Here is a 136,541-nt window from a genome sequence, read left to right as displayed (position 1 = left end):
GATTAAAGGAAGCATGATTAATGAGAGACACAAATCATTTTCTTGAAAATATCTATTTCTTTTTTTTTTCCAGTTTCTATTTTGGTGAAGGATATTGTGGAAATACATATCTACAAAGCCAAAGCCAGTAGCAATGATGAGGAGGAGATCACAGAATTGCTAGTGTTGAAGAAAAGATAAGGTGTGAGGAGTGGAATCGTCAAGACTTGTGAAGGAAATTGGCTCTGTAAGATTTCGGGCGATTTCTCTGCCACAAATTTGCAGCACGGACTCCCGCAAAAGATTTCATGTCGCTCTTTCGCACAAGGAGCGTACAGGTCCACGTGGTGTTGACGAGACTTCCACTTTCCAACCTTTGCACGAGTTCTTAACTCGTCAAGAGTCTAGAAGGGTTATAACTATATCGCTACTATTAATGTATTTTCTAATGTTTTCTTTTAGTTATTTCACTTTCATAAATAATTTAATTTAATATATTAAAAAATTTTAAACAAAAATATCATTTTATTTTATAGCATTACTATATTATTATTATCATTTTATCCCTTTAAATTATAGCGATATAATCGTTTTAATCTCTAACACTATTTTCTAGGCATTTTATTTCATCGTTAATCTAACTAGTACGGTAAAAAAATTTTAATTGTATTAACCTTTTATATATATATAATTAAAAATTAAAAAAATTGGAATGATTATTCTTCCTTTTTTCATTTTAAGAGATCCAAAAACATAAAAATAAAAGAATTTTCTCAAATTTCTTTTTTCACACTTATTAATACTAGGAAAAGAAAAAGAGATAGGAAAGAAGGAGGAAAAAATTAGATTCTGCAAAAAAATAATAATAAAGAAGAGCCTAACATTGTCGTATTATTTTAAGGTTGTCGAGATTATGATTATAATTAAGTGGTAAATAGAAAAGGAAAATAATTTTAAAATAATAAAAATATTTAATTCTTTATTATTTGTAATTTTTTTTAAAAAAAAATTGAGCTCGCTCTCTCCCCCTTCCTCTTCCCCTCCCTATCTGTCTATTTTTTTCGATATTAAGAAGATTGTTAAGAAAAAAGAAATTAATACTTTGATTTTTTTTTCTTGATACTAAGAAGGAGAAGAGCCACTCTAAATTTTTAATTTTTTTTATTATACAAAAAGAAGGGTGCTTCTAAAATTTTTTAACTTACTAAATTGGTTTAACGGTGGAATAAATTGTCTAAAAAATAACTTTATGGGATAAATTGATAATGAGACTATAATTTATAGGATAAATTGATAATAATTTGAAGGGCTACACATGTCTTTTCACTTTAATTAACAAATTCCATTAAGTTTGAGCGTTAGTTTGGGAGTAAAATGACTAAAATGTAACGTTAAGGGAGAAATTAATAATGACACTGAAAGTTAAAGAGGTAAAGTAATAATAACCTAGTCTAGAATAGACAAAATCATATATTCTCTTCTCCCTAACATATCCTGTGAGAGTGTTTTTCATAATTGATCGTTTTTTTTTTCTTTTCAGTTGGTGATATTAAAAGATTTGATATATTTCAACAATCAAATCTGAAAGTCAAATCTAATTTCTTTTGGTTTGAAATAGTTTTTATCAGATATGACTATCTAACTATCGGAAGACATGGACATAGATTTCTTGATAAAATGTGGTGACATTCGCCTGACAGAACATATGACTATCAAATTTATAGTTTTTTTTTTAGATTTGTTGTATTATTTGATTTTCAGATCTATATGAAAATGTGTTATGTTTGATGTACTTGCTACCATTAGTGTAAATATTGGAATAAAACTATTCTTTCTATCAAAAAAATTTCAAAAGTAAATCAAATCCTATACATAATTTTCTACCTCAGGAGATAGGCCGTTGATACTAAGGGGTGCACCCCGTCAATTTTTACAAAACTATAGAATAGCCTATAAAATTTTGGAATTTTTAGTATTGCTCCCCTCTTGTACCTTCTGAATTTTGATAATATTCCTTTTAATTCTACAATTGCCCACAAAAGTATTAAAATATTTTGCATTTGCTCTTGCCAATTCTATTGTGGAACCTTAAAACAAAATATATTACACAAACTATATATTTTTTTTCTTTCCAATGTATTTTATTATGTAACATTGAACTTTTTTAGATGTCCAATAATACAAATTATAGGCAAAACAAACATTCCTTTGACAGTTTAGTTCTATACATATTATTAGCCGAGTTTATATACTAAATTTTTACATCTTGAAGTCTTATGCTTATTTTAAAATTTTATGCAATTTTATAAACCAACATGATCCGATAACTATTATAATTGGTTAATCACAAGTAGTAAATAACTTTTTTTAAAAAAATATAATATTAAGTAAATTACTTGGTGAATTTATAACAAATACTTAGTTATATTAAGAATTTTGAAACCAACATATTTTAAATTTAAACTAATATTAATGTTGCACCTCTAGATCCGCCGTTGGACATAGACGTCCTTCAACAAGTCGTAGTTTTGACAAATTCTTCAGTGCAGGAATTTCTTCTACAAAGCCAGGGTGAGTATTACTCACAAGCTAGGAAATATAATGGGCATCCACAAGTACAAAATCGGCACTTTGTAATGGAAAATTACTTGTGTAACAAGGGCTAATAATTTGAGCTTTGATAACAAGGATGACGATAAGGCAAAAGGGCAAATCTCCTCGCCCCCCAAAATAATTAATAATTATTTTTAACCCCTGTGAAATTTCAAAATTTTATTAAAAGGTCCTTTTCTAGCACCATTAAAATTTTGATTTAATAACATATATTTATATTGCCTACCTTGATGTTTATGCTATTAAAAGTATTAATTTCCACTCTTTTAAAGACTTATACTCCCTCCGTCCCACTTTGATAGTCTTGTTTTCCTTTTTCGTCTGTCTCAAATTGTAGTCCACTTTCCCATTAAGAAATGTAGTAATCTTTCAAATTGTCTAAAATACCCTTATTAAATATCTTGTTATTAATACATTGTTATTAAATACTAACCCACTACATTGAATATATGAGCTTTTTCAATACTAACTCATTAGTTGTAAGTATATTAATTGGCACTCTTCGTGATTAGCATAAGGGTATTTTAGAAAATTATTAATCTAAATTTATGTTTTCAACCAAATTAATTACACTTTCTTAATCTGTGTGAAAAAAAAACTAAGACTAACAAAACAGGACGGAAGGAGTATAAAGTTTTAATTTTCAATATTTGCAGGATGCTCCCATTCCTTATAAATTCCAGACTCCATCACTATATATCTCACATATGCTTCCTTCTATTTTTTATTGGTTTATATTATAGTCTAGTACTCCATGTACACTATAGTTTTGACATTAATAAAAATTCTTAATCTTAGGGTTCCAAAAAGAAAAGAAAAACTCCTATGTATTTAAATTTTCTATATCTTCATGCATTAAATAGAATCCAAGACATTTGGAGTGTGATTCTAGGAAAAAGAAAATGAAGAATATAATACATCAAATGAACAACTATCAAAGAATTCAACTGAGAGATTGACCATAAATGATTGATTAATTAGCAAAACACTAGTTGTAGCCACAACAAAAGTGATCTTTTTTTTTTTTTTCTTTTACATGTATAACTAACTCTTTTTCTTTTTCTTTTTAATTTATTTTGTTTTCGCTCATTTTATTCAACAACAAGTAATCGTAAACTATCTTGTACGACATGTTATCGATCTAATTCGTGGCGGACAATATAAGTATAGAAAATGAGTTTAATTGCAATCAAAATTTTATCGTAGTTTATACACAAAACTTGTTCCAAATTGTTTTTCTGTCGTAGTCACGTAGAATGATTGAACGTATTAAACAAACAAAAGTGGTTGAATTAAATTAGTTGCAAGTATTTACTATCAGGCAAGCATCCACCAAATTCGAGCACCCTGTTTGATGACGAGCAAATCAGCTAGTCTAGAAATGAAACGTGGAGCCAAGTCCAACGTTCTTGCCTTAGCTTCCAAGGTCTTGCCAGAATTTGCACATAAATATTAGTACTAGTTGTAGCTGTTCCAAGAACAGCTTATAACTTTAGGTTTAGTTGCAATAAAGCAGAAGGCAGACCAGAAGTACAAATTTCAGATGGAAACTTAGCCTACAAATTTCCAAAGATGGCAAGACGTTAACTTGAAAGTAGTAGCCTCGTTCGTCCAAGCATAGCATGCACTTCAAGAAAACCGCACAACTTCCAGCCGACAAGTTCTCGTGTAATCAAACAATTCTACGCACCGCAAACTACAAAGTATGGAAATACTTGTTGTTGTTTGTGCCGCATGCTTATCAAGCATTTGAACTCTTGAGCCGTACAAAGTTTCCTATATACGTCAAATTAAGGTTTGCAAAGCTTCATCTACTTACTTTGCCCGCAAAAGTTAACATCTTACATGCTAATTGAAGCCCTTATTTAACCAGTCGAATGCAGAAAAGAATAGCTAGGTAGGTTTACCGACCGAGCAGGGAAAGAAGTACGAAATAAACCGTGATTCAAGGCAAGCTTCCTGTTCAGAAAAATGAATTTTAATTGATCTGAAAAATCGAAACAAGTTTCTTTTCTAATGCAGGTACATACATGGATGGCCCTGAGAAAGAAGTCTCAGATACAGCAACCATTGCAATAGACAGGCCTGGCTACAAAATCAGTGACTCGGACACGGGACAACTACTGGCTAGACGCAGAATTCAAGTCCAATTTCAATTAATTAATACACAGCACTGAAATTCTTTTTGTGGCTCCGTATTCCAGAGTCTATAGAGTGCTCCAATTTGGCCTCCATCGAGGACGTTTCTCAATCTCCAAAGCTTCATATAGATGTAGATAGTAGCAGCAGTACTTCTCGCTAGAGATTGATAATTTGATGCTGAGAAACTGTCATTTCTTAAACAATACAAATGCCCATCTCAATAGATTCTAATAGGGAAGTTTGTTGATAATCCAACCATTAAGTACTCTATTTATGAATTTCATAATGCAAAAAAAAAAATATATATATATATATATATATATATTCACACACACATATATACACACACATACATAAAACAGGCTGTGCTGGTGCCTAGACCACATGCTGTCAGAGCATCAGTGCCTAGAATTGAACGGCTGAGGAATCTTTGCTTGTTTCATGCTATGATATCTGTAAATATTATGCTAGCATTCTATCTAATATTAATCTAACTTATATTTTTTGGAAACAATTAAATGGTGCTCAAACTTTCAAACGGTTGTTGTTCCTTTCTTTTGACAGACTATTAGAATCCCTGTTTCAGAGATTTGTAAGCATCGTTTCTACCATGTATACAAGAAGGAAGCGAGCTTTAGTGATTTGCATCCTTGCTTGCCACGTGGCTTCCCAACAGTTTCACAAGTTGCTTGCTAATATTTTTTGCACATTGCTATTCTTGCCATTGCACATTGATAATTGGGAATTCGATAAAAAAAAAACTTGATAATTTGAAATTTGATTTTTTCAAGACTAATATCTAATTACCGTCCAAACCTTAGTTTGATAAATTGATTCGGAGAACCGTTAATTCGGTAATATCCGAAACGCGAAATATCATTAGTGAGTTAAAATATTTTAATTTTCTCTAAAAAATTGTTGTGACAAAATAATATCCTGTATGTTTTTCTAATAATGTTCAATCAACTCAAACAAACATGATATGCAAAAAAAAAAAAAAAAAAAGAATGCTCATAATCCTAAGTCCTAACTCATAATCTCAATTCTTAAACAACATTGAAATAAACAAGAATTTCAAATTTAATTGTTAAGCTAAACTCCAACGTATCAAGTTCCATTAAAATTGTACTTCCAAGTATAGTTATAGTTAAGTTAACTAATTAGTATTTAGTGATAGGATTAAGGTTTACTCTTATATTTAGTTGGGTTATTATCACTTTACCCCCTTAAATTATATTAGTATTATCAGTTTATCCCCTAATATTATCTTTTAGTCACTTTACCCCATAAGTAATTCAACTCAATATGTTAAGAAATTTCAGACAAAAATACCCTTTTATTTTATAGCATTACTACATTGTTATTATCACTTTATTCGTTTGGATTATAGTGATACAATCTCTTTAGTTCCTTACATTATTTTCTAGGCATTTTACTTTATCATTAATCTAATTAGTATAGTCCAAAAATTTTAAATATATTTACCCTTTTTATATATAATTAAAAATAAAAAAGTCGGAATGGTTATTCTTCCTTTTTTTTCACTTTAAGAGATCGAAAAATATAAAAATAAAAGGATTTTCTCAAATTTCCTTTTTCACATTTATTAATACTAGGAAAAGAAAAAGAGATAGGAAAGAAGGAGACAAAAAATTAGATTTTGCAAAAAAAAAGAAAATAAGAAAAGTCTAACATTATCGTATTACTTTAAGGTTGTCGAAATTAAAATTGAAATTTGGTGGTAAACAAAAAAGTGAAATAATTTTAAAATAATAAAATAAATTAATTCTTTCTTATTTGTAATTTTTAAAAAAAGAATTGAGCTCTCGCTCTCCTCCTCCCCCTCCTCCTCTCCATCTTTCTATTTTTTTTAATATTAATAAGATTGCCAAGAAAAAAAATTAATACTTTGACTTTTTTTTTCTTGATACTAAAAAGGAGAAAAGTTACTCTAAATTTTTTATTATTTTTATTATGTAAAGAGGAGGGTATTTTCTTCTAAAATTTTTTAACTTGCTAAGTTGGTTTAATGGTAGAATAAATTGCCTAAAAAATAATTCTAGGGGTAAATTGATAATGAGACTATATTTTATGGGGGTAAAGTAATAATAATTTTTAAGGGTTAAACATGCCTTTTTACTTTAATTAACAAACTCCGTTAAGTTTGACCGTTAGTATTGGGAGTAAAGTAATTAAAAATTAAGAGTAACACCAAACATTAAGGGAGTAAAGTGATAATAATCCTATTTAGTAATATACATAAGTACGCATATACCTACTTTGGCCCCTTCCATTGATTTTATGCGAAAGAATGATTTTCACTCAATTGTTCTTGAAATTCGAAGTGGGCATGTGCTCTGCACCTGAAGTCTGCTTTTTCTACTCTATAACAAGGATGCTACATGGCATCCCTTTCGATCCCGAATTTGCAACTTGCTATAAGCCATTTGCAAGTGCTATTCTCCGGTATACAATGCACCCCTAAAATACATCATGCATTGCATGGTAAGCATAAAGTCTGGGCTAAACTTTTCTCTTTTTTCAGATGAAATAGCCTAAAACTATGCCCCTATATATAATTCTTGAATGTGACCCATGTACAACAAACGATCGTTCTTATTACGAAGAAATTTGCGTTGCTTCCTTTCAAATACGTGTGATTTTTCTTCTTTTTATTTTCAATCTTTTAAAATATAGAAAGAAGAGTTTTTTTTCTTTTTTCTTTTTTAGATAATTGCTTCATTGCTTGATTTCATGTATCATGAGCTGACTTACAAAATTGAGGGGATATGCTCCGTACAGTTTCTAACTAATTAGTAGTATTTTGACAAAAGTTGCCAATTCCAGACGCAACCCTAGGAATCCATTTGCAACAAGAAACTATCAATCCTTGAGCAGCAAATGGTTCCATAGGAACACTAGTAGCGTCAACATGTACTGGATGCAGGAACTATACTTGGACATATACTCGATAGAGGAACAATGGTCTATTTCCATTGATTTAGTGGTAGTTCCCCCACTACCCCAACCCCACCCCCCCCCCCCCCCCCCAAAAAAAAACAGAACACAGAGTTGAAGATAAAAGTTATTCGAACCTTTGTTGCACCTGCATGTTGACATTTAAATTACATCATTAACTACCTTTTACCTCAGTTTCATCTTTTTTAATGTGCAGAAAGAGAGTTAAATTGGACGATAAGACGAGAGAAATTACAAATAAGAGACTCTGAATTCAAAATTTTCTACTCATAAAAAAAAAAAAAAAAGTTTTTTATGAGCAGAGTGTGAATGTCAAACTCATTGTTAGACCATTTTTTTTAAATCTAGTATTGACAGTCAGCAAGTTCAATTGATGCAGGGATCACGGAGCAAAATATCGTACCTTAATGAGTTCACACTCTTGACTAGAAACAGAAAGTCATTCTAGTTGAAGTCTTGCAGCATTTGACGGGAACTAAGAACTCACTAATGACCAATCACAGTTTATTAGATTTGGTGGGTAAGCCTTCGCAGTTCTCATCTCTCCCCCGCATGGTAACATTTTTTGAGCTCCCATGAGTAGTTATCCTCCTGGGGAAGCTTCATTAGAGGGAGGATGCATCCATGAAACTAATCTAGAAAGGTAAGAAAATCAATGAAAGAGACCAGGTTGCAAATTCATTGTTCTTTCCTAAGATTATAATTACTCAAAGTAGTCATTCCCATGTTAAACCACATGTCAGTTTGGTAGCAGCTAAAGTTATTAATTAATTAGACTGTGGAATGGAATTTGGATCTAGTCTAGTGTTTCATTGTTTGAAAATTCCTTGATGCACTTTGGATGCTAACTACATACTTTCTTCCTCTATCATGGCCCAAGCCTCCATGTGCCCTTTTCCACAAGCATTGAACTTTGCCGACACCATAACATTTTTCTAGACTTATAACCAAATCCTTTGACAATGAAATGTAACTTATTTGGTAAGACCTTCACCTGCGACTAGGCACATCAATGGATCGGGTCTTACCAAATTCAATCCAAACCCATTATATTTAGGTAGGGTTTGGATTTAATTTCTCAAATTCAAACCTATCCAGACCCAAACCCTATGAGAGAGTCATGAGTTTAGGTAGGGTTTGGTTTTTTAGAATTCATATTTAAATACAGACCCATACCAGACTTTACCCAGACCCATATATATTTAATTAAATAATATATATTAGTAAATTTATAAAATAATCTAATATTTTATAGCTATTGGCTCGAATACAGTAAGATTTGATGGCATCAGAATCAGCATTTAGTATTGGTGATTGGGTGATTGATGAGACTCGTGCCAAATTGCTTCTAGATATGGTTGAAATATTAGTGACTACTGATGATTGGATTGTATCAAAGAAAAAATGAATAAGTGTTTGTAAATCTTCTTATTCTATTATTTATTTGTCATCTGTCCTTAATTAAATGACTTTTATTTCATTCACTATTTTAGTACTGGATTGCGAGACATCTACCAACACTGATGTTTAAATAAGAAAAAGAGGTACAAAATTACATTTTTTTAATAAGATAAAATATTTATATATGTTACGGTTGTTTTCTTTTTTAAAAACTAATCCTAGTTGTCATTGTAATTTGTACAAACTTTTTTAAGAAAAGGAAAAAAGATAAAGGCAAACAAATGAAATATTGGATATGGATGCAATTAAATCTTTGAAAATATATAGAAGTAGTCAATAATAATTCTTTCTTTGAGTTCACAGTATTGCATTCAAATTGTCGAATGTTAATTTTATTATTTGAAGACAAAAATTGGATGGTATTTATATTATTTATGAACTCTATATATTTTAAATATAATTTTATTTTAGTATGTTTAGAAAATACCCATTGGATACCCAAATCCATAAGGGTCTGAGTATGGACTTACTCTTTTAGACTCAAAAGGGTTTGGATTTGGGTTTAGATCTAACTAAATTAAATGGGTCTGGATCTGGATCAAAAGGATCCAAACTAGACCCTACCTATTAACATGCCTACTTGCGACCAAATGGTCCTCGGATTCGAGTTGTTAATAAATAAATGACAATTGGCAATTAATCAATCTTAATGAAAAAAATTGTATGTACAAGATTCAAGATTCATCTTGTGTGCTTTTTTCCCGGAAGTGGGGAGGGGGGAAATTGGTATGCATGGTAAACAAAAATTGGTTTTTTGAAGAGGGTATTGGATCTTTATGGGGAAATTTTACGTAGAGTCTTTTCTAAGATGTTATGATGTCAAATTCAAGGCAGGCCCTATTCCATCCGCAGGCACGGATTCCATACCATCCCAACTGCACTGAGTGGCAAGTGCAGTAGCCCGCAGTTTCATATATCAGCGTCACGAAATTATATCCAGGAGGACCTTAACGTTTTCCAGCAGTGTTGCCCACTACCGTCCCATGTCCTGTAGTATCATTCCTTTGGCTGTCTTAACTATTCCCTTTATCGGTATATTTCCCGTCACGTTCCCCTCAATAGCCAACGCCAAAGCAAAAAATGGTCTTTAGTAGTTAAAAGATTAAGGGAACTTGATTCTGAAAATGACAACCATACCTATTAGCATAATGTACCACCCATTATATTTACCAGGTGTAGTGGTACTAGGATCCAACTTTAAGACCCCTTATCAAGGGACCAGGATTCGAATCTTGGGGAGGCCCTCCAAAGTACCAACAGGGTCTTAACTCCAAGATGGTGCCGAGGTGACAAATACACAATTGGCCTCCAATAGGAAGATTTATCCTCTACACCAGACAAAAAATTTCAGCCATAGTTGAACTATTTTCTACATGTATTTTTTACCATCAAATTATTTTTTATCCCAATTCAACCACTTAGCTAACTAATTGATATATCTTAGGTCATTTCATCATATATTGCTTTTAATCTATAAAATAAACCTAGCACATGTAAATCACGTGGCAAAACCTAACGATAAATATGTCTATTGAACTTCTTGATTCAAAGACAAAAAATGTTAGCGGCCACTAAATTGATCTGATAGTACACTTTTAATCGCTCAGTTATTTTCTGATTCAAAATGGCCACTCAACTCACAAATGTGTATATTAGTGGCCATTCTGTCCAAATTCGGTGTTAAACCTACAGGAATGAATTGCATATGCAATGCACACACCAAAAACTATAGGTAAATTCGTCCAAATAGATGAGACAAAAATCTTATATACTCATTAAACTATACAAACAATATATTCTTAGTGATCTTTCGTTCAAGTTGGCCACTCAACTCACCAAAATAATATATTAGTAAGCTTTCATTCAAAATTTGTTATTAGATCTACTATTTTCATATAATTTCAGAGTTCTTGCATATAATTCACAAGAACTTGAGCACATCATTTAGATTTGTTGTCAACACTTATAAATTAGAATATGTTAAAGCAACTATTGACGATTCTCATTTTTATTTTTGTTATTTAAAAAATCTAAAACTCTAGATGGAAAAAATCTAAAAAATTGATCTTATGAAATTGTTCTTATTTTTGGTATGTGAAATGCACATGAAGCTCATTCCGCTAGCATTAATAAAAACATTTGATGGAATGGCCACTAGTATACCGATTTAAGAGTTCAGTAACTTATATTGAAGTAAAAAAAACATTTGACCTTTTTCTTTGTCTTTTCCTATTAGCCCAAGTTATGGGTCACTTGTACCCAAAAAAAGCGGTTACAGGTCATTGTCCATAACCCAATTAACCAATCACCTCCATGGCCGACAAAAGCGTGTTAAGAGATAATAACGACAATTTTTTAGCAAAACCAACCAAACCCACAAGTGAAAAAGAAAATCTAAAATGAAAAAGTTGAGCTGTTGATAGGGAAGAAATAAATTAAGTATGTCGCAAATTGGAAGATGTGCCCGAAGAAGAAGGGGAATAGATCAAAAGATGGTCGATAAAAGGTCATCCGGTTGCACGCGTCTCTTGCTCCATCCCTTCCTCCACCGTCACGGGGCCGTCGCTGTTATCCTATCTTTCTGCGTTATCCTTCAAAAAATTATACACTGTCCTTTTCTTGCAGAACCGCGTGACGGAGGACAAGTGCCGAAACGGTTTGTCAGAAAACCGTTCGGATCGATTTTATACAAAATATATCATCCGTAATTTTATAAGTACGTGATATAATTTACTTTTAATAATGTGTAATTATAAAGTAAAATTTTTTAAATTTTATATATGATGTGAAAAATGATATATAAAATACAATTTATAATTTATAATTTTTTTGGATCAAATCTTGATTATGAACCTTCAACAACTGTTGTTTCCTGTAATCGTTTTCACCCCTCCTCTCGTGACAGGGGTGTCGTGCCCCAAGTACTTTTAGGCTTTAGCACCACCACAATTTGGCCATAAAAAAATAAATAAATAAGATAATAAACAGGTATTGAACGTCTAATTAGCATTGTTGGTTTCTAAAAGGTGAAATTAAATGGAGAAAGTTTCTGGGACTTATAAATTTGTGCGTGTGGCGCATTTGAGAGATTACTTATATATAAGACATGCCTACAAATGTTTAGTTAACACAAGTTAAAAACAATCTTAAGAATATGTGTTTTCTTAACTGAACAAAAGTCTATCTTAAATGCAGAATTGAGCCGGTATTGATTAATACTCCCTCCGTCCCACTTTGATAGTCCTGTTTCTTTTTTCACACAGTTTAAGAAAAAGTAGTTAACTTTGTTGGAAAAATAAATTTAGATTGCTATTTTCCTAAAATACCCTCACATTAAATAGAGTACAACTTTATGGGAACTTGAATTGATGGTAAAAAAAGAATCAACTCTCATTAAATGGGGTAGGTTTATAGCAACAACAACTTGTATTGAATAAGGGTATTTTAGGAAAATGAAAATACAACTACATTCTTCAATTGGAAAGTGGACTGCAATTTGGGACAGACAAAAAAGGAAAACAGGACTATCAAAGTGGGACGGAGGGAGTAATTGTTTTTATTTTGGCTAACAGATATCTAATGGACATTGATTGAGAGATACCTATTGTTAGAAAAGTGGCGTGAATTTCAAAAGTGTATGAATGCAAAGGACAATAAGCGTTAATGTGTACATATATGATAAGTTAGACATAATTCAAATGTACTAATGAGCACCCCTTAGCAAATTCCTTCTCATGTTAGTTTTCCAACTTTTTCTTCATTTGATAATTCCAAATACCATCATGTTCTATCTATGTAAATTCTTCACTTTATGAATTTTCCTGTAAAAGATCGATTGTATTTGGATATCTCATTATTTAGAAATTTTTTTGCTTGCATCATAAATATGTCTTTCAAATTTTTTTTTATTTTTAATCATATTTTTAACTCACATCCATCAAATATACAAAAAAAAAATTTACAGTATAATCTTTAAAAAATGTGCAGTATTATCTTCAAAATTTTCTGAATGATGAAAAAAAAACACACACACACACACACAAACACATCGTTGCGATATTGATCATACCATTTCTTTTTGGAAATAGTGATCCTAATTATGATCATCACAATTTTGGGGAAAGGAAAATGATGTATAGAAATTGGGATAATTTCATAAACCTCCCCTGAGGTTTTATGAAATATCATCTAGCTCCCTTGAAATTTTTAAAATCTCACTTAGCACCCCTTGAATTGACATTTTGGTAACATTGGAAGCCCTTCTAACCAAAAGTAATATTAAAAAAATCATATTTGAGGAGAGAGATTATTTTAGTGCCTTTAATACCCTTAGGTTATAAAAAAATGAACATTTTACAAACCAAGGAAAAAAAGTACTAAATTGGAACAAGTTTAAAAGTGAGGAGATGAAAATTGGTAAGATTTTATGTTACAACCAACAGTCACTTCTACAGTGAGAAGAGATAATAAAAGCAAATAATATTTTTTAAACCATTTCTATAAATAGAACCCTTCAAAATGTTGAAGGTAATTAGCATGTAAAATCATACATTTGAGCAAAAAAAAAAAAACTTAGTAATAGATGAAATTTAACTTCAATATCATACAAAAAATTTACTCAAAATAGACAGACTTTTTTGATGGGTGTGAAATATGAAAATTTTATTAAAGAAAAAGTCAGAATTTGAAAAACTATTTGGAGTTTCAATTACTTTATTTTTCTTGCACTCTACATGAATAGGAATAAATAAAGTAAGTTGCGAAACACCAAAAAAGGGACAAAATAAAAAGAACCTGCAGCTATTCTTCTCCAAATACATTGAATATTTCATTGATTAAATCCTATATTTCATTAACATTTGCAATTTAATTATACATACATATATATGTATGTATGTATGTTTGTATAGACATTGTTAAAGAAAAGTAAGAAATTTAGAGAAAGAAAAACAAGTTCAAAAAATTTAAATATGAGGGTATTATTAACAATTCATCACCTTTGATATTAGTATATGGCCCTATTATCACTTCAAGGGTACTAAGTGAGATTTTGAAAAGTTTAGGGGAGTTAGGTGATATTTGATGAAACCTCAAGGGAGGTTTGTGAAATTATCCCATAGAAATTTGTACTCCTTATTTATTGGGTCGCTAGCCTGTCGCACCATGACTACCCAGGGTGACTCGCGCCCACAACCCATTTGTGAATTGCGTGTGTCGGATAGCTCCACCATATCAATAGGTCAGCGCTAACATTACGTCTAGGTGGTTTCGGATCACAAATCACCCATGCTGGGCTAGAATTTTGAATTTAATGGTCTAAATTTTTGTTAAATGAAGCAAAACATAAAAAAAAAAAAAAAATTGTCATTGAACAGTGAAAGTACTAGTAGAGTACATTAATTATTTTTGAAAACAGATACTACGTCTATAAGTTCAGATCTTAATCATATCCAATTTGAATTGCTTAATTATATGTCATTTAAATTGCTATTTTTAAAATTTTTTATAAAAAATCACAATCCAAACAAGGCGGATCGAACCACATAAACTTGGCCAGAGTCGATCATGAGAAACTCTACTGTCAATTGGTTTTGGAAATCTCTTTTTCTTGAAAGAAGTTTTGTAAATTTATTAAGAAACACGGCATATTATTGATTTAAATATCAAATGCTGCAAAAGAATTGCCATTTTATGTCAATGACCCCTTGCCTGAGTTGTTTCGGCTCTAGGGTTGCAAACGAGCCGATCCGAATCGAGTTTTGAGTTACTCGAGCCGAGTTTCGACTAAATTTTACCAAGCTCGAGTTCGAGCTCGACGAGCCGGCAAATTTCGAGCTCGAGCTCGAAAAAAAATAAAAAATAATTATTTTATTTTTTAAAAAATAAATAAAATAATATTTTTTTCTTAATAAATAATAAAAATATTAAGGATATATACGTAATTTTATTATGAAAATAAAAAATAAAAAATAAATATAATATACGTAATTTTATTATTAAATAAAAATAAAAATAAAAAAAAATATATATACTCAAGCTCCGGCTCGCGAGCTAACGAGCTTAATATTCTGAGCTCGAACTCAAGCTCGAGCTCGAGTTTGACTCGAGCCGCTCGCGAGCGACTCGATTCGTTTGCAGTCCTATTCGGCTCCAAAGATTTAGAAAAGGGCAAAAAAAAAATTCAGCACATGAGACATTGGATGCATCTCTAATCTAATGTATCACATCAAGCAGTGGATAACTTTTTTTTTTTTTTCCGAAAGAACTAACACCAAGTATGAATTTACCACATTTTATTGCCTAAATTGAGGGTTGACTTCTGACTTGTTCCACAATTTAATATCTTCTTTCTTTTTCCTACCCCAAAAAAAAAAAAGAAGAAAGAATACGATTTCATCTTAAAATACTCAATGTTGCACAGAGGTGACGAAGCAGCCGCTCAGTTTCTTCTTCAGATCGATATCAGATTGAAAATTAGAATGTCAAATGGATTACTGAACAGATCATGACGTGTCCTGCAGTTTACAAACATTGCACCCAGCGTTTTGTAGCGTGCAATTGTCAAATCCTAAGAGGACTAGTTCGACAAGGAATACACACTATATATATATATATATACACGTACCGTCTTCATTTGTCGCTGTACTTACGTATTGTATTGACTAAAGCAGCTCAACCCCAAAAATGTAATGTCATGCCAAGAGTAATTTTTACCCTCAAGATGAACGGTGAGAAGGGTTTTCGATCGAAAATTATTTGAAATAATTATTGTACTATTTTTTTCAATGCGATGTGATGTGATGTGATGTATGCTAACTAAAAAATGATTGAAAAAATAAAAAAAAATATGTTAAAAAAATATATTTGTGACGTAAATAAATTATTTTTTAATAAATAATTCCTATCACAAACACGTCCATCTTTTTTGCACATTGCACCTACATGGATCGGAAGGAAGCATCAATTACTTGAGCTTTTCTCCCTAAAGCCTAAACGGCCACTTCAATCCTTTATTACGATTAACCACTGGGCCAATGGCTCAGTGGCCACCAGCGTTGGTGAGGGTTCAAACCTCACCAGCAGCGAAAAAAATTTAAGGGTTGTGTCATAGCATTCCCTTGGTTTAGTTGGGTCTGTATATTCACTAGCCCCTACAACAGTCTTCTTAGTCTCCCCCTCCCCCTAGATTATGATAGAGTAAGTTATACAAATGTATCGTTACTGACAAAAAAAAAAATTCCTTTATTGCAATTAAAGTTGCCTCGGACATGCAGTATAGAATTATGCATGGCGCGCTCAGTCTTGCCAAATGGTCTGGGGGTCAAAGATTTGCTTCTTCATCACATTTACTAATTTAAATTGTTTTATAAAAAAGGTAGTTGATGCGTTTATATATTAAAAAAAGTTCTTTTATTTGCTGTGTTTGATGCTTTTGATTGCCGTCATTAGTGCAGATCTCTCAAAAACTAATAAAATTATACATGTTATTCGTAAAAATAAAAAAAAAAAAGGTGTGGAGATGTCATCTGCATATCTCTAGGCAGTAATTTCTCTCTTATTTCCTCATGTTTCAACGAGTTTTTGGATAGAGTATTATTTTAAATATTTGGATTGTTGTTTATTTGCCAAAATATATTTGCTTACATCATCATTACAATTTCCAACGCACCTTTTTATCTTTCCAATTATCTTTTTATCTCGCATACATCATATCACAAAAAGTGCTACAGTAAAAATATCTCTAATAATTCACAATACAAACAAATCCATTATTTAAAATAATTATTGTAATACGTTTTGTTATGTGATATATGTGAGATAAAAAAGTAAATTAAAAAATATATTTATAATGTAAACGAAATATTATAAAAAATAATTTAGCAATCCAAACACGCTGAACAGTAGAATGTAACTCTTATACAGTAGAATAATACTTCCGCTGTAATTCTACTCTTAAACAGTAGAACGTAACCAACACTTGGATTTTCAGCTCATGTTATCCTTGCTGTACATTGTGAAAATAGACATCAATGATCGAAACCAGATTAGGCGCAACAATCACTAAAATAGGCATTCTTGATCCAAACCATAATAGCATAACAATTCTATGCTTGAATATGCATAAAGTGCAAGACGAGAAGCTTTGTGGTTTTCACATTTTCGTCATCTTTTAGATTGCTAAATACTGTATACTTCCATTCTCAAAATTTTCTTAACAAAGGATAAGCGTAGATTTATAACTTTACCACCATGTTAACTACTCCATCCGTCCCACTTTGATAGTCCTGTTTTCTTTTTTCGTCTATCCCAAATTGTAGTTCAGTTTCTAATTGAAGAATGTAATTGTATTTTAATTTTCCTAAAATATCCTTATTTAATGTAAGTTATTGTTACTATAAACCTATCCCATTTAATGAGAGTTGATTTCTTTTTTTATCATCAATTCAAGTTCCCATAAAGTTATACTCTAATTAACGTGAGAGTATTTTAGAAAAATATTTAACTAAATTGATTGTTCCAATAAAGTTAATTACTTTTTCTTAAACTGTGTGAAAAAACAATCAGAACTATCAAAGTGAGACGGAGGAAGTACTTAATACTTCCATTCTCAAAATTTTCTTAACAGAGGATAAGCCTAGATTTATTATAGCTTTATACTATGTTAACTATTGAGGGTATTCACAATAATGGATTACAATCCATTAACGGAATAAGTATAGATTTATAACCTCTTGTCATGTTAATTACGGCGTTTCAAATCATCTGTCCTGAATTTTATCCTTTATCCCGTTTGCTTGAATGATAACAAGCGAGGCATTACACCGTCTATTACACGGAATGCCTTAAATGGATAATAACTACCACGTGTTAAAGTTAAGACTCAATGATCAAGGACCAGTCACTTTTTACGTCCTCACGCGGTTTTCACCGCTGTCAGGCGAAAGCAAACCTGGTTTTCAATTTACCCGTTTCCTAAGACATCATTAGCTGTTTGCATTTAATTTGAATTTTGTACTTTCCTGGCAAGTTGATTTTTGACTATTTTTTTTTTCCCTTAGGAAAATCTGATCTTCAATCCTAACCTTAGTTAGCACTTAACTATGGTTAATTTTTGATCCATGCCAGCAGTAGGCATTACCTGGGGGAGGTTCAGTGACACCTATAAATTCCGGGGCGCAATTGCCTACGTTCACACCCTTCCATCGTCAATTGTCCCCTTTCGTAAACTTTCATCGGATGATTAAACCCTTCCGACCCTTTTCATTATTCTTGATTCACCACTAGTTCAATTGGTTATCTACCATCTTCTTTTCTGGTTGGTATTGCTATTGAATTTTTTTTTCCCCAGCCTTCCATGAAATGCTTAATGCATGATCACCTTTTTTTGACGCGTAACTCTTGCTGGTAAAGTTAATAGACTTGAAGTATTACTACTGGATAAAAGCTGATTTGTCGATTGTATTTCAGGTGAAAAGATGGCCTCCAAAGGTAGCCAAAACGGAGAATTCAGCTTTGCAACTAGCCCAACAATTGCCAGAGGCAGGCATGGGCTGCCAAAGATTCACACCGAGAAGAAGAAGGAAGAAGATGAGATCTGCCACGATGATAGCGCTCCTCCAGTCAAGGCTAAGACCCTGGACGAGTTGCATTCGCTCCAGAGGAAGAAATCGGCCCCTACTACCCCCATCACGGGCACTCAGGGCGCCTTTGGCGCTACCCTTTCTGAGGAAGAACGCCACAGGCAACAGCTCCAGTCAATCAGGTCTAAATATTTACTTTCCAAGAATCCCATTAGCAAAGCAAGAATCCTACCTTTTCGTTTTTTTTTTTTCTTTATGTAAGTGGGAAGGTTCAAAACTTTGAAACTTTTCGATATTTCCTCCGAATCACCCGATCCATTTCATTCCTTACCTTTTCGTTGTTTAAAAAATTTGGGCAGTTTTGACTCATTAAAGTATTTCTTGAAATTTGTGACAAATGTTACTAGAATTTAGCCAGGTTACCTTTCCAAGGATTACTTTAAGCTAGTACTACCAAAACGTTGTATAAATAATTCTATAAGATCTATTCAAAAACAAGAGGATTGATGGTGAACTAACATTTTGTTTTTTTTTTTTTTTTTTGTCTTTTGGGTGAAATAGTGCATCATTGGCATCTTTGACGAGAGAAACAGGGCCGAAGGTGGTGAGGGGAGACCCCGCCAGGAGCGGCGAGACGCCGAGGGTGGAACATGTGACCCACCACCATTACGCACCCACCTTCGCCGTCAGTGACAGTGCTCTCAAGTTCACTCACATCCTCTACAATCTCTCCCCTGCTGGTAATATACAGCCTCTGGCTCTTGCCCCTTTCCACACATCCAAGAGTTTGAATTCTTCAAAAAACAGCCGTAGTATTAGGAAAAAATTTAAAAAAAAAAAGAAGAAAAGTCAAAAAAATGTAGCAGTGCAATTAGGTAAGAATTCTAATTAATTTGGACCCTTTAAAATCATGGAATAAGTTTCCAGTTATGTTCTCGATAAGGAGTTCTACGATACTTTTGGATATATCATATCGTTACGTATTAAATAATTGTATATATTAAAAAAAAAAGATAAGATATCAGCCTTTAGATAATTTTAAATAACTGTATAAAAAAATATTTAGCATTCAGATAATTTTAAAAATTTAAACTATTTAATAATATGGTAAAAAATTATTGGATTACGATCATGAATATGATATTATCTAATATCTAATAGTGATGTTAGAATTTCCCGTTCTTAACTACCATATCTTTTGTATTTGTATTGCTCTGTCATGGTGCAAATCATATCCAAAATTTAAAATGCTGATAGAATAGAAACGTAGCGGACATTAATTGTACTGCCGGTTTGTGGTGGAAATTTAATGCTAGTATAGTAGTACACATTTGTGGGCCTAACGTGACACGAAGGTTTTTTTTTTTCATTTTGCTTTCTTGAATGTGGAGTAAGCTGTTTTTATTGAGTTCCATCAAAATATATAATTAGTGGGTTGAATATCTTTTAGGGGTCAAATGGATATTGCCAAAAGTCTATTTTGTGTGAGATAAGTATGAAGGAGTTGTAGTATAAAAAAAAAAAAAATTGTACTAATTACTATTATATTATGGACATGTAAAATATGTTGATCTTTGTCCTGACTTGTGACAGCTGGAAGCGTTTGTTTACTTAAATGTTTTTAATTAAAATCACGTTTTGGGATAAATGGATCAATTTGGTATCTTATTCTTATCTTATGGTTGAGATTGAGATTTTAGATCGTTGATATATTTTTTCTAACTTAATTAATATTTTAAAGAATATTGGAAAAGCATTTCTAAGTTAAGAATGTGAAACATAAGGTTAGACCTGGTCTATGTAGATCACGTGACTCAAATTTTGTCAAACCATCTCACCAATTTAAGAATCGAAAATGTAACAAAATTTGACTCACATAGTCTACAAAACTAGATTTATTGTCTCTGACATCCTTTTCATCCCAATCGTCAGTCTCCAAAATTAGTCTGTGGTACTTAGTTTAATTTTTTTGAAATTTCCTTAATGCAGAGCTGTATGAGCAAGCCATAAAGTATGAGAAGGGATCTTTCATAACATCGAGCGGCGCGTTGGCCACGCTTTCGGGAGCAAAAACGGGTCGATCTCCAAGAGATAAGCGCGTTGTGAAAGATGAAACAACTGAGGATGAGCTTTGGTGGGGAAAGTAAGTGCTAAGTATCTTCTTATCCCTTTTTTTTTAAAAAAAATTAATTAGCGGACTCTAATTAATGTCAACTTTTTGGAATGGCGTCACAATTATTCCAAATAGGGGCTCACCTAATATTGAAATGGACGAGCACACTTTCTTGGTCAATAGAGAAAGAGCCGTGGATTATTTGTGCTCCTTGGAGAAGGTAAATACTTTAGCACTTTAACCATCCTTAAACAAACCTCTAATATGACACCATGAAGCTTCCTACTTTGTCCCTAACCTCCTTTTTTTTTTTTTTTTTTTTTGCAATAGTACCCTATTATAATATGAGATTAATGACTTTATCACACTACTTTTTCAATCACTTTTTTTTTTATATAAATTAAATCGTTACAGTACTTTTTTCTACACAACCCCAGAAAATAGCAATCTAAATGGGACCTTCCTATTTGCACAATTGGCCAGTAAATTGACGATGACTAGAGGTGGCAATTTGTCCCAAGTCCCAATGGGTTACCCATGCCCATTGAGATTTTGGGCGGGATGGGTATTGGAATTTGATATTGGGTTTAAAATGGGACAAATCCCAATTGTACCCATTAATTGATGGGAAATTTTGGAAAATGCTTGGGTACCCATTGGGCTCAAATAGCAAGGGCTCTGTTTGGATTAACTATTTTTGGGGGGTGTTTTTGAAATATTCTATTGTAGTAGTGTATATGAAAAATTTTTACTATAAAATTTTTTTGAAATATTTGATATACTAATATGGATGAGATGTTTTTTGAGTTATTGTATATTACTGTAACATTGTATTTGAAAAACTTATTTTTTGAAAAAATAGCCAATCCAAACGGAGTCTTAGATTCAAAAATTATCTTTAACAATTTTTATAGTCATGATTGTATATCTATCTTTTTCTTTATTTGTTAATCCAATTTTTGGTGATAATTGTGAGTATAAAGCACTTGCATGTTTATTTAATAAAACTAAAAGAAATTTAATAAATCAAAAATATTAAAATTATATAAAAATAAAAAATAAATTAAAGGAAAAAAATATGTAGAAAATAGATTTGGGTATTGGGCGGGATCAATCTAAACCCATCCCAAAGTGATCCCGCCCAAGTTAGTCCCAAAAACATATATGGGTAAGGTTGGCCCAAACCCATATAACTCGGTTTCATCTTAAATCCAAGCAAATCCCGCCCATCCCGTCCATTTTGCCACCTCTAACGATGACTGTTCTATTTGGAGTTGGGTGATTCTTAGTTTTGGTGACATGGCCTAACCATCTTTGTCATGTTGGATTGGTCTGTTGGCATACTCTGGATAGGCATGCCCTGCTATGCAGAGCTACAGACGTCTTAGTTATGCAGATTGGGTTGGGTGTGACCTTTAACTGTGTATGCCACATATTATACAATTGGTAGTGCGTGAGAGACGTAATTTCTGGGTCCCCAGAATAGCGACACGATATCTACAAGATCCCAATGATTAGTCATGTAGGAGGATACTACTGGTCTAAAATTCTATATACAAAACCATCCACTAATGTACCTTTGATACATTATTTGGCTCATACTTTTGGGAGGATATCTTGAGTGTTGGTAAATGTTAACAGATATCTTCACACAAATCACCTTTTTTTTTTTTCCTGTTTTTGTTGATTAAATAGTATAAGAAGCAGAAAATTTAAGACCTAATCATTTAGTAAATGAGAAAAACTTGGCCTTCTGGGTACAACCCCTAATAATTTATGCCATAATAGCATCAAGTGTCCAATGATGCGAAACTGAAATATGAACTGAATCGGCTTGTAATTTCAATCACGTCCTAGCAAGCAGGTTGTTATTTTTGGGTAATTTTTCAGCAATGATGGCTAAAGAAAGTATCTAACAAAACCCGAGCTTTGGCTATCAATTCACTGTTTTAATGATACCCTCTGCATTTGCAATAAGATTCGTGTGCTGCTGATGTTTGTCTTCACAAGAACCATAATTGCATCTTCTGCAGGATTTGTTCTATGGTGATGTCCATATGTATAACGCAACTTTGCCATACAGTGTGTTTTCGTGATGGTTTACATAAAACACTTGATAATATCCTACATATGCTTTTCAGGTTTATGTGAATGATCAATTTCTCAATTGGGATCCTAACCACCGCATCAAAGTTAGGATTGTTTCTGCCAGAGCCTACCACTCATTGTTCATGCACAATATGTAAGTTACCATTCCAGAACACTGAACATTTTGTTCTACTGCATTCAAGTTTGTCAGGATGATTATTACAATGCACTGTGATATGTGTGTATAACAACTGGAAAGAAAGCATTTTTGGTGAAAGAGAAAGGTCTTGTTTTGCAAAAGATTTAATTGAATTGAGGAAATATGTGGAGCCGCAGAAAGTGAATAATAAGCTTAGTACATAAATTTACCTGGGTGGGTGGCAGGTGCATCCGACCCACTCCTGAAGAGCTGGAGAACTTTGGTACTCCGGACTTCACGATATACAATGCCGGGCAATTCCCATGTAACCGTTACACACACTATATGACTTCCTCCACTAGCATAGACATGAATCTTGATAGGAGGGAAATGGTCATCCTCGGCACTCAATATGCTGGGGAAATGAAGAAAGGTTTATTCAGCTTAATGCACTATCTCATGCCTAAGCGCGGGATCCTCTCCCTACACTCTGGCTGCAATATCGGAAAAGGCGGAGATGTTGCCCTTTTCTTTGGATTGTCAGGTATAACGAATGGGGATGATGACTTCTTGCAGGGAGCCACCATGTGTCCTTTGATATATGCTGCTCTTGATCTTTGTCTTCGCGTCTTCTTCTAGTCTCAGATTCTTTTTATCTGCCCTAACGCTATTTGCTTTCTCTCATCTGTTGCATGCATCAGGTACTGGAAAGACAACATTGTCTACGGACCACAATAGATACTTGATTGGAGATGATGAGCATTGCTGGAGCGAGAATGGCGTGTCAAATATTGAGGGTGGTTGCTATGCCAAGTGCATTGACTTGTCGAGGGAAAAGGAGCCTGATATCTGGAATGCCATAAAGTTTGGCACTGGTATTTATCTCAGTCTCACAGTAACGAATCTTTTGTCTTTCCAAGTCATCATGCAGGAAATATTAAGACTCTCTTTCTGTTTCCTTTGAATGCTTTGCAGTGCTGGAAAATGTTGTTTTTGATGAGCACTATCGAGAGGTGGATTACACAGATAAATCTGTTACAGGTGACAAAAGAGTACCTCAAGCTGAGAATAAGTTGCATAACCTTCAATCTATCTAGTGGAAAATAACCTTATTAACCGAAAACAACTCCATTTAATTGTATTTGAATTTGATGAAAAAAAAAATTGGATTTGATTCCAAGTTCTAACCTTGCAACTACTGTGACTGCAGAAAACACTCGGGCAGCTTATCCAATAGAATACATCCCCAACGCAAAGATACCCTGTGTTGGCCCTCATCCCAAGAATGTCATCCTTCTGGCCTGCGATGCCTTTGGTGTACTCCCCCCTGTCAGCAAATTGAACTTAGCCCAGACCATGTACCATTTTATCAGTGGCTACACAGCTCTGGTGTGTATTCACTGAAGCTACGAACTCTTTCTTATTGAAGTCTCTTACAGCTAGATAAAATTATTGCAACATTTAAGGCAGGACAGTCTGAGCATCCTCTTTAGATGATAAAAGTCCTGATTTATCTCCTGTGCAATTACCGAACAGGTAGCAGGAACAGAGGATGGTATAAAGGAGCCTACTGCAACATTTTCGGCATGCTTTGGTGCAGCATTTATAATGCTTCACCCAACCAAGTATGCGGCAATGTTGGCTGAGAAAATGAAAAAGCATGGAGCAACTGGATGGCTTGTAAACACTGGCTGGTCAGGTGGAAGGTAAAACCATGCAGCCCCTAACATATAAATCTCAGCTTCATGAGTGATGTATACATATCAGCTACACGAGTGACTATAGATCAGCAAATCTGATGATTGGAAAACCTTCTCTCTATCTGCAGCTATGGATCCGGGAGTCGTATAAAATTAGCCTATACCAGAAAAATAATTGATGCCATACACTCTGGGACCCTTTTGAAAGCAAATTACACCACGGCGGAGGTGTTTGGGTTGGAGATCCCTACTGAAATTGAAGGGGTCCCTTCAGAAATCCTAAATCCTGAGAACACAGTAAGTTTGACGTAAATTTGACATTTTCCCCTCCAGTACTTGATCACTTCCCTGCTGCAAGTACTAGTTTTATTAACCTTTTTCTTTGTTGAATTGTAGTGGTCTGACAAGAAGGCCTACAAGGATACTCTCCTGAAATTGGGCGGCCTGTTCAAGAAAAATTTCGAGGTATTCACAAACTACAAGATCGGAGCGGACAACAAGCTGATGGAGGAGATTGTTGCAGCTGGTCCAAATTTCTAATTTGGAAAAACTGCCGTGCTCGATGGTTGGTGGAATAATAGAGCATTCTGTTTAGGACGGTCTGTTTCGGTGATTATATATCATATATCTGTGTAACTGATTAGAGAACTCCGCGTCATTACCAACCATCCTGCTTTTATTCCTGCCAGTGAATCTATCAAGCTGCAACCGAGGCCGCTTCAAACTCGAAACATTATCAGCTTGTTCTGTGATGTAATTCATCCATATATTGATGATGACGAAAAATTTTACTCCATTAAACAAGATTACAAGGGCTTGAATGCCCTCAAGTTTTCTTGAGAATAGACTCTCCGGAGCTGTGAAGCCATGAACAAAAGGAACTTGGCTTTGCACTTGCAGGCCCTTGAGCCAAATATCCTTGGATTCGCCATGAACAAAAGGAACTTGGCTTTGCACTTGCAGGCCCTTGAGCCAAGTATCCTTGGATTCGCAAAGACAACACACGAAACATGTCTTTCCCTGCATCATTCCAAAACCCCATTGAAATTAACTATGAATAGATGCCAATGGCGTCTATTCATAGAGTTGCAAACCACTGCCCAAGTTATGTATATATTTTTTCGAAACAAAAAAAAAAAAAAAGTCATAATTAATCTGTGCTGGTGTTGGCACTTCGCGCAAAGTGGCAAAATCTTTGAATTTGCGGTGTCACTTCCACTAAAAAATAACTAAAAGAATTATAAAAAAAAAATCCCAGTTTAAATTTAACTAATTAATCGTTAAGTTCACGACAGTGAACACTGAACTCAGCACAATCTCAATTAAAGATCTTCAAATGTTCAACAGGAACTTATTTGAAGCGACCGATATTTCGTGGCCTGTAATTTAGCGAACTCATCGTTACTGTTCTTACCCAATCAATTCATAGTACCTATCAAGCAGACGAACAAAGATTACGTATCAAAATCTTCCCTGGCCTATATTAATTATCCCCCCTCAACCTATAATAAGCTGGAGAAATTGATCCCGTCAAAAGAATCTTTAAGGACAGCTAAAATACTACTAGTATAATGTGAAAAGCTGATCAGCAATGGAAAACTCCTAAAAATGGCAATTCAAACGGTGGTGGGAGCACTGGACATCACAAACAAATACTCAAATTGAACGCAGCAACCTGCTGCGCATGGCAGAGGAGGCAGCAACTGCGACGTATATTAACATGACAAAGGACTCATGAGTTGAGAGGTTGAACTTCTACCAATTTGCTAGGAATTGTACATTAAACCTGCTCTTTTCACATTGAAACGTGCTCAGGAAAAGATGGTTTCAGCCACAGAAAACTTCCTTTTTTTTTTTTTTTTTTAAGTGATAGGTTTCAAAACCTCTTACTTACAATCCCTTCAGTAAGTGATAGGTTTCAAGACCTCCTACTTACAATCCCTTTTACTGAGTCAATCTAGAAACGAAAATTCCTAATCCGGTAATCTAGAATAACCAGCATCATTGTTGTATGCAAAGTATCAGTTCGGCAACACTTTTACCACCACTTGACACAAATATCAAGTGATCTTATCAGGCTTAAATTAGAAGCATCGGCAGGAAACATACTCTGTTAATAAAATCAACTTTTTGGCTGATTGTCTACCCTTTTAAATTGTTGATTAGGGCATAGCATGCAGCCATGCAATCAACATATTCTTTGCTAGTTTCGTCAAAGGCCTGACAGGAATCCCTTCAACGGCTTTAATAGTGCAGGTAAACTAAAATATTCAACTCTTAAAAGGGTTCCACTCTCAATGACTGTAAGACAAATCTAAAAGAAAAGACTTGCTCAATTAAGATCAAACAGCTAAGACTAGTTGCGGACACAAAGTTAATGGCACTAAAGCATTCAGCTAGACTAGGGGAGGTTCAGCTTTAGGTTCACAAAGCTAGGAAACAGAGAGGATTAAGTTAGCTAATAAAAGGAACTTAACAATAACTTTTAGCATTTATATCAAACAGATCACAGCTTTACTGGTAATCAGCAGATATCACAAGAAGCTGTCTTCATATTCATAATGATAAATATCAATAAAATACGACCTGACTCTAGCTGTTCTGTCGATCCTTTCCTCCCTTAACTCCTTAAACAGTAGTACCCCTAGAGAAAAAATTCCTGATTGTAGTTTCTAGTAATTACCTTGATAGCTCACCCAAATAATTTGATCACCATAGCACAGAAAGATGAAATACATTCCGCAGTTTACAAACAACTATTCGAACATCACAAATTTGCAGGAAATGCTTAGTGAATGAAAATGTTTTTTTTTTTAAGTGTAAGTGGGAGGATTCGAACCCGAGACCTCTTACTTATATTCCCTCCCCCCGTACCACCCAACCCAACCCTCCCCCCCCTAGTGAATGAAAATGTAAAAGTAAGTTAAAGAAACTTCAAAAAGAGAACAACGATTGATGTTACCAAAAATATATTTAAAAAAAAAAAACACAGATGAAGCCTCTGAAACCAGTCTGTTAGCATATATGATTGACTTGTACATCTCCAAGGACTCCTCATCAACAATCTCAATACAGCTTGGCATTTATTTTATTAGGCCAAGCTGAGAGCTCCAAAACTTGTATAGCGAGTCTATCTCATCTAGGATACAATTTTAAGTAATTAAACCTCACTGGAAGAGGCTGCATCATCTTTGTGTTTAATCATGCTGGAATCCACAAGTATAGGAATCTCTGCTGCAAGCCATGGTGCAAGGCCCAAACACAGTGCATGAGCTATTCCGAACCTAGGACTGCAAGAACATCACACGTGTAAGAACAAGTGTAACTTGATCAAATCCACTAAAATCACAAAAAAATACCATACCAAGAAAGGGGAGGAGAAAATACAAAAACAAAAAGACCTATGGTGACATCATCTATGAAAGCACAATTAAATTAAGATTAAAAACCTAAATTCAGATTTTAAAAGTTGCCAACAACACTCAAAAAGAGTGGGACTCTCCCACTACCTTCATTGCAGCATCATACATGAATGAAGCAAGGATAATCACACTACGGCATATCTAAAGCTTTACGTATTTCTCCCTGCAGTCATCTTACCCAACATATGCAAATATAATCAATAACTTTGCATTAATAATGAAACAATGCACTTGTTTACTTCACAAGGAACCACATTTCTCATGCTTACTACCTTACAAAGTCAACCATGCTAAAAACTGCTGTTTTAACCTCCATTTTAGTCACCAGGCGAGTCAGTACCCTTATTCTTCCCTCCTCAATAATCTGGAATCCACTATCCAGCTTATCACCTCCTCCAGAGTCCATCCCTTAACCCAAGCCCACAGCCCAAGCCAAAGCACAAGAAGCCTACCCATCATCAAAGCAAACCCGAGCCATGCCAGATAAGAAGGATCTGATTGTCATGGAAGCCCTTTACTTACTCCTCAATATAGTCTATGAGCACGCTTTTCTGACCAACTCTCATGACTTTAGGAGGGGGCCCCCTAAGCTAGCTCTCGCCTTCTTCAGGATTTGCCCCTAAATTCCAACAACTAGAATAGTAGATTACCGAGACCACTGTCACTCCAGACCTTTGTGGGCCCATACTTCATGGAGTGAGAATAGCTGTAAATGGTCAGAAGTTAAAGCAAAAGAACTGGAAAGCTTATTGATTTCTAACTGGTTTTTTGACATTGGACACTATCCATGGATACCAAAGATTTTTTCAGAGAACCAGCAAATATAACCCAAAATCAGCACTGCTACACTGCTAATCCGACCTACCAAACAACTCCCTGCAAAACCACAGTTTGCCATTTTATCTCCAGTAACCATACAGCATACTACTTCAATTCCTTAGAACCAACGTCTATCCTAATTACCCTCATAGAAAGCACAAGAAAAACACATATATACAATCCAAAATTAACACAATCACATCTGTAATCAATCAAAACCACTAGTCAACTTCCTGAGAAACCATTTTTCTAATATTTAACTCCCCAAAAAATACAAATGCAGCAGACAAATTCCATAAATTACCCAAAATTTAAAAAAAAAAAAAATTGGACCAAACTTCACTAATGAAACAACGAAAATTGATATAAACATTCAAATCAAAACCAATAAAAACGAAAGACGTACCAATTCTTTGCCCATAGCGGTTTGAAATGCACTGTCAAGCAAATCTTCCCACCTCTATACATCTTCATAAATTAAAAAAGAGAAAAATCATCAAAACCAATCAAATTAATTTTAAAAAATCAGAACTTTACTTTAAAAACTCGGTCCAATTACCTTGTGAGTTTTGCCATCCAATTGAGGCAGCTCAAGTTCGGGAGCTGTAGCTGGATAAGTTACCGGGATATCGAACTGGAGGTCGAATTCATACTTGAGGAGGTTGTGAACGTACCAACACTTGCCGGTCCACCGGGTCCCTTCCGGGTTGGCAGCGGAGATCCGAAACCAATCGTTATCATTGGACTTATTCATCGAGGTATAAGCTATCAACGCCTTGTACTCCTCCTTCAGCCGCTGCGTCCACGCCGCCCCGTCGCGTGGACCCGCTTTTGTGGTCAGTAATGGGATCTGGGTTAGCGTTGATTTCGTCGTCTGATCCCACTCCTCCATGATTTTGATTGAAGGGACGATTCTCCCCAAATGCGATAAACCCTACAGCCTTGCAAGAGAATTCCGAGTTTATATAGTAATTAGCGTTAATTATAAGCAATGAATCGCCTCTTCTTTTGGGGGAGCGGGGAATTTTTATCTTTTTGGGCAAGTTTAATATGAGAGAAAAGGAAGAGGAGAAAAGAATTTACTTAGCAACTAGTATGTTGTTGATCGCCGATGAGTGGGATGTAATCGAGTCGAGTCGAGCTCGAGTATCGCTATACTCGAGCTCGACTCGACTCATACACACAGAGGCTCGAGCTCGACTCGAGCTCGATCGAGCCCGAAAATCGATACTCGAAGATCGACTCGAAGAATTTCCTTAGGCTCGAGACTCGACTCGATAAGGCTCGATCTTTAATCGAGCCTTATCAAGTCGAGTCTTATCAAGCTTTTTGACTCGATTTGACCAAAAAACCAGATCAAAGGTGACTGTAAACAGCTTTATACTTCTATACGCGGGTAAACAAGGGAAGAAAAGGAACTCTTCTACCACGACAAATGCCTCATAGCATAGGACCATAATAAGTTGTTAAGTCCTGCCCAACAATGGAACCCTGGGATTAATGTCGGTAAAACCATATTTCCTTAAAAGAATCATAATAGGAGATGACAGCAATAGTGTAGAGATGCAACCAGTCAACTCAGTATCCAGGAGTTGAATCTAAAGAGAGAGAAAGGCATGCGCATGTGCTCAACTGAGGAGGTCATAAGGGCATGTATGAAGACCGATAAACTTTGGCACAGCTACATGCATAAACACAAGTATAATCATCTACGTACAAAGCAGATCTAAATCCATTTGTAATAAAAGTAAAATTAAAAATAGCAATCAACAGCACTCAAGATCTTATTTTCAACATGCAAAAATGAATGCTCAAATACAGCTACACCTCTCTCTCTGATGGAATATAACTTGAATAACAAGAAAATGAAAAGAACAAGTTCCAAACTAGAATCACAAGAAAACGACACAAATCTAACAATTAATATTTCTGAGCAAAAAAATTAATGCAGGCACGAACTAATGCAACAAAACTAGACAATAGTCATTAAGTTTATACAAACGGCAGGCAAAAAAGGAAAATGCAGCAGATACTAGAGCAAAATCCTCAAACAACACTAACAACTATCTGATGGAATGTAGCTTCTACTACAAAAACTTCAAATAAAGGTTTTAACTACCCAGGAACACATAAAATAAGCAAATTTATTCCTTTCAGCCATGAAATTATAAAAATTGACTAAATAGCACAGAAATCACATTGTACTTAAAGCTAATACATGTGTGGTCCCAGAAATGTAAATCTTTCAGAAGTCGCAAGGGTGCAAACTCTAGCATCAAACAAGCAAGTTAAGACCTTCAAGACTCCGTAAACAAAACACCCGAAGTGGAACACCAACACATAGCCTCAACCCCACTTTCTACAAGATTACAAATGTCTATACATAGCCTCAACCCCAAGGCCTTAACTTTTAAAGGCTGCACAACTGGAGAGAGCTTCTTGTGTATAAAATACAAAGCTTATGTTATATCACACCTAATCTAAACTACTACAACAGTTAGAGTTTGCATTTGGAAGCTCAGATTTCGTCCCCTTATCAATTCAGGATAACAAGTTTCCTAGTCGATCTTGGCCCATTTTAATGCCAGAGACACAGAGCCAAAAACAGAGGAGCACTTACCTAAGTGCTCCAGAGATGAGCAGTGATGAACCAGCGATGAACCAGTGAGATCTTGGTGCTTCGTCTTCGACACTCGGCAGCGATGAACCAGCACGGCAGGACACAGCCGACAGGAGACGTACAGCGCGGCGGACTGGCGGAGGCCGGAGAGGCAGAGAGCAGCTTCGATTTGGGACTTGGGACTTGGGACTTGTTAAGGCGATGGCGATGGCGATGGCGATGGCGATGGCGATGGAGTCTCACAGATGCGGCGAGCAACGGCGTCGGCGACGAACGGAGTGAGGGTGTAGATCTAAATCAGTCAGAGTCGGCTGCCGGCTGGTAAAGTGAATTTTTTTGCTAGGCTTTCTTCGAGCAGAGAAGAAAGTCGCACAGTCGGCACAGAGAAGGAAGAAAGTCTTTTCTTCCTTTTTTTTAGACATTTTTTTTTTTTAGTGTTTTTTACAATTATGTTATTACTTTTTTGCCATTATAGGATTTTATTATAAAGAAGGTAATATTGTAAATTTCATATAACCTATACCCATAATGGTCATTTTATAATTATAATAAATATATATTATTTAAATTATAAATATTTTATTTAATTAACTCTGGCTCGTCGAGCTACTCGACGAGCCACGAGCTCGAAATATGCGACTCGATACTCGACTCGATTTGGAGTTGAGTTACTCGAAACTCGACTCGAACTCGGTCAACCCGAGTTCGAGTCGAGTTGTTGACCGAGCTACTCGCGAGTAGCTCGGCTCACGAACAACTCTACCGATGACTGATGCTGGCTTCCACTTTTGCCTCGATTGACTCTTCGAGATGGATGATGGCGCGGTTGTTATGCTACTGAGGAGTGACGAACTATGAAGGCGTAGTTTTGCCTAGTGTTATTAGAATCCGCCTTTGAATTACCCGCTATTACGCCTAGCTTGGGAATCTAAAATAAAGGGTAAAAAACAAAAAAGTCCCATGTGTTGAACTTAATATACAAAAAAATCTACCATGGTTTCAAAATATACCACACGACCCTCATATTTTGAACTAAATTATAAAGGTGACGGAATCCGTTAAACTTAACAGAAATAGACAAAATGATCAAAATGCCCTGATATAATTAAGCAAAAGACGACTCAAAAAAATCATTTGTTTTATTGTATAAATAGAGAGAATTGAGGGTTAAGGGGTAGAATAGGTATATTTGATAAAAATTAAGTATAAAATTTTTGTTTTAGATTTCAATAAGTCATTTCCGTTAAGTTTAACGGATTCCATCACCTTTACAATTTAATTCAAAGCATGAGGTGTCGTATTGTATATTTTAAAATCATAGGGGATTTTTCTTTGTATTAGGCTTACTATAGGATTTTTTTTTGTTTTTTACCCTAAAATAAATAACAATAGAAAAGGAATAGAAGTTTTTTTTTTACCAGTCTAGAAAAGTCAACCGAAATTCCAACATGTAGCCTTCTGTAAGGAAATTACTCATTAATTAATTTATAAGAAAAACTCCTATTTACAATCTAAATAACTATACGTCAACTTCAATATAAATAAATGAATAGCTTCATCTAATTACTGTATGACCCAAAGTGGGAAGCTATAATTCCATTCAACATTGTGTCTTAATCTAACTACAAATCTAGTTATTTCTACTTTACTTTCTTCCTGTATACAAAACATAGAAGCAAAACAGGAAAAAAAAAAAGAAGGAAAAAAGAGGAAATGGAAGGTGGTTTTATTTTTATGAGAAGAGGATTTTTTTTTCAAGGAAGAGAAGAGATTTCTTTTTTCTGAACACGATAAATTTTATTTTACACCTATTCCTACTCTACACTAAGGGAGAGGAGTAGATTCAATGGGGTTAATGGGAAATTTAGAGGGAATGGAATCGCCACCGGATCAGTTTTTTGCACCCATTGATGAAATTTTCAAAAAATCTTGGAGAAGAATGCAGCCATTTCTTAGACAAGAATGAGTGGATCCAAGGGGATGAATGGAAAATTCAGAGAGGACTGAATCGTCACCAGACCAAACCAGGTGAGTGTTTTTTACACCCGTTAATGAAAATTGCAGGAAATTTTGAACAAGAATGCAGCCCCGCTACCAGACTGGATTGGTACCTTTTGCACCCGTTGATGAAATTTTGAGGAAATCTTAGATAAGAATACAGACCAAGAGATTCGATCCCTTGACCTACATTCAATGAGAATCTGAATTTAAAAATTCCCCTGATGGCCAACTACTCCTAATTTCACTCAAGGAGAAAATGAGATGTGGCTTCCACGTCGCACGGTCCAAAGCGACAACATTCTATTAATCACCAAAAATCTTTTCTAGTACGATGGGCAACTGTCCATGTCTGCCTGTGGTAATTCAACTAACCACAAGAGAAGATCATTCTTTCATCTAACGTCTTTCCTAAGTTTTGTGGCAAATAATGCAACTCTGTGACTTAGTGCGTCTTTTTTTTTTTATAAGCATATGAGAAACTACACTAGTCTGCTAGAGAATAATGCCAATATATCTTCAAGAAAACTAGTCCCTAATCAAGCTCTGCTGTCTTGCTAGAGTAACTTGTCAACAACTGGTTTGCAGTAAAGGATTCACATGTCTTGATGACCAAAAAATCGTTGCTTAGTTTAGGTAGCACATTGATACTCCGACTTGCTCTAAGCCAAAAGTGGATTCACTTGCATCACTATTAATACATTCCCTAAATATCCATACTCCATTAAACACTTTTTAGATTACTAGGAGCATGCTCCATAACATGAATCCCTTTAACAGTTGATTGAACTGGAATCCAGGCCCAAGTAAAGTGCAACATACACCCTAAAATATTAAGTAACTTCACAAGATTCACTGCATGTTTAAGCTGTTGAATGTACACAATAGAAAATGGTGATCTTCCAATAGAACCATGTACAACACACTATTGAATGCAAACTCCATTTAAGAAACAGATACAACACACCAAATTCCTCAAATTATGCTTGACCACCTCCATTTTGCTATCCATTTGTGGAATTACCAGTACTGCTGAAGTTCAATGAGGTGTCAAATATCTTCCACAAAGCGACCCAAAAATGACTAAAAAATTTGGTGTCTCTGTTGGACGTGATAGACTTGGGTACTCCATGCAAGCGAACCACTTCACCCAAAAAAAGGCGTGCAATATGTAAAGCATCTGAAATCTTGCGGTATGGAATAACATGCACTATTTTAGAAAACCCATCCACCTTTCTTTGAGTACAAGATAGTCTAACAATGAAATCCTTGGGCAAGTTCTCCCAAATCCCCTCATGAACCAGCAAATGAGCAAATAAATTAGTATTTTGCAATTTGCTTTTTGCTACCTGATTAGTATTGCACTTCCATGCATACTCACACACATCATGCTTTCACTATGATCAACAATGACGTGACTCAAGGTTAGAAGTAGTTTTAGCCATACCCAAATATCCACTAAAACCACCACCATGCAAATTAGTTTCTCACGCAAAGAGACATAAAGAATGCAAAACCAATTACTTTTGAAAAGATAACCATCATAGATGTGAAAGTCATTCCGTGTTCTTTTGATCTTACAAGCAAGCCATAGCTTCTTGAAATCGTCATCATCCTCATAAATCTCATGAAGGACATCAATCTCATGACTTTATGGCTCATTGTCACCTCCTACGGCTCCTTGATACTGGCAATGAATTCAACTTGTATTGGTAGCAATAAGCATCTCCTTGCTATCATTGGCTTCCTTCACATGTTTAGAATGTTCACTTTGGTTTTTAGGGACCAAAGTGATCATTTTGATTATCCTTCATAGATTTATGGACATTTTCTACACATAAAGCTAGCATCAGCTTCATACTATCAAGGACATCCTAACAATAATTGGCAAACATTCATATTTACCGTATCACACATGACAAGATTAGAATATTGGCCGATAGATAAACGTACTTTACACCTATCTACCACCTTAATAGTTTATACCTCTTTAATCTAATCCATTTTGTAGGGTTTAAGGTGTTTTTCAACAGGTAATTGAAGCTTCTTAACAAGTTGTCTAAATATAATATTTTCAGAACTATCACTATCAATAACCACATCAAGAAACTTCTTGGAAATGCAAAACCTACTTTGAAAGAGTTTATGATGTTGTGTCTCCTCTTTTTGTTTCGATATCTATAGCATCTTACAAATCACGTATATGGCAACCTCGAACTCCTCCTCTTTTCATTTTCTTTGGATTCTGCTTCACATACGTAGTCCTTTACGCAATTATTATCAACTAGGAAACGATCACCGCGCTTGTGCACGGTGGGAAATTGTATATATGCCCAGGATCAAAAGCTAGACAGCATTTGTTGTTATGCAATCAGAGTTTAAAATTGAGCTATGAATTTTTGAATCGGATTAATTGAAGAGATTATGTTAATGATTCATGGCATAGGAAAGAGCGTAAAGGGTGCTATATAAAGTGCATTCATGAATAAGGAATATATTTGTAAGGATAGGTGTAAAATACGTAACTTTTATTTAAAGGGAAATGCATGATGTGCACCACAAACATACACGGAGAAAATGGACAACAAAGGAATACATGGAGATTTCAAACTACACGTTCATTAGAAGAGTCATTAGGATAAAACTAAGTTGTCGTATCTCCCATGGTAGAATACACATAAAAGTTGTCATACCATGGGAAATGTTTTTCTGCACTGTGTCTATCAAAGATTATAACAGTGTAGGTAGTAACGGATTTAGGAACAATGACCAAAACTTCTCGAAACTGTAGTTGGTACTCTGCCACAAAGATGTTCCAGTTGTCCGTAAATTGCCTTCCACGCATTGAAACAGTTATTGTTTTGTTTCCAGTCTTCAGAGTAATCGAAGGAGTTTTTGTGCTATAGACGAACTGAGCAACAAACCTTGGGACTTTCTAGCATTGCATGGACCAAGAGCTATGAGTGTTGTGGGATATAGATGTAAAAAATTGAATAAATCTATATATTAAACTCATAAAATTATGCCGATTCAGTTTGTCAATGAATTGATAGAAACACACGCCTTCGGTTAAGGTTTGTACGAAATCAGGCCTCATGGATGATGACACTCGCTGGCGTAGCATTTTCTGCTTCTTATCACCTGGAAGTAAAGGACACTCGCATGAGAGAAACAAATTTATAAAAAAAAGGTTGATACAGAACAAAAATGTTTAGCCCTCAACTTCTGAACTCGAGGGATAGCTGGGAATGCAGCATATTAGGTAGAGGATCTGTCCATGGCATGTATACTTGTTTTTTGTCCTCACAAATGACATCGAAGATTAGGTGACCAGAATGTCGGAGCAAGAAAAAGTAATTTTCCTTGATGATGTTGCTGTGGCAAAACTCTTGCCATCCTTCAGTGAATGACTGCCGCTGAAGCTTGATAATCCAAGTTCTGTACCCTTCTCTTATAGTTAGCTGGCTACATCGGTGTTTGATTAGAAGGGCTTGAAATGGAATAGGCAATATCTGCAGTGTATATGTAAATATAAGCTGCATGAGAAGCGATATGAGATGGCACGATATGCTAATAGCAGCAAAATGCTAAAACTTCTTAGTACCTGTTCAGGCTCAGTAAATCTAAATAAGAACCAGTATCCCTTTGCAGCTCTATCTTTGGCTAACAAATTGGAAGAGCCAACACTCTCCAACTCCTCCATTTCTATGAGATTCATAAGCTCATATTCTTCATGGCACAGTTCGTTTATATATTATGTACAAGAACGCATTCGTAGCCCGGGAGACCGGATTAGTTGGTTGGGGAAGTATTTGTAGTTAATGTGTTAATATTAAGTGTTTCAATTAATATTGGCAGGTTCATTAGTGATTGTAGGCAAAGCATGCCTGAAAACTTTGAAACTAACAGAGTAATTAATGGCACTATGGGTTTGCATGACCTGCCATAGTATAAAAGAAGTCTTTGATAATCACAATGGCCGTGGCCATAGCACTTTCATTTCTTAGAACTTCACAAAAGGTGGAATGCTTTCAAAGCTGTCGTATCGTATTAAGTATGAAGAAGAGAAGGTTTGAATATGTATTAAAAAAAAAAAAATGGAACGACACTTTTGAACTTGTGGTTGTTCGACTCATATTTTAGCGTTTAAAAGAAAACTGGTCAAATGATCCCATTTCCATAGATTCTGTGGCCAAAGAAAGTAACAACTACGTATATGTCATGGTGGCTATTCGCAGTAACAAACAAGGCATGATGAGGGAAAAATACCAAACTTGCTTTCAGAGCATAATGCATTTCAGTACTCAATTTGACGAGCATAATTATAAAAGAACATGTCTAGTTAATTAATACAGGCCGCATTACTATCAAAAACCTGCTGACAAAATGAGTTTGGATAACTCTGGTGGCAACCATCCAGCAGAGAGCAAAAATGTGAGCAAAAGCCTTAACTATACAGATATTTTTTTTCCCTAATTTTGCCTGGCTTTTTTGTTTTTGCTGGCTTCAGAATTCGGTGAGGTGGTTTCCTGTGCATCATCACAATTGTTGAATCTGTCAATGAGAGAAAGCTTAGTTTTTGGAAAAAAGCTTTCTTCTTCCACGGTTGGGCCTGAATGAGTTCCATCAGAGATTTCTGCATGGTGCTGCATTGTATAGCGACGCTTTCCATTTGCTAGAGGAGTCTGCACAGGCTTGACATGGGCTAAGAATTTTTTACTTTTCAGCTGTTGGTGCAACTTTCCCAAAAGAAGTTCGATATTCTGCATGTCCAAGGCAAAGTTAGGTCTTGACTGATTGTAAATAAGAGTATGCGAATGCAGGCCGGAAGAGCCAGGAATAAGCAAACCTGCGTCTAGCGGGACGGGGAAGGAACCCTGAGAGGCGACAACAGGCTCATGGGCACAGTCCGAAACAGAAGGGAGCAGCCTGCTCTTGTTTGCAGCGTAAGCATCCTGACGACGGTGCAAAAGGGCATCATTCTGATGTTGTGGCATTACAAGGTAGCGTTTGCGACGGATAGAATTCCTATCCATGGAGCTCGAAACCGCTAAGCAAACAATGGAAGCGACTTCAAAACAAAAGTAGTCTTGCAAGCCAGATAGCGAGAGTCCTAACAAGGCGCAATATGAAACCACGAGCAAGGCAGTAGAACGATGGGAATGGCGTCACCAAGGGCAAGCAACAGCGGACGAAGATCATTTTTGTTAAAGAGGAACAGAAGGCGGCGAAGAAGCTAAGGTTAAAAAGGCACGCGCACAAGGCAGCAGTGTGTGTATGGAATGGAAAGGGAGAGGCCAAAAAAAGAGGAAGCAAGGTAGAGCAAAGAAAGTAGGGAAAAGCAATATAAGCAGCAAAGCTAGCCAATTTAAAAATGCATGCAAGATTCAAATGGGGTGGGAAAGGAGGGGAAAAAGAGCTGAAAGAGAAACGAAAAGAAGTACAGAACAGTTACCTTCTTGTTGTTGTAGTTGCAGTAGAAAGAACAACGCTGATGATGAGGGGAGCGTGAGCAAAGCGGACAGGAATACGGGTCAGATGGACGAAAGTTAAATAGAGAGTACAAGAAAACAAGCTATACTGGCAAGGAGAAGACAAATAAGATGCCGAAGAGGTACCAAAAAGAAGGACAGAATAGGGGGGATAATAAGGACGCGGATGCAGGGAAGAGAATATATGAAAAGCAGAGAAGAAGAGCACGAGAAGCTGGCAAGAAAAGTGTTGGAAATCAAAGAAATTAGTAGGTTGAAGGTAGAATAAACCTCCACGACCAGTGGAGAGCATGCCAGCGGAGATGAAAAGGCAGGGTTCCATCGGCGGTAACAAAAAGCCGGGAAGAGAAGCTCTGAAAAACAGGGAAGAGGATGCACGAGAAGTTGTGAAGAGGAGTGCTGGAAACCAAAGAAATTATTAGCTTGCAGGCACAGCAAACCACCGTTACAAACACAGAGCATGCCAGCAGAATTTATTTGTAATAAATAATAAATGATAGCAATGATGACAATGCAGCCGCCTTTCAAACAAAATCTGTTGGTTATAAGGTAATGAGATGAGGAATCCGCCGTTTGCACACATATAAATAAAAAGCGCAACGATACATGGTCTATTCCAAAGCAGAGAGATCCTTCTTTAGCCAAAAGAGGAAAAAAAAACAGCAATAACAACTAAAAAACACGTGAAACGCACACGAAGGACGACTACAGTCTAAAACCATCTGGCCGGTTTATACTACATTTCTAATAATGGCAACATGCTCTACCAGATTTATTTGCCTTTGGTCAGGGCAATTATTAGAGGCATGCCCCAACTTTTCACACTTATTACACTTGTCCCCTATGAATTTTGCATACAGGTCAGGGGACTTCGTGTTGTTAGGTTAAGATTGCCTCGTGGGTTGCCTTTTAGGCACCTCATGTTCATCTACCATTGGATGCTGCAACTGCTCCCATGATGTCGAGCTCTGACTTTCAATTTACAAGCCACAAACTTGACTTGACAGTTCTCAAGAACTTCTATACAGTCAAAGAATTCGTCAATCTCTGCAAGCTAATTCAAGAAGTCCTCGATGCTTAAATAGTCATTGTATGATAGAATATTCACCTTAAGCTTGTACTTATCCAGTTCCCTCTGTCAATGTTGAAAACCTCCTTAGCTAAGGTTATTGGGGCTAAAAGCAATAACTGTCCATTTGTCAGACAAATCATCCTTCTTATTTTTCAGTCTTCTGCGAGGATTTTGATTCGTCTGATCCTGATGTCGTGGTTATTGACCCAAGTTAACAAGAGGCAAGTTACGAGTGACTCTCCTATCCTATTCATCTTGTTGATTCTATCCCGTGATACGCATACTATTCATATATTGCACAAGTAAATTCACAGATATTTAGATACGGTTCACCTGAATTCATAGTTCATTGCATCCTTATTTCAAACCATCCATGCGCTCTCATTCATAACCTGAATCTCTATCTTAAGGGCAAAAGATTTGTCTCTGGATTTGTTTCCAACCATTGATAATATTTCAAGAACAGGCGAATATTACTCTAATACCAACTGACACAAAAATCTGTTTTAAGAAATTGTTTCATGAACAATTTCTGAAGAACAAAGGGAATGATTCACGACCAAATCCCAAATAAATCACAAAAACCTTTAAAGAACTTGAGAAAATTTGGCAAAAATCAGGAATATTTGATTAATAATGTTAAAAGTCTGAATAACAAAGCCCTATCACGTTTATATTTTTGTAATAGAGAAGTTCTAAGCTAGACACGAAAAGAAATAACATTAAAAATAGTAAAAATGACTAAAATGAGGAAAACGACGTCGCATGAAGTTTGGACGTCTACTGAAATAAGCACACAGGTTATGAAAAATTTCAAATGCATTGCCTCTTTCTTGCCCTCTTCTTAAAAAATTTGTCAGCCACATCACAAATCCATCTCATAACAAATTTCATTAATCAAAATCTCATTATTGTGCAATCACAATTTTTTTTCCTAAACTAGATTTCAAACCTTATAAAAGGGGAAGGGGAAGAGGATAAAATTTGGGAGTCTAATCAGAAATCTGAAGGTCAGTTAACTGGTTAGATCGGTCGAATCTAACCAGTAACCACGATTCTTTTGTCACAACGCAGAACATTTACGGCCCCGGCACGAGTTTCACTACAAAGCCCATTGACCCAAGTGAGCTTTGCTAGCCTCCTCAGAATCTCCGTTCTTTTCTATTTTCTTCTCTAAGTCCAAAATGGTTGCGAGATAAAAACCCACCTGGCTGTTTCATAAACCGCCCAAGAAAACGGAAGTTAGAAGATCCAGAATTTTTGGACCTAAAATAAAAGATGAATGAAGCACAGTCAAATCCAAGTTGTCCAATTGGGCCCAATTTATATGACTATATAGTCCCGGACCACTAGACCTCAACCTCTCAAAAATTTTTTAGTTCCAAAAATTTCTCCGATTTTTCTCCTTTCTCCGATTACCCTTCTTAAAACTGCCCGGTGACAGCGTCTCTGCAACGAGCTGCCGGTAATTGACGTTACAAAAAATTTTAAATTGCTTCTCATTCAAAACTCTAGAAATATTTTTAGTACTATTTAGCTTAATTTAATCGGAATTAGGTTGAGGCATGGCGGCACCACCGCCGCGGGAGCAGGCGATGGCTTTACTTGCCGCCGCAAACAACCACGGCGATTTGGCAGTAAAGATATCGTCTTTGAAGCAAGCAAAAGATATTCTGTTAGCGGCTGAGCCGTTTCAAGCCGCCGAACTATTTCCTTTTCTGGTCGAGCTTCAGTCATCGCCTGAAAGTCTCGTTCGAAAAACCCTTGTTGAGTATGTTTTACATTTGAAATTCTTAAAATTTCACCGATATTAAAGGAAAAGTTTAATACATTGTCTTCTTTAACGTGTAACCCTGATACCTTGTTATTCTGCTTCTCGGTTTAGCTTAAATTTTGTTGAATGTCATTTTACAATTCAAATGGAGATGCAAAGTGTGTTCTTAGAAACTTAATTGTGTTCACTAGTATAATTCAAGAAGTTCTTAGTATCTGCTTTTTGTCCTTTTTTTATGATGAATTTTTAATAATTTTGTAAGATGATAGATAGCCGGTGTAAATTTGATTTATTTGTCCATTTTGTTTTAAGTTCTGATGAAATTTTCATTTTATGCGCGAAAGGATTTTCTTCATTTATTTGGCATTCAGTTTGGTAGGAAGGCATTTTATGCCAGAAAAAAGAAACTGACAATGCTGCTTTTTTATTTTTTGAAAGCATGCAATTCACTAGATTTACAGAATTAACATTTTAAATTGAAATTTTTGGTGATGGTGTATAATGGATAAGTACATGCAATTTATGTACATGAGCATGGTAAGGAAATGTACTTATAATTAAATTACCTTACATAGATGATTGAGGTTGTGGCTTGAGTGGTGGGCTAAGATGCTACCGTTGTTCCCATAGACATACACTGCCGGATCATTGATAAACTTGTAGAGTAAGGAAATAGGTTTATCTTCATAAGCAAATAACATTATTAGAAAATAAAAGGGAACATTCTCATGGAAGTGTTTATCTTAGTAACTAAGATGCTGCCATTGTTCCTATGGACATACACTTGCAGATCATTGATAAACTTGTAGAGTAAGGAAATAAGTTTATCTTAGTAAGCAAATAACATTATTAGAAAATAAAAGGGAACATTCTCATGGAAGTGTTTATTTTAGTAACTAAGATGCTGCCGTTGTTCCTATGGACATACACTGGCAGATCATTGATAAACTTGTAGAGTAAGGAAATAGGTTTATATTGGTAAGCAAATAACATTATTAGAAAATAAAAGGGAACATTCTCATGGAAGTGTTTGAGTGACCAAGTTGATTAGAGCCATTTCCTTGTTGTGGTTTGTCTGGACCTTAAAATTTGTTTCAACATGTTGACAGATTGTTGATGGCACTTATCTGTTAGGCATATCAGAAAAAAGCTTTGAGTTATGAATCAGAAATAAAGAGATGTTTTTGATGAAAAGAAAGAGGATATCACATTCATGTTTTTCTGTTTTTGCTCCTTTTTTATGTGTCTGGTATAAGGTTCGTTAGGTGCCATTTTTGCTTTACATCATGTAGATTCTGTTCTTCTCCTGCTCCCCTGCCCTTCTTCCCCCCCCCCCCCCCCCCCATATTGGATTTCCTGTATCATTGTTTATGTTTGTTTTCATTATTTTGACTGCTGGCTATACGGTTTGCAGTGTAATTGAGGACATTGGGTTGAAAGCATTGGAGCATTTTTCCGTACTAATGCCAGTTTTAATGACATTCTTAAAAGATGAAAATGCTATGGTCGTGAAGCAATCCATAATTACAGGCACGGGTATCTTTTGTAGTGTGTTGGAGGAGTTATCATTGCAGGTTTGTATCCTCTCTATAGTGTGTTGAAAATATGCCAAAAAGCTCTACTAGCTCATGAAGCTCTCTCTCTCTCTCTCTCTCTCGCTTTTTTGACTAGTTACTTATGATAAGTTTCCTTTTTAGAAATTTGTTTTTGTTACTTATTCTAATATCCCAATATGTCTAGCTAAAGGTTTTTGGTTGAATTTCAACCTTCTGGTGGACAATTTATGGTTTACTATTTTATAGCATTAAAGACTGCCCTGGGTGGATACTGATTACTTTACATCCTTTCCTTTTTATTATAAATAGTTGAATTGAAGAGGTAAATACAAATGTAATTCTGTAGAGAGAGGCATAGTTTAGAAGGAATAAGTGTTAGTAATAATCTTATAACATACTGGAACTGAAGATGGTTATGTTGTATATAGAATATTATTGCGCATTTCAATTTCACTTTTTACTTTGAAGCATGTTTATCTTGTTCAGTTGTATAGCCCAGTCTAGATTTGATTTATTTATCTAAGTTTTGCAAATGTACTCTCCAACAACCATCTTATACTTATTAAAAAATACCGTTGCTCTTAGTTGATTTCTTTTTTTAACCTGAAGAAGCAGCATCATGTGACCTGGGGTCTATTCCATCTTTACAAATATGTCAACAAATTTCTTTTTGGAAAACGTAATCTATCTTTGACTACTATTTGAAGAGAAAAATCCAGTTAAAGGTGGAGTTATTTAATTTATGCATGTACTAGTACCATCCTGTTGGACGCACTAATGCTGGGCATGTGGTGCTAATTTTGCACCAAGGCTGCCACACGTTCAATGTACAGATGACGAGCTTTGTATTTTTTTTGTTTTTAATGTATTCATAGTTTCAATGGGCTACATTGGAAGCTCAAGCCTATTCATCTAGTATCTCCTGTCTTCTTTTATGTCATTTCTAGTTGGAATCTTGTCTACTACATGAGGGTTTTCATAAACTGTATCTTGAAAACTGTGTAGTTTCTCCGGCGTGGCACTGTTGAGATGTGGCTTGAAGACCTTTGGACATCAATGGTTAAATTCAAGGAAGCTGTTCTTGACATACTTTTTGAGGTATGGGTAATGGTCCATGTATGATGTCTTTTTGTCAGTCCTTGAATGTTTCACTTGTATTAATTGCATTGACTGCTATGGATTTTTTTTCTTTTTGTTTTGGGTTTTTAGTTCGGAATCCACTGCAGAAGATTTAGCCTTTGGTGACTTGTTAGATTCCTGGGAAGTCATGAAAGTTTTGTTATGACATGAAACTGGTGGCAACAATAAGTATGGTTTTAAGTCATAAAAAGTATGATTTTAAGTCAAAAAAGATGGCATGAAATTCATTTACAAGTCACAATTAAGCCTGCGACTATGTAGACGGTGACCCTTGTTCACGTGTCACAATTGATCTTTGTGACTATTTGATTCCTTGTGACTTGTAAATGAGGGTCACTGTGTGCATAGTCACAACAAATGTCATAACTATTAGTTGTGACTTAAATTCATCCCTTTTATATCTTAAAACCATACTTATTGTTACTACCACCAGTTTCATGTCATAAAAGAAAGTTTTTGTGACTTTTGCAATCTGACAAGTTGCCAAAACCTAAGTTTTTGGTTTGGAATTGATTAACTTTAAGGTGTTTACACTGAAAAGTTTGGTCAACTCTGTGAATGGACTTCCTGATTTAGTATCTGTATTCAAGGAGTTGGAGGCATGATTGCCATAGCCTTTGCCATGTTTACTGTTCTCTCTTCCAATCTTTCTGTCATCAGAAGGTTGCATAGCCTTGGTTTTGTCTTTGAATTCTCATGTTTGAAGATCTGGTTGCACATATTTGTGGCAAGAGTGCAATAGTTTCAGCTTTTCTGCTTCTCCACCTTAGGAGGTGTAATCGCACAATGTTGTTGCCTACAGTTGGTCGTCAGTATCTTTCAAAGTTTATGTTGACTTAGACCCCTTCATTTGCCTGCCAAATTGCATTGAATTCTACCTTTTTTTTATTGCATTTTACTCTGTGAAGAAAATTTTTGGTAATGCGTTGATGTAAAAAACTTTTTTGACATACAAAAGAAGAGACTAAGAAATTAGTGTTATTAGTTGGGAGCTTGTATCAAATTCACTATGTTGAACTACCTGACTATGATTGTCTAAAGTTGGAGAAAAGTAAAACGTAGTAGTAGCTGCAATTGAAGGATAATATTGCATAAGAAAAGAATACCGTAAAAGCAGACTTCAGATTTTTGGAGATTATTGTTATTTTCCTCAAAGAATCTGATTGAGGGATATTCTAACATTGGAGGGAAAGCAAAAGCTGGAAAATTTGTCAATGACTAAAGGTTGGTCTGACTTTCTAAAGTTGGAGAAACACAAACATATCAGTAGTTTCAATTGAAGGATAATATGCATTAGAAAAAGATTTCTATACAAGCAGGCTAGAAATTTGGGAGATTGTTGTAAATCTTCTTGAAGGAATCATATTGAGGGATATACTAACATTAAAAAGAAGAGAAAATGCTAGAAAAATTGTGAATATGACTAAGCACGAGTCATACAATCTATATCCTTTTTTTGAAGTAATGTTGGATGATACAGAATTAAAAGAGTCTTCAGCTTTTGTGCAGTTAATATGGAATGAAAGAAATAGATTATTACAAACACAGAATAGATATTGAGAAGAAAATTTTTTTTTTTTTTTTGCATCACATCTTTTTCTGGAGGAAAGAAGCCACCTGTCTAGAACCTTGGTTGTCTTTCTTTGATTTCTTAGATGATCTTTGTTCTTAGGTATACTTTTTTATGCTTTTGTGATTTGCTTTTTCAAAAAAGAAGATTAAATGAGAGAGAAGCACTTCTAGGATTGCTGAGAGACTTTAGGCAGTTAATTGATGGTACAAAATGCTAGCATGTAAAGGAAAGTAGCATAGTGCTGAGTATCGTTTGTGAATTTTCCGTCAAAGAGCATTGTATAATTTTATGTGCTTAGGTGTTTATTTGTTTTTCTTTTTCCAACTTTTTAATCAAGACATATGCTGTACTTTTCGATACTCTTGCTTAATCTGGATGACAAATGTAAATTGTTTGTATTCTTCTGATATGATAACATTTTTTTTGATGTGGAGAAAATTGCAACATTGTTTAAGCTGAAATATGAGACAAGCTTGATGTCTTATTTTCGGATGATATTTTCCAGATGTTGAGTATGGTGCACATACCTGACATAAAGTTTGCATATGTTTTTATAGGCTGCTCCTCTTGGCATAAAGATTCTGACAATAAAGTTCCTTGAAGTACAAATTTTACTTTTCACACCTGATAGAAATGACTCTGAAAGATCCGCAGGAGAAGGTATTGTATCTCATAGTCTGAAGATGCAGATATTAGCTTGTATTGGGAGTTCCAGATTGCACCGTCATTATTTATCATGTGACTTGTCTATGAGTTACTGTTCAATGTGTTATAGGCAATTCATTTTGATACTTTGGTGCAATGTTGATGCTGTCCTCGATGTAGGTATCGGAAGAGAAGGACAGGGGTTTAATATCTCATGGCTGGCTGGTCATCACCCTGTTCTGGATACAGCTATGCTTACATCAGATGCAAATAGATCTCTTGGGATTTTATTGGATTTGTTGCAATCAGCTAGCAATCTCCCTGGTTTATTAACAATATCTGTTGTTAATAGGTGAGCTTTAATGTCTTTTTTTGTGCTTTCATTCGATTCAAGGAGAAAATTTGTGATATCTTGCCTTCTTTTGTTTTATGATTTGAAGTCATGGAATGAAATTACCGTAAATAAGATTTCCAGTTTTGCATCCAATATGTTGGAAGGCTAAAAGGTTAAAAAAATATGTATTAACTAGTGTAATTTCTTGAATGACCTGGACACTAATATAAATTCTGTGTGTGGTGTAGAGAAAAAGATTTCAACATGCAGTTAGTTTTTTGTGTCAATGAAAACTAGATAGCTTCTTAATAGAGTAGTTTGAGAGGATTGATCAATATATCCATTCCATGGCTGGAATTTCATTGGCCAAAAAAAAAAAGAAAGGTATTATGCTTTCTAAACGAATGATGTTACTGAGCACTGAAATCTGTGTAGGATTGTCTTCGTTGAAATATATGTCAATTGGCAATGTTATGGTGGTTAAACAACATGATTACAGTAAGCTGTATTTTCTGCAATTTGGTTGTTTGGACAAATTTTAAAGGTTGACTTCTTAAGTTTTTAACTACTTCGTGCTTTTTTGGTTTATGAGAACTGATATGATATATGGAGCGTGGTCATTTAAGTTCTTTTTTCCTCTTGTTTTGATCGATTTCTTACTTATTTGGTATTTCTTACCCTTTGATTATGTGTGTTGTTTGACCTTCTATTGTTGTTGTATGTTATACATACAGAGGGAAATCTTGGTTTTCCTGTGAATAATTCAATTAGGTTTTGTGTTTTCTGCACTTAATCTTGAGAAAATTTAAACTGTCTTGGATGCCTGTCGTGATGCCAGCTACTAATGCTATTGTCCATTGATGATGTTTGTGGTTTTTAGTTTTTAGTGTTGGTAGAGGGCTATACTCCCTAATTGGAAATTGTCTGGATTCCTTTGCATTTGGGACTTAAAAGTTATGTTTGCTACATTACTTGAAGAATAGTACTTTTCTTTCTCATGAGTTACACTTGTCCTCTTTTGTTTTGCAGAAAGTAATAATCGTCCATCATACGTAAAGCTTTAAATAAATTCTTGATTGCACATAATAATTAATTTACTTTTTGAAATTTTGGAGGAAGCTTGGAAACAGGTTGTAGTTAAATTTTCAACTACATGTTCTGTTACTATTGCAGCAACCTCTCCAGCTTTTTAACACGGAGATATTGGCATGTTGCTTGGGATTGCTGAACTGGTGGTTCAGATAACCGAAGTATGAGTTTGCTGATGTCAACAACATTGGCGGATGATAGGACTAAGCAATGGATAAAATGGTCATCTCATTTGCTTTGATAACTTTTGGAGTTACAGACAAGCAATTAACGAATGCTATGTATATTGTTTTGAGAGGCCGTTACCAGTGTTTAGTAACTTGTGCTGTAAATGCATGCGGCTGCTGAGTGTTATACTCTGAGGGCTTTCGTAAATGTATTATTTTTTGATGACCTTTGACACACATATTACCAATGATAATGAAATTTTTTAATGGATGTTGGTTATATATGCTACTATTCATGGGCTTAGATCTATGAGCATGATCTTTATCTTCCACTTCCTGTTGTTTGATTTCAAACTCGATTCTGATATAGCTTTAATAACAAAAGTAGGTGAAATCTACAGATGTTGGCAACCCGCACTGAGAAACATCCTCCTTGTAGAGTGGTTATATAATTTCCTTCGTGAATCTTATATCTGTAAGTAGATCATTATAATGTGATTTGCTAACGACCTGATACTACTTTTCAGCGAGAGCAAAGCTTTTTGTTTGCATCAAGAAGACACACATATCACTTTTAATACAGTGAACTATGAACTGAAACCCTGTCTTTGCTTGAGTCGCGCTTGAACATTCTCAAAACCAGGATTTGGGAGTAACTCATTTCCTCTTTTACTTGTAATGAAGGTAACCTGTATCGGTTGTGCCAATCTTCAGGAGCATGGTACCTATTTGCCTTTTGTAACGAAAAAGGAATGAAACTGTACTACTTTACTACAGCTGACTCAGTCACAACAGTGTTGGAATTAGATATCAGCCAGTATTGACAATTAAATCATTACATGTATTCAATTGACGCTAAAAGTGCAATTTGTAAGTAATAGTTGATTGAAGCAGGAAAATGTTTCCTGTTGGTAAGAATTCTGCAGATATATGTTTTATAGGCAACAAAGAGATTGGACCATTTGAAGCACCAACAGTTTCTGGTGGTTGGTGTTGCTTTTTTGGTATGCAGAATCATTTTAGCAGCTTGAGAAGATTAATATATAGAAGCCACAGTAACAAGAAGTATTCTGATGAAGTATTATCCATGAGGATAACCTGAACAAATGAGAAGCATAATTGTTATGTTAACTAAATGACATCTGGTATTTTCCCATGAAGCAGCTGAGAAAACATTAGATTTAGGCATTTTTCTGACCCTGATAGATGAAGTACAAGTTTAGCTGGTATGGAAGCTTCTTTCATCTGAAGTGTGAGTCATGCTTAGAGGAACATCCAAAAGGAAGAGTTGGAGAGCAGCCAACATGGATGAATGCTTGTTGGTTGAAGTGAGGGATATTTAGGATACAATTTTTGTTGGGGTCATTGAAGAAGTTTGGTGGAAATTTGAGGACCTATCACTGAAATTTAGATGTGTCGAAGTGCCTACAGTTAATGTTTTTCTTATTAGCCCGTCATATTCTTGTGATTCAGAAATCTGACGCATTAGATTCATGCTTCTCAGATTCACTTGAAAAACTCTTTCTATTCCTACTTTAGGACTTTCCTAGAACGATTTTCATTTGTAATGCATGGATTTGCTGTTTCTTCCATGTTTCACTTGGTTAAAGCAGTTGCTAATCTTGAGGGAATAACTAGTTTTGTTGCCTGGGTGCATATGACTGTTGGAGAAGTTGCCTAACATGAGGTTAAGTAGTTATACATAAGTTGGAATTTGAAGTGAATTTAGTGCATCTGGTCGAGCATTTGCTTAGGGATGATCAATGGCATTAGTAGAATGCAGTCTTAGTGTTGAATAAAATCTGTTTGTCTCTTCTTTTGACTCTTTGCACATATTATTAATACTTGCTCTGTTGTTTGATAGATTGTTTATCTAATATGTGTGACTAATCAAAATTATTGTAGCATTTAACTGATTTTTGGCACTTTAGAACTCAATGTGTGTTTGCTACATAGGCAGTGAGATACATGTAATTGCTTTCCCATGCAGCGAATTATAGGGTCTTTTTGTGTTACAGTTATGCATTTCTCTGTCAGTTTCCTGTATAGTCCAAGTAGTCAATCTCCTTTCTGTTAACTTCTGATACTGTGATTGAGATGTTTCAACATGGTACATAATTATGGAGGAGGCAAGATTAGGTTTAGGAAGTGTTATCAACGGGTTTTTCACTTGAAAACAAGGCAACAATTGGATATAAAGTACGTTACAGGTTTCTCAAGTTATGGAGGAGGCAAGATCAGATTTGATAACACATCCTCTGTTTGGTGGATGCGTTATCAAATCTGTCTTATCATATTTGTGTGTTAAACATTGATTGCATTTGTGTGTTAAACTTGAATGTGGCAACTGTGTGATGGAAAGATAAAACAGGTTGAGTTTCTACATATAGGTTAGATCAAACTGGAAACTTTGTAGCATCACTGACTTTCTCACGGAATAAGTCCCAGCGCAGCCCAGCGTAACTCTTCAGAACTCCTGCTGCTGTTAATCTAGTTTGCTGGTGCCCATAGAAAAAAATTATACTGTCAATTGTTCCACTAATTGCCTTTGTCTTTAAGATGGTAGACTGGCTGTAACTTAATTTTCGAACTCTAATTTTCAGTTTTTTGTGCTTAATGGTTTTATATAACAGTTGTTGTATGTCACAAGGATTTAGGTCTTAAGTTGCTGCCAGAGTTGGGGTTGTTTACAATGAATGAGTAGTTGTAAGAGGTTGAATATTATGGCACAGAATGCATGGTCCTTTTAGGAGCACGCTCATGAGGTCGAATCATTAGCCTTTCTGTCTTGTTCTTCATCTGGATGTTGCTTGAGCTCTGATGGTGTCAGTGGAATGTAGCATTGCCTGAATGTTCTTTTAGAAAATTGTAGGAGAGGGTATCCAGTTAAGGCCAGAAGGTCGTTAACAAAGTTGATCCTGTATATGTTGAAGTGATGACAGTGATGTGAATTTTTCATATTTGGTGTCAACCTTGACACATCTGATATGTTGTCAACCCTGCTGTAAGTGTAGGATGGGATCTGCTCAAAACTCACAGAAAACTGTTACCTATAAACTATTGAATGTATTGAAAAAAGCTTTATATTCTCCTTGGCAGGTTTACCGGAGATGACAATAGGCAGAAATTCGATTTTCTAACAGGCAATTAACTTGATTATTTGCCTTTGCCTGGGAAGACAGGACATAATTTGTGATAGCATCGATAGTTTACTTTTAGTGTTTCATGCTTGTTTCAAATTGAAGCTTTGCAGGAACTTATCTGATAGTTAAATTAGTCAGCGTCCAGACAGTTTCAAACTCATCCTCCCTCTAATTTCTGAAACCGTTGTTTATTTGTGGCTAGTTTTCATTATTTTATGGAGTATTCTTAATCACTGTGAGTTTGCCTTGTAGTTGTAGAGTAACATGTTTACATTAAATTTGTAAAGTTCTCCAAATTTGTCAGCACCTTTTTGTCCCTTTGTTTCCCCTTTTTTCAGTGTATGTTGTGCTATTCTACTGATACACCTACAGACTTGTTCCTGCATCTTCTCTGCTGTTAACTGGTTTAAATTTGAGTCCAGTGAAACTCAATGTCCTCTGATCCTTTAGTTTGCAACCAATCATGTTGGACTAGAGCAGATTTATTGAAAAGATGGACTATTTGGCAAGCCATCTGCTGGCGAAGGCCACTGCACAACTGCACATTATATCATGATACGTGTGTATGGTGAAAGAATGGTGCATATATGGCTAAAACACGGACTAGATGCAATTCTGTGCCCAGATGATCTTCATATTATGAGAGACATTTGGTATTTGGGTTTGGGTAGGATTAAGCTCTCTTTATACTCCAGAAATTCTTCTTGTTTGTTGGTCATTTGTGGTATGTCTGGATGGCTTGTGCGGCTGCACTGCCATGTTGAAGGGTGTCATGTTCTTTCTATGGGATTTGAATGCTAATTCTTCTCAATTAATTAACTTAATGACTGTATTTTTGTGTCAAGTTCAGCTCTTAAATATAGTTGTATTGAGCTTTTCTTTCCCTGATGCCTCGTCTCAATATGTTGTTGCTTCCTTCTTTTGCAGTCTTGCAGTTATTGCAAGAAAACGGCCTACCAACTACAATCCCATACTTTCAGCACTGCTTGATTTTGATTCCAAATTTGAGATGACAAAGGGTGGCCATATTGCCAGTATCCAGTATTCGATACGAACTGCTTTTCTGGGTTTTCTAAGATGTTCCGACCCGGTCATGTTGGAGGTACCTAGCCTAGTCTAATGGCGTTCTTGGCCCTATTGTCTGCTTCTTTACCTTATTTATCTTGGATTTATTGAATTTCAGATTATTTACTTTGACACAATCATTTGACTATTTGAGTTTTTAAATCACCTTTTTGTTTGACGACATTTTGTTATTAATTAATTTTTGAAGAACAATGAAGCATAAAATTTTCATTTTATAGTGATTACGAGCATGTTTACCTGAGATGGTTAGACATCAAAATAATAAGGGTAAAATACCAAAAGACTCCTTGTGGTTTACTAAATGTTCAATTTTACTCCTTTTGATTTGGAAACCTACATAATAACTCCTTGTGGTTTCAACTAAATTAAAAATTGAACGGAAAGCCTAACGGTTGTATGTGAAATGTCAATATTGCCCTTGCTATACATGAAATGCCTTCCGTTCAATTTTCAATTTAATCGATACCACAGGGAGTTATAGTATAGTTTTTCAAACTAGAGGAGTTAAATTGAACATTCAGCAAATCAAGGGAGTTCATTTATACTAGGGTAATATTGATATTTCACGTACAACTGTTGGATTGGATGCTTTCCATCCAATTTTGAATTTAGTTGAAACCACAAGGAGTTATAGTGTAGGTTTCCAAACTAGAGGGAGTTAAATTGAATATTTGGCAAACTACAGGGAATTTTTTGGTATTTTACCCAAATAATAAAGAAAGCACAGCAGAGTTAGTAGCTAGAAGTATCAATCTCTGCTTAATCATTTATCACAGTTGTTTTATGATTTGCAAAGCTCATGCTACTAAAAATTCCTTTGCATATTATGTTTGCATTCTTTTTTTGTTTGAATATACCCCGCTTGCCTCTTGCATTTATCACAGTTGTTTGAAGTTGTTTATTCTTCTTATTTTGCTTAAATCTGCTAAAATATCAAAGTTTTAAATTTTAGTGATGGTTTTGGTCTCAGCTTGTTAAGGTCATGTTATTACCCTGTCTTTGTCTCTCTTGATATCATCTAAATGGTGTATGAATACCAGGCTAAACAACTTCTAGCAGTTTTGGGATCAAAAGTTTTTCCAGCCAATGGTTTAGGTTCAACAAGTTTAACTTGATCTTCCCAGAGTTACTGTGTACTTGGTTTGAGCTGTGATATGCAGGTGTCTTTGATCATGGGTTTACTTGCAATATGGTCCATATGCTTGATATCTTCCTGATATTTGGTTCAAATTTTCAATATGAAGCATACCGTGCATGCTCGTATTCTCTCTTTGGTATTCTCGTATGAAAATCAGATCATTCAATTATTGATACGCAAAAAATTTCCCAAAAAGTATAAAATGACAATGAACTTAGAGATGCATGATGTTAGTTGTAGTGTTGATATCTTTATAAATATTCCTCAAGATAAGTTGATGAGGAAATTCTCACACTCAGCAGATTCCTTTTAAAATTAAAGAAGAGCTAAAAGCCAAAAGAAGAGGCGTAATCATAGTTTCAAGCCTAATATTTTGCTGGGTCTGATAATCCTCACTTCAGTTACTTATGCCTCCTAAAGTCCTAATGAATCCCTTGCTGGCTCTACTTAATCTTTCCCGCAAGTTCTTGTCATTGCTCACTTCCGAATCATAGGCTAAGTTTTGTTTTCCCTTGTTTCCAGTCAAGAGAGATATTGCTGAAGGCTTTGAGAGCAATGAATGCTGCGGATGCAGCTGATCAGGCTCTCCGACAAGTTGAAAAGATGATGAGAATTAATGGACGTGCTTCACGCGACTCTAGGCTGAGCAAGGTAATATACTTCAAAGAAGAAGATGTAGGCATTTTAAGAATCTCAACCGTTGATTCTATTTGCCATTTAATTTCTGAATTTTAATTTCTACCAGGATGAGCAACTGTCAGATCACTCGCCTGCTTCAGTGGATCATGGGAGGAAGAGGTCCTTATGTTTAGATAATGAAGATCCAGATGATAACAATGATGTAGCTCTAAAAAGAGGTCGTTATGGCTCTAATAACCACGTAGCTCCATCTGTTGACAAAAATGATTCAGGGCAAGATTTTGTAAATGGGGTGTCCCCAAAGGTTCCCTTATTGGACAGCAATTTGACCCCTGTTGAGCAAATGATTGCAATGATTGGTGCTCTAATTGCAGAAGGAGAAAGGGGTGTTGAATCTCTTGAAATTCTAATATCTAATATCCATCCAGATTTGTTGGCTGATATAGTCATAACTAATATGAGACACTTGCCTAAAAATCCTCCTCCTTTAACTAGACCATCTACTTCAGCTCGACAAGGTGATTCAAGCAGTCCATCTCAGAGTGTGGCACCAGTGGGCTCCACCGTTCTCGTGGAAGCTCCAGAAGTTGCAGCTCAAGTGCCTGTATCTTCATCAAATGCAATTAGCTCTTCATCCTTTGATATGTCTACTTCCAATAGTCTCCCTTCTGATTCAAAGCGCGATCCACGAAGAGTAAGCTTAATATCATTGTTGTTATCCTCCTAATCATGGTTTTAACATTGCCCTGGAGTTTTCCTTCTGCTGTTATTCATGTTGAATATATTAATAACTCAAGACAATGCTAATTTAACAATTGGTAAGTTCTCCAGGATCCTCGTCGTCTTGACCCAAGGCGTATGATGGCATCTGTTAGTGTGCCTGTGGCTTCTGCTTCAGAGGATAATTCAAATGCTACACAAACTGGTGGATTACAACTTCATGTGGATTCTTCTAGTCCTTTTATCAAGCCTCTTTCACCACCAGGAAACCTGAGCTCTGAAAGTATATTGGTTCCCATGATGCCTAAATCTGATGCTGGTTTGAGTTCACTAGAAACTTTGCCGACATATTATGTTGATCTGGTTACTGAAGAGGAAGCTGAGAAGGATGGATCAAGGGAAGTTGTTCCTGATGGAGAGGAAAAAGGTGCTTTGGAGGTTCCATCAGTCCCACTCATTGATGAGCAAGAGTTGGTGGGACAGTCATCATCAGAATTTACAATGGTGGATGAAGTTTACTCCCCACCGTCACTGGAAGCAGATGAACTTTCTCCTGCTATTTCTGACATGGAAGCCTCTGAGGATGCAAGTGTAGAGTTGCCCGTGCTTCCATCCTATATCAACTTGACTGAGAAACAGCAGAGCAATGCCACAACATTGGCAATTGAACGGATTTTTGGCTCTTACAAGAATTTGCGAGGCCCAGGTGACAAACAAATGCGCATGGCATTGCTTGCACGATTGGTGGCACAGGTGGGCCAATTTTTCTTCTGTGTACTGCTAATTTCATTGGTTAGTATACATGTATATTGCCTCGCTTTTCATATTTACAACTTATGATACTCAGCTGCACATCACTGAGTGTTTCTCCTGCATTGCAGGAATGTGGACCTCTGTATAGGTGTGGCACACTGCATGTTGCCCATTTCCTGTCCAAGTTATTTGAAATTTTCTCCTGGATTTGTAGGTTATGTGCTTGTAATTATGTGTTGTGGTTTTACTGAAAAGGACAGGGTGCAAAATGCATTTTGCATATTATGTCTGATGCTTAAGATACTTGCCCATTTTACCTTTGTAGACACACCCTAATAGAAGTTTATCATACTTTAATGTAAAGAGTCACTTAGTGGAAAGGAAGGCCAATATCTTTCCCATAATTGTAGAAGAATGACCATGATAATACACTGTTTCTTTGAAAGGCCAACCAATTAATGACCATCATTTCATTTAGAGTTGTAGGTGTGGAAGCGGAACCTAAGTCTGGCATATTAAGCCTCATTTTAGCATCCTGAATTGTCATTCTTGGTCGATTTTCTGTCTTTGTGAAAAAATAATAATAATAATTGGAGGAGTGGTTGTTTTGTTTGGGGGGGGGGGGGGAAGGGGAGGGTTTGGGATTTGTACATGGGCTAGTCTTTCAGCTGAGTTATATATAGATCTTTGTTTTAGCCTGGAATAAAAGATGAAGTGGAGTTGAAAGCTGATACCTGAAGTTCTTTACCTTTTTTACATTGATTGGCGTGTTAGAGCGTGTGTTCGGTCTGTTGTAATTTTCAATTGTAGCTTTTGACAATATTTGAATGAAGGTCATTAATACCCATCTTTTTCTTTCATTTTCATAATGTGATGTCTTCTTAAATAATGTGTGATGCTGATGATGTTATCTTAAATACCTTTTTGACTTCGAGGCATGATGTTTGCTCCAGATTGATGCTGCTGCTGATGATGGTATCGTGGCAATGCTAAAACAACTTGCTTTGGACTACCATCGCCAAAAGGTTCTTTCTGTTTCCAATATCATTTTAGTTACAATATGCATCACCTTTGGGGCCCTCTTGACCTCCAACTTCTGCTTACGTGTATGGGTAGCTAGTTCATATTCAGAAACCTCTGAGAAAATTTGTGTTTTGGCATCTGGTGATTGATCCATTTTGAGAATTACTTGGTCCTTACCCACTTCTTAACTTATGCATGAAGAAATACATGATTATTGCTCTTTGCATCCATTTAATGTATTTATTGTATCGGACGTTTAGGCATCTAGATGAGATGGTAATCTAAGCAGTATTACAGCAGGGGAAAATGTTGGGTGCAATTGTTATAGTGTTCTGTTGGTAATTCATGTGCTTGGCCTATTGAAAGATTCCAGCACTTAATGTGGATGGCCTGTAAGGGATTTACAAATAATGAAATTGACTGAGTTTTCTAACATTTTAAGCTATTAGGTGGGGTGGTTAGAAACTGGTCCTAATCAGGTTATTGAAGTAATTTGTTCCTTTTGAGCCTTTGAGAAAATGATTTATTCTGTTTAGATTGTTATCTGATTTTTGCTCAACAAAAATTATCATTTTGATTCTTGGCAGCCAGCACAATGATTCCATATGTTTTCACTGGAAGATCTGTGCTTATGTGCTTGGTGTATTTCTTGTTTGCTTTTGCCGTGAATTTTTGTTTGGACGTGCACATTGTGAAACCAGTTCTTATTTCATTAGCAAAATAATACATGGTCAATTTTATACTCAGTTTTGAATTATCTGTTTTTAAGAAATTCATGTTGTCTGCATTCAGAGTTTGTTCTGTCCCATCCCTCCCTCTCTCTCTGGCCCATCTTCATTTTGTCAATTTCGCCTCATGGTTTCTATCTAATCTAAATCTCTCCCACAAGCTACAAAGGAAGAAATCATGGTTATACCAATATATTATTGACGAAACTCTTGAGTGTAGGTTGCTGCCTAATATGGTCAGGCTTATGGTACATTTTCAATTGTAGCATAGGAACAGAAGAGAAGGAAAAAGGACAAAGGACAACAAATTAAACGAGAAAACAATACATGCTTGCAATCTCAGACCTTAGTCTTCTCTGCAAGAGGATAAACTTTATTAGTTTCTGGAGTCGTTGGTGTTACATTTCTTTCATGTTGTGGTTAAAAACTTTAAATCTTCCCCTTTTCTTTTTTCGGCTGTCAGCTTAATATATAAAGGTTGTTGCATAGATCTGTTGGTTTTGATTAAAACTTTCTTTGCCCTGTAATTGAAGGATAGGATCCTATAGTAGTCAGTCATAGACTGCTTGCAAAATTCTTTTGTCTGATGGACTACTCAGTCATGAGCTACATATCTTGTCTATCACGGTTTTGCTTTCTCCAAAATAAACAAATAATTTTGAAAAGGAACGCTTCAAAGTACTCTATTAGTTTTGGTAAAGCTTCTTTCATGCCATGCAGATATTTCAAACATTAATTTTTGAAGGGATGCTTATGAAATGTCTGGCAGGTTTCAGTTATTCTTTTAGCTTGCCAGCTGTATTTAATATTTCTAGGCGAAGGTATTTTTTATATTCATAGCCGATAGCAACTTCATGGTTACTGGCTAAATGAATACCTGTCCGTGTTTTAGAGAAATTTACCTTGTCAACTTCCGTTTAGATGGTTCTAATATATACTTATTCAATTGATACCTTTTTTTTAAACCTCAGGGGCATGAACTCGTCCTGCATGTGCTTTTCCACCTACATTCATTTATGTTATCAGATTCAGAAGAAACCTTGCCACTTGCTGCTACTGCCTATGAGAATTTCCTGACTGGAGTGGTACGGCTATCTTTAAGCAGCCCTATTCCTGTCATTTGAAATCACTTAAGTAGCTTGTCTTTTGTAGGCAAAATCCTTGCTGGAGAGTTTACCAGCCACTGACAAGTCATTCAGTCGTCTTCTTGGTGATGTTCCTCTTTTAACGGATTCTGTGATGAAACTTCTGGATGACTTGTGCTGTGAAAGATATTTGGCAAAAGATGCTTCTGATGACCGTGTTTCTCAAGGTCTGGGTGCTGTCTGGAGCTTGATTTTGGGGCGGCCACTTAATCGTCAGGCCTGCTTGGATATTGCTTTAAAGGTGCTTATACCATGGGAAATTTCCAGCCAAATTGTGCTTTTAATATTCCTGATTTGTGCATGCTCAAGTGCTGGGAATCTTCTTTAGTTCAGTTGTCTCTTTTTTTTTTGTGGGAATGTTCTCTTTCTCACTTATGAAGATAGTAAACGCCTGCACATTGAAGTTCTATGTTTTTACTTAGAATTACACAACTTATTTGTGCTCATCTGTTGCTCAGATCTGTGCATGGCTAGGGTGGATGGGTGGGGTTTCTCCAAAATGCTAATAAACCAAGTGAGAAGTGGCTAAAACTTTCTTGGTCGCATGTTTGCAACGAATTATGTAAGAATATTTGGATATAGAAGTTGACAATGACTACGGTCATTGTTGCAGGCTTTGGGGGTGGGAATCGAATTATGAGAGTACTTTTCAGCTGATTCCTAAATTCTAAAAGCTTTGGGTTCAGACTATTTCTTGAACTTGAAGAGGTTTTTTGGGGCTCCTGAAATCAGAATCTTGCTAAAATGGGAGAAGGAAAGAGGTTTACTGTGACTTTTTCATAACAAATCAAAAACTTGCGGCAGATTGTTCTTCTTCCAAGTCTGCATAGGACCAGGAGTATTTTAATGGTTACAATGGAAGATAGGCAGGGTTTTATGAGATCACAATGTTAGAATTTGTTATGTGGTCATATGTACAATATATACTGGTTAATTTAATGATCTGGAAAATTCATGTGCCATGAAAAACACGCAAACGGGCATGCAGAGTAGCATATTGGCATCTATGTTTTTGTTTTATATATTTGTTTGTGACTGACGCATTTGCACTTTGCAGTGTGCCGTCCATCCCCAGGACCACATTCGAGCAAAAGCTATCCGTCTGGTATGCATACTTGCAACTTGCAAATATTTGTGACTTGGCATCATTGTTGGATGTAGTAGTTTATTGCATTTTTATTTCAACTTTCCATTTCTGTTGGGTAGATGTTGTTGGCATTTCAACTTAAAAAATATTTAGTACATGTAAATATTAATTAGGCCAGTGAGGACTTGCCCTTTTTTACTTCATCTGCGCTTTCTGAACTCGTTTGTGACTGGCAGGTGGCAAAAAAACTCTATGTGCTTGGTTACATTTCAGAGAGCATTGAGCAGTTTGCAACGAGAATGTTCTTGTCCGCCATTGATCAACGTGCTTCAGATGTAGGCCTTTCTCAGTGTGGAGGGAGTGAACAGAGGGCAGAACCAGAGGTTTGAAGTTTGGCTTCTTATAGTTTTCATATCATTCATTTTCTAACTAGAATGAAATTAAAAAAAATTCTTTAAACAATGCAAGCATTTGCATGGTAGTTCTGTATATAACTTGAGATTGTGAAGTATTTAAACAAGAGATTTTTCTGCAATAATTGACGAGTGATGCTGTAAGCATAGAAGATTAAAAAGGAGTAAGGAAGCAAAAACTCTCCTTCAAGAAATATTTTGGTCCGTCAATAGAGTAGGTGGTAGTTGGCTTTGTTGTTCCAGTATGTCATCTCTTGCAGTGATGTATACAACAAACTAGGAAATTATACAACAAACATTTTTGTATAGCTTATTTTGTGGTTGGAGATGTCCTATGGAAACCTCTTTAGATGACTATTTACCGATTGATTGTATTGCTTATAATGATTATTTACTTTGTTTTGCCATGGTCTTCAACACTTAAAATCCTGTCTAAATGATTGCCCCAATTCATACCTTTGTTTTTTAGTGCTGCATTGAAATGCAAGAGGGTCTTACATTTCATCATATTGAATCATCTAGACACATGGTGTTAAAATCTGTGTGCCTATTTGCCTTGCATAGTTTAAGACAGTGAATTAGTTGAAGTTGGTTGCTTGTGTAATAAGTGTCAGAAAATGGTTAGCTGATCATAACGTATTTGGGACTGGGCTCCATTGTTTTTCCACTTCTAAATGTAGCGGTTTTCTGAAAATATTTTCTTTTCATGACTCCCAACTCTGTGTCCTTATGAGACAGCTTTTGAATATTTGATAGTTGTTACAACCATTATTCAAAATTACCTTTGACATTGCCATTTTTCATCGTCACATGTTTCTGTCTCCTAACACCTTCTTTCCTTTTTTTTTTCTTCCCCCTCTTTCTGTTTTCAATCTTAGGTGGGAAGCCAAGAAACATCTATTAGTGGTTCTCAAGTTTCAGAGCCAGGGGTATCTGAAATCGTCTCCATGAAGGGTGCAGAAATTGATACTCAAACTGAATCTGCAGTGACATTGGCTCATGCTCAGCAGCATGTGTCTCTGCTTTTTGCCTTATGCCCAAAGGTCGAGACAACTGTTTATTGTTCTTTAGTTTTTTACATGGTGGAGCTTGAAAAGCTATTTTTGTTCCCCCTACATCAGGAGTTCCAGTGATATATGTCTTCCTCACTCCTTGTTTGTTCTCTGTCTTCTTTCTCTTTTCTCCTTTTTTGTTTACAGAAACCTAGTCTCCTACGAATTGTATTTGATAATTATGCACGTTCTCCCAAGGCGATTAAGCAGGTCTTTTTCTACTCTTGACTTTGTTTTCTTACTTGTTCATTCAATCAAATATTCTGCCTTTGCATGTGGGATGATTTGTCATCGCTCATTACCTAGAACTTCATTGCTCTGGAGTTGTCTCACATGATCAGCACTTGTTGCCATCTGATGACCCTTCTTCAAGCCAGTGATGAACCATCAGAACCTGCATTTGTTATTTAACACCATTTCCCAGAATTTTATATTTGTTGTCTTCATGTTGTTATTGACAGGAATTAAGTCAAAATTCTGTGACCTTTTAGGCATCCAATTGACAAAGATAGAACAAGGTCATCGCTTCAAACTGGTTACTCAAAAGTGGTAATCAGTTTGTACTTAATGTACATTAAATTACAGCTGTTAGGAGTTAGTTTATCAAGGCCCATCATTCACTGGGTAATATGGTCAACAAATTTGTATGGTGGCCCCACACATCGATCTTTCCATTGACTGAACTCCGGCCTAGTTTTTCATATTGATTGGCATCAATCTGTGCTTTCTCCACAAGGGTTTAATCTCATTGTGGCTTTAACTATTCAATCTTCTATCCCTTTCTGGTTAAAAGAATATTCATTGACTTCAGATGTCCAGTCACTGTTGTAGAATAGTGGGTACCTCTTGTCCCTATATGAAGTTTCACATGGTTGATTGTGCATATAGTTATATTGTTAATGAGTTTGCTTGATTAACCCAGTCATCTACATTTTTTGATTTTCCTACTGCCTTTGTTGGCATAGTCATCTTTTTACGTTCAACTGACTGAGAACTCATGAAAATAAAAGGACATGACTGAGGAGAAGTAACTGAGATAAAGGAGTAAAAACTTGAAGGATGAAAAATTTCAGAAATGGAATTATATATGGATATTATTGTTATCGCTGGATGGTTCTTGTATTTCTGATGGTTGCAAGGACAAAAAGACTTTTGCCTTATTATAGGTTTAGACATGTTTATATGCTTGCTCTTGGCCATTTATGATATATAAACTAATTCCTCAATTGTTTGAATTTTTCTCCACCTTGTTGCCCTTTACTTGACATCTTAAAAAGATTATTTTTTTGGAAAAAAAAAATGTCCCATGTTATAAGAGTTTAGTTCTTTTGCCTGTGTCCTTTTAACTGCAACATTTACTACAAAACATAATTTTAAATATGTCCACTCTCCTATAGTGGAGGACTTGGCTATTTCTGACACTTGGACACAACCATAACAATTTATATGACTTTATGCTTCTAATTTGGCTCCTTTGTAATTACTTCTGCAATTTTCTTTTGGAAATATCTTGTCTTCACTAAATTTCTTTTTGTTAGTGTAGGCTGTACATCGCCATATTCCTGTTCTTATAAGGGCTTTTGGGTCCTCCTATTCTCAGCTGCTTGAAAAAATATCTGATCCACCCACAGGAAGTGAAAATCTTTTAACTCAGGTAGTCTCTTTGTTCTTGATTACTTGAACAGCTGGAAGTTGTCTTCCTCTTAATTCTTTTCCTTAAATAACGGTGACATGGTTTCTTCACTACTAGGTGATCAGTGTTCTATCCGAAGGGACAACACCTCCAGCTGATGTTATTGCCGTTGTCAAACTTTTATATGAAACAAAGCTGAAGGTTTTCAACTAAAGCATTTCCACATTCCAATGCCATTAGCACCAAGACCTCTCTCTCTCTCTCTCTCTCTCTCTCTCTCTCTCTCATTCATACGTTCACTTACAATATTTCTTGGTTGTCCATTCTTATGTTTCATTTCTGTTGCAGGATGCTACTATTCTCATTCCAATACTATCGTCATTTTCCAGAAAGGAGGTAGGCGGTGGTTCCTTATATATTTTCTTTCTAGTTAAACTACTGCAAATAATGTGTGTCAGTGGTCTTTTGATCTCAGTGATCTAGGTAAGACTTATTTGCCTTCTAGCTCTGATAATCAAAGACTAACCTCTAGCAATATGGAATTGTAGGTCCAAGAGTAGATGTTTGGCATTCTTTTAAGGCCTGATATGGCATGCATACTATTATTTTTAGCACTATAAATGCACCTTTTTCACGTTGGTTGTGTATATTAGGGTCACTTGCTGGCTTGCTTCAATTTTGCTTTTTCATCTTATTTTTTAGCTAACTGTTGTTTCTAGTTAGTGTCATGGACTTGTGGTTGTTCTTGTAGTTAAGTTTTTGGAGCACTTTGTATATCCAGCTCTAGGTTATTTTATTGCTATATTGAAGCAACCTTTAAATATATGGTGTGGATATAATTTGAATATGGGTAATCTTGAAGCTGACTATCTTTTTTAACCTTACAAAGGATAATGGATTGTTTCGTATGTATCAGGTTTTACCTATTTTTCCTCAGCTGGTTAACCTCCCATCAGATAAGTTTCAGACAGCACTTGCCCACATACTACAGGTATGAATTCATTCTTACTGTTACAGCTCTTTCTGTTTGCATCTTCTTATCATTTAAGATGTGTGTCTATACATGGTCATGCTTATGGCACCGGTGATGTCCCTTTCCTCCAATTTTCTTGTTCTCTATTTCTTTTGGAATGTCCTAAACAATATTCAACCATTCAAAATGGAATAGGCAGGTGAAATTCTCAATGTTTCTTTATGAACTGTTGCTTTTTTCTATGTGGAAGTAGTTAAGTGGTTGGTTTAATGAAGATATTTCCACTGCATGTTAAGTTAGATTTGTTTCTGTAGGGGAGGATTGGGTTGGGTGGTAAGTTGGGAGAGATTGAAAGTAGGAGGTCCTGGGTTCAAGACCTGCCACTTACAAAAAATTAAAAAGAAAAAAAGTTAGTTTTGTTTCTTGTCAAGGGAGTATATTGCTTACACAACATACACACATAGCACATACTGTTGATCAGCTTGAGGAATACCGTGGCAACATCACTATCCGCTGTAATTATCCTTTCCACCATGCTTTTACATGATAACATCTCAGGGATGGACGTCATCTGTACAATTTATCTTTAGTTTCGACATTTAGAGGACACACAGCATCCAGTGAAAATGATCATCGAACATGTCCCGAAATTTCTTGTCTGAGATTTTTAACAAAGAACTGATTTAGAACCTTCTTGAGGATTACTGACTGAATAACAGATATTCTTATACTTGATAACCTATGAAATCATTAAACCAAATGAAAAATGTGCTGTAAATGCAATAGATATATCTCACATTAGGCCATTTTTATCCAACATTAAGTTTATCAGGATTACTTTCAATTGTTTCCTCATTGTATAGCTCTTGTGCATGTTTGTCTACTTATGTTTGAGTGTTGCATAGTCATAATAAACTACAGCTTAATTGTATTTTCTCAATTCAATTATTTTTTGCACATGTACAGGCATATATTCACGATTCTCCTCAAACCCCAACTGTTCAAATTTGTCTAAGTTTAATCCAATCAAACAAGTGGATTTTGCTTGTGAGATTACTGCGAGTAGCTTTTGATAGTGAACATATCCTTATTTCATCAATGTCTTTAGAAGATATTATATTTGCCTGTCTATGTCATGTTGTCTATCCTGATTTAAGAGGTATTCAGATGAAAATGCAGAATGTAAATACTATGTCTGCAAATATATGGTCATAGCTTATTAGTGGGAATTAAATAATTTTTACTGAGATGAAATATTAGTACTTGTGCTGTCAAACCTGGATTGTGCTGATTGATGTCTCTTGAGTCACTGTATTCATGTACGGTTGGTTGAATTTATTCTGAGCTGGCAAGCAATAGATAAATTTTAGCATTAGTCGGACTTTTAATTAACTGTCCAGAATTATTCATTTCTGGAAGTAACTTTAGCATCAATATTTGGTTGAATTCTATTCTAAGTTTCTCCAGTTTGGTGTCGGAAGTTTTCAGATTCAAAATGTTTCTTGGCAGGGTTCTGCTCATACAGGTCCCGCTTTGACACCGGCAGAAGTGATGGTGGCAATACACGACATTAATCCTGAAAGAGATCATCTTCCACTTAAAAAGGTTGGTATTTAGCAATGGCAATTCAAAATAATTTGGTTAGGTTTCATGGTTATCCACAACAGTGTCAGGAAAATGTGTATTGTTTATTTGGATTCCTAAGAATCCGAAGCAAGAGATTCCATCTTCAGCGAGCATATGCTTAGTGGAGTAAATGAATCTTTTTGTTTTTTCCTGGTTCTTATGATTTCCATCCGATGCTCATCAATCTACATAATTCACATCAGAAGCAATTTAACCTTTTTTGCCTTTCAGATTACAGATGCTTGCTCAGTGTGCTTTGAGCAGCGAACGGTTTTCACCCAGCAGGTCATGGCAAAGGCCTTAAATCAGATGGTATAAAAGTTTAAAGGATGTGCATGTTACAGCTTGTAAATTGGAGAATGGTTAGCTTATGCATATTTATTTTTTAGGTGGATCAAACTCCTCTACCACTTCTATTCATGAGGACTGTGATTCAAACTACTGATGCTTTCCCTGCTCTGGTAAAAATGTTTTTCCCTGTTCAGCTGCATTCCTTGACATCCTACTACCTTTCAGAGAATATGTTGTACTACCTCATAACTGAGCAAAAAAATGATGTTTCTCGAGATCAACTTTCTTAGGTTGTCGCTGGATGCAGGTCAGCTAACAAATGATTCCAATACGATGAGGACTAGAATTGAATAATCAATATGGAAAATTTGTGGAAGGCGCACACTTGTATGTTTATTCATGAAGAGGCAATGATTTTTGGCTGTTCATTCTAAAAGGGGATTTGTACTGTTTTGCACCTAAAGTCAGTGCAAACCCCATTTAAAATAAGTAAGCTTAAATTGTTACACTTTCCAAATTAGACATCCAGCCATGTCCTTTCCATCAAGTTCGTAATTTAGTACAGCAATTAAAACTTGGTTTTATTCAGTAATTATAAATTAAAAAAAAAATCCTAACTCACCATAAACTACAATGGAAAAATTTGTCAAGGACCATGCAGTACTACTTGTGGAATGGAGTGATGCCAAATAGAATGAGATGAATTATCAAAAGAAATTATTTTATCACTAACATGGTGGTCCCAAGTTGAAGTGGTGCCCATTAATGCCCTTTATGCAAGTTTTTAAGATATAGTATCCCAATGTCTTTTATGTGTGTCCGCAAATAAGCTATTTTATGTGCCAGCACTTAATTACTTTACTTCTTGCTAACAAGTTTTCATTACTGAGGTGTATGCTATGACAACTTTGTTGTTAAAGTTAACAAGAGCTAAAAATAAGTCCCAAAAAAGTGGTATTGCTAAAGCCTTTGAGGAGTCCTCTTATTCCATGTATGCATTTTCCTTTCTGTGTCCATGTACTTATTAATAATTGATGTTCCAATTCTCACACATAAGTGTTTGAGACTTGAAGAACAATTTTATTGTTAAAGTTAACAAGAGCTAAAAATAAGTCCAAAAAAGCGGTATTGCTAAAGCCTTTGAGTCGTCCTCTTATTCCATGTATTTATTCTCTTTCTTTGTCCATGTACTTATTCATAATTGATGTTCCAATTCTCAACGTAATTGTTTGAGACTAGAAGACTTGTATGGTGTTTCACTTCCGTGCTTTGAAAATATGGATATGCTCTTTACCTTTTGCTTTTTAAAAGGATAAGAGGTTCTTGTGCATGTTCTGTGAATGGAATAAAGAACTGAAGCAGGAATTTTGAAAATATTCCAAGCTAAGTAGATAACTAGGTTGCTATTTGTGAACAGGATATAACTATTATTTGTTTGCGATGGTATTGTGATTTCTTATTTGTGCATAATTCAGCTTTTTGATTAATGTAGTCGGCAATAAACAACAGCATGGTTTAACTTGATGTACAGGTGGATTTTGTCATGGAGTTACTGTCCAAACTTGTGAGTAGACAGGTATGTTCTGCTGTTCCTTTTCTTATTCTTCTTAAAAATTGTCATAGCCTGGATGTTTATTCAAGGTGAGGCTGAGAATAAGTTTGCTTGTAATTGGAATTTTCAGCCCGCCAATTTATGGCCTAGAGTTTGTGCATTGGCTGCAGGTATGGAGAATGCCAAAGCTGTGGGTAGGGTTTTTGAAATGTGTATCACAAACCCAGCCTCATTCCTTCCGTGTGTTACTGCAGGTAGCGTTTATATAATTTACCTAATGTATGATTGTATAATTCGGGTTTTGAATTCTGCATGCCATAATCTTCAACGTTCTTTTTTTGTTTCCCATGTTCTGTTTGCAGTTGCCATCACCCCAGCTTGAAAGTGCTCTTAACAAATATACTCACCTTCGAGGACCACTAGCTACCTATGCAAGCCAACCTAGTGTGAGAAATTCATTAACTAGGTAACGGGTGTTCTTGGAAATGATCATGCTTGGTTATGTTTCAAAGTACTCTCTGAAATTCTATTAGGAATATCTTCAATATTTTCTGGTTGCACCATCATTCTACTGACGGTTCAAAGTTTTTCTGGAAGTATATACGGTAGTAAAAAGGCAAAGGTGAATGGAAGGTGTATGTTTGACACTATTAACCATTATCAGTGTACTATTACTAATCTGAGTATCGTGATACTCCTGAGTTGTGTTAAAAATCTACTGAAATCAACCTGGAGAAACCAATACTCAAAAGTTCTGTGCACTGAAACTACTCCAAATTTGTAATCATATGGTTGTGGTATGCAATATTGTCTCCGAGCATAGCATTATCATATTAATTCAACTATCAGAAATTTTAAGTTTCATTCCTCTTAGCCAAAATAATGTCAACCTTCGTCTAAATAGTGCACTCCTGTCTGGTTGATATGAAGGTTTACTTTTCATGGTCTTGTTTAAAGCTGGTTGATCTCATTTTATGTCTTGGCAAGTATGGTGGGTGTCCTTCAGTTGTCTTGTCCAGTGAAAGTTCTGTGTTTGAATTTTGCAGATCAACGCTGGTACTTCTCAACCTTGTCGATGAACCACATCTGCAGAAATCACATCTTACATCTTCATTGCATCCCCCAGACACTAGCTCTTCCCTTCATGGAGCAATGCCAACGTGACCCTTATGTTTTCTGGAATCTGCAACACCAAACCTTTTTCTTCACTCTCTGGGAATTGCTTGATCCCAGGATTCCAGTCCCTGCAAGCTCGGTTGAAACTGGGAGTTCCGGCTCCAGCCAATATCTGCGTTACAATTTATTTGGAGCAAGGACTTCTAGTGCTGATCCCGAAAAGGTTGGACAATTCTGGGCCGTCACTCAGCACAAGGTGTTTTGGAAAAAATTTCCTGGGCGGAAATTCTCCCTCTGCACCAAATCATAGAATTTCTAATCACCGTGTCATAGCTTAGCGATTATGATCAATAAAGAAGTTTAATTTTTCTCAAAAGCTGTTGCTTGTAGACACGAGAGATTATTCGTTTATGGATTTTGCTTGCTTATTGTTTGCGATGATTTTTGCCCACGGACAAGCAAGCAGCAAATGATATTGGTGTACCCTCCCACTTAGTTTGGTTGGGAACTTACCCTTTTCCAGGAATGAGCATGCAATCCATCCAGAATGATTGAATCCCCTAGCATCCAGCCTTCTTAACACCCAGCAGCCCTTCAGAGTGGATTTAATTCAGCTTTTGTGTTTTTTTTTTTTCTGCGTAATGGTGATAGTTCTAAGACGTGTGCTTCTATCCTTTCTCCAATATTATACGCAAGCGTTGTAGTTTTGGACACGTTTACGCAACATTGTCAAAATATTTAAAAGTTCGATATTGTGAACGTTAAGGCATCCCCATTTTCTCAACTTTATTGTCCTTGTAAGCTGTAGCCACTTTCGTAGAGCTCATATAAGAAATATCGCAGCCAAAAGTAGGCGCTTGCTATCGAAGTCTAAAGGAACGCCGATCCTTTTACGCTTAGAGCAAGCGATCACTCCATATTTGAGATGGTATGATACACCCTTTTGATCGCATTACCGCCTGTATATACTGAGATGAACATGCAGTCCCTTTAATTTCATGTGGTACTGCACAAGGTCCCATAACAATAAATAACAGTTATTTTACGGGAGACTTCTTAAGCGTTGCCATGTGAAATGGCAAGGAGAAGAATGGAGCAGTTAAAATAAAGGACTTGTTCCTTTTCATGTGTCCTAATTCATTTGCAATTACCAGTCAAGAGGCCACCACATCAGAGTATATAGAAGCTATTACCATCCTGATGTATGCATAGGCGGCAATAGGATCGCTTGCCTGCTAGCTTTTTAGAGTAACTATGGCGCAGCAACCAATGGAGGAATTTTGCTAAAGATAAGAGGTTTTAGGCTAAAAGGACTTTGTATCGAAGACTAGAGATTGTTCCATAATTGTCTCACTTTTGGGCCCCATTGAAAAGGACTCCAGATTGTTTGGCAAGGAAAGTGATGATTGGAACTGAGTCAAAAGTTCAAGTGGCTGTACGTAAAAAACACACTGGCAGATGATCCCGTTCCTATTAGCCCCTAACACAAGCCTCTTTATGCTCCTCCTCCCCTGTAGTTTAGAATAGAATAAGTTATACAATTGTTATCCTGTCCAGAGAGGAAAAAAAAAAAAGATGATCCTGCTCCTGCAGCTGCCTCTATCTAGGACTGCAAGTAAATGATGGCAGGACATAGGGTGGGTGTCTGGTGGAGCAAACTTGGGGAAGCAGAAGCAAATCTTAGCAACTAATGATCATGCTTCTGATTAGGGTAGGGAAGGAGTTTGCTTGCACATGATGTTAGGGGAGTAATCCTCCCAAGAACCAGGCCATAAAATTCTATGACCATGTGATTCACTGAAAAAATGATGATAAATATAAAAAGGAAATTTTTGAAGAAACTAAAAGAATATCCACCTTCCACCATTATACGGAATGTTCCTCGCTATTAACCAAAAATGGCATGAAAACAGAAAACAGCTACAGACAAAAGTTCCTGATTCTTGCTTCAACGTCTATGTTCCAACATGAACTGCTTCAGCTTGTGGAGGATCACATGATGCAATGCCCTGCTTTTAGATGAAGGTGGTCTACCACAATATGCTGTGCTAACATGCAGAGAAAGATAGTAATATCAGCAGTCATATCTTTTCATAACTAAAACAAGAGAAAACAGAGACACTTCACTAGTCATAATAGCAAGTGCAACAATATCCAATGAGAGAGGAATAACATATACATCTGATAATCCTTGACGTAAAGCCTAAGTTACCCTACTTTCTTTCTTTGTCTATCTGTTTGCTTAGAAAAATTTCTGTCCATCATAAGGCCTACTACAATCCGTTTCCTTTTAGCTTTTACTTGATTTAGACACAGGAGAATAATTTGTTCCCAAACCATGGCCAACCATCAGAGTCAAAATCTCGAACACATACCTGCATCAAAAGGTATATTGGCCAGTGTCAATTGCAACAATTAGCTCAGGCATCAAGGTTCTTCTGCAGCAGTGAAGCTTTAGGATTAAAAAGTTCACGTGCTTCCAGCTTGAGGTGCCAATTCAGTATCTTTGAACAACCAAGAGGAAGGCCTTCCATTTGGCTTTCGTCTTCTACAACTTGCTCGATAAATGTGGTTCCCTGTAAGGAGACACAATGAAAACTGAGTTTTGTCCATCTGCTTTGGTTCTGAGTGAGAACCCATCAATTCCACAAAATAAGGATCCCAAACATAAATGGATAATTTATACTGCAAAGACATAATCCATACCTGAAAACCCTCCTTCACAGTATCTAACTGCCGAATTGGATCTGAAGTTGGACGTTGCCATCTTTTTGGATCCCACAATATTGTACTATTGAAAGCAAAACCTGACATATCGATGTGGAATCTACGAAGTCCTTTACTCTTATTTGTATGCCATCCAATTACTTGACTCCCATTACACACGGGACCTTCCAACTCCACCTTATTCCAAGTTTGAGCCAACATTGCAACCGGCCAAGTACCAAAACGCCTGTATAGAATAATAGGAAAGTTATGGCAAGAAAAGAGGAACACGATTCCTTTCATCTCACTAATTTTATTTTCTTGAGGTTCAGGTAGGTAGCTAAGATCAGAAAATATAACTGCCTTGTCAATCAGATAAAAATTCCATGGCATCAATGTCAAGAAATCAAATAACAATCTCCCGTCACCAAATAAACAAAGGAGACTCATGTGGCAAACAAACAAATTAGGATAACCATCCAATTCGATTGTCAAGAGTCCATTTCTCCTCCTTACTGCATCCAAATACACTGTCTTGAATGACCTCATCGATCTCTTTTTGACCTCATCAATGTTAAGGATTAGTCAAAGAACTTAACTATCGACTTCCATCTCTTAAGAGCATTAAAATTTTAAGAAAGATGTGAGGCTGGACCAATTCTCATAGAAGCTCTCCTCTCTTAGAATTCATAAAAAGTTCCCTAATCTAATATAGAAAAATACAAGACATAAACATGAAAACAAAAACATGAAAAAAAAAGAAAAAGAAAAAGAAAAACTACCACACAATAAACATGAAAACAACGAAAAACCCCGAAAAAATCATAAAAGCGATTGAGAAAAACAATAAAAAGTCAGCAATTCTTTCAGGAAATGTCTAAAAATTACATATATAAACTCCAATTTAAATTACTCCAACTCATAAATAATGAAATGAGAGGATGTATCATATATCATATTTCTAGATGCAAACAACAACTAAATCAATAGTAAATAATGAAACTGAGCTTAGGTGCACCATTTCAATGAAGCCACACTTGTGTTACTCTTCTGATGTTATTATTTGTCAATTTTCCTTGATTTCCTTAGCTTGAAGGATCTAGTAGTGCATACTTAATTACTAAGCAGAAAACCTAAAGTTCTGAAATCCTTCAACACTACACAAAGCCACAATGGAATTACGATAGTCATAGAATTCTTCGTTTATGCTTTGAGTTTCCAGTGATTTCGACCAATCAACAAAAGCAGAGATAAGGCTTGTATTGATCAGTTATAAGGTCTGAACTCTCATTCAACTGACGCAGCACAAATATCACTGAATAGAATCCCAAACATTAGCGTACAAGAATAACAAGAAAACTAAAAGCAGTTGCAATGCTAATCACAATCAAGTTACCTGATTTCTCTCAAGCTCTCGAATAACTCGAGTGAATGGATACTATCATCATCAGCAAAATACACAACCCCATCAAGCTTATGATTCTCAATATGCTCCAGTGCTGTGTTTCTTTGATGCACGCTCTTGTCCTTTACATCCGTCAAATTCTTGGTAGTCACCAAATGCCTGTACATAACCCCAGTCTTCCTTAAAATATCTGCAGTCTCCGACGATGCAACATTCATCTCTACCACAATCCATAACAATGGCGGCGGCACCAGCCTCAGAACCTGTCCTAACCTATTTAAATAATAAGCTTGAAGTGCCCTATTATACGTCGGTGTCACCACAATCAACTGCTTCCGTGGAACAAAATCAAACCGCTCCTTCACTTCTTTTTCCTCAACAACCCGTAGTTCAACTTTATCCACGACTAAACCTTCCCCACCTTTCGCCTCCACAACCAACAAATTCCTCACATCCCCCTCATCATTTTCTGCCGACTTTGCCATGGTATTCTCCTCGAACGAGAAATCACGGCCTTTAACATCCTCATATCCCCCAAAGGGAGCCATGCCTAATAGAAACCCCAGCGAGAAAAATATCAAACACCTAAAAAACCATTTTTTCCACGAGCTCATGCCTTTACGCGAACTTTTTTGTGAAAGTACACCGGGAAAGAACGGCGACAACGGAGACGAACTTTTGGCATTGGATAACGCCCTGTGAGACGGCGAGTTAACGGAAAATTGATTTCCTCCGTTCTGATACGGCCGATCGTGGTACAGCGACAGCGTTCTTAGCAGCGATGACATTTATATTACAAAGTTATACTACTACCTTACTAATCTAGATAGCATAGAGCTGATTAATTTCGTTACATAAATTAATCAAAATTTTACAAATTTACAAAGAAATTTAACCAATTCAGCGTTAAATGCATAAGTTTCAAATGAAAAATGCAGCAGTCCTACTGCATAGCTTCGTTAAAATCGAGGTATTCCACGAAATTAATTAACTTTTAGAAAAAAAAAATCACCTGAAAAATGAGCTTCACAAAGAAATGAAGAGCTGAGATTCAACTTTAACTTACAAATGAGCAAGTAAAAAAAAAAAAGAAATGATTGAAAAGGAAAATGCTTACGGACTTGAGGTAAAAACTAACAATGGAGGTGAGAGATCCAGGAGGAGGTGATAATTTTGGGTAGAAAAGGAGATCCAGAAGATTTAGAAGAGTGATCAAAGAAGAAATTTACATCTCGAGTGGTGAAGATATGGAGGATTACGAATCTGGAAAGAAATCAAATTCTGTTGAAGCCGGCTGGAGCTCAAATTATTATACTCCTACCCTACCCTACCACCACTAGTAGCTTTTTTGTTCTAATTTTACCGCCGGAAGCGGCGAGATGTACTGGGGAGCGGGGAAGGAAAGCCGAAGAAACGGATTGGACTGCAAACAACTGGCCTGTGACCGTGACCGTGACCGTGAGAGAGTCTGTCAACCGATGCATCGGACAAGCTTACGTTTCTGGAATATCTGACTTTACATACTAACCCCATGATAAGTTAGTAGTAACTAGTAACTACCTGTGCTACTAAATAATCGTACTATATCATTTTCAATTCAGTTTTTGGTCATCCACTCTACTCATGATGTAAGCTAGAAGATACTCGTAAGAAAAAACATATAGAAAGAAAAATTCCATACGTACAAATCAAAAGATGGCCCACCTCACCTCGTGATTTTTAAAAATTCAAAAAAATTTTCATATTTATGTTTAGAGATGATTTCAGCCGATTTCACATAAACACCCTCTGATATTAAAAGTCACGTTAGTTTCTCTTTGGTTGACATCTTCATTAATAAAATCGGTCCCTGTTAATCTCAAAAGTGAAGCAAAAGTATTGGCACATAATAGTTTTCTTTCAAATATACCCTCTTTTGTCTCTTGAAGAAAATAATTAACACTTTTGACGACGAAAATGCCAATAAAAAAATTCATGCCAACTTTAACGGAAGATATTATATTCTATGAGGCACAAGTTGTTGAGGGCAATTTGGTCATTTGAAGGCTCCAGATGGTGACATTTGGTCATGTCTGCGTGAAAGGTGAGATCAGTAATGTAATTTCAAATATTAAAGGGTATTTATATGAAATTATCCCTTATACCTATCGCCCGCCCCTATTGTGTTTTTAAAGTCGTGGACTCCCATAGAATTAGTCTTGACTGAGCAGCTTATTTTACACGTTTAACATATTTGGATCCTTTCATTTCTTAAAAATATTTCCAACTTTTAATGGACTTTATTCCTTTTCTTTTTTCTCTCTCTGACAACTGACAGCTTTTGTTTTAGTATTTGGCACATTTTGGTAATTTACATTCAATGTATATTAGCGGGACATCGATGCACTAAACATTACGATTTTCTTAACATGAGTAAGTATAAGAATTGAGGTATCAAAATGATAGTTGTCCCATATTTAGAGGATCCATTGCTCTCTAAACATGCAACTACAGGGACAACGGTAAGAAAATCGGAGTGTCCGCTGACCCATGTACGTCTAGATAAACGTGTGTGGATATCTTAAATGTCTTAAAAAAAAAATTTTTTCTAAAATGGGATTGTCTCTTGTGCTCTTTCTTCCATATGGAGACAATATATATTCGTAACTGATATTGGAACTCTTAATTGGCTTTTGTTCTTGTTTGGTCTTTTAAAAGAACGATATAAACAAGAGAAATGGAGGAATGATCATTTTCTCATTACGGGAATAGTATTCCTACATACCGCGCATTACAGAAAAATATCTCACAACACATTTCTCTTGCTCCTCCTCTTCCTCTCCCCTCCGGCGCTCGTGATTGCTTTTCCTTAACGAGCATAAAGCAGCCAAACCTACGCATACCATTGCTACGTTCTCAGCACCTGATGAAGTGACATGCCAACCCCTAATCTTACTCAGGCAGGTACAAGTTGTTGTACCCATTGCTTTTCCTTAACATAGAACAGGAATCTATTGAGCAGAAAAGTTCTTGAGCATTCCCGATGTAAATACCAAAGAGAATAAAAGAATTCAAAACTGTGTAGACCATATTTGTTCATTCTAATCCGAGTCCTACTTCATGCACATTAACAGTAACGTGCAATAGTATCTCAGAAGTATCCAGCAAAGCTACCTGCATAAGGTTGGTGTAGGCAGCCGCAACATTCCTTACCTATGAACAGTTAGCAAAACTCTACAACAAAAATAGAATGCACTTCTGCTGCAGGCATGTCCTCTGCTCAGCACTCCTTAACTGTGAACAAATATCAAAACTCTACAACAAAAACAAAGTGCACTTCCCCAAAAAAAATATCCACCTCGACCTTTGCTGGCGTATCCTCTGCTCTTTGCTGGACGTGGCATGAGATGAGAAAAGATTAATGAACAAGCTCTAGCATATCTCTTTGAGAGCTGCTTCAACTTGCTGGGAGTCACTGCATAATAATTTGCTCCCACATGAAGGTGCTCCACCAGACTACGATGAGCTATCACGTAGAGAAAGTATCAATTAGCTGTTCTTTCTTTTGCAAAGTACAAGAAATATCAGATAGAAGCTTATGTCAACAGCAATTATCATGTGAAACAACCTCCAATCACATAAAGGATTATCACATAACAATTATTCCCCAGTGTTTAAACTTTGTACGTGTGTTTGCTTGTTTAGGAGGCTCTTGACAGTCAAAAGGTTTACTATGCTTCCGTTGCTTTTTATTCTCACAGAATGACGACTCTCTCTACAAATCTAATTTGCAGGGTTAAAACCATTAGACAGTCTATACACAAAGTATAACACATACCTCCAGGATCACACATACTTTGTCCGCTGTAGGCATAAAAATTAGCTACTGTTTGAAATAACAACATCAAGATTTTTCTGAAGCAGCCAGCCTCTAGGATAAGAAACTCCACGAGCTTCCAAATGAAGGTGCCAATTCATTATCCTCGAACAACCAGGAGGGATACCCTCCATTTGACTTTCATCTTCAACAACTTGTTCTATAAATGTAGTTTCCTGTAAGGAAGCAAACTAGTCAATTAGTTTTGACCATGTGCTCTAAACGTGAGAATTTAGCCATTTCAAAAACAAAATTTGAGTAAATGACACTCTAAAAATTAAATGCATAAAGTAAACTGCAAAGCCAAGCTTCATACTTGGAAACCCTCCTTCACTGTGTCTAACTGCCGAATTGGATCTGAAGTAGGGCGTTTCCACCTCTTTGGATCCCACAATATTGCACTATTGAAAGCAAATCCAGACATATCAACATGGAATCTACGAAGTCGTTTACTCTTCTCATTTGTGTGCCATCCGATTACTCGACTTCCATTACAGACAGGACCCTCCATAATGGCTTTATTTTTACTCTGAGCCAGCATAGCAACAGGCCAAGTACCAAAACGACTATATAGGAAGAAGAGTAAAAGTTAGGAAAAGCAAAAAGAACACTTAACAACCCCATACTTTAGGCAGTTGGGGAGGTGGGGGTGTCAGAAGATAATTTCTTACAACAATTGATTTAAAACTGGATAATTCCTTATAATAACTGAATAAAAACTTGATAACAAAAGGAAAATTCTGAAGAAAAAACAGCTAGTGCAGAAATTCAACAAAAATCTAGAAGGTTATAGATGTATTATGATCGATTACCTCTATACGGAGGGGTCCTATAACAATGAAAGAACAGGATCTATCATATTTGTGATCTCAAAAGCAAATAAATCGAGACCAACAGTGACTTTGACCTCTAGTAAACAATTTAAATCTTAAATATGCTTATTTTACCGTTCCAACTGTACCTCTCATATAAACAAGTCATGCTAGGACATCATACAATTCAACATCTACATGATGCCACAGCTGCCTGCCCCTTATCACATAATTCCTCTTCTACATTTATGTTTATGTCTTCAATCGAAACATGTATAAGCCAATGTCCCAGAGTTTACACAGCCTCTTACTAGCAATACAATTTTCACACAGTACGACATTTCAGCTTTCACCATCAACGTTTTTAATAAGCCCACCTTCAAGGTCATACATAATCCTATAATTGATATGTGTAATGTTTCAAGTTTCATTCGCCAGACCATGATAAAAGCACCACTATTGCATCCCATGCAACACTACAAACAATAACAAATTACTGAAAAACACTTGCAATACAAGTAGTAATCAAGTTACCTGATTGCTCTCAGACTCTCAAACAACTCAAGTGAATAGATGTTGTCATCATCAGCGAAGTAAACAATCCCATCAAGCTTATGACGCTCAATATGCTCAAGAGCTGTGTTCCTCTGATGCACGCCCCTGTCCTTTATATCGGTCAAATTCTTCTTTGTCACCAAATGCCGATACATCACCCCAGTCTTCCTCACAATATCTGCAGTCTCCAACGACGCCGCATTCATCTCCACCACAATCCACAACAAGGGCGGCGGCACCAGCCTCAGGAGCTGCCCTAACCTGTTCAAGTAATAAGCTTGAAGCGCCCGATTATATGTCGGTGTCACCACAATCAGCTGCTTCCTCGGAACAAAATCAAACCTCTTGTTCACATCAACAACCCCTAATTCTACTTTATCCACCACAAAATTCTCCTCTGGCTTCTCAACCACTAAATTCTTCACATTTTCCTCCTTAACAATTTCCACAGGCTTAGCGACAAAACTCTCGTCAAACGAGAAATCACGGCTTCTAACATCCTCAACTCCGCCAAATGGAGCCATACCTAATAGAAACCCTAGCGAGAAAAACATCGAACACCTATAAATCCACTTTTTCCATGAATTCACACTTTTTCGCGAATTTTTCGGGAAAAGGCCTCCGGCGAAGAATTTAAGAATGCCGAGACCGAATGAAGGTAACGCTGATGAGGCTTTCCCGTTGTATAGCACCTTGTGAGAAGCCGATTCGACGGAAAATGGATTTCCTCCGTTCTGATAGGGCCGGTCGTGGTACGGCGACAACGTTCTTCGAATCGATGCCATTTCTTTCAACGTAATCCAATTAGCATAAAGAGCTAGGTCATCACTTCCTCCCGTAACATCTACTACTCAAGAATTTTCCGATTCCGGCGAAATTATTCGGCAAATAAAATTGCGAAGAAATGCAAGTGAATAGTTCGTCCAGCCTATTGCATTACCCGGTTAGAAATCGAAATTCTCCCAAAGTAAAATGCATAGTCCCTAAACAATAGAAATGGAGCTGAGATTCACACAATATTTGGGATTTGGATGAAGAATTGACGAGCAATCAACTACAGCCTGTATAGCCAGTGCGAGATCAAGAATTTGACGGCGGGGGGTAGTTTTTATTTCTTTATATATATTCCTTTCCGGAGTGCTTTATACTACTATTTGAAAAAAAAATTTGTTTATATGCTCCTTCATGTTTTCAATAAATCCTTATTAGCCCATCATGTTCATATAATTTGACAATAAATCTCTCTTTAGAAGTGACTTTTCATGCCGTTTACCTCCGTCTCTTCACGAATATCTAACTCCAAGCTATGAATATTTAGGATATTTGCTCTTTGATGTAGGCCTACTATTATAGGTAAAATTTACTTATATGTCATCTACTATATTTGATTATTTTATTTGGAGTAAAAGGATTGATTACAACTTACAAACATTCAATCTATTTTTCTTTGTCTCGTACATTTCTGTGTGTTATTAGGATTACTATATTTTGTCGTAACATGTCTTTAAGTTTTGAAATTATAAGAGATACGTTAATCACTTTTTTTATGAAGTAATAATTAATTTTTAACATTGAAGAAAATGCTTGTTACTGTAACATAAGATTTGTTACACAGTTATATTCTAAAATTTTATTTTAATTTCGATATACCTGATAAACCTTTCAAAAATGTGATGCAACCTACGCATAACATGTTTTGCTAAGAAGTGCATGGTAGACCTGCATATGTCCCCATATTTCCACCTAGAAAAAGAAAAAAGAAACAGAAAAAAAAGAAAGGGGCTGCCAATGACGAAAAAGAGTTAAGAGGTACTCCATACTAAAATATTTTAGGGGCTGTACCATTTTATTTGCAAGAGATAGGTGTTGAAAACAAATATTTGAGAAGGATGAAGAACTATTTTAGCAATTCCTGCGGAGAGTCGTTTGATGGTGCGGTGCGCACCGGAGGGGCCAGCTAGGAATACTGTGGCCTTGGTTGTGACTAAATCGAACTGGCAAGTGGCCTGATACAAGGGTACAAGCATGACGGGAGTTGGGGTCCAGCGAGATCATTGTTTTTGTCTTTTTCAGTCTAATCAATGTCGGAATTGTAGCTTCAAAGAAACTAATCACATTTTGTTCTTTGGACTACGGGCAGGACGGTCACACTCGTGTATATATCTATTTGATTACATGTGAAAAAATATGAATAATATATAATATATTTTTATTTGATTTCATCCGAATATGCTGTTCAGATTATATTAAAATAGATATATATAAGGGTTTAAAAAAATTTATTAATTTTTCACTCATGTTCATTGTTTTTACTCGAAAATTGAAAACAAAAAAGACATTTAATCAAAAACATTATCAAGTATTTATATTGAATTAAATTTGGATAGAAAAAATAAGCAAAGTAAAAGTATGATAAAAAGAAATAAGTGATTGACACTTTTAAATTTTACGATAATTACAAGGCAAGAAATTCAATTGTTGGTCTTAAAAGTGACGAATAAAAATTTCAAATTTAAATTGCAATTTGTTAGCATAACTATAGAATTCGAGTTAGAACCGATTAATTAGATGGCCTAATTACACAACTCAATAAATGAATTATTACCAAAATAGAAAAGATTACAAATATTGAATAGATTCACATGATGAAATCAAATATATATATTTATATATATATGGGTTTAAAATAAAATTATTAGATTTTAACCTATGTATATATTTATTAAATAGCATATGTACAACTACAATTAGTCTGTTTAGGTGAAATCAAATAGAAATATATTATATGTTATTCGTACTGTTCATGTGAAATTAAATAGATATATATATATATATATATATATATGGATTAAAAAAAACCATTCGTACACATGGTCAATGAGGGATGAAAAAATTTATTTTGTGAAATGTGATGGACGAAACAATTCATTTTGTGAAATGTGAGGGACTATAAATGGATTATATAAATTTTGATTTAATAATTTTTTTCCTAAAAAATGATCACATGCAAGGCAAGTGATGAATTTCGGTCAAAAACTAGTCGAAAACTTAGATAGGAATCAAATTTGACCAATATGAATTTATAAGGGATATAAAATTACACTTTTGAGGAGCGGCAAAAGTCATTTTACAAAATATGAAGGACATTTTGAACGATTTTCCCTGTATAAAAAGCATTTTAGACATAATTGTTCATAAGTTTTCATCCCACCTCCTGTATAATTTAGTAATTCCACACATTCTTCTTAAATTAGTTATGAAAATTGCATAAGAATATAATGCAAAGACTTGAAGAAAATAACCATTTCACCCTTTATTCAATCATTGGATGAGCTACATGTTATTGCATCAGTAATAATTAGATTTTGTATGAAATTAGGACAATTTAAATGTCCGTAACAAGACTTAATTATTTCTTGACCATTATAATCATAACTACAAAGTGATTCAAATTCTTCTTCTTTAGTCTCCTATGTTTTAATATCGGGCAATCATAATTGCAATGTGATTGAAATTCTTCTTCATCGTTCCTGTGCTTTAAAATGTAACTATTGTTCAATATATTATTGTTCTTCTGCTTCTTTTTCATTTTTGGCTCTAGGTAATTGAAGAGATATGCTTGTTATTCTCTTACTTAATTTGATTTGTTTTGATTGGTTAATTTGCAGAATTGTTTTGTTGTTTTTGTTTACAATTTTGTTAGTAATAATTTACTGTATAAAAAAATGTGCTATTCCTTTTTGGTATATGAGTTATAATATGTAAGAAGCAGTTCAAGAATTGTACATCCAGTTATAATTTGCTGCATTCCATGAGTTAGAGTAAAAAAGTGAGCATCCTTTCTGGTAGCAACACCATACATGAAGCCATTGTATGCTATATATTTTTGTTCTAGGCACTATCTAATAGAATTCACTAGAAAATTTTGTAAATGAAGTAAATTTAAAAAATGCTTGTAGAATATATTCATTGGCAATTCATGCCAGAATAATTCTCCATATAATGGTTGCATTAGTCAAATTTGTGTGAAATTACTATGATTGAAGATAATTTTAAATTATACTTTATTGTGCGGTTATGTTTTCTTATATCATTATATTATTTTCTATTCTTATTTTCCCTTCATCCTTGCACTAACTTTAAATCCTACTAAGGGTGCGTTTGGTTTTACAGAATTGGAATTGAATTTGAATTGAAATTCTATAGAATTGGAATTCCAAAACATTGAAATTCTTTTGTTTGGGAAATGCATAGAATTGATACATAATTCATTTCAAATTCCAAATTCTTTGTTTGGATGGGAAAAGAATTCATTAAGAATCAGAATTGTTTCCATCTAAAATTTTTTTTTTCTTTTTCCTATGTAATAATTTTTTAGCACTTAGCTAATTGTTACTAAAGTTTCAAGGAAAAAACCAATTAGTGCCTTTAATAATTTATTTTTTCTTGCATTTAACTAATTGTTACTAAAGCTTTAAAGAAAAAAACCAATTAGTTCATTTTCTGCCAAAAAAATACATTCTTAATTAAATTATATTAAATAAAAAACTAATTACATATTCTAACGTAAAAAGTAGTTCATATTTATCAAGCTAAAACCTTGATACCTTTGTAAAGTTAGGAACTTTAAATTTTAGAAAATTAAAAACCTACTCTATTATATGAATTGGGGAGGGAAGTCATAGCATGTACCTTTTATAAATGTTTGAGTTTTGCATCATACAAAATATTTCAATAGATGAATATGCAAACAAAGTGATTTAAGCCAAAAAGAAAATGAGAAAGAAAAGCACAATTATACATTACTACTATTCTTCAGTAAATGGCCATTCTAATATTCAATTTAGTCTGAATAATTTCCTATGAAACTTCAACTTGCATGATGGCTTTGTCTAATTTGATAGTCAACAAACATTACTCATGCTAGAGCAATCCTAAATTGTGTCCACTCCCTTGTTGGTTGTACTGTTCGAATTCACCATCATTATTTGGACCATTATCTTCCATTCCATCTTACTCATCTTCATTTTCCATTTCATCTTCATCATCAACCTCATGTTGCACTCTTCACATCTCAGCATCAACTTCATCCAAGAAAGGAAGCAACTGCCCCTAGCCTTTCCTCTTGTTTCTTAATATCATTCTCATCTAATGTTCAGCGCCTTCCAAGAATTTCGACATTTATAACATAGATTAATAGATACCTTAGGAGCAAAGTCCTTGTCTACCAATCTCGCACGAACACCCTACATATTATGTTTAGAGTTAATATTGAAACAGAACTATGTTCAATGAATTGGATAAGAGCAATATGGGAGCAAATCATACATCACATAAATCATTAGACTTGTTTAGAAATGCAATTCAAGGATATCCGGTATTCACGAGCCAGACACTGATCAAGAGGTTGAAACCCACATTCTCAGCAGATTACAAAAAGAAAAAGGAAATAATCTTCCTTCGCTCTTCAGTCCAAAATTTCGCCCACTCGACTTCTCTAACTTAGTAGAAAACCAGTATACTAGCTTATAGTGCATAAGCAGATTGGTGTTCAAGGTATTCTGAATATTTGTGAATAACTGATGCATGCTCTTAACATAAAGCGTGCAAAAATTGAAGACAAGCAACATTTCAGGAACAATTAACCAGCACTTAAATCAATAAACATTGCCACCGTACAAAGTATCTCAGTTTATTGTACCAAACTAATAACTGGATAGTTAGTAATTATTCAGGATATATAATTACTAATTGACATCAAGAATCCCAATCACCAATAGCTCATGCTTATAGAAATAAAGACCATGAAGCAAACGTCTCGACAATTTACATGAGATGATAAATCAACCAGGGAAGTGATTAATATTTAAATTAATGCCACAATATATCATTAGACACGGAAAACACTACAATCTTTTTGAAATAAAATTGACTTTTGATGTATTTGGCTATTAAACTTTTAAAATTTCTTCTATACAGACTTCACATGATTTCATATTTAACTTCAGCTCAGTCAAAACCCATTTGGAAGCAAGCGCCTCCACTAGAACTTAAAGAGCTACTAATGTAAGAGCAGATACATTAATTCCTGCTCAAGGGGCCTTAAATCCCTCCTCTGTAACCCAAAAAAAAGAGCAGATATCATTGATGTGTAGCGCATTGCAACAGGAAAAAAAGTAGGGAAACGGGCTATCACATTCTTAAGTGGTACCTGCTCACTATTATTGAAATAAAAACCTAAAAAACACTACAAACATACACCCTCTTCCAAGACTACCATCTCCATTCTTAAACACAGAGATAACAGAGGAAGATAGTCAATTAGCATTCATCATAAGACAAAATAAACATGAAAACAGAACAAACCATTGCAATGTATCCAATGAAAAAAAGCTATGTAATAAAGCCCATAACCAATTATTAATTGAAAAAATTTCAAAGATAAAGTTACCTTTTACAAGCCCTAAATGTGTCTAAAATTTGGGGAAAATGGAAGAGCTGAAGGAGAGAGCCCAGAGAGAGAATTATAAGATTATGGGGCCGAAAGGCCAACTCATAGTCAGTTGCATGATTTTGATAAGCTGATGGGGAAGAATTTAGGTAAACCCGAAAAGATGCATATGCAGAACGGATCTCGGTCTCTCTGACTCCTGAAGGTTCGCCTACCTCAAGGCGTGCACGCCAACAAAATTGTCGACTATAATCCACTGAAACGGAAGGCAGAGGGAGACGGTGGTGGGAGGGGTTAGGGTTGGAGCTGGAAAGATGGTGGAGAAGGAGCAATCGGAATAGAGAGAGAGTGCCCGTGTTTCATGTTTCCGCTTGACCCGATTTTAATTTTTAACCCATATTAGATCCACATATAGACCCACTTTTCAGGGTTTAGTTATGGAATTGGAATTAGAATTCTTTTGGTCCAGTAAAGAATTCAATTCATGGAATTGGACCCCCATAGAATTCAGATTCAATTCTAATTCTTTGAGTGGGACAGAATCCAAACAGCAGAATTGGAATTGGGGCTCCAATTCCAATTCTAAACCTCAATTCAATGGGGAACCAAACATACCCTAAGTGATTTTCAAAAAATGAATGCATTACAATACATTAGTAGATAAAATTATTATATTACTTTCTATTACCTCTAATACTTCTCGCAGTTTTTCACTTTCTTCTTAACTAGACATTTCAAATTTGTTAGTTACTACTTGGATACTTTTTTTTACAACATAGGTACCAATTCCAGCACATTACGCGAGCCTCTCCCCTGGTCTTCAGTTATAAAGATCTTGCAAAATGATAAAGAAAACTTGTTCAATGATTGATGATATACATGTTGCATTGCTAGCTCTCGTATCGTTGACACATGTTTGGTTCTACAGGAATTTAATAAAGTTATACTCTTTTCATCCCAATTATTTTGTCATATTTTAGAAATTCAACTTTTTAAAAATAGTGGTTTGATTGTGATGTTTGTACTTCTTTTTTCAATCTTACCCTCACAAATTTTAAATTTTGAATTTGAATGGTAACATTCATATGATTATAAGAGAGGGACTATATTGAAAGAAGAGATAAAAAAATACTTTGACTTTGTCAACATGACAAATATTTTGGAACATTCTAAAATAAAAAATATGACACTTTCAATGAAACGTAAAGAATACACATTTTGGTACATTATAATGATAGTAATTTTTTTGATTATTTGTGTAACTCGTCTACTAATTTAGTTAAGCAATGAGTGTTACACAATTTTCTATAACAGTTAAGAATCAGCAAGAGTTTGAAAGTAAAATTAGAAACCTTACCATAACTTAAATAATGTCATTACCAACTAAGGCACTTAAGTGCCTTGAGGGTAGGGTGGTCAAGGGTTTGACGCCTGTTTTTCATAATTATCACTTATGTGGTTTCTTTAACATCTAGATTTAGTAGTACATACGTACTTTTGGTACGAAAATGATTTAGTTCCCTCTAAACTTTAGTTGGATTTGCCCAGTTCCCCTTCCCCTTTCCCATAGGTGAGTCATTTGTAAAAAGTAGTGTTCATTGACCAGGGGAAAAAAAGAGCAATGTCAACACTAGCTTAGCTTGAAAAAAAAAAAATAACTCTTTATGTTAGTGTGTCAGCCTTGAAATAAAATCAATCTATTCATGAATAAGAGCCCATTAAAGTCTATGAGCGAACCTTCCTAATAGCTTGTTTGTGAGTTTAGGACAGAAAGAAAAGGATGATAAAACTTAATTATGAGATAAGAGAAGAGAAGAGAAGTAATTCTAATATTGTTTGGGAGTTTTGAAAAGAAATGAAATGATTTGGATATATAAATCAATATAAATTCATGCCACAGCTTTTTAAGGACAAGATGGGTATTCAAAAAGTATTAGTAGGCTTTCAAGAGGTTTATCTCGCTTTTCTGCCCGAATCTGGTTGGAAAAGTTTTTTAAACTATAGCACAAGTTTTATCCTTCTAAATCCATTTCCTTCCTTTCTTTTCTATCTCGTGAAAATCTCCAAAACGCATGATAAGTCAACTTTTCCTTCCTTTTTTATATTTGCTGTTCAAATCTTTCCATCCAAACTAGCCATAAGGATGGCAATGGGGCAGGAGTTGTCAAATAACTCCCCTTATTCCTTGCCTCTATCTCCCATCCCGTTTTGCGAGGAAATACATCAACTTATCATATTTAACAATCTGCTCATTTATGGGATAATTTTATCATTCATTCTATCTTAAAATATTCAATAAAGGCATGCTTATGTACTCAACTTTAATCCATTCAAACGAGTTGCAAAATACTAATAACTAAAGAAAAAATACAACCTGTCAATATCATGAGAATGACATTAAAACATCCGACTGAGATGTAATAGGATCAAATCACAATTGTATATTCACTTACAATAAAACAATTGCAAACAACACTAAATAAGATTAACAAGCTGTCAATATGGAAACAAAACACAATAAGTCAAGTTACTAAAGTTACATTCTAGTATTCAACAAACTCAGTCAAGTTAATTTCTCATATTCAATAAACTGAAGACATTCAACAATAAGTTTAACTTTTCCCTTCATCAACCTAACTTAAGAATTGGATTAAAACTAAATTATTATATTGTATATATTTGTATTATATATACATCTATAAATTTAAATATATATATAAATTTTTTTGTATATAGGGAATCGAACGGGTGTATGTTGCCTCGCCTCCCCTCCTCCCCGATTTTAAGGCGGGGAGAAATTTTCTCCCCCCACCCCGGCCCCATTTGTACCCCTCAAGGTGGATGCCAGTGGGCACCCATCCCCATTGCCACCCTTAAACCTTCCTTATCAACCGAATTCTATTATTAGGAGTGTTCACGATCTCGATCCGTAAAAATTGGATGACTCATTTTATGATCCAAATTTGGATCCGCTAATGCAGGGATCTGGATTATGCAGATTGGATCAATCGGACGCCCAATTCGTATCTAAATTTTAAAATTAAAAAACCTATAAATCCCAAAAATAAAATAAAATTTGAACGTATTACAGTTTCAAAATATCACATAAGTGATTTGCTATACTTACATATGAGTTTTTAGTCAAAATTAATCAATATTTTTTTTGTTGCAATATAAAATAACTTTATATGTTTTTCTTATTTTGACTCAAGAAAATAATATTCAATATTTCATTTACAATTCTTTTATCCACAAATTATATGACAATATGTTTAAAATCTTAACACCATATGCAAAGAAAGTCTATCTAGAAAGAGGACATAAATATAAAAATAAGAAATAATAGATAAAACTGCTATGAATTAGTGGATTTTATGTATAAAAAATGATAAAAATAAAAACTACTATGTGAATTAGATTGGATATCCGCGAGTCATAAAAAATGATATTTGAATCTGATTCGTATAACTTCTTGACCGGATGTGATCTGATCAACATATGATATGATGGATCAGATACCCACTAATTAAGGTCAAATCATATTCAGATAACGCGATCAAGATGCACATCCTTGCCTGTTATGTGAGTGTGTTTGTATAGTAAATTATTTGTAATAATTTTTTTCCAAAAATATACTGTAGCACTTTTGGAAAAAATGCTCAGGTCCCAACATCTCTTGCCTTTTACCTTTTTCCCTTGATTTTTTTTTTGTTTGTTTTGTTTTGTGTGGGAAAACCTTCTTCCCTAATGGCTAAGGCTTCGTTTGGGAGTTGAGGATTTCAACAGAAAAGAATGGGAAAGAAGAGAAAGTTTAGTTTTCCTTTATTTGTTACTTTTTAGTAAGAAAGAAAAGAAAAGAAATGAGAGAATCCAGAGAGATGAGTAGCATGCAAAACATTTCCTCCCAAATTACACAGAAATGAAAAGAAACTTTGAGGAAACTTGCCAAATTTTTTTAAAATGTTTATTTTGTTTTTAAAAAGATTTTGAACAAATATTTAATGATTTCTATATCTAAAATCATTACATTAATTTTCAAAACTCCCAAATAACATAACAGTCTCCTCTTCTCTTCTCTCCTAACTTTAGTTTTCCTTCTTTTTTTTTTTTTCTATCCTAAACTACCAAACTAAGCCTAAAACAAACAAAACAGAAAAACTGGCATAAAAAACATTTCTAAACTTTAAAAAATAAAATAAAATTCCGGAAGTACCCTGGCGAACTCTCTCTGACCTCGCGCCATTCTTCTCGGGCAAAAGGGAAACGTCGCAAATCCGTGGCAAAACCCTCCCCGTCAGGCCATCGCTCACACCTCAGGTTATTCGGACAATGCATAAATCAATTTTATGGCCGTTAGATTTTAATGTAATTGTTTTTACCGATATATTGATATTCCGTTTTCAGATAATTTATAGTTTTACTTGCTTAACTTCAAAATTGGATTGTTTTCGCTGATTTAAGTAGCGCAGACTGTTTAAACATGTTTAGATTTGAGAGTTTGTATCGTTTTTGGTTAGCTCCGTCTCCAAGAAATAATTTTTTTAATTTGAATTTGGACTAGCAGAAGCGGTTTATGTATACGCATGCTCTATTTGACGAATTTTATTTCGATTAGAAGGGTGAGTTTTCAGTTTGCCAATGTTTAATTAGTTGAAATGGCACCAAGCAACTGGAGTATTTTTCCCGCCCTGAAAAACTGTGAATGGTTTGATAAATCAAAGTTGTTGAATTGGTAGAGATGAGGATAGCAGTGGAAGGGTGTATGCATGGGGAATTAGACAATGTTTACGCAACCCTATTACATTTGCAAGAAGTGGAGAAAGTAAAGATTGATCTACTCCTTTGTTGTGGTGACTTTCAGGTAAGGGTTCTTTACTCCTTTTTTTTTTTCGGTCACGCTGTTATGCTTGTTTGAGTGAGTTTTGAGTTCAAAGCTATGTTCTTGTTTTGCTGTCGTGTTCATGGGTGCTGTGTATTTTTTTTGGTCTTGCAATCTGCATGCTGTTTTGGTATTATAATATTTATTGGATTAGTTGCTAAATAAATTTTGGGAAATGTAATGTTCACAAGGAATAAATTAAGAAGAACAACAGTAGATAAACTAACTTGTTGATCATCCTATTTTGATCTGTTATACATAAGTAAATGAAGCATAGATCATTATTCCTGTAGCTTAAGGGGTTAAGATGAGAGTCCATTCAAAAGATTTAATTGTCATCCGAATCTTTTTCTTCGCTTGTTTGAAACAACCAATATGAAGCCATTGATAACTATGCAGGGTGTTATCTAGGTATATGTAATTCCTTTATTGTAGTGTCTTTTAATTCCACAGAAAAGTAGGAGAGAAGAAGTGTTTCTGGTGCAGCGATTAAAAGACTTGAAGGTAGTTCTCCATAATCTCTCTGTTGCTAGCATCGTAGGGTGGTATTAATTTCCTACAGGGAAATAAGAGCATGGATAGCACCAAACTGGATTCATTGTACCTGGCTGTAAGGCTAATACAAAAACTTTTAAACTGTAGTATGGTCTTTCAGGAGCTTTAGATGAACTGAGCAACTGTATGTCGCAAGATTGACCAGAATGGAGTCTGCTCAAGCCTATTTATTCAGATTTGAAGCACTAATGGGAAGTTACAACTGAAGAGACAGCCTAGCAAACTTGGAGTTTACCCAGACACTTGTGGTTAGATCACAGTGACTTGGATAGCTTTGCTTTCCCAAGAAAGTAAAATCCTGAGGGAAAATAAGAAGTATGAGGATGAAGAAATTTGGCAAGAAGTATCTTTGTAATTTGGCGCTCAAGCGAGTAGCTCAGAGCTCTCTATCTTGCAATGAACTTACGTTTTTAAGTTCCCACTCTAGGGCAGCCTCTGAGATTGAAATCAGAATTAATACAACTTTACTTATTTTGGCTGAAGATCTAGGGTAAAATTGTGCATTTTCTGTCCGTTTAATTCCATTAATAAGATAACATGGTTGGTTGCAACAGAATTTAATATGTATCTGAGATGAATAGTTATGTTTTGTGGATGTTGTGGCTTGTGCTTGTTTTTGTTCTTTCCTTGGTCTCCCTTCAATTTTGATATGAAATCTCTCTCTCTCTCTCTCTCTCTCTCCTCGTTGCAAAACTTCTATGGAGCTTATGCATCAGATATTCTGTTCTTCATCTCCAATTCCTTCTATTTATGTAATGAATACATTTAATATTTTATTCTAATGAGCAGGCTGTTAGGAATGAAAAGGATCTGGACAGCTTAAACTGCCCTCAACATTACAAGAGCATGAAGTCTTTCTGGAAGTACTATAGTGGGGAAAAGGTTGCACCATTTCCCACTATATTTATTGGGGGTAACCATGAAGCATCCAACTATTTATGGGAATTGTAAGTTAGCTAATTCCTTTTCAAGTTTATCATCAGTGGATGTTCTATATTTTCAATGCTGCTTTTGTGGGCATGTTATGTGTCTGAACTAGGATTTCTTCTGTTTTCTTTTTGATGATGAGTACTCAGTGCGTACATGTTGAAAAGGAACCTTTATTGATCTTATGCCTGTTCAAGGGTTGATGAATGAAGTTCAATGTCCATAGAGTTCTTTTTCAGTATATAGGTCAACTAAATGCCCGCTCTCCCCAAGCTTTTCTCAACATGATTTGTAATACTAAGAGTCACTTTTTCTCTTGGTATAAGTTTGTCTTCTGTCTAGGGTTCCTTTTGGATCTACACTATATAGTGATTTTTGTTACTGAGAGCTTGTCTCTGTCAATGTTATTGAGCTCGTCTCTGTTAATACATGACCATAAGCCTGATTTAGTGAAGTAATAGGTTGCTTCCCTTATCGAGAACTTATAACTTTGGGATCCTTTTTTTCTCATGAAAAAGCTACTTTAGACTTTTGTTACTTATGTCCAATTTGTTGATTTACTTGACTCTCTGGTTGCATACACGCTTGTATTTCCTCTGATAACTTGATCTGCTTGATAACCAGGAAACTTTTTTTCAATTAAACTTTCTTCATCATTGATAGAAATCTTGTATGTTTTATTGATGTTATGCTTCCTTAGTTCTTGATTGTTTCTGTACCCCCCGGCTGCCATTGGTTGCATAATGTGTATTGTGGTTGTAGAAAAATAGTTTGGTTATTAATTAACTGCTTAAGTTCGAATGGAAAATAAAATGCATGTATTGCAACTGCAAGTGTGATGCAATTTATTCCTGCTAATCATTTGTTTGAGAACAATTACAATGACTAACTAACAAGGATATTTTGTCTGTTTCATTAGATACTATGGAGGATGGGTGGCACCAAATATATACTTCCTCGGGTTTGCAGGAGTGATCAAGTTTGGAAATATTCGTATCGGTGGACTGTCTGGAATTTATAAAGAGTATGATTATCATAAAGGTACTTTTCTATGGCATGCACTTATTGCCTCGTATGTAGTCCTCTATGATATTTATGCGCATGGGGAATTAGAGCTTGGGTTAGAATTACTCACTTTATGTCCATTGTGAGTTGAAAGTGTAGTCACTGGGCATATTTTAATTTTCAAAATAGCCTTCTAGTAAAAGGAAATCGTTAGTGATCTCAATATGCTTATGCTATCTGGTTATTGACATATTAAGGTAGTAACATATATGTGATGTGTTAACTAACTGTTGACATATTAATCAGAAATGAACATGTAAATCTTGAAATGTATCAACTCTGCTTTGAAGATTGATAGAAGTTCCTGAGCAGATTTTTTTATTTAAGCTGTTGCAAATGGTATTGTTAAAGCAATATCTACAGAATAACATTTTGCATGAGCAGGGCACTTTGAAAAGCTTCCCTATGATAAGAAAGATGTTCGGACTGTTTATCACATCCGTGAGTATGATGTTCACAAGCTCATGCAAGTTGAGGAACCAATTGATATCTTCCTTTCACATGACTGGCCACTACTAACCACGGGAACTTGAAAGATCTTCTTCGGGACAAACCCTATTTTGAGGAAGAGGTAGTCACTCATGTTGGCAGTTTGAAAGTATTATGTCATTCAACATCTCATATTATTTCCACATAGTTAGTGTAGTTGGTTTATCTTTTCTGTTATCTTTGTTACTTTGGTAAGAATATCCATACTTGCTTCTTCTGATTTACACATGTAAGTTTATGCACGGGGATATTAGGCTTCCATGATATGTCTCTTGCTTATTATCATCTATCTGCATATAATCATTAGTAACTTTTGGCTGGATGAGTTCTTAAACCATTCTCATTGAAACTTGTGTGTGTCTATTTTGTATGGCATTATTTTTCCCCATACTTACAGAAAATTTTTGTAGATCAGAAAAGGGATTTTGGGTAATAAACCATCTGCGGAATTATTGGATGGATTGAGACCCAGTTACTGGTTTGCGGGACACTTGCACTGCAAATTTGCTGCACTAGTTCAACATGGAGAGGATGGCCTTATCACAAAGTTTCTTGCGCTTGACAAGTGTGTTCCAGGAAGAAAATTTTTGCAGGTATTTACTGGCAGTAGTGCTTGTTTACTAGAGTGGCTTTTACTTTTATAATTTGAAATTCATTGGGGCTTTTTAGATTGTTGAAGTTGAATCAGGACCAGGACCGTATGAGCTGCATTATGATGAAGAGTGGCTGGCAATCACAAAGAAGTTTAACTCTGTTCTCCCTTTAACAGTTCAGCGTGCAAATCTTAGGTGTGTGTATTTCATCCATGCGCATTTGTTGACATTCTTTTTCTGTACGTTTCTGCTAATTGCATCTTTTGGTTATAGTGGTGCAACACTTGACATGCAAGAATGCCGTCAGTTTGTGAGAGACAAATTGCAGGCAAGAGGGGCCAAACCTTTTGATTTTGTGAAGACAGTTCCATGTCATGATCCTTCGGCTTTGGTTGCTAATAGCTCCTTTTCTGGTGATGACCCGCAAAATGTCTGCATTTTTCTTCAAACCTTTTTGCTTAAACATCGCATGACTCCATAGTAAATGCTTCTAGTTTCAGTCGGTGACTGTGATCTAAAATATACTTCTCTGCCAATGAATCTGTTAGGATGAACTTTGTGATCGTTTTGTTAGTTAAGACTAGTTTTTGGTGAGAGTAAAATTTTGCATTAAAGATCTCTTGCAATATTTGCCTTGGGTGTTATACTGCATGGTTATTAGCCAGCTGATGATATCTCTATTGCCCTCTTTCTTGTAGGACATTGTAGGAATCCTCAAACTGTAGGTTTCTTACAGTTTTTAGAGCTTGAATATCTTCTTGATGACAAGTCAAGGCAGGTAGCAGTTAGTCCAGCTTCATTTACTTCTAAAGGTACAGTATTGAATTCTTTGCCCAATTTTCATGTTATATGTGTCCCCATGATTTTCTAATACTGATAAGTGTCATATGTTATTGTGCTATCATAGTTGTTGTACTGTCGCCATGAAATATATGCTGCCACCTACCATATACCAAACCTTGGTCAGCTCTGAAAAACAAGATAACTGACAGTTTGGAAGCATAAGGAACAAACTGGAAGAAGTTGTGGCTTTTAAGTTGCGATAGAACGTCTAACAGATCTTTGCAAACATTCAGGTTCAGCAGCAGTCAAAGGACATTCTGTAATTTCTCCAACCTTAAGTTGAACTAAGTGGCAGACAAGTTCCTTGACGTGAATCAGTGATTGTTTCTAGGAAATGGCTTCAGTGTTGATTTAATCCAATATTTGAAAATTCTGCACTTATGGAAAATTTTCAATGTGAAAGCAATTTTTGTACAATTTTAGGTGTATTTTTTCTGTTAATAAAATTAAAGAACCATGAAAGGGAGGAAAAGTTAGGATTCTTCTGAAGTCCTCTAAATGCTCTGTGTCCTTGCTTCTGAGGCATCCAGCCATTGGGGTCAAGTGATGACCCAAAGACGCCATCTTTATCTTGGCCATCCCAGTTAGAAGGTCTTTTCTGTTGATGTTTAGATCCACGAGAAGATGCTTACTTTGTTCTATTTGAGGAAGGAGATGAATATACTTCGGTGATCCTTTGTCCATAAGAGGTTCTATATTGATGTTATTGAGTAATTTAGAAATATGAAGAACCAGTATGTCTTGTAGTGTGCAACTGGAAGTTTTGTCTACAGCTATCTATCCTGGCATATTTTCTACAGTATGTCTTGTAGCGTGCAAATGGGAAGTTTTGTCCACAGCTATCTAACCTGGCGTATTTTCCATGTTCTTTTGTTGTTTTAGCTTCTCAGTTGAAATCATCTTTCCACTTTTTGTGGTGCATCCTGATCCTTAACAAGTTTCAATTAATAGTTGCAGGCTCCTTTGATTGTGTTAGTGAAGACATTCCCATTGATGATGTGAATGATGAGGAAGAACTCAAAGCAGATGAGATGTAAATGTAGAAGGGATACTTCCTATTACTCTCGGTAATTACTTTCTCCTATTTGAACTAAAGTATAGAGTTATCTTTAATTGTTTTTACAATGCAGAATGATGATACTTGTTAAAACTCTTTCATAAGAAAGGATTGGGGTGAGATGTCTGGATTGTCTATATTACCTACATTGCTTCATTTAGTTAATGATCTTTGACATTGCCAGGCTAATTGGGTTCATTATTCTGGAGAACAACACGAGAGGATTCAGCTATGTTTCCAAGGATTACTGTCTTTTCCACCTTGGATAGTTTGGTTAGTGATAACTTAGGATAATTTGGTTCGTTATGCTGGAGAGCAGCATGAACAGAGGCACTGTGTGGGTATTTGTTCAGGATCCATAGAAGTATCATCCTTCAGGCTCAAGACTTTACTTTTGCAAAAAGTAGGCTATAAATGCAGGCACTACATGGCTGATGATAGGATAAATTTCTTGTTGATATGTACTCAAACTCAGATCCCTATAGCTGATGATAGGATAAATTTCTTCTTGAATATGTACTGGAAGTCAGACCCTTATGCCTTAATATTGGGATGCCTGTAACAATTTCTTTATTCTGACACGATGCCAAGCCTTAAGAGTGTTGCTACTTGATGATTGTTTTGCCTTGAGAAGTGTCATTTGCTTCCTCATTGCTGAGTATTCTATATATTGGTGCTGGATTTTGTGAATCCATCTTAGTTTTGAGCTTGTACTAGCTTGGACAAAAAGAAATGCATTTCATTTTTGGTGGTAAATGTGGCTTCCTATGTTAGGGAAGACAAGTTTTAATCAAGATATTTTTAGGAAATTGATGATATTCTGCAAGTCTGGGTATTCTGGCTTTGCTTATATAATCTATTAGTTGCCAAAAGGTGTTAAAATTGGTCTGATATTGCTTACAACTGTTTTTGTGGCTCCATAGAAGTATCATTCTTCAGGCTCAAGATTTTACTTTTGAAGATAATAGGCAAAATGGAGGCAGTATAGCTGATATTCCTGTTACTCTCGGTAATTACTTTCTCCTATTTGAACTAAATTATAGAGTTATCTTTAATTGTTTTTACAATGTAGAATGATGATACTTGTTAAAACTCTTTCATAAGAAAGGATTGGGGTGAGATGTCTGGATTGTCTATATTACCTACATTGCTTCATTTAGTTAATGATCTTTGACATTGCCAGGCTAATTGGGTTCATTATTCTGGAGAACAACACGAGAGGATTCAGCTATGTTTCCAAGGATTACTGTCTTTTCCACCTTGGATAGTTTGGTTAGTGATAACTTAGGATAATTTGGTTCGTTATGCTGGAGAGCAGCATGAACAGAGGCACTGTGTGGGTATTTGTTCAGGATCCATAGAAGTATCATCCTTCAGGCTCAATAGAAGTATCATCCTTCAGGCTCAAGACTTTACTTTTGCAAAAAGTAGGCTATAAATGCAGGCACTATATGGCTGATGATAGGATAAATTTCTTGTTGATATGTACTCGAACTCAGATCCCTATAGCAGGATGATAGGATAAATTTCTTCTTGAATATGTACTGGAAGTCAGACCCTTACGCCTTAATATCGGGATGCCTGTAACAATTTCTTTATTCTGACACGATGCCAAGCCTTAAGAGTGTTGTTACTTGATGATTGTTTTGCCTTGAGAAGTGTCATTTGCTTCCTCATTGCTGAGTATTCTATATATTGGTGCTGGATTTTGTGAATCCATCTTAGTTTTGAGCTTGTACTAGCTTGGACAAAAAGAAATGCATTCGTATTTCATTTTTGGTGGTAAATGTGGCTTCCTATGTTAGGGAAGGCGAGTTTTACTCGAGATATTTTTAGGAAACTGATGAGATTCTGCAAGTCTGGGTATGCTGGCTTTGCTTATAGAATCTATCAGTTGCCAAAAGGTGTTAAAATTGGTCTGATATTGCTTACAACTGTTTTTGTGGCTCCATAGTAGTATCATCCTTCAGGCTCAGGATTTTACTTCTGAAGATAATAGGCAAAATGGAGGCAGTATAGCTGATATACAATACATCAAATTTGTTGTGGAACACGTACTTAAAACTCAGATCCTTACACCTACTATCCTCCGGGAATGCGGATACAAGTTTTTATTTGACATGATGCCATGCCTTGATCAGTGTTTTGGTCCTGGATGATTATTGTGCCTCCTTGAGAAGTGTCATTAGTTTTGTTCATCATTTCCGAGCATTCAATGTATATGCACGTTGGCTTTTGTGAATCCATCTTAGATTTGAGGTTGCACTGTCTTGGACAAGAATTGAAAGGCAATCATATTTCAATTTTGGTGGTAAATGTGGCTTTCTATGTCAGGGAAGACGAATTATAACCAAGATATTTTATGAAACCGGTGAGATTGTGGCGAGTTTAAGTTTGGGTATATGCTGTCGTCGCTTGTAGAAGCTGGAAGAGTAATAATATCTTCTGTTTGTTTCATTCGAGTATACAATTAATCTGCATTTGCTTGTTTGAGTTGGTTTTTACATGTTTCACTCAATTTCCACATATTGTTCGATTGTAGTGGTCATATGCGTGTCCACAATAGTTGCATATATTGCACGCCGAGTAGGGGTAAACATCTGGTGCATGAACTGTTGCCCAGACGTGGATGGATAGGTATTCTTCTTGTCCTCTTCTGGTTGTTGCATGAACACTTGAGAGCCACTCCAGCCTGCGAATTGTTTTTGGGTTTGCTTAGAAGCTTATGCTTTGATTTTCTTTTCAGGGGCGTGGCCATTGGTCGCCTGATGATGGCATTACGACCAAATCCCTGAGCTGTCAAGATTGGTCTACTGTTAGCTCATGAATTTCTGAATCCATTTTTTTGACTCTCGCCCCCCTGTAGTTAGTGGTCATCAACAGCTTGTCGTCTTCGAAGCAGTGTGCAATTTCGGTTGTCGACGTTGACCCTTGCAAAGTGTAAACCCCACAATAAAAGGCAAATATGGGTCGGGAAGCATAGTATCTTTCCTCAAAACTGTTGATTGGAAAAAAAAAAAAAAAAAAAAACTTTCTGGTGTGGCTGTGGCCTTTTGGATTTGGACCCCTTTTTTGCCCCTTCGTTTTTGTCTCTTGTTCCCTATTCTGTCCATTTTCCAATTAAGTATGCTCCAAATTCAGTTGAAGATAACCGACTAATTCATACGGTCAAAACCACAGCATTTGGAGCCAATGAGTCAAACACATGCTTAGTATGAAATCATGGAGGCGTCCAACCAACCAAAGCTTCTTTTGACATGGTATGTTTCCGGTCCAAGCAAAGCAACGTATTATTAAGCATAACCAATTTCGACTTTCGAGTTAAGCCTCCACGTGTTTTGCAATCACCCAATCAGCACCGAGATTGCAGGTGCTTCCAATCAGAGCAAACTGGAATGCACAGAGTTTGTGTAAGCGTGCGGTTTCTCTTTTTCTCAGCTTTCGCCTAAAGTCGTGGCTAAGCTTCGTTCATCACCATTTCTTGTCGTAGTTTTTTTTTGTCTTTTCACTTGTTTTTCCTTAGCTTAAAATAAGCACGCATTGTTGGCAACTCGAAATGTGGGCCAAATCGAGTTTCGTAAGACATGCCAATTATGGGTCGGTTTGGTTTATTGGAAAAAAGACGCAGAAGGTTCTGCTATATTTTGGTTCATTATTGATTTCTCACTTTTTACGTGTCTGCATTTTGATGGAAAGAGGGGGGCTCGTCGCATTGATTGATATTGATAGAAGAGCAGACAACGATAAGTTTCTTTAACACAAATATATAGCCCATCAGCCGGGGAAGTTGAAAATCAATGGCATGGATTCTGCTATGGTGGCATTACTTGAAAAAGGAAAAAAAAAAACAAAAACAAAAAGGAACCAAAAAAAAAAAAAAAAAGAGAGAGAGAGAGAAGAAGACAAGAATAGCGTTGTAATTTTGTCAAACTCCTCAAGCCCAAAAGCAAATGCCTGCTGCCCCCTACAAAAGAAATCCATTGTTACTAGAGGTGGTGCCCGACTCCAACTACCCTGCTATGCATATAATTACACACATTTGGTGATGAAAAGTCATGGGTGGAGTGCCCTTTCGCCCTCCCATTGCATGTATCTCTGGCTATTATGGTCCACATCCCACCATGTGATGGAGTTTAGGGGCAACACTTTTTCTTCCTTCCTCTGGAAAACAGCACGGCACTCATGCTACTTCTACAGTATTGAGTAACAGCATTAATCGTAGTACCACACGATTGGTATCTTTGAATGGGGCTGCGAGGATTGATCTCATTTTGAATCGGATAATTCTTATCTTCTTCTGATCACTACTCATCGACTAGCATGGCATGCTAGCAGGTCAAGACGCATCTGTTGCTCTATGGTAAAAGCCGTATCCATTATCACAATCTCCCTTAACCAAATATCACTGTATTGACCATTACCACTCCATCTCTTGATGTCATGCCACCAATCGCAATCCAATAGCCCCATTACTCCTGCATTGTCGTGGTATTTTTGCAGATGTTGCTTTCTCTATTTTGTATAGCTCTATTCTTAGGTGTTGCGGATTGTGAATTTGTGAGCTGAGCTCTTCCATTACCGGCGAGCGAAACCAGTTACATCTGTCACTCAATTCCCATCACGGTTCCTTTGTCCCAATTTCTATTACATGCATTTACATTCGTTATCCCACCTCCTCCTATTATACGGTCACGAGAAAATTACATATTATCTCCTTGTGGTTTTGAATATTGCGACATTACTCCCATAACATTTTAAAATATCCACTTCACCCCTATGATTTTATGTAAAGTGAAAATTTAACCAAAAAAAAAAAAAACTTATGTAACATCGTTAATTGAAATAACCACAGTATCCTTACTTAAATGCTAAATCAATTGACAGCTTGTACAAGAGCACAGAGGGATGGATAAATGCAAAAATTACACAGGGGTAAAGTGGATATTTTTACATGCCACAACGTGGTTACATGGAGAATAAAATTTTTATCACATACATACGCGCGTTTGGCTCTAACTGATTGTGCATTATTACGTCCATTCTTTCACCTTACACAAAATCATAGGGGGGTTATGTAGCTATTTAGAAACCTTAGAGAGAGATCATTTGACATTATGTAACAATCACAGGGGGATTATAACTAATTTACCCTATTATCACTGTATGTTTAGAAACTAATAATCTCCTTTTACCTCCTAAAGACTAAAAAGGGCTTAAGAGCCGCTCTACGTTTCTCAGTGCTAGCCACTACATACATGCATGAAACTTAAGCCCTAGAAATGGGCGATGCATGAATCTGATACACACATCGGCGGCAGGTATCCCCTCAGCCATGAAATGCCATAGCTTCGACCAATAATTCTAGCAGCGCAGAGATTGGGCTTTTGGGGACTTGCTAGGTAGCAAGCAATGATCCATGTGGGTCCATGACCAGGAGAGCCTCCAAATTCCACACCTTGTAGGCTTTTTAGCCTTACAATGAAAAAGCAAGGCTTTCGGCAATTGGGGGAGGGCATGAAGCATCATCTGATCTTGAGACAAGTTTCATTCCCTAGGTGCAAGATGGCCACAACACCTGTTACAGCAATAAAAATTATGGGTTTGGAGGTGCTTTCTTCCACCGTTCAAAATTTCATGCATTCTTTGCTATTTTTCTTTTATCTCCATTGGCTGCAACAGGAAAAGGATGATATGAGTGGCACTTTGCCCATCATTTCAAGAAGAGACCTTGATTGTGATAACACGTCAATGTAGAAATAAGCATAAATACTCGTTGCAATATGAGGTATGGATCAAGCAACTCTTCCTCAAAACAATTTGATTAATAAAAGTTCCAAGGGAACTTGTTCAAAGAGGTTCTCTATCAAAGCTCAATCATCCCCCCCCCCCCCCCCCCTTTGTTGTTTCTATACTTTGTGTTCCCCTTTTGTGGGTTTGGTGCATAACCCTACCACTCCCAAGTCCCACCAACAAAAGGGGTTGGCTATTTTTTTTTTTTTCTGATTAATTGATTCTTTAATTTTGTCTTTTTTTTAAAATTTTTTTTTTTGGGATGTGAAAACATAAAATGATGCTATTGGTGGACTACTAAGCTAAGAAAGAAGGCAATTTAATTTATGGTTTGTGGGTGTCACGTAATCGACCGGCACTAGTGGAATTAGAATAGAACTTGTTGTGCAGGGAGGACACGTGGCCTCTTATTATTCCATTCCAGGTTATAATGATGTGCTGGGCACTGATGATGCTGAATGATGATGGATATATCCATGTCGACTGCCATTTGAATTGCAGGAGATTATATTCCATCCTTTCTTTTTCTTCCCAGTCCCCCTTCCCCCCACCCCACTCATATATCACATTGTATCTATTTTTTTTTTAATAAGTAGAAGATTTTGAATTCAAAATCTTTATTTACAATACTATTATCTCATCTCATCGTCTAGCTTAATTCTTTCCCCTAATATTAATATACTCGTTTGAATATATAATTTGATGTATTTATCTTTATATTATTCATTTACTTTTATGATTACCGTATGCATATGCGTGCGTGCTTAAAGTAAGATAAGGAATGTATAAGGTTGTGAAACTGATGAATTTGGTATTAGTTACCTAAACTACTCTTGTCAACTTATGATTACTAAACTTAATCTCTGCTGAAGTAAATGCTAGTCCTTGTCAAAAAAAAAAAAGAAAGAATAATAATAGAAATAGTTTTTGTGTTGTGTCCGAAGAAAAGTCTGCTTTGATGGCCTACTTAGGTAACCCCATGATGAGTACAAGAGAGAAGGAAGAGGGTCCTAGAGATAATAGCAAAAATGCAATTATACTTCCACAACAAACTTATTTGAATATATGATGGTGATGTAGAATTTATTACCTCACGACGATGGGCCAAAATTTTATAAACCTCAAAATTATTTGAGGCAATTTTGACTTTTATAGGCCATGGTAGTAAAGTGTGCAAATAATTTGGGCAAAGCTGGTGAAGTTTGCATCAAAATTCTATGCAGGCTGGACATCTTTTACCCGAAAACAGTGGTCAAGAGAAGAAACTGAAGCACAAGTACCTTTCCCTGGATTGCAATTTAATTGGTAAAGCTATCCTTTCTTGTTCTATAGAATAAAGAGCTTTCATGGAAAAAAAAAAAGGACGCTGTCCCTGCAACCAACACAGTCATTTGGAAGGTGACGAGAAGCTTGTCTTTTTGGAAGAGGCTTAAACAAGTACCTCATCCATCTATACCAATTGAAGGACGCCAGTACCAATGTAGGACGATGGTCACACTGTTTGGAGTCATCATTCTTCTGCTCCTGATACTTGAAGCATGTGTACTGGTGTAACATGCATATAAGTTAGCGTCACAACCTTGCATCATGTCCTACTACATGGTCTACCTTGGTGTACTAGCAGCGACATGAAACTTTTTATATGCGGTCCCTGGACCCTAGCACCAAGAAGAAGAACAATCCCTCTGTAATTGAGTGATCGATCATCCCTCTTTCTCGATCGTCTTCTTTTTCTTCTTCCCGTTGATTGAGGTTGAGAAATCGAAAATTTTCTAATTGAAGTCGTTGTAGAGATTGAATTCAAGTTTACTACGTAGGAATTGCCTATTCGCATTTTACGTAGGACCGTTTTCCTGTAAGTTTAAAGGATCTTTGACCGCATTATTCGATCGCGTTATCATCTCAATCATTACGTTAGATATTAATCTTAAAAAATCTGCTTGTTATGTTACGTGGTGGGTTATGCAGCCAATGCAAAATAAATAGAAGGTCGCATCTTAATCAAATATGAAAAGAAATAACACAAGCGTGTTTGATCAGTATTAAAACTTGCATGGATTCTTTCTAGTATTTTGACCAAGATAGTTATAGTTTGATTTTGCCATCTCTGCTTGTGATCGACATCCTCCACATAAACTGGAATGGAGACAGCAGGTAAATTTAAAAGACAATTATTATAGTGTGATTTTGCCATCTCGTTGCCATGAATGAAATCCAGAAAATGAAAGCGAAAAAAAAAAAGAAAAAAAGAAAAAGAAGAAACCTCTGGTGAATAGACCTCAATTTTATCTGCAATGATGTTGTTTTCTGGCACTTTTCCATTTCAACATTCTCATTCCCTACCACTAGCGAATATCTTCTCTCCCCCCCTCTTTCTCTTGTATCGTCTTCTCTGCCCATCTTGAATCAATTCCCTCCAAGTAAGACTTGTTTCTCATGTTTTCTTTTTCAACATATATATATATTTTTTGGCTATTCGTCCATATTCTTCCGACTACAGTACATTAAATAGTTGATTGGATAAGGTGTCTATTCCACACCTTAAAATCTCTTGAAATCAGGACATTCAAGAACTTGTGCGCCATGTTAGCAATTTTAGGCCATATTTGTACGCAACCATAAAACTTGTAGACACCAGCTAAGTGATGATAGAGCTCTACACGACTCTGGCTGGTAATGTAAAGTCCTCCAAGGACACATGTATTAGGCTACAACAAGTGCTTACTTAATATACAATTGGAGCCCTAACAATTAATTGAGTTTAAAGAATGATTAGTGGGAATAGCAGTCATATTTAATACAAAGGGTTTTGCATGGTTCAGATTCAGTCTCACTATCTATTTAAAGTCTTTAGATATGTATTACTTTTTCGTTTTTGGGAATGCAAAATTGATATCCGGCCATTCAAAATACTCTTTTAATAGGGTTGCCGGTGCAGAAGAGAATGTAAAAAAATGTAGACAGTAAAAGTGGTGATAAAAAGTTGGTTTGGAGCACTAAGTTAAAAGAAGACAAAAATGGATAGAGAAATGTACCAAAATATAAGATGACCTACCTAAGTTTTTGCACTTAACTAGATGTAAGAAATGGAGCCATTACTAAAAAAAAAAAAAAAGTTAAGATTCACATGCCAAAGACTTTAAGAAATTACACAGTAAGTGCTACCTAATTTTGGAAACACACATCAATTGCGTATAGTTTGCACTATGCAAAAGCATCTAATTAAAATATTTATCCCAAAACAAATTCCTCCTCCTTTTTTTTTTTTTTTTTGGGCACAAATGATTAAGCTCTACCAGAAACGAGAGGATGAGGGATTAGTACGGCATACATGCATATGGACATACAAAAACTAATAAATTATATAGTGCACATATTTATTTGGTATAATCAATAATACAGAGAAAGATATGCTACTACATATGGACGTACGGCTGATATGGAGATTTTTAGAGCAATGAAATTGTTTTTTGGTGGTGGTTTTGTGTTGGATTTGTAAGCACAAGAGGAGCAAGAGATGGTGGGGTGGGGGGCTGCTGGGAACTGCTATGCAGTGGCACTGCTCCAATTTTGTCATCTGAGAAGTAGACAGAGGCAATAATAGCTTGATTTTGTTTCTTGAGTTAGAAGCAGGGACCCCCACCACCCCTTCATCCCCCACCCAAACACCCTCTTCTACCGCTCTCTTCAGCAGATACTTCTCTTGTGCCAATTATCATCATTGCATGTTTTGTTTGGATGCATCATGCACACACACATACACACACGCACACTAACAGTCTAACACAACATTTTCAGGTTAAGGTTTTCATTTGTAGGATTTCTTAGTGCATATGCTTTTTCCAGCAGTGAGTCCTTTATTTTCTTGTCAATACGATTTCTTGGCGAATGAAACATTTTACTTTTAAGAGCCAAAAGTGTTTTGATTATTATCTTCATACCACTAAATATGCCCATGTACTTACTTGTTAGTGGGGAACGCTGCAAACTGGGCTGAAGCTTCTTCATTATAGCCAATGGATTGAAATGTGGGAAATAATGTGGATCACACCAACCTAAATACATCTCAACCTCTTTCTCATGGCCACATTTTCCAACGGGACACGTGAATAGACGGAATCAAAAAGTTTGTTCCGGTTTCCCCTGATTCCTTCCGTGAAGCATGGTTGATTCAGTGTGTGACAGTCCCACCTCACCCTAAGGCGAACCAAAGGGTTCGGCTGATTGTCTACGCAACTCTCGCCGGGATTCAGTCATATCTCAAACACATCCGCAATAAAACCACAAGAAAGAAACATAATAACAATCCAAAATTTAGAGCAACCTTATGTACATTTCTATCTCACAAGGAGTACAGATTCAAATATACAAAGGTTTTCAATTCATCATACATCCAACCCGTGCCAAGCGCTAGGGCGATAATCATTAAAAAAAAAAATTCAAAGAACTGGACCTAGCTAGTCCATACAAGCTCCCATTCTGACTCGCCTTCCCCTGTTAAAGAAAACAAAACTAAAGGAATGAGATAAAAGCTCAATGAGGTTCCGAACACATAATCAAACAATCAATCCAATACATTAAATAGAGAGTATCAATAATTCAAGAAACATTTACAATGGAAAGCGACAATAACACATACATTAAAAGGATATGGCTCACATGGAGCTATTCGTTCGTTCATTCGTTCGTTCTCCTGTCATTCCCTTTATTCCTCCAATTATTTGAAAATGAAATTTTGTAAGTAAAATCCTCGTTTATTCGTTCATTTCATTCACCCCCTCCTGGACGTTGGCCAGGCTCCACCCGACAACAAGGTAATATTCGAGTATACCAAACGTTCACCCAGGGTCACCAAATCGCCCGACTGAATTCGCTTCTGGCTCGAGTCGACAAGTAACAAAGGGCAAGGACCCAGTTCAGTCAAACGGCTTACATTCATGCACAACTAGCATTTAATCATTGAAAATTTCACATTTATTTAGGTCGAGTGCGATAAAATACACGCTCGCTTAGTAAAATTCGTTTTAATAGTCATTGATAACATGGAACATGTAATCATACATCCACCACAAGCCATATAATCAAGAACAAGTCGTATAGTCAATGAAAATATAACAAACAAGGAACACTCACTTATTTAAGCAAAATAACGTCCAAAGTTTCCTTCCGGATACACCGTCAATCACCAAGGTATCCTAATATAATCAAATGAACACATTATGCTTCAACCATCAAAGATTTAAGTGATTCAACGAAAATTCGAATACGTACTAGTTCAAAATATAAATATGGTTTTGGTAGTGAAAAGAGTACATTGAAACCAAAGGACATAAGTAAACTATTTGTAAAACTTATGCTCACTTGTAAAACTTTAAAATCTCCATTTCAATAGCCATTCCATAGGCTCAAAGTAATACAAGTACAAAATCAAGCTAGGAACATGTGTGGAAATGGAGTTTATGTTAAGAAACAAAAGACAGATTTGACGTTGTTTTGCGTAACGGACACAACTGAGACTACGCTTATCGGGTTGAGGTACAATTTATACTGTTTCGAAGCTAAGACAAAGATCTATAACTTTGATGAAGACTACTTAATCCAGTTCTCACCCTAACTAGGTCAAATTTACCAAAACAACTCCAGATTTTTCAGTTCGAAGCTCACTGTGAAATTCAACTAGCAGTCCTGATTCATTCACTCATATCTCAGCACACACAACTCCAATTCAGGTAATTCCAAAGCCATTTGAAAGCTAAGATACAAGGCTATAATTCTTAAAAAGACATCAATAACCAATTCGGTAATATTCCTAGTCAAACTAACCACTTACAGAGGCTGATTATCATTTTTGACAGAAACAGGGCAGCAGGGGAAATTTTATCATTTCACAAGATACCCTACTTTGACTGAACTGAAATTTTGCAGACAACTATAAAACATCATTTTCTACAACTTTCATGTTTTATGCTAAGTCTAATTTGGCCTCTATCATGGTCGAACAGGACCGAACAGAACCAAGTAGTGAAGAGCTCTAATTCTGGAATTCAATGAATTTAAGGTGCAAATTTCATATTTCTAGGTTGAATCACTACCTCAACCTCCTATCCAATATTATATACACCATATACCACCTAAACAACAACAAATGCAGTCAACCAACTCAACCCTAACTCAAGAACATGCACCATATCCATCCAAATCACTAAAATAACTATCATTTGGCACAAATATGCATTGTTATCCAACTTTAACCAAATTTAAGTAAGAGGTAAGAAGAAGACAGCCATGTACCTGCCAAAAACTCCCTTGTAGGTGTGAAACCAAACACTTTCTTCCCAAACTTTTATCACACACAACTACCTAAGCACTCAAATGAAGGTTTAATCGGTTAGGATTCATTGATTTTGCTCAAATGAAAGTGATTCAAGGTGAAACTTGGTGGTTGCTCACTTGGTTTCTTTCTCTCCTTTTCTCCTCTCTAAGTCACGGTTCTAATGTGTAGAAATGGAGGCTAAAATGAAGTTTCGAGAAGATTAAGAAGATATTAATAAGTTTGGGTCAAAGTTAAGTGGATTACCGCCAAGTGTCGCTGTAGGATTCAATCTCAATTTTTTTTCTTTTCTTCCTTTTCTTTAGTCAACAAAGGTGGCTGGATTAAGGGGTAATTTAGGGCTAATTAGTCAAGTAAAAACAAGGGAATTAAGGTAATAAAGTGGTGGTCAAGTGGTGTAATCCATCGGTAGAGAACGGTACACGTCGGTTCAACCCGATTTTCCTTAAATCGCGTATACTAGGGTTTTAACTTATAATTTACTAACTTATTATTATCACTTCTAATCCCACACTTAATATCATCTAAAACTCATTTTTAAACACCAAATTTGATCACACTTCGTACCGAATAGTCGCACTACGGAAAAACGTGAAAACCCTAATTCGCTCTAACTTGAAAACGGACAACGAAAACCCTTACTTCTATATTCATTTACACTTATTGTGGTGTGATTGGGTAGTAGGGCTATTATAAAATCATAAGTTCCAAATAAAAGGGAATTTTTAAGAAAAACGTAAAGGGTTTTACAATTCCATAAATTGAATTTAGGGTTTCGGTTAAAATATGAGAAATTTGAGAAAACGGTCAATCACAAGTGAAACTAAGGTTTTGATTAGACGTTTTGGGTTTCTAGTCTTTTAAAATAAAACAAAGTTTTAAATCATAACCAAAGAAATAACTTTAGTTTCTTCTTTAAAACAAAATAATGTTTTTAAAATAAAATAAACTAAAAAAATCGTAATATCCTCTTTGAGACTAAATAAAAGATAATCCTAAAAGTTGGAGTATCACACAGTGAATATACAGGGAAAAAAATTCATCGTCATATTGCTGATGAGGGGGGATATTTAGTTAAGAATTAATTTTTAATACACTAGTAGTGTATATACTTTCATCATTCAATGCATGACACATAATTCGAATTTGAATTTAAAACATAATTTTACATATGTGTCGTGTATTTAATCATTACAATGTATGTAAGATTTACTGGTTATGTAATAGATGATAAAGAAAAGGCCTTAGAATTGGGAGATATCTTCGAGCCCTTAACCCTAACATGACCTAATTGGTGTCATTATTGACTTCCTCTTATAGTTCTTATACAAGCCATGTCTATCGTGATTACTGTAACACAGAATTTTCTCCACATACGATTATTCATAACGTCATAACATCAATATACCGCACCAACACTTTCGAGAAATTTCTACCTTTAACTCTAATTGACAAGTCAATTAAACAAGAATGTTTTGTAGGTTTTCAACAAGTAATTGTTAATTGATGCAGCAAATTTATATATAAGTTATCATGTATGTATATTAACATGTAATGTCCTCTACATTTAGATACTTTCCAAATTAGCTTCATTTTTGTAAAAAAAAAAAAAGAAAAAAAGAAAAAAAAACACACTTCTTAGGCGTGATAGATTTTACATTTTGCCTTACTTAAGTAAAATTGTTATTGGTACTATGATAGATTTATATTTAAGCATGACAAATTTTATATTTTAGTGACTAAAGTGGGATAGATTTTATACTTTAGGGATAATTTCAGAAACCTCCCCTGAGGTTTCTGACAATTTCGCTGAGTTCTCCTAAGATTTAAAAAATTACACATACCTTCCTTATCATTTAAAATGACAATTTTACTCTTAAATATTTTAATGAAATTCCCTTATTTGGTATGCTTATACTTAGAATAAGTTTTAAATTATGTTTTCATTCTTTTTCCTTTTGATTCTTTTTTTTTTAATTTTTCACCAATAAAACTATAAAACTACTACTATTGCCTCTTGTTTCTATTATAACCAAATATCGAACTAGTGATTTTTTTAATGAGTTAATTTTATATGTTATCCAATGTTTTTACTGATTCTTGTTTTCTACTTTTTTTGGTATTAAAATTAACAATAAATCAAAAGAAATGGCCCAAAAGCACTACTAAATTATGATAATCCCACTACTCCAAAAATTCATAAATTCTAAATGAATTATTTGAACATTTTCTTTTCTATCTTGTAAATCTAAATCCATAATAAAATACCATCAAAAGTATCATATCATAGTAATAAAATTATTATTATAGTTGTTTATAGTAGATATGGACATGAAAATTTTGGCACCTTTTCCTTATAATTATACTAAATAATCTTATAATTACATAGGAAAATAAATTAAAACCCATTACACAAGGGTATTTTTGGGTATTCATTTAAAAAAATTGACCAAGTCAATATTATTTTAAGGTTTTATTACTAAAACTATCAAATCAATAGAGGTAAGTATAATTTTTCAAACCATAGGGAAACTCAGTGAAATTGTTAGAAACCTCAAGGAAGGTTTCTAAAATTATCCCTATACATTATGGACCAAAATACGATATATTTTCTAATTTTTAAAACTAAAGTGTCCCGTTTCAAAATTTAAAGGCCAAAGTGAAAATTCGAGAGTGTAAAGTTGGAATTAATCCTAATAATCGTGAAAACGTGTTTATCTTCTTTTTAGGCAATTGTGACATGGAAAGATTCTGCATCACTTGTATCGCACATACTTCCCAAAATAGTATCCAAACCAAGCACAATAACCATACTACTTTTAATCAATTCAACATGACTATGGACTCTGATATGCCTAACTAACTTTATGATGAAGTTTCTAATGCATTTAGTAGATATTGTAACTAAGAAAGCTTGGCTACCAAGCTTGTTTGGTTCTTCATTAATTAGTTTTTTTTTTATTTTGTCATATAGATGCCATAACAAATTGAAACGGCCATGATTTACATTCCAAATTTCTTTTCTTTATTACTAGCTAATACTATCAAGAGCACAATGTTGATTAGAGGGTGTTTTAGAAGCACGTCTAGTTTGAGAACTATTTTAAGACGTACACTTGAAAGTTTCATTGCACGTCAATAAACTAATTGTAGAGAAATAAACTCCTTTCTTGAAAGTTTAGCTTTTAGCTCAATCACTTTTGGAAACCGAAGGAGGAAAGGCGGAAGAAAAGTTCATACTTTGTTAAGATTGGCAATGTCTTTTGAAGCAACTTTGTGCAGGAAAGTAGAGGGTTTTAGGAGGACAAGAACGAATAGAAAATCGCAAACCAAAAGCAAAATAAACATAGAGCAAGGAAAAGTTAGCAGGATTACGCTGAGTTGTTGATGAGGATTATGCCAATTTGCCTTTTTAGGCAGTCAATGTTGTGCCCTTTTATGGAATGGAACAACAACAAAGTCAGGCGGATCCGCTCTCTCACGTCTCTTAAAACAACCGACAGCTTAACATTCCCCAAGTCCCGAAACAGCACCAATCCCATTTCCCTTCCACCGCCAGATTTTTAAAAAAAAGAGAGAGAGAGAGAGAGAGAGAGCCCTTTCTGCAGTATTCGACATTAACTGTTGTTTTAGTTGATTACTAACAAGAAAATGAAAAGCCCTGCTGGACAGATTGAAAAAATTTCCAAAAATTAGGGGTAATAGTTCTAATTTTATAATAGTAGGAAGGAACCAAATTAATTAAACTGTCTTCTCCAGACTCTATGGGATACAATGAGAGACAGAGTAAATAAGTAGTCATAAGTAAAAATCAAATAACCAATTTTCACATCAACCCCTCAAGGGGGACTTGGAAAAAACAAAAAAAAAAAACCAAAAAAGAAAAAATCTTGAGGGTTATAACTCTGATTAATGCACAATGTGGTTAGATATGAGAGGGTCAGTTTCAAGTGAAGCTGACTTCAGCAACTCATCATTAGTGCACAAAATCTGTTCAAGATTAACTATCTTGCCAGCTCCATCATGCTTGGTGGTGGACTTGGAAGGCGGCGATGACACCGGCAATATAACACCACCACCAGCACCTGCTGAGGTAGTTGTTTTTGTAGAAGTAGTAGTAGAAGAAGATGATGATGATGATTTTGTTAGCTCTTTTGCTCTTTCAACTTGAACTATCCAATCCGTTCTGCATAATACATAGAGCATAAGAAGTGCACATGAGGCCTGGGCTGCAAGCAATCCCAGCCACAGCCCAGCAAACCCCATTTTTAACACGAAACCGATCAGTATTGCCACCGGCATTCCGACCAGATAAAATGATCCCAAATTGATATTTGCTCCGGTTGTAGGCCTAGCACTTCCTCTCAGCACCCCGCAGCCGGTTGTTTGGGGACAATTTCCAAGCTCACAAAGCCCAACTATGGGCAATGCTACTGATGTTAGTTCAAGAATCTCAGCATCGCTGGTGAAAAACCGGCCCCATTGGTGCCTCATCAAGATAGTGAAGAGCATTGCCGCAAGGCCTAATGCGACCGCGCAAATTAGAGAAACTATCATGGAAATGCGGGCACTGGCTGGCCGGTTGGCTCCGAGTTCATTTCCAACTCTGGTGGAGACTCCCAGGCTCAGAGCAGACGGAAAAACATAGACCAATGAGGTTGTTTGGATGAGGATTCCCATAGAAGCAACTGTTGCTTTCGGGTTGAGTAGGAGTCCACAAAGCATTATCATGAACTCATACCACCACCACTCAAGGCAAACAGATACACAAGTTGGCACAGCTAGCGCTAGCAAAGATGACCAGCCGCGTAAACAATCCATGCTGGGAGCCACCCAAGAATCTTTATACACCCCAGAGAAATAGAGGAAGGAGCAGAGCAGAAGAAAAAGGTTTAGGTTAGTCCACACCATTGCCAATGCAACGCCGGCGATTCCCATGTTAAAGTACCTGACTAGAAGAAAATTGAGTGGAACATGAAGGAGAACTGAGATTGCTGAGCAATAAGTTAAGGGCAATGTGATGCTTTGAGTCCTTAAATAGATACGAAGAGGGTGGAGCAGTGAAAGGAAGAAGAGGTCAGGGATTGCGTAGACTAGAAAAGTATGTGACATTGATGAGATTTCTTCATCTTGGCCGCACCATAAAAGGATTCTTTTCATGTTGAGCCACGTCAAGGAGATGGGAATGGAGGTGGCGAGGAGGAGGAGGACAGTTCTTTGCAGAGTTATGCCTAGAAGTTTCATTTGTCTGGCGCCGTAGGCTTGTCCACAAATAGGTTCCATGCCCATGGCTAAGCCTGAAATGACAGAGTAACCAGTGATGTTTGCAAAGCCTATAGCAAGAGATCCTCCTGCCAGTTCAAGCTCTCCAAGATAGCCAAGAAATAGCATGGAAATCATGGCCCTTGAATATAGTAGCAGCCCTGTCAGGGCAGTAGGTCCTGATATCTTCCCTATGGCTTTGATCTCTTGCAGGGCCTAAAAACGAAAGTAAGAATGCAAGAAATAAGCCAGGTTAGTTTGTCATGTGAATTTTTGATACATGTCCTTCATCATGTAGAAAAGAGCAATTTTTATGATAGTTGATTTTACAGTGGTTATTAGGTTATTACCTCAGTAGGGGTTGGCCATCTATGAAGTTGATCATCATCATCATAATCATAATCATCATGAGTAGTGCAAATATCCATGTGTTTTTGGGGTTTTGTGAAATGATTTTTCTTAGTGTTGCAGACAAATGAGGATGGGGAAGAGGGCTTTGGATTGCACATAGCTAGCAGTGATAAGGATGGTAGTAGAAATATGTGTGCTAGCTGAGAGAATAAGCTTGAAGGCTCTCCTCGGTTGAAGTCTTGGAGAGATGTTAATGATTATTCTATGGCTTTCAAAGTAAATAAGGAAAATCCTGTTCGCTTGGGATTTTGGTGTGGTTTTTTTTTTTTTTCTCGGTCGTGTGTAGAGGTTTTGAGTGCAAGTGATGAGGGACATTAGCTGAGTATATATACATGTAGAAATTGGGGCCCACCCTCGTTGCTCCCCCAAACGTGTCGACATGCAGATTACAGAGTCTCATAAATATGTATGAACGAAAGGAGTGCTGTGCATTAATAAAGGACTGCTAATAAAGGCAGGCAAAAACTTAGGTCATATAATAAGTTATAATATGGTTCAAATGTTGTAAAATCTTCAATTCTTGAGTTAGTAGGGTGGTGTGACAAAATTTGGACTATATGTAACCGGGCCTACCCAACCATTTGCGATAAAGACCACTAGAGAGCTTTTGAAGAGAAGGGATAGGGACCGACCCATCTTTTCAACCGCTCCCTCTTACAAACAACTCCTTACTATTCCCCTCCCCCGCCCCCCTCTTTTATCTCAAAGACTTGTAGTAATTACTTTCTTCGTTTTATCTTCTCTCAATCGGGACATATGTCAAATGATGGACTGCGGACTTCGTTTTCAAGTGTTTGGGGGTATTGTTGTTTTTAACAGATGGAGAATAGGGCCCTGGCACAAGTATAATACAGCCACACCTTAGATTAATAAAACTCTTTGATCTTATCTAGCAAATAGTCATTAGTGGTGAACTGAATACTTTAATTGAGATGGTTTCTCTTTATAGTTATTATTTAATAAATGATATAGGTGGTGGATACACTTGTTTTAAGCCGTCCACCATAAGCATCAACCTGTGCCTGTCTCCAAGAAGCTAGGTTTTATGAAGTGCTCTTGTGTGGCATGTGTCAAGGAGGGTTTTTTTTTTTTTAGTTAGTTGTAGTTTGGTTAACTTTTGGGGTGCTTAGGAGGATAATCTTCTTTTAAACCTTCTCTTTTTTAGGTTTTGGTCACTACGCCGTCTCTTCTACTCTCAAGAAGTCTCACCTCAAAGTGAAGAAAGCATCACAGGAATATATATTTTTTTTTTTAAAAAAAAAAAAGAAGAAGAAGAAGAAGAGAAAAGATTATCTTCGGATTGCCAAGTGGATTGAATGGATTGACGAGCAATCCAATTCCCATGTAGTTGTGTTGAAATGACGCAGCATATTGGCATATAATTTGACAGGGCAGCGAAGTGTGACCATTAAAATGCTGGCATGTTCTAAGGCAACCATGCATGTAGCTTCTTTCACAGCCCATGTGATGCTTCCATAGTCAAGCATGACTTCTGTTGTCTGCAACCGCTTTCAACAGCCAAACACCCCCCCGGCTACTTTTCCATTTTGAGAGCTACAAGTTTTATGTAATTTCTGCGTTTTGAGGCCCCATTTGGTTTTGGCTCCCTGTGTTGTGTAATAGTGAACCAACCAATGAATGGGGCGACACATATTGAGTAGAGACTAGAGAGACTTGTAGTAAGAATAGGAGTTATTATTGTTTCCTGCCAAGAAGCGGCCGCGTTCGGCTTCCTCCAAGGATCTTAAGCCATCAACCATATTAAGTCTAATCAAGATATAAAATGTCGGTTTTTGGTGGGCCTTTTTGATGTGGGCTGGCAATGCTTGCTTCCAGTCGTCCTAATGATGAAAGGGGACCTTCATTTGTGGGAGATCTTTTGCTCTATCTTTAATGCAACTAGGTTAGTGACGAATGGGGTTGGTGCCCTGTTGGTTTCAACCCCAGTTTGCACTCGATAATGAGACCTCGAAACGTCTAATAACAACTGTGCGGTAGAGTTGCTCTTCATGATTGAGATTGAGATAATCAAAGACACACACATATATACATATATATGAAGAGCAGTTCAAATCTCCTCCAAAAACAGAAGGGTTGGGGAGGGGGGGGGGGTCCTGTGTCCACTCTACAATGCTGGCTGGTCCCTTGGCTACAACAAACAAAGACGTACCACCAACAGTAACAGGACGAGGGAAGTTGAAGGGGCCAAAAGTGCAAGTCCTGTGGATCTTTTAACCTTTTTAATATGGCAATATAAAAGTTTATCCTCATGCACTTCTTGTATAGATGGGGTGAAGAGGGAGGGTGGGGGGTGGTGGTGGTGGAGGTTGGTATTTTATCCATCCGTCTACTATCTATCTATCATGCAAAGGGAGGGAGGGACCACAATGGTTAATGGGGGTGACAGTGCATGGCTGTATTGGGAACCGGCAGATGGAAGAAAGGAAACACATTTTGAAAGATAAGTACGTGCAAGAATTGCAGCCATTTAATTTGTATCCCATTTCTCACAACACGGAAGATAGTGTCTCAAAGTGGGGGCCTCCGCTCGTGTCACTGGAGACTCTGTGTAAGCCGTAGATAGGCGGCATCCGCCATCATCTCCTCCCTCTCTCTGAAACCGAGAACGGCACTGATTTTCTGTCACTGTATTTTTCACACACACACACACACACACACAGAGGAGAGGTTCACAGTCACAGTCTGAGAGTCTGAGCAACTTCAAGAATCAGCCTCCCCTTTCTTTGTTCCTTTCTGCAAGAAATATTATTAATTTCCTTTGAATCAAACATGTATCGCGCTGTCAGACTGCATGTGTCTCCAGCTCCAATAATAAATTTTGCAGCTGTGAGAGAGAAGATAAGAGAGTGCTCTTTCCTGTTTACCCTGCGTGGTGCAGCAGAACCTTTGGAGGTAAATTGCCCAGTCTCCAAAAATTGTTTCTTGCATTCTTCTTCTGTTTCATTTTTTCTGTCCCGTTCGTTTTTGCATATTTAGCAATGTAGTTATAACAAAACCAATTTGAGATTTTGCCACCCAAACTGGGGAAGTGGGGTTCACCATGGAGTTTGATTCCATGACACTGTAGCTAGGGAAAAATTGACAGAGTTCTAGGATCAAGAAATGGAATGGATCTGATTCACGTGTACGGCCCAATGTGATAATTGATACCTGAGTCTTTTTTTTTTTTAGGTTATTCTTATATGCAGGATCAGAGACAGGGCTCAACCACATTGTTGTACTACTGCCAACGCTTAAACCGTAAAGCAACTTACTAAAACAGCAAAAGCATTTCCTCATCGTTCAAGTTATTTCCCTGTTTCAGTGAAAGTCACTGAAGAGGAGGAGGAGAATAATTATTCTGTAACAACTAACAAGAACAGATTCCTCGATACTGGTTTCTTCTTAGCAAATAGGGAGTTTGGGGGAGGGGTGGGGGCCCTATTATTCTCTCTTCTTTCTCTGCGCCATCAAGTTGTTCAGTCCATTAACTTTAATTTACACTGTATCTGCAAAAGGACCATCCAGGAGACTTGATGAGGAGAACAGATACATTATTCTTACGAAACATATCTTGTCATTCCAAAGTTGATTCCAGACAAACTTGACTCTCACTATGTGTTTCAATTTAAAGCAACTCCTAAATGACATTTATCGTGTGCTTATAATCTCATTTTAGGAGGAGACTTTACAGATGTTTCTGGTGCACTAACAAGAAGCTCTACCCAGTCTGCAGAAGCCAGACCTTCCTTCGATTGATGCTCACTAGTGCAAAATACATAACAGGAATTTATTCCAAGGTTCAGATGCAAGGAAGGAAAGGAGAGAATAACGGAAGAGGGAATCCTTCACAGAAATCAACCAAACCTTATGGATTACAAGTTTCAGAAAATGTGCAAAAAGAATACAATGTACCAAGACATCTACGTTGAAGTCACAATCAAGGCATCATTCCATGAACTGTTAGCCACCAATCATATACCTTACAGGAAACATTTAGCAATTTTGCACACCAAAGGTTCAGATTCATAGATTCCAGCACATTATCAAAACCGCATCACTTGTAAGCAGTCGAAATTCCTCTAATAAATAAACATTGCATGCAAAAGATTTTGCTTTAGTAAATATATCCCCATGAAGTGTAGCTTAGAAACTATAAACCAAAAGATAGTAATTGCATAACCTGGAACTACTGACGAAGCTTCTTTTCATTTAACCACATGAACGCCACCAAAACCACCTCCATTGAATCTTAATAAAAATCTTCCTAGTTTTAGATGCTACAACAATCTCAAATGTTGATCTTAGTTGAATTTGCTATTTCCTGCATGAAGAGACTAACAGCAAAAGTAACTTATTCCTAGAGTACTCAAGACTGCTAGAGAAATCGAGCAAATTGCAGCAGTCCTGAGATGATAACATTCGTGTCAGAGGAAGGAATGCTCATTTGAGTGTCAAATCCACCAATGTCCAAGAGAAAGAAGCTCCACAAGAGTCCACTCCCTTTTCATTAGGTCTTCAATCCACAAGAAACTTGTTTACATTTCATCAGCGCTTCAGTCCCTGGTCAACTGACAAGGAAAATGAGCAGTTGGGGTGCACAGTACCATACTACTCCTCAGCACTTGGCAAATTTTACGTTCACCAACAGCCCAAACGTTTCAAACCTCGATCTAATTTCCATAGCCCAAATGTTTTCAATATAACCTTGATCTAACTTGCATATCAAGTCCTAATTGCTTCAGGAAATCCACCCAATGGAAACTTTTGAAACAATAGACCCAGAAGCTCACTACAAACTAGGAAGTGAATCTCTTCCTTTGCTCCAAAAAAACAGCTAACCATGGATTTCCATAGAATAGAATTTACTTGCAACATACAGTTTTACCCTGCGTAATGTCTATACTTGGAGATGTTAACACACAAAACAAGCAATGGCATTCTTTTTCTATAATCATGCTTGTTATTATCCTCAGCTAAAATCTGCTGAAAGCAGAATCAAGAAGTGCGCTCAAAGAAACCTGACTATAGAGTACCTCAGCTTGGAGCAAGGTGAGAATATAGCAATCCAAATGAGAAAGGAAAGATCACAATTAAAAAGATAAATATGTAATATGTAACAAGCACGAAGATTTTTACCCTCTAGTTGTTATTGTCCAGCTACAGCAGAGTCCAGCGAGATTAGCGATATTGATGTATGATAGGATTCTTTTGATATCAATATTATACCAAGCATAAAAGAAATTTTACATCTTAATTACAGACTCGATTTTGTTTCCACAAACAGAAAGTAGAAATAAATTGAATATGTTGAAATAAATATCATCCAAAGCTATTGACAAAATCTTGAGTTATAGAACTCTGTTGCTAACACATTGTGCCAAAAAATTCGATACAACAAAATACCTCATTGTGGAGCCTGGATATTAATCCTTTGATGGTGGAATAGCCAAAATTCCACATGCCACAATGATTTAAGTTCCTGCCAGCATTGGGATTCACCTGCACCATATCCATGGCTCCCATAAGACGCCAATCCAATGGTGGGCAGCAGCAAAATTACTTCAAGTAAATAGCCTAAGAAAGAAATACAAAATCAGAGGAAAGACGGTATAATCTTTGAATTGAAGAAAAAAAATTTATTTAACGCCTTCTAAGAAAACTAAAATATATTCTAACCACAATATATCGTCATATTGGGTGTTCTGATAGTATTCACAAGTTGGCAGTTCATGAGTGCAAGGAAAATACAAAAGGAGAAGAAAAAGTGAAGGCAGTAAATACACTCATGATTATTTTAACATTAGTCCCAAAAAAGCGTTCAGCATGGGAACTTGTATGTCACCAAAATCCAGTAAATTTTGTTTATTTACTGAAGTACATGGAAATCTTCTTAAATTCGTGTTTACCTATCATACCTCAGGGGAGGATTCTTGATTTTTCCACCCTTGTTCGAGGAATTGCCAGAATGGCTATGAGTCCACTAGCAAATGCTGAAACAGCTGCAACTGCAAAGGCTGGTGAGTTGCCACCACCAAATAGCTCATCCCACGGTCCGCTTCCAAGAGAGACCAAAATCTATTGTCAAAATCCAAAGACATGTCATCAACATGCCATTTTTAGGATTAGTTGCATAACACATCTCTCCCCACCTCCTCTTCCTCCCCCCCCCCCCCCCCACCAACAAAAAAAAAAGGGAAAATAAGAGAGGAAAACAGATGAGAAAGAAGAAAAAGGAAGGAATATGGTGCAAAAAAGTGTGGTGGATAAGAGGATAGGATATGTGGGGACGGGATACAACACGTCACATAATTCTGCCCTCAATTCAGATGGTGTCTGCCAAAACTTGGATACTGTGTTTACAAAATCTAAAAGAAGAAAAGCAATAAACATGACAGAACGATAGAACGGTTCCTACTTCAATATCATGAAATGAAGTCCTAATTCAGGCCTGTCTGTAAATAGATCAAATGGGTTTTATGTAAATCACTGAGTTAAGTAGAAAATATGTATGCATACCATCCTACAAAGACGGGCATGTTAATATGTTCATTTCCAGCTTAAATTCCATCCTCAAAAAAATGACAGAGGAAAGGTAAAGCTGGCAAAACAAAGATGCCATGTGATGTAGAAAATTGTATTCTGAAATGTTCTTTCTCCTAGTCTTGCTTGGTCTTCATACTTTTTCTTTTTTTTTTACACCAAAGGTTGACAGATCAAATTGAACTGGATGTTTCAAACTGGTAATTTAATTGTCAACTATGTTATTTCATTAGTGAAAACTTGTTTCAAAATCAATTTTTGGAAAACTCTGTTTAGGTTTAACCTGCCAGATGAATGTAACCAGTCTCTTCCAAGAGCGAGTCAATGCTAGCTTAGACAACCTAGATGGCAGTAAAATGAACCAAAACCAGTGAACCAACAAATGAAATAACTCTTGAGAGAACCAGATCTATACCTGTGGGACCACAATTGCCAAATTGAGAACACCCATTGACAATCCTGCATGGTTGAAATGCATGGCTCAAAGATTCATGCCTTTCCATCAGTATAAGGTCAAAATGTTTAAAAACACATACCCTGGCCAAGCCCTAAAGCTTCAATCCGTGAGGATATCAAGGCATAGGGAACACTGTAGGTTATCTGCAAAGCAGGTAACAAGGTTGGGTTCTTTCACGAAATGCTCCAAACTTGGATATCTAAGTACTTCCAAAGGAATATCAGGATGAATAATTAATTCCTAGGTCCTTTTAAATAGCCAATTCGCTAATTTGTTCAACAATATAGGCAATCCTGAAAGAGCTCAGCAAAATAAATTACAAAGCCTCAAACTTAATCTCTGGGTAAGACTTGGTACAAAAAGTAAAGATACATACCGCGAGGGGAATCCCCAGAATGGAAAATACTACCAGTGCAGCAATCACAACACCATCTGGAGGAAAATGGTCACCAATGTCCATATGAGTTCTGACTGCAGCAATTATAAGCATTGCAACAAAACAAAGAGACATGATGATGTTCGAAACTCCCCATGTAAAACCAGCCCCCCATTTCCGGCAGAGCTTCTCCATGAGCACTGAAGTTACTCCAAGGAACACTGAATTCAACATTAGACCAAAAGCACCCATTCTGACTCCAACACTGTAATTCTGGCCAACATTTGGCTCCCCACCATAAATTTCTCGCCCCATCCAATCAGTATCAAAGAGAAGAAAAGGAAACCATCCAATCCAATTCAAAGCAATAGCAAGCAAGATAATCCAAATAACCCCAGTGAAATATTTAAAAGTACCAAACATTTCCCAAAGGAAAGCTTCTTGTTCATGGCTTGACTGTTCAGATCTTCCTTCTACAGAAGCAGGTGAACCATGGAGGGAATCCAGCGGCTTCTCCTGCGCTCCTGATATGCTTATATATGTCGTAATTGCTATAAAGATAATGTCAATAAGGAAGGCGGCCTTAAGATTTGCACAGTTGACGTTGCACGCAGAACTGAGCGTAAAGGGTAAAAGTTTGAACCAACCACTGTAAGCTCCAGTGGCATAGCCAAGGATATTTCCAACAGCCATCCATAGTGAAAAATATGCATTTGCTACTCGAGTCCTCCGGTGATCCTTTTCTAATATGAAACAGTAAAATGGCAAGCGTTAATTTCTGATTGGCTGTGGGTGCAAGTTATCACCTCTTTCCCTGGGGGAGAAGATTGAAATAAAAAAAGCACAGACCATGAACTTGCTGGAACTGATAGCGTGAGTTTGTTTTTCTCCTTCTATGAGGATAGAAACGTATCAGATAATTGACGACATAACTCTATGAAGCCATGCTACACTAATATGCTCTAAGTCAATTATATCTGATAAATAAATCTACATCTGCTGCCACATATCTTCAACCATATACTTCCCACTTGTACCATCTGTTATCAGCTAAAGAACCACACTTTTCCGACAAGCATTTCACCTTAAATTCGCAAGTACCTTATGTGGAATTCCAGCATGACTTATTACTCAACATTATGCACTTTCACAATGCGTTACCGTGTAAAAAGAAGTAGGAATCATGCATAGCCCCATCAATCATTCGCTCCAAGAATTGAGGCATTAAAAGAGTTATATAGTTCCACATAATGTGTCACTAAGCACATTCCAGAATCAAAAGTCTATGACTTGATGACTAAAGTAACTTTAGAGCGTCAACATCTTCGTATAGGTCTCTGCAGTCATTTCAACTCAAGTGCAATGTCAGTCATGCTACGAGGAGCACTTGTAAATTTAATAAACTAACCAATTCTCTTCTAAGTGAATGGGATTCCACATATAGTAGCCCAAACAGTTAAATCACCGGCAAATGCATTAATCCCTAAGCAACACAACGTTATGCAAAGAAAAAGTTATTTGCGCTCGTAATTACCACAGTTAAAATTGGAGGGCATTGTAAATATTTTAATCATTTCTTACTTTATCTGAATGATCTTACTAAAACTAAAAAATCATCCCTAAGCCGGGGCCCATTGCTTATGTGCAAAAGGACGAAGGAAAATCAAGCACCACTTTTTTCTTTGCTTCTTCTTTCAGTCACTTCTTTTCTTCTTGGAGCCCAGTGTGTTTCCCAAAGGAAGAAATGCACCGAGGGATCCACCAGTTCCACAATTCCAGCTCTGAGGGCATTAGAGTCAATGTAATACTCAATAAAAACGCCTAGAACATCATTATTCCTCGTAGCCTCGACCCCAATAGCTCCATAATAACTCCAAGCGACTTCCATGATTAAAACTTCCCCTTTCACTCACCAAAAGTTTACGCCGCACTTGTCCAAAACATTAAAAAAGTAAAACATATCGTCACGTTTCCCAAGAAAATACGCCACAAAAATAAATAAATAAACACAAGTATAATTGCGAGCATTTCGAGAAAATATTCAGCTCAGCAGAGCAGACGGCCGGCACGTAAAAGAGAAATCCAAATATATTCAGCAAAAATATTTTAAAATGTTTTTTTGGAGGTCGAGGATATAATTCAGTAAAATTTTGCATAATTTTTTTACCATCACTAACTTACAGAGCTCAGCGTTCTAATCTTGCATGCAAATTAAATTAAACTTAAATTCACGCATACTATACGTATGCCTCGCGTATAAAGTACGTATACATGCGTATGGAGTACGTACCAGTTAGATCAGCGAGGAGAGCTCTACAAGGACCTTGCGTCATGTTATTCGCAACATCGAGGAGCCAAAACCCTATGACGAAAGCCACAATAGCGCGTAGCTTGATTTCCCCGCGGTCGCCGAAAAGCCAGCCGATATCAGCCGAGAAACCGATGACTAGAACGGCAACGACGATCGATGCCGCGCCGGCAATAATAAAAGGCCTTCGACGGCCGAGCCGACTTTTGCACCGATCGCTCATGTGACCAACCAGCGGTTGAACGAAAAAACCGGAAATCGGTCCGCATAACCATATTATACTCGCCCAGGCGTGAGGAATCCCGAGCTCTTGTACGTAGGGAGTCAGTAACGATAACTGTAGCGCCCAACCGAACTGAATTCCGCACGCGACGGACGAGACTCGGAGCAGAAGACGTAAGGGGACTCGTTGTGGTCGAACCGGTTCCCTAACCGGAGGACGAGTTGCTCTCGGTTTGTTTTTACCATGCCCTTCGGCCTCCGGCATCGGCATTCGACTGTTGAGGACTAAAGTGGAGTGGAAAATTTGAGCTGGCGGAGTGAAGAGGAGAAAAAGGGAAAATGGAGGATTTAGTTGAAAGATTCGGAAAATATAGGCCCTTATATTTGGAGAAAATTACGGGACAAACGGAGGGGGAATGGATAGGGGTAGGGGTTGTAATAATGGTTGAAGTGTGAGGGCGAAGGTTAAGGCGAGTTGGGGCCGGATTGGAAAGAGGGAGTATAATACTACTACTACTATTTGAAGTAGCGGGCGAGTTTTCGTTGATTGGAAGGTTTTGTTAGTGGACTTGCGGGTGAAATGCGCCTGGAGGATTGTTTGGAATGATTCTAAAAAGGATCTGGTCTTAATAACGGGAGTTAGGGCGATGACAAAACCGGCGGCAACCGCCGATGCCGTTCCGAATCCGATGACTGTTTGTTGGTACTTCGACTTCAAGACACTCCTGTTATATTTGTAGTTTTTTTCGTTTTGCTATCCATACCATCACTCAAGCAAAGTTACCAAAGACTTTGATACGATAGAAGTTTGGAGTTGAGCGATGAATTAAATTACTCGATATTTAAATTAGAGTTCAATTTGATTCTAGTTAATTCGAGTCCGGCTCATCAGTTAGATTCAAAATGTGAATAATAAAGTGTGAATAAATTAGATTCAAGATGTTTTTTCTCTTTCTTTCGTCATTCTACATAATCATCATAGCAAAAAAAGAAGAAAAATTATCCTTGATTGGCTTCATAATTATCCTGAGTTGGAGATATTCCTTTCGTGCGTGAATGAATCATTCGAGCCCGTGCATCTTAATTTTTACTAGCGAGCACGCATCGTCAGCCAGGGAAGGCCGGATTGCACGATAAAATAGAAAAGTTGTAAATAACAGGCTTGATTCGAGATCTTTTATTTATATATTAAAAAATTAAAAAAAGGAGCATCGTTAATATAATTAAATTATATTTAATTTATTATGTTAATGCATATACAGAAATATATTTATTTAAACTTAATTACTAGCATATAAATACACATATTTACATTTAATACACGATCTATTTAAACATTTTTTTTTTTATTATTGATTTCAGTCTACAAAAAATTGAATGAACATTTACGGACAAGCCCGTGTCACAATAGCAAAAACACATGTCATAATCAGTTGACAGGTTGTCAACAAAAGTCTCGCCATTCAGACAAAGAAAGCTTAGTGGGGTCGAGAGCAGGTATACAATATGTTGCCCGGAAATTGCACTTCTTGCGAAGGTGAAGGGTTATTATTATTATTTTTTTTTTTCAGTTGAGGTGTCCGGATCTACACCTGACTAGTTTTTTAATTTCGAGAAGAGTGGGTTCCATCGATCCTCACAGGAAGATATCTCGGTTGCTCAAGCTCAAAGTCGAATCCCAGATCTGTCCCAGATTACGCCGGCCCGAGCTAACCGAGGAGGCGCGAAGGTGAAGGGTTAAGATATGATGTCCATTTATTAAGTAGAGTGTAGAGGCCTAAAAACATGCTAAACTAATACTAGTATAATAACCATGGGGACGATGCTAAACAAACGCGCATACTATAATGTAAGTCTATAATTGCTAGGCTTGGTAAAGGTGCTTTTTTTTTTATTAATTGGGGCGGCCGTGTATGATTGCAAATTTGCTTTACACCTTTCATGTCACACAGAACGCCTAGTCGGTCGGCTTTGTCATGCAGATTTTGGTGTAAGATTGTCATTCGTTCTCTTTCATTTCTTTTTCTATGGATCTCTTGTATGCTTGCCATTCATTCGTTTGCAGTTGCTTTGTTGAGCTGTACAATTCGTTTTTCAACAGAAGCTCCCGGCAAAATCTTGTCGTTTTATTTGGCTATTTTTAGCATCTTCAAAGTGTTTTGACACGCTTCAACTTGGAGGAAAAGATTAGCCATCTGGGACGCAAATTGTAAGCTGTGACCACATGGTTTGTTTCAATGAATCAATTTTAAGGGAAAATGTTACTGCCATTGCCTCACTTTTGGCAAATTCTCATCTTTGCGTTATTTTTCTTTGGCTGAGTTCTGTTCAAGGATTTAGAAAGCGTGTTCCTTTCGAAGGCCCGGCGGGTTTCAAAAAAAGGAAGAGGTCCGTTTCCAATAAGGGTGGCTTGGTCAAAAGCATAGTGAGCTCGAGGTTGAACTGTTCGTTACGTGTAACGAGTCGAGTTCGAATATCAGAAGTAAACACTCAATTAAGCTCTTCGAAACGAGTATTGATATTATTTATATATTATATATTTTAATTAAAGAATGAGTATTATGGGTTCATATTTTAATAAATTTACATGAAGTAATATTTAGTAAAAAAAAATGATACATGATAAAATGGTAATATAATAAATCTAAAATATTAAAAAAAAAACTCGAACCCCAACTCGAATAGTTTGAATTTGTTAAGAGTTGCAATTTACTCGAATTCAAAATAGTCGAATTCAAACTCGAGCATGGTGCTACCCAAACTCGACTCAATTACACAGCACCCCTAATTTTCAAGTGCTCAATAATCTTGATGTTACCTTTTTTTTTGTTTTAAAGAATCCGTAAGGTATGTCTTGTTTAGAAGAATGTTGATGGCAACGTCCGGTACCAAGTAGTGTCGTTCATCACTCTGTTTACCCGTGTAGTCGTACTCCCGTGTATTCATCTGATTGATTAAATATTCTCCTGCAATTATGTACTCCACTAGTTTACTCAATACAGAATGGTGGGTCTTAGTTCGAAGAAGAATTTAGAAAAGAATACGAATATTTTCGGGCAACCAAAACCTTTCTAATATGTCAAGAAATATTCTTAAAAATTTTCTTGCGAAGCCAGCAATCCAAGCATTTAGCACTAAAAGTTAGTACTTAAAACAGATGAATATACATAAACTTTACTTTTGACTTATAACCGGTGTATCATCTTTAAGTTCCGCATCCCCACAAACTCCCATTTATGAATCCATGGAGTCCTTTAGACTTTTCGGGTCCTAGATTATGATAGATTAAATTATAGAAATACTCTTATTGCTGTGAAAAAAAATCCATGGAGTCCTTCGTTTCCTCACTAATCATCTCAGATGAACGCTAACGAACACAGTGCATTACCCTTTCAAGATCATCCGCAAATGGAATGGCTCTTTTGTTTTTTTTTTTTTTTTAAATGTCGTAAGTATTATTATTCATAATTAATGAAGTCATATTCTTTTGTCTGAAAAGTTTGCTCGAAAAATTCCAAACCATGATAGTTCCACATATAATTTACATAACATAATAATGGTTTTAATTAATCTAGCCGTCACTAGTCAAAGCTGGTTTTCACCGAAAAAGAAGAAAAAGGTCACAGTCATACCCTTTTGTGAACAAATTGCCTAAGAACGACTCTTTTTATCAGAAATTTTAAGAATTAGTAGTTAAATTTAATCCTAAATTAACCTCAAAAGCCACGGTGATAACTCCTGAGGCCAATTTGGGGACTTATCTATCTAACCCCCAAACCCCCTTACATCGATGTGGGACTACGGAAAAATTAGCAAGGAAGCTGCTGCTAGATGTTAACTAACACGCACAAACCACAGATGCCTCGGCTCTACTTAATAGGATTTTCCTAGTATTAAACTGTACACAGAGTAATCTACATGGACCCATCGAATTGTCATAACAAATAATCAAATCGATTCCAGTTGGACACCAAATTGAATTGATGTTATGGTTATCGTCGGGTTACCATGGTCTATGGTTCTATTAACAATAAGCTCCGGGTAAAGCGGATGAAACTGAAGATAAGATCAATAAAAGATGGGAGCGAGTTAGCCAGTAGTCAGTGAAATTTTTGAATAATAAAGATTTGACCACTCAACTATTAATAGTATATTTTTACTTATTGAATTATCAAATGTATAGATTTTAGGTCATTCGGTCCGATTCTACTATTAATTCTATCGGATTTAAAGACTCGCACGGTTCACAAAACATACTATGAATAGTTAGATTCAGTAGAATTAATAGTGGAATCAGATAGAATAGACCAAAATTTACACTTTTAATAATCAATGAGAAAAACAGTTAATAATTAAGTTGCCAAAACTTGAATGTTTAAAAAATTGAGTGGCTATTCTATAGTAAGTTGATCTAAAAGATGGAGATACAGTCAACTAACCGCTTTGGTATCACAGTATTAGGTTTGACTGTGGAGGCTTTGTTTTTCCCTTGTAAGAGGTAAAGTAAGCTTTTTGCCTTTTCTCCTTTTGGATTTCTGCCTTTGCTTCTTCTTTCGAGAAACAAAATTTGACTAATTAAACCTAATTTCAGAGGTCAGTCCAAAAGTCGGCAACTCTTGAATTGCTCCCAGGGACTTAACTACCCAAATCCCAACCCCCCAAAGCCGACGTGGGATTTCTGCCTTTGCATACTGGTTATTTTTACTAGGATGCAGGTGCGTGCGTGTGTGTGTGTGTGTGTGTGTGTGTTTTTTTTGGCTTTGACAGATGGTAGTATCCATTATCCGGCAGTTGTTTGGCAGCTGATGCAATCATGCAATAAAAAAATTGAGGGGCCAAAAAATAATAATGGGAGGCTAGTATTTTAGTAGTGTATTTAAAGAATAAAGCATAGTATAGTTAATTTTAGGAGCGGATTGCTCTTATTTAGTTGTTTGTTTCTTCTGATGAGTACGTGCTTACACCCCATGTTTGGTAAGCATGAATAGCATGGAAAGAAAAGGCCTTCCAAGCCTTTCCAACTTATTAATTTTATTCCAAATTTGGTATAAATCATTTAAAGGAAAAATTCTTTCCCCCTTCACAACTTTTTCCGTATTCCTCAGAAAAATCTTGGAAAAGCTCTTTTCAATTTTATCCTAGAATACCCAAATTAATAGGATGTCAAATTTATCCTTATAAATCTTTTTACTCTATCACCATATCTCAAAATGTTTGTGAGCCCAATTAATAGTTAAATGTAATCTTTCTTAATAAATAATTTTTCTCAAGTTTAAAATATTTTTTCCCTTTTTAGTAGCAAACAAATATTTTACGATACTTTATTAATTGACATTTGAACAATTTTGTGAAATTTTTTTGTATTTTATAAAAAAATTAAAAAAACATAATAACAATTTAAAATATATTATATTTGTTTGTCTTCATGTAATTTATATTTTACACTACTAATTAAGCCGTTATATTGCGCGTGGATGTAAAAATTTAACATAGACTTCTATATGCTGCAATGAATTAAATATTATAATTGAAAACATTTAATATCAATAATCAATTATTTTGAAAGCAAAAAATGTCAAAATTCTACATAAACAAATAAATAACATAATATAATAAATAAATAATGTTATGTCCTCTAAACTAATCCAGGACAATAAAGTCAAATTTGTATTAATTATATTCCATTCTGACATTTAAATATGAATTTCACCAAACACTGAAAATAAATGGATAATCCATTTTGACTTTGTGTATGAGACACTGGAATGACAAAATTCTTTTCCCTACCATCCTAGGCAGAAACGTATTTTGGGTGGAAAGATCTTCCCATTCTGGTCATTTCTGTGTACCAAATGAGAGGTATAGTGTCAAAAGTTGCAATGATGATAAGAAAAATTAGAAGGGATAATTTCATAAACCTCCCCTAAGGTTTCTGACTATTTCACTAACCTCTATTGAACTTAATTATCTCATAACATACAAGTCCAATCAATAATTAAAAAGTGATATTAGGAGAGAAAAAAAGAATATGATTTCATCATTGTCCCTCATCTACTTTATTATTTAATTAATTTAATACCAATCTTCACATTAAAGAAAATGTCTAAAATTTATTGTTATCATTAGGAATCAAATTACATATAGTATCAAAAAATGGTATACCATTTTATATTTTTACTTAATACATGATCTGAAATACCCTTTTCAATTACATCACCATTGTCAAATATGGTCAACAACAAATAATCAAAAAATTTGCAACAAAAATATTACACTGAACAAACTTTAACATTATAAATATTCTTATCAATATATTAGGGTTAGTTGTTGAGATTTTTATGGTATTAAAATTTGCTGTTTGTAATATTCTTGTTACAAATTTTTTTTTTTGTTATTTGTTGTTGATCATGTTTGACAATAGGTTCGTAAGTGAAAATAGCAATTTGGATCTTACATTAAATGAAATATGTAAAATGATATACTATTTTCGATGCCACACGTGATTTTAATTGTTGATGATAAATAATAAAGGGATAATTTTAGAAACCTCACCTAAGATTTTTAACTATTGCAAGAAGCTCTCCTCTAACTTAAAAAATTACACCTACTTCTTCTATGATTAGCATTTTAGTAACACTATAGATCCAATATGCTAAATTTGTCCTCAAAAAATTTAGAAGGGGAAAAACTCACTAATAAATTTATTCCACGTTGCAATTATTGTAAACAAAATAAACACTACCCTAACGAACTCAATAAACCACTTCAATTTAATCCTCATATTCTCACAATTTTGACAGCCTACCATTGTCGTTCCAAAGCTTCTTATGCAAATCAATTGTGATGTTTTTTAACCTCCATCTAATGTGACAACAAATCTGATCCGGTAACTTATCATTTGACAATTTCAATTTAATAATATTTACACAAAAAAGGGAAAAAAAGAGAGAAAGGATATAATTTCATAACAATGAGGATTTGAGATGTATTAGATTGTTCTGTAGATGGCAGTTGCAAAAAAAATAGTACATTATGAGATGCAGGAGAAAGAAAATAGAAGAAATAGCTGGAGAGAGAAAATAAGAGTTTATTTTGCATAGCAGTCGTTGCTTTAGAATAAGTGACTAGTTGTAGTTGTAGAATTTTTTTTACGAATTGTTTATAAATGAAAGATATTATAGTCATTTTACTTATGAAGGGAAGTTAGTGTAAGTATTCAAACCTAAAGGGAGGTAAGCTAGATTGTCAAAAACCTCAGGGGAGGTTTTTGAAATTATCCCAATAATAAATTATAGTATTTTTCTTTAATATTTGGTTGGTATTAGATTAATTAAACAATTTAGTAGATGAATGGAAATGGTGGAATCATATCATTTATCTCTCTTAATATCACTTTTTAATTATTAATTGGATCTAAATATTACATGACAATAAATCTCAAGAAAGATTAGTGTAATTTTTAAAACCTGAAGAGGGGCTAGTGAAATAATAAAAAATTTCAGGGAAGGTTTCTGAAATTATCCCAAATTAGAAAGACAACCTTTTTCTTGTCATAAAATTAAATCTGCCTATAGTCCTTTCATACTACTAACACATAATCACCTTTAAAAAACTTTTCTTTATGATGCGACATACGTGAGAGAACTTGTGCTTCCATAATCATGGCGACAATTGCATAAGGCGCTCCGTAGTCTAATCATCAAATTTGAATTTAAAATTTTATTTTGAATATTAAAAGCGACTAATTTTTCATGTACTATCAATGTAAAAAACTTTTTTTTAAATGCAACTTAAGCCTTGATTGGATTGTCATTTTTTTTCAAAAAATTTTAACATTTTTAATAAACATGTTTTTCAATTCGTATTTTATCTCACATTCATTAAATTGTTATAATATATTTTTGTACAACAACTCTAGAAAATAGCAATTTAAACGGGCCGTTAGATCTTGGTCAAGTAAGATCTTGTAATTTGGGCCGTCAACTGTTTCATAGAAACTTAGTCCTCAGTCCAAGAAAACAAGAAAAAAGAGTGGGTCCACTCAGATATCTTTGCTGCAACACAACAAAAGAAAGAATCTTTGCGTAAACTGCAGCATCTACGCAACACTTGGAGTGAAATGGATTCTCAAAAACTTCATCTTCCGTTTATGGGCCTCAAGTTTCGAAACCAGTTCACTGAGGGCTGGACATGGGATCAGTTATTTCATCCGGAAGGGGCCCATTGGGTGCGGATAGAATTATTAGGCATAGAAAGGAACCGTCAAAGAAACGAGCCGATGGCAATGTGAACTCCCTCCAGCTTAAAGAAATTTGCGGATGTCCACAAGAACATTAGTCAGGTTACTATGAACTTCGCGTCTTCTATCATACATCTCCTTTTTTATACCTAACGAAATAATTTCTTAAATTGACTAAGAAAGTGTTGTAAAATTTAGATTCTTATCGTTTATTGTATAAGACATTTGTCAATTAGATAGCTATTGTAAGAAGATTGTAATAAAAAAAGTTGTAATAGAAGGTCCTTGGTATAAGGATGAGTTCTTTTGCGTCCTCGCATTTCCTCCTTCCTCTTGTAAGGTTTTGAATCTCCGTTAAACGAAAAAAAATTAGTTAGTGTAGGACATTTAGTTTAATTAATGTCAGCATTATGTGTTTTGTCAAATTATTCATGCTAAGCAACTATTGGCACGATAGGTTAGATGCATAATACTTTCTCCTAAAAGAATGATATTATATGAAGTTATTAGCCTATGCTACTTCTAGGGTTGCAAACGAATCGAGCGGCTCGCGAGCGGTTCGAGTCGAAATCGAGCTAAAAATATTAAGCTCGAGTATATATATATATATATATATATATAAAATATTTTTTAATTTTAAGTATATATATTTTTTATTTTCTTATTTTAATAGTAAAATTACATATATATCCTTAATATTTTATTATTTATTAAGAAAAAAATATTATTTTATTTATTTTTTAAAAATATAATAATTATTTTTTATTTTTTTTGAGCTCGAGCTCGACTCGAATTGATTGGAGTCGAGCTCGAGCTTTAAATTGTTGGCTCGTCGAGCTCGAGTTCAAGTTCGAGCTTGCTAAAATTTAGTCGAAACTCGACTCGATTAGCTCAAATCTCGACTCGACTCGGTTCGTTTACAGCCCTAACTGCTTCCTTATCTCACCAAAAAAAAATGAAAAATGGAAAAAAAAATAGGAAATTGAGACAATTTTCATATTCTTGGATACTACTTTATCAAAATCAAACACGAATACAAGTGCAACACTAGCTGTGTATCCGTTACTGTCCAACTTAAGAGTTGAAAAAGTCGTTCACACAAAAGCTTGACATTATTATAAACCTTAATCATGCATTGTGTTCCGTATAAGACCAAGACTTAACCTCAATCATTCTGGTAGGACTCCTTTTGTTTATTGTCATTCTTGCCTCATTCAAGACTCTTAAACAAAGCATTCGAATCATACGCCCATTGAAGCACGCATTAAGCAAATTTTTTTTTTTAAAAAAAATGATTTGCCAAATAGATTCATTTTGAACCACAAATAGAAAAAGAATGGCTGATGAACTGATGACAGCTGATTGTGTCAAATAGTAGTGTTGAATGTAACTTCTAAACCGTTGTGATCGATTCAGTGGCCATGAGAAGACTCTTAGGAGCCATTTAGTTCAAATTCCACTATTATTATCACTATTAATACCATAGGGTGGTCAATGATAATGGATTTTGATGAAAATCCGTAGTGTGATTGTTAATGTGGAATGGATTTTATAATTTATAATTTTTCTTTTTCATTATTTCTTTTTTTTTCTTTTCTTTCTATCTGTTGAAACCAGCATAAACAATGGCATTTTGTTTTCTTATTTTTACATTTAAGGGGAATAAGATGAGTATTTTTACATTAAAGAAGGATAAGATGGGTAATTAAAATGATTTCCTAGTGAGACGTGGTCAATCAGAAAACTCATAGAAGAGGTCTATCATTCCCATTGATTTATTTCCATTGGCGCTAAGTAAACATCATATATATATATATATATATATATATATATATATATATATATATATATATATATATATATATATATATATATATATATATGTATATGGGTATAATTGAATTTGAATTCATAGTAATAGTTGAAACCCATCTACCAAACACCATCTCTTTAGAGTTCTTTTAACTATCAGGTTTAGAATTCAAATCTCGAACCTGATAGTTGAAGATAAAAAGAGTGTGGAGAGGGACAGGAGGGTGTTAAAAAAAAACTGAATCTAACTTCTGAACTTGTAGCCAACTCCAGATGTTGATAACAAATTCTACTTGATTCTTTCTTAATTACTTTCTTCAGAGAAGCAACGAGCTTCGATTCTCATGTATAGGATAGCCATATAAGTTCTCTCTCTTACTAAGTTAATTAGGACCCTTAATTCACATTGATGACAAATACCTAACTAGACCTTTGTAAACAATTAACTAAATCATCCCTTCTTTAAACATAATCACAAGACCAAGAAACGCATAAATTAAGGGTGATGTTATTTACACTCCTATTATATTACTTTAACGTCCATTACTCCATTTTTATTTTGATAAGACTATATTACTCCTGCCCTAATTACTATTGGAGTATACTTAATAATATTGCATCGATTAAATTTTACTAATTCTCTGTTTATTAGAATCCATACGTATAAAGACTAAGGGTCTGTTTGATAACATAAAAAAATGCTGAATCTGAATTTTTTCAGACATTCAGATGTTTGGAGTGTTTGATAAATGAAAATCTATTTGCTGAACTTGTTAAGTAGTGCTGAACCTGTGTGTATTTTTTTTCAGCACAAGAATCCTAACTGAATGCTTAATTCTGATAAGAATCAATAGAATTACTTCAACTACCTTATCTTATCTACCAAATCTACCCTTGTTTGTTAATTATGTTCAAAATTCTTATCTAATTAAATAGCCTAATATTCTCTATCTAATGATTTTTAGTTTCTCTTTTCTCCCTTTTTAATGACTTTCACATCTTCTCCATACTCCTCATATAATATATTTCACCTTTTATATTAATTTGATTTAAAAATAAATATTGTCATTTTCATACCTAACAATTTTAAACTAATTAAATCATAGATTCTATTTCATTTTTGAATGAAAGGATATAAGGGCAAAATTGTCAAATTAAACTTATTAAGCATTCAGCTATAAATATTTATCAAACAGTATAACTAGGTTTAGCATTAAAATTCAGACATTCATATATTTTTTTCAGTGCTTAAAATTCAGCAAATTAATTGTTTCAGTATTCAGATTTCAGAATTCAGACTTCAGAATTTAGATTTAGTTTTATCAAACGGAACCTAACTCAATTAAGTGACTGCATACTTCAGCATTGGGCCTTTGAAATGTTGAAAATCTTACTTTGGGTGGTCATAACTGATTGGCGTACATTTAGAGCAAAGTATGTGCAGTATTATAAACGTCTAAATCTCAAAATTTGGTAGGGTTCAAATATACAATGTATGTGCCTAATTGGTCAAAGATCACATTTGCTAGAAAATTTCTTCGTTTGTTATAGTAACAAAGAATAGCTCAAACGAACTTCAAAGAAATACCATTTTTTTTCCTACTTTTCCTTCGTTGAAGACCTTTCTAAGTATGCAAATACGTCCCTTGGGGGACATCCGATAAAAGTATGCAAATAAATTAATAAATGGATAAAAGTGTAAAATTATTATATTCCGTTCACGTTCAATTCTTGTATTACAACTTATTGATGTGTTATTCATTCATAATTAGTAATTATTACGCGGTCAAATGCAGTATACTGTGTTGAATAACACCAACACAATGCCCAACAATCATGCAGACCTCATAGTGCGATGGCGACTAAACTGATGAATTGAAAGGGCTGCTTAATTCAAGTTCTTCAACTGTTGCAGTGTGGAAAACCTTGTAGAAGAAAGCCTAAAATGGCTCTAATCCACAACATGATTAACCTACGCTCCATGGCAATTCTAATTAAAATACTGAAACCGATGGAAATTGTAGTGGTCTAGTTCTGACCGTCTGAATGCGGTTGTTAGTGCAAGAACCTTTTTTCGCATGCAGACCATTTTGGCAAATGGGAGATGACTCAAAATGCATCCTAGAATATTCTACAGCTACAGATGTCATTTTTGTTTTTGCTGCACTGGTCCATGGGGTTGGCATCTTTGTCTCACCTTAATGGACAATGTATCACTTTCACAATGGTTCTCTCATTTCATCCTTCTCTTTTTTTTTTTTGATAAAATAATTCATTAAAATCTATACTAATTGCAGAAGTTACATCATCAAAACATACATAGATATCAAATAACAGACCTGAAAGAATAGATACTATAGATTTGAAGAACAGATAAAAATTAGATTGTAACGTTTCATCCTTCTCTTTCTTGTTCATTACTTTGCAGCAAAGGTGTTTTTACAGACAAGCAGCCTCATAAGTCATATGGAGCAGTTTGATAATTTCTTGGCTTCAAACAACAAAAAAAGAAAAAAAGGGAAGGAGAAAACACACACACACACACACATCGATTGGAGGTAGAGAATTCTTCTTGTACCTTACAATAATCCCTAGAATTCAACTTCGAAACCAGCGGCTGAAGTCTGCAAGTGTTTCTTAGCATTTAAAGTCAAATTTTGTTAGTCTAAATTGCAATTATTGTGACCAATAATTGCAATAAATGGCTTACCTCCTAAAAGTGGCATTATGATTGAAATATTTCACAGGATAAGGGCTAAAAAATCCCTCAAGGAGGGCCATGGAGGAGTGCTGGGTATTCACGAGACCGGAAGCACAAATATGTTTTTTAATCTGACCACCTCAATCTTAATTCTCCTCCAAAAAAAGAAGAGATATATATAGACAAAGAGCCTCAATCTAATTAAGTAGAGGAGCTTGGTGAGTCTTTAATTTGGAAATTTTTTGTTGTACTGTAGACACATTCAGATATGAATATTTTTGAAAACTAAATCAATTAGCTCGTAAATTCTAATTAGTGTTGAATTAAATAGTACATGATCTCTTAAAAATTATTAGGAAAAAATTGTGAAATTTGTATAAGGTGAAAGAAAAAAGTATCTAGTAATTTCTTTATATGTTTGAAAAGTTTTTTCCTCTTTATCATGGTGCTCAGAAAAAAAAAAAAAATCAAATGAGAGCGTTTAATTAAATCGCTCGGCCATTCATGGATTTCACCAATAATCCTCAAACAATTACCTTAAAACTTCGTATTTGTATACCTAAAATCCATTTCTTAAATCTCCGTAACTGTAGTCCGCTATTTTCGAATATATGTGATGGACAAATTCATTACAAGAAATTTAAACCTTTCTTGACTTATCAGATTAATGCAAGTAACGAAAAACTTAATTTTTATGATATGAAACGGGTGAATGTAGCAATAAGTTGGTTCTAAATCATAAAACGCATAGTTTTAAATTACAAATAACGTAAATAACATCTATTTACAGGTTATAATTGATCTCGTGACTTGTGAATGAGGGCTACTGTTTATACAGCCACAATTGATCTTTTAAATCACAAAATCAACTGTGATTACGGAAATGTGGCTCTCATTTATAGGTCACAAAATCAACTGTGACTTGTAAATGAACGCCGTTTCCGTTATTTGTGACTTAAAAATCATATACTTTCTGTAACTATCACCGGTTTCATCTCATAAGAAATAAGCTGCTACTTGATAAGTCATGAAAAGTCTAAATTTCTTGCAACGATTTATGCATGATTTGCAACTATGTGACAAAAAAAAAATAATAAAATGCAATTTGGTAAGCAATTTTTCCGTAACCACATACTGCCCTTAAATGTAACCATCAACATGAGAATGAGTGCCCGTTTTTCTGTCCCGATACAGCCCCTTTTACCGGCTCGTGCACAGATTGAATTCAACGCTACAGATTACATCGGCGGTGTCCATTTATGAGTTGTAGTTTTCCATCCAG

The 136,541-nt window shown here is 35.6% G+C and overlaps 7 protein-coding genes, 3 long non-coding RNA genes and 1 pseudogene across 27 annotated transcripts; 4 read left to right on the top strand and 7 right to left on the bottom strand.

Moving 5' to 3' along the window:
* Positions 1 to 4,089: 4,089 nt before the first annotated feature.
* LOC140015507 (uncharacterized) lies at positions 4,090 to 4,967 on the top strand. Its single transcript, XR_011822148.1, has 2 exons — positions 4,090 to 4,387; positions 4,466 to 4,967. It is a non-coding gene; the product is annotated as an uncharacterized lncRNA (long non-coding RNA).
* Positions 4,968 to 18,352: 13,385 nt separating this feature from the next.
* On the top strand, positions 18,353 to 25,638 carry LOC113712864 (phosphoenolpyruvate carboxykinase (ATP) 1). Its single transcript, XM_027236466.2, has 13 exons — positions 18,353 to 18,490; positions 18,643 to 18,937; positions 19,317 to 19,495; positions 20,745 to 20,898; positions 21,004 to 21,088; positions 23,010 to 23,110; positions 23,341 to 23,639; positions 23,797 to 23,970; positions 24,071 to 24,136; positions 24,306 to 24,484; positions 24,632 to 24,801; positions 24,924 to 25,092; positions 25,192 to 25,638. The coding sequence occupies exons 2-13, from the start codon at positions 18,651 to 18,653 to the stop codon at positions 25,333 to 25,335; spliced, it is 2,007 nt and encodes a 668-aa protein (XP_027092267.1). The 5' UTR covers positions 18,353 to 18,490; positions 18,643 to 18,650; the 3' UTR covers positions 25,336 to 25,638.
* Positions 25,639 to 27,788: 2,150 nt separating this feature from the next.
* Positions 27,789 to 32,056, bottom strand: LOC113712672 (ubiquitin-fold modifier-conjugating enzyme 1-like). 2 transcript variants are annotated; one of them, XM_072067586.1, is made up of 4 exons: positions 31,657 to 32,056; positions 29,596 to 29,970; positions 29,443 to 29,504; positions 27,789 to 28,085 (listed from the first exon to the last, which is right to left on the bottom strand). In XM_072067586.1, the coding sequence occupies exons 2-4, from the start codon at positions 29,926 to 29,928 to the stop codon at positions 27,956 to 27,958; spliced, it is 525 nt and encodes a 174-aa protein (XP_071923687.1). In that variant the 5' UTR covers positions 29,929 to 29,970; positions 31,657 to 32,056; the 3' UTR covers positions 27,789 to 27,955. The 2 variants fall into 2 exon arrangements, with proteins under 2 accessions (XP_071923687.1, XP_027091972.1); XM_027236171.2 differs by having other exon boundaries at positions 29,596 to 29,977; positions 31,657 to 32,054.
* A 9,353-nt stretch (positions 32,057 to 41,409) lies between these two features.
* On the top strand, positions 41,410 to 69,177 carry LOC113712198 (uncharacterized). 5 transcript variants are annotated; one of them, XR_011821885.1, is made up of 28 exons: positions 41,412 to 41,683; positions 41,776 to 41,989; positions 43,407 to 43,566; positions 44,554 to 44,646; positions 46,819 to 46,921; positions 47,087 to 47,258; positions 52,567 to 52,741; positions 54,386 to 54,514; positions 54,609 to 55,196; positions 55,334 to 55,975; positions 56,929 to 57,000; positions 58,698 to 58,811; positions 58,879 to 59,112; positions 59,929 to 59,976; positions 60,195 to 60,341; positions 61,250 to 61,414; positions 61,571 to 61,633; positions 62,967 to 63,077; positions 63,174 to 63,257; positions 63,405 to 63,452; positions 63,973 to 64,047; positions 65,539 to 65,634; positions 65,887 to 65,967; positions 66,045 to 66,116; positions 67,478 to 67,522; positions 67,629 to 67,752; positions 67,861 to 67,964; positions 68,545 to 69,177. XR_011821885.1 is itself a non-coding variant. In XM_027235517.2 (28 exons), exons 2-28 carry the CDS (start codon positions 41,784 to 41,786, stop codon positions 68,660 to 68,662), a joined length of 4,029 nt encoding a protein of 1,342 aa, XP_027091318.2. In that variant the 5' UTR covers positions 41,426 to 41,683; positions 41,776 to 41,783; the 3' UTR covers positions 68,663 to 69,177. The 5 variants fall into 5 exon arrangements, 3 of the variants coding, with proteins under 3 accessions (XP_071923382.1, XP_027091317.2, XP_027091318.2); XM_027235517.2 differs by having other exon boundaries at positions 41,426 to 41,683; positions 67,669 to 67,752; XM_072067281.1 differs by lacking the exon at positions 41,776 to 41,989 and having other exon boundaries at positions 41,424 to 41,683; positions 67,669 to 67,752.
* A 530-nt stretch (positions 69,178 to 69,707) lies between these two features.
* On the bottom strand, positions 69,708 to 74,308 carry LOC113712664 (probable beta-1,4-xylosyltransferase IRX9H). 3 transcript variants are annotated; one of them, XR_003453322.2, is made up of 5 exons: positions 72,717 to 74,305; positions 71,321 to 71,567; positions 70,990 to 71,190; positions 70,472 to 70,657; positions 69,708 to 70,125 (listed from the first exon to the last, which is right to left on the bottom strand). XR_003453322.2 is itself a non-coding variant. In XM_027236164.2 (4 exons), exons 1-3 carry the CDS (start codon positions 73,511 to 73,513, stop codon positions 71,035 to 71,037), a joined length of 1,200 nt encoding a protein of 399 aa, XP_027091965.1. In that variant the 5' UTR covers positions 73,514 to 74,308; the 3' UTR covers positions 70,408 to 70,662; positions 70,990 to 71,034. The 3 variants fall into 3 exon arrangements, 2 of the variants coding, with proteins under 2 accessions (XP_027091965.1, XP_027091963.1); XM_027236164.2 differs by lacking the exon at positions 69,708 to 70,125 and having other exon boundaries at positions 70,408 to 70,662; positions 72,717 to 74,308; XM_027236162.2 differs by lacking the exon at positions 69,708 to 70,125 and having other exon boundaries at positions 70,408 to 70,657.
* A 1,134-nt stretch (positions 74,309 to 75,442) lies between these two features.
* Positions 75,443 to 79,071, bottom strand: LOC113711112 (probable beta-1,4-xylosyltransferase IRX9H). 2 transcript variants are annotated; one of them, XM_027234271.2, is made up of 4 exons: positions 77,928 to 79,071; positions 76,898 to 77,147; positions 76,543 to 76,757; positions 75,443 to 76,230 (listed from the first exon to the last, which is right to left on the bottom strand). In XM_027234271.2, exons 1-3 carry the CDS (start codon positions 78,731 to 78,733, stop codon positions 76,584 to 76,586), a joined length of 1,230 nt encoding a protein of 409 aa, XP_027090072.1. In that variant the 5' UTR covers positions 78,734 to 79,071; the 3' UTR covers positions 75,443 to 76,230; positions 76,543 to 76,583. The 2 variants fall into 2 exon arrangements, with proteins under 2 accessions (XP_027090072.1, XP_027090073.1); XM_027234272.2 differs by having other exon boundaries at positions 75,443 to 76,220.
* A 3,543-nt stretch (positions 79,072 to 82,614) lies between these two features.
* Positions 82,615 to 84,777, bottom strand: LOC113711743 (uncharacterized). The gene is made up of 2 exons (XR_003453151.2): positions 84,400 to 84,777; positions 82,615 to 83,194 (listed from the first exon to the last, which is right to left on the bottom strand). It is a non-coding gene; the product is annotated as an uncharacterized lncRNA (long non-coding RNA).
* A 3,780-nt stretch (positions 84,778 to 88,557) lies between these two features.
* LOC113712934 (lariat debranching enzyme-like) lies at positions 88,558 to 96,522 on the top strand (annotated as a pseudogene).
* An 8,388-nt stretch (positions 96,523 to 104,910) lies between these two features.
* Positions 104,911 to 107,094, bottom strand: LOC140015485 (uncharacterized). The gene is made up of 3 exons (XR_011822113.1): positions 106,889 to 107,094; positions 105,731 to 105,792; positions 104,911 to 105,091 (listed from the first exon to the last, which is right to left on the bottom strand). It is a non-coding gene; the product is annotated as an uncharacterized lncRNA (long non-coding RNA).
* Positions 107,095 to 110,620: 3,526 nt separating this feature from the next.
* On the bottom strand, positions 110,621 to 112,901 carry LOC113712270 (protein DETOXIFICATION 48-like). Its single transcript, XM_027235602.2, has 2 exons — positions 112,541 to 112,901; positions 110,621 to 112,406 (listed from the first exon to the last, which is right to left on the bottom strand). Exons 1-2 carry the CDS (start codon positions 112,697 to 112,699, stop codon positions 110,838 to 110,840), a joined length of 1,728 nt encoding a protein of 575 aa, XP_027091403.2. The 5' UTR covers positions 112,700 to 112,901; the 3' UTR covers positions 110,621 to 110,837.
* A 2,954-nt stretch (positions 112,902 to 115,855) lies between these two features.
* On the bottom strand, positions 115,856 to 123,338 carry LOC113712271 (sucrose transport protein SUC4). 10 transcript variants are annotated; one of them, XR_011821760.1, is made up of 7 exons: positions 122,268 to 123,334; positions 119,978 to 120,720; positions 119,681 to 119,744; positions 119,560 to 119,603; positions 118,520 to 118,679; positions 118,008 to 118,103; positions 115,856 to 116,110 (listed from the first exon to the last, which is right to left on the bottom strand). XR_011821760.1 is itself a non-coding variant. In XM_072066781.1 (6 exons), the coding sequence occupies exons 1-5, from the start codon at positions 122,776 to 122,778 to the stop codon at positions 118,521 to 118,523; spliced, it is 1,521 nt and encodes a 506-aa protein (XP_071922882.1). In that variant the 5' UTR covers positions 122,779 to 123,334; the 3' UTR covers positions 117,792 to 118,103; position 118,520. The 10 variants fall into 10 exon arrangements, 5 of the variants coding, with proteins under 5 accessions (XP_071922882.1, XP_071922881.1, XP_027091405.1 ...); XR_011821758.1 differs by having other exon boundaries at positions 118,511 to 118,679; positions 122,268 to 123,333; XR_003453259.2 differs by having other exon boundaries at positions 118,008 to 118,178; positions 118,511 to 118,679; positions 122,268 to 123,329.
* Positions 123,339 to 136,541: the final 13,203 nt, after the last annotated feature.

Source organism: Coffea arabica, chromosome 10e (assembly GCF_036785885.1).
Source record: "Coffea arabica cultivar ET-39 chromosome 10e, Coffea Arabica ET-39 HiFi, whole genome shotgun sequence".
Classification (NCBI taxonomy): domain Eukaryota; kingdom Viridiplantae; phylum Streptophyta; class Magnoliopsida; order Gentianales; family Rubiaceae; genus Coffea; species Coffea arabica.
Note: the sequence above shows the minus strand (reverse complement) of the source record. Positions and strands in the feature narration are given on the sequence as shown.

Excerpts from the sequence above, each read along its gene's own strand:
- LOC113712672 (XM_072067586.1), bottom strand. The coding sequence starts at position 29,928 with ATGGAGGAGTGGGATCAGACGACGAAATCAACGCTAACCCAGATCCCA. Across the intron at positions 29,505-29,595 it reads TGGATGGCAAAACTCACAAG|ATGTATAGAGGTGGGAAGAT; the intron begins GTAATTGGACCG and ends TAATTTATGAAG. Across the intron at positions 28,086-29,442 it reads CCGCTATGGGCAAAGAATTG|TCCTAGGTTCGGAATAGCTC; the intron begins GTACGTCTTTCG and ends ATGTTCTTGCAG.
- LOC113712270 (XM_027235602.2), bottom strand. The coding sequence starts at position 112,699 with ATGTGCAATCCAAAGCCCTCTTCCCCATCCTCATTTGTCTGCAACACT. Across the intron at positions 112,407-112,540 it reads GATGGCCAACCCCTACTGAG|GCCCTGCAAGAGATCAAAGC; the intron begins GTAATAACCTAA and ends TTTCGTTTTTAG.
- LOC113712271 (XM_072066781.1), bottom strand. The coding sequence starts at position 122,778 with ATGCCGATGCCGGAGGCCGAAGGGCATGGTAAAAACAAACCGAGAGCA. Across the intron at positions 120,721-122,267 it reads TCTCCTCGCTGATCTAACTG|AAAAGGATCACCGGAGGACT; the intron begins GTACGTACTCCA and ends GTTTCATATTAG. Across the intron at positions 119,745-119,977 it reads TTCTGGGGATTCCCCTCGCG|ATAACCTACAGTGTTCCCTA; the intron begins GTATGTATCTTT and ends CCTGCTTTGCAG.
- LOC113712198 (XM_027235516.2), top strand. The coding sequence starts at position 41,784 with ATGGCGGCACCACCGCCGCGGGAGCAGGCGATGGCTTTACTTGCCGCC. Across the intron at positions 57,001-58,697 it reads TGGACTACCATCGCCAAAAG|GGGCATGAACTCGTCCTGCA; the intron begins GTTCTTTCTGTT and ends TTTAAACCTCAG. Across the intron at positions 58,812-58,878 it reads AGAATTTCCTGACTGGAGTG|GCAAAATCCTTGCTGGAGAG; the intron begins GTACGGCTATCT and ends TGTCTTTTGTAG.
- LOC113711112 (XM_027234271.2), bottom strand. The coding sequence starts at position 78,733 with ATGGCATCGATTCGAAGAACGTTGTCGCCGTACCACGACCGGCCCTAT. Across the intron at positions 77,148-77,927 it reads GAGAGTCTGAGAGCAATCAG|TCGTTTTGGTACTTGGCCTG; the intron begins GTAACTTGATTA and ends CTTCCTATATAG. Across the intron at positions 76,758-76,897 it reads CAGTGAAGGAGGGTTTCCAA|GAAACTACATTTATAGAACA; the intron begins GTATGAAGCTTG and ends GCTTCCTTACAG.
- LOC113712664 (XM_027236164.2), bottom strand. The coding sequence starts at position 73,513 with ATGTCATCGCTGCTAAGAACGCTGTCGCTGTACCACGATCGGCCGTAT. Across the intron at positions 71,568-72,716 it reads GAGAGCTTGAGAGAAATCAG|GCGTTTTGGTACTTGGCCGG; the intron begins GTAACTTGATTG and ends TATTCTATACAG. Across the intron at positions 71,191-71,320 it reads CTGTGAAGGAGGGTTTTCAG|GGAACCACATTTATCGAGCA; the intron begins GTATGGATTATG and ends GTCTCCTTACAG.
- LOC113712864 (XM_027236466.2), top strand. The coding sequence starts at position 18,651 with ATGGCCTCCAAAGGTAGCCAAAACGGAGAATTCAGCTTTGCAACTAGC. Across the intron at positions 19,496-20,744 it reads CTACAATCTCTCCCCTGCTG|AGCTGTATGAGCAAGCCATA; the intron begins GTAATATACAGC and ends TCCTTAATGCAG. Across the intron at positions 23,971-24,070 it reads TGCCATAAAGTTTGGCACTG|TGCTGGAAAATGTTGTTTTT; the intron begins GTATTTATCTCA and ends AATGCTTTGCAG.